The 144,179-nt window shown below is 42.4% G+C and overlaps 1 protein-coding gene across 9 annotated transcripts; it reads right to left on the bottom strand.

The window, feature by feature from the left end:
* Positions 1–34,601: 34,601 nt before the first annotated feature.
* Positions 34,602–115,529, bottom strand: LOC126346425 (uncharacterized). Of its 9 annotated transcripts, none has more exons than XM_050002191.1 (5): positions 115,431–115,526; positions 107,779–107,853; positions 102,034–102,279; positions 94,872–96,095; positions 34,602–35,427 (listed from the first exon to the last, which is right to left on the bottom strand). In XM_050002191.1, the coding sequence occupies exons 1-5, from the start codon at positions 115,510–115,512 to the stop codon at positions 34,943–34,945; spliced, it is 2,112 nt and encodes a 703-aa protein (XP_049858148.1). In that variant the 5' UTR covers positions 115,513–115,526; the 3' UTR covers positions 34,602–34,942. The 9 variants fall into 9 exon arrangements, with proteins under 9 accessions (XP_049858148.1, XP_049858146.1, XP_049858144.1 ...); XM_050002189.1 differs by having other exon boundaries at positions 34,602–36,243; positions 95,667–96,095; XM_050002187.1 differs by having other exon boundaries at positions 34,602–36,450; positions 95,865–96,095.
* Between the last annotated feature and the right edge of the window lie 28,650 nt (positions 115,530–144,179).

Here is a 144,179-nt window from a genome sequence, read left to right as displayed (position 1 = left end):
TCACCACACTCATAATCGCTGAGACAGATCGCCCAGAAAAATTAGAGTAATTGATACAGAGCTTCCACAGTGCTAAGATATTTTCGTCAATTGATTTACAGAGTAGTTTCTGGCAAATAGAATTGGCCCCAGAATGTAGAAAATTTATAGCATTTATCGTATTCGGTAGATGTTACCAATTTAAATTATCGCCATTTGGTTTAAATATATCATCATCAGCGTTTATTAGGGGATTTAATACTATTCTCAGTCCTGAAATTTTACAAAAAATTACATGTTATGTTGGTTATGTGATTATAGCAGAACCCTCCTGGGAACATCACAACAACACATTAAATCAGTTTTTACAGGTCATGAAAGAACATGGGGTTACAGTAAATATAACAAAATCAAAATCTGGAAGGCGAGAGGTCAAATTTCGACACCTAATTTCAGAGAAAGGGGTAATTCCCAACCCGGAAAAACTAATGGCAATCAAAGAATTCTGTACTCCATATAATAAGATAACTCTCAGAGGATTTCTAGGTCTCACCGGATTTTATAAAAAAATTATTTGGATTGACTCTCTCGCAACACCACACCTATATGCATTGACTGGAAGAAACACACCATGGGTATGGGATCAGCAAGCCGATAAAGAATTTTTGAAAGTGAACAACGCACTGACAACATCACCGATTTTGGCACATCCTGATCTAACCCAAATTTTTTGTATGGCCACTGATAGCGCGAAAACAGGTTTAGGAGTTGTTTTATTTCAATAATACGAACAGGCAGGGCTAAGATCAAACAGAAGAACTGCATTTGCTAGTTGCGTACTCACAAACAGCAAGAAAAACTATTCAGCCACGGAGCTGGAAGCATTGGCCATTGCATGGGGCTTCCAAAGTTTTTGGTACTTCCTATTTGGAAGAAAAACAAATGTATACACTGACCACAAAGCATTAGAATTTCTGTTATCCGACAAACTATCTCATGAGAGGTTAGCCAGATGGATGTTAATACTAAAAGACATTGACTTCACTATTACGCACATACCAGGACCAGCAAATGTATTGGCAGATGCTTTATCTCGATGTCCACATGGTGCATCCAAGAACATACGTTTGGAAGCAGCAGAAGACCAGTTTAGAATGTACTATATGAAACAAGTACCTTCCGAAAACTACATTACGACAGCATTGAAAAACATAGGCAAAGAACTGGTTAAGGACCCCGAAATAGTAGGAATCAAACACAAGTGGAGAAGTAAGGATTTTCCTGACATTCGACAGAACTACTTCCTAAAAAATAATGTTTAATTTTTTTGGCAAAATGTTACAACGAATGAATGGTTAATTTATATCCCAGATGAACTAATTAATAAGTACATATGGTACACACATTTAAGTAATGCCCACTTCGGACCAAAGAAATGCTTTATAAAAATTAAACAAACAAGCCATTTTCCTAATATGGGAAGACGAATTAGAACAGTATTAGTCAAATACAAAAAATGTATGAGGGCTAAACACATCACTTTCAAAACCCAAACCACCTATGTTTCCAATAATTCCTAAAAAATTAAAACACATAGCTGCAACATATTTGATGGGGTCCCTCCCACACACGAAAAATGGATAGATTTTCACATTTGTCATTTTGGAACTTACTTCTAAATATGTTACCTTGACACCATTAAAATGGGTAACAGGTCTTACTATAAGTAAAGCATTTAGACAAGATTTTCTCAGACAAGTAGGTCAAGTGGAACGAATAATTTCGGATAATGGCCCACAATACAAATCAATGAAATGGCAGAACACCTTAAAACAACACAAAATTAAACCCATCTACATATCTAAATACAAACCTAGTGCAAATCCAGAAAAACGATCTATGAAGGACATAGGCACTTTATGCCGATTATATGCAGGTAAAAGACACAACACTTGGGATATATACCTTAAAGATTTTCAAGAGCTAATAAATGAAATGCCACATAGCAATACACTACTACCTCCAGTTTTTGTACTTAAAAATGTTGAACTCCCAAACATAACCAGAGAAAAAGTAAGATTTCCTATTTACCACGTAGACAGCACAAACAAGTCATAGCAACAGCACAGTCCAACATCAGAAAGGCAGCCATTAAAAGAAAAGAAAGAGGAGATAGAACAGCAATTAAAAGAACATTCTCAGTAGGCCGGAAAGCATTTGTAAAAACACACCATCTCTCCAGCAAACAGAAACACAAAATACATGTTTTACGCTGCATCCCCCCATGAACCATGGACCTTGCCGTTGGTGGGGAGGCTTGAGTGCCTCAGCGATACAGATAGCCGTACCATAGGTGCAACCACAACGGAGGGGTATCTGTTCAGAGGCCAGACTAAGGTGTGGTTCCTGAAGAGGGGCAGCAGCCTTTTCAGTAGTTGCAGGGGCAACAGTCTGGATGATTGACTGATCTGGCCTTGTAACAATAACCAAAACGGCCTTGCTGTGCTGGTACTGTGAACGGCTGAAAACAAGGGGAAACTACAGCCGTAATTTTTCCCGAGGGCATGCAGCTTTACTGTATGATTAAATGATGATGGCATCCTCTTGGGTAAAATACTCCGGAGGTAAGATAGTCCCGCATTCATATCTCTGGGCGGGGACTACTCAAGAGGATGTCGTTATCAGGAAAAAGAAAACTGGCGTTCTACGGATCGGAGCATGGAATGTCAGATCACTTAATCGGGCAGGTATGTTAGAAAATTTAAAAACGGAAATGGACAGGTTAAAGTTAGATATCGTGGGAATCAGTGAAGTTCGGTGGCAGGAGGAACAAGACTTCTGGTCAGGTGACTACAGGGTAATAAACACATAATCAAATAGGGGTAATGCAGGAGTAGGTTTAATAATGAATAGAAAAATAGGAATGCGAGTAAGCTACTACAAAGAGCATACTGAACGCATTATTGTGGCCAAGATAGATACGAAGCCCACACCTACTACAGTAGTACAACTTTATATGCCAACTACCTCTGCAGATGACGAAGAAATTGAAGAAATGTATGATGAAATAAAATAAATTATTGAGATAGTGAAGGGTGATGATAATTTAATAGTCATGGGTGACTGGAATTCGGTAGTAGGAAAAGGCAGAGAAGGAAACGTAGTAGGTAAATATGGATTGGGGAAAAGAAATGAAAGAGGAAGCCGCCAGGTAGAATTTTGCGCAGAGCACAACTTAATCATAGCTAACACTTGGTTCAAGAATCATAAAAAAAGGCTATATACATGGAAGAAGCCTGGAGATACTGACAGGTTTCAGATAGATTATATAATGGTAAGACAGAGATTTAGGAAACAGGTTTTAAATTGTAAGACATTTCCAGGGACAGATGTGGACTCTGACCACAATCTATTGGTTATGACCTGTAGATTAAAACTGAAGAAACTGCAAAAATGTGGGAATTTAAGGAGATGGGACCTGGATAAACTGAAAGAACCAGAGGTTATACAGAGTTTCAGGGAGAGCATAAGGGAATAATTGACAGGAATGGGGGATAGAAATACAGTAGAAGAAGAATGGGTAGCTTTGAGGGATGAAGTAGTGAAGGCAGCAGAGGATCAAGTAGGTAAAAAGACGAGGGCTAGTGTAAATCCATGGGTAGCAGAAGAAATATTGAATTTAATTGATGAAAGGAGAAAATATAAAAATGCAGTAAATGAAGCAGGCAAATAGGAATACAAACGTCTCAGAAATGAGATCGACAGGAAGTGCAAAATGGCTAAGCAGGGATTGCTAGAGACAAATGTAAGGATGTAGAGGCTTATCTCACTAGGGGTAAGATAGATACTGCCTACAGGAAAATTAAAGAGACCTTTGGAGATAAGAGAACCACTTGCCTGAACATCAAGAGCTCAGATGGAAACCCAGTTCTAAGCAAAGAAGGGAAAGCAGAAAGGTGGAAGGAGTATATAGAGGGTCTATACAAGGGCGATGTACTTGAGGACAATATTATGGAAATGGAAGAGGATGTAGGTGAAGATGAAATGGGAGATACGATACTGCGTGAAAAAATAATAACGCGAATTCTTTACAGACGATTGGAGAAGCCAGTAGAAGCCGACCTCGGGAAAGATCAGTTTGGATTCCGTAGAAATGTTGGAACATGTGAGGCAATACTGACCCTACGACTTATCTTAGAAGCTAGATTAAGACAGTGTGAGACAGAGTGAGACAGGGTTGCAGCCTCTCCCCGATGTTATTCAATCTGTACATTGAGCAAGCAGTGAAGGAAACAAAAGAAAAATCGGAGTATCTATTAAAATCCATGGAAAAGAAATAAAAAGTTTGAGGTTCGCCTATGACATCGTAATCCTGTCAGAGACAGCAAAGGACTTGGAAGAGCAGTTTAACGGAATGGACAGTGTCTTGAAAGGAGGATATAAGATGAACATCAACAAAAGCAAAACGAGGATAATGGAATGTAGTCGAATTAAGTCGAGTGATGCTGAGGGAATTAGATTAGAAAATGAGACACTTAAAGTAGTAAAGGAGTTTTCCTATTTGAGGAGCAAAATAACTGATGATGGTCGAAGTAGAGAGGATATAAAATGTAGACTGGCAATGGCAAGGAAAGCGTTTCTGAAGAAGAGAAATTTGTTAACATCGAGCACAGATTTAAGTGTCAGGAAGTAGTTTCTGAAAGTATTTGTATGGAGTGTAGCCATGTATGGAAGTGAAACATGGACGATAAATAGTTTGGACAAGATGAGAATAGAAGCCTTCGAAATGTGGTGCTACAGAAGAATGCTGAATATTAGATAGGTGGATCACATAACTAATGAGGAAGTATTGAATAGGATTGGGGAGAAGAAAAGTTTGTGGCACAACTTGACGAGAAGAAGGGATCAGTTGGTAGGACATGTTCTGAGGCATCAAGGGGTCACCAATTTTGCATTGGGGGCAGCGTGGAGGGTAAAAATCTTAGAGGGAGACCAAGAGATGTATACACTAAGCAGATTCAGAAGGATGTAGGTTGCAGTAGGTACTGGTAGATGAATAAGCTTGCACAGGATAGAGTAGCATGGAGAGCTGCATCAAACCAATCTCAGGACTGAAGACCACAACAACACAACAACAAAGGACTGTTCATAATTATCCGAATTGCTCATGATAATGCTGTAGAACTAATGAACCCAAAAACAGGCAAAAATTAGGATTTCACCATGTAAGCCACATCAAAAAGTTTGAAGATTAATTTTATTACTGGCAAATAATTAGCACAATATATCAAGTTTATGTTGCAGATAAGATCATCAGGAAAAAGAAGAATGAAATGAGAGGAAGGAGAAAAAAAGTAGCTTCAATAAAAAATAATCATAATAAGAACACCAATAGTAGGATAGATTAAGCTGAAGGGATGAAGTGTAGATAGTCCAACAGCATGAAATACTAAAATGCTATACACCATGACACTACACAAAAAAACAAAATTTGAGGGTTCTTGTAGAAGCATTAAGACTCACTATATCTTAGAATTTTAACATGGAAAGGGTGCTGAAATTTGTAAACCTTTTTAAGAAGGCGTAAAACAATGTATGTACTAGACGTATGTTAGGTGATTATAAGTAACACTTTTTGTATGAACCATTGCAAAAATCTCCAGCAAGAACCAGATGCAACGACCCACATGTTGCAACGAGAGAAGTATCAAGAAAGAAAAACATCTAATTAGCAAGACACAATTCCTACAAGGCAGAAGTGTCGAGGGAAGGGAAAGGACAGCGAGACCAACAAAGGGCATTTGTTTCCGAAGTCGGCAGAAAAACTACTGCTAAGGAGAACCCTGTGGGGACAGACAAGCAAACACCGGACTATCGCTGCTCATAAACACCAGAACGCGGAGCCAGTTCGATGCAGCAGAGCGAGCAAAAAACGGCCCGACGAGAAGATGGCTTGGGCAAGCCACCATTGCCAAAAAATACGTGTAAAAGTCACACTACTGCTATTAAACAGCAAAGCTGAAGCACGAAATTGAAGAAAACTTCTACAAAGTAGAAATGACATGTCCAAACAATTTACTGAACTTTTACTAAGAGGTCGAACTTCAAAGCGCCTAGTTATCAATAAATATTCCCATATACTGCCCAGAGAAGAACCAAGAATCAAGAAAGATGGGTGAAGAATAGACGACATACCATCCCAATTGGCTGAAAGAGTATTTGACTAATGAAACCCACTGCATTTTGCGGATTTGCACTAGGTTTGTATTTAGATATGTAGATGGGTTTTATTTTGTGTTGTTTTAAGGTGTTCTGGCATTGCATTGATTTATATTGTGGGCCATTATCCAAAATTATTCGTTACACTCGACCTACTTGTCTGAGAAAATGTTGTCTAAATGCTTTACTTATAGTAAGACCTGTTGCCCATTTTAATGGTGTCAAGGTAACATATTTAGAAGTAAGGCATCCTATTGTAAACTAGTCGTCTGCGAAGAATTACAATGAAAAAAACTGCTTTCAGCGACATATAACGATGACGTTTACGCATACAAAGCCAGTAAACCACAGATTCCGCACTCACAGCTCCATTCCATTATGGGACCTCCACAACAGCAATACACAGTTGCAAAACCAACAAGGAACGAAGAACAAGACTGTACATCAAATACTTGCCCACATCCATCTCACTCAAGTACATCAACTTCGTACAAAACCATTCATCAACTTCATGCATATACATTCATAGGATCGTGAAAATGTGTGAAATCATGTCATGTAGGAATTGTGGAAAAGACACGTGTGAAAAACTAAATAAGTAAAGCACACCAGACAGCTAATAAACTACAAAATAACAGTCATTGACTATGGACTTAAGTAAAAATAGACTATCGATAAAACGTGTGAAAAACTAAATAAGCAAAGCACACCAGACAGCTGATAAACTACAAAATAACAGTCATTGACTATGGACTTAAGTAAAAATAGACTATCGATAAAACTAAGTCATTACTTCTGAAATGGACAGTGTATAAAGAACGAAAGTAAGGCATAAACATTAAAACTATATGCTACTTATTTTCTCCTCATAAAAATGAAAGAATAACTATATTTTACTTACTTTCTCCTTATAAAAATAAATAAAAACTTATCTTGTTGGATGTTTTCTCTTTTTTAACATTTGTACCATTTGTTAGGATAATACCTCAATACTTACGTATGTATATTTCTTTGTCAAAGCAATTCTTGGAAATAATTCTTACTTGTTAGTGTAACAATGTTGAAATGAATGTCTAGAAACAAAAATATTTTTTGAATAATGATCAACAATATTCACTGTATTTATTGTACTTGATATTTAGAAAATGTGTTAGGAATAGGTTTTACTTAATTACTACATTTATAAAAAAATATTTCTAAGAAAATCGATGTGAAAGACTCCTCACTTTCGATAGCAAACTTCTTAAAAAAAACTTCACACTTAAATAAAAAAAGAAAATAATTAAAAATCAATAATAATAATAGCATAAAAATATTCTTCTCTTCTCAATATAAATACATTTTTAGGAATAATATGGAAGAATATAAGAATTTAAATTAGTAATACAAACTAGTATAAAACTAGAATAACGTGTCTGAACGGTAGACAAATTAACTTAGATAAAGGACTGCCTTAGACAATGATTCAAGCATTGCCTAAGTTCAGTGCAAAAATTAAGTTCAAAGGGTGGCGATATGTAAGGTGTCAGGCAAATCCAACACCTTCCATGGATACACTGGCAGGACAGCAAATTCGGCAATATTTCACATAGGTCCAAATAAATCCTGACATTAAATTAACCAAAGTAATACGATCAATGGGTGAGCAAATGGGATACCACAGACCAACACAAGAACGCCTAAATGCATGTCATACAATCCCACCGTGAAACAGACGCAGTTCCGAAGGGAGAAACGAGAACAGAAGCCGAGAGCAGAGCTGTTTAGGCTAGAAGGCCCTACAATTAGGGACACCCACATCACCAGCTGACTGCCAAGAGCATCCCCCATCCCATATTAAAAGATAGAGCCTTCCAGAAGAACAGTATAGATCTTACGATAACACTAAAAGGGCTACACCAGCTGCAAGTTTTAGCATTAGACTATACGTGTCTCTGTTACGTAGCAAACATTAAAAAACATTGCCCCACCACGAAAAGTATAACGTTTCTCATTGGATTGACAGAATATTTGTAGGCGGAGCTTAAGGTTAACATTGAAACCCTGATTGGTCAGTTGAAAACACAGCCAGATACCTTTTTCTTAAACCAACTTCAGGAAATTGTAGTAAGGAGAAGTTTGAGAGAGTTGCTACCGAGATGGTGAGGTGTGTGGAGCTGCACTACCCGCCGTCCCTGACGCTGCCTAACTACCGACAAGGTAATGAACGCACGCGATGCCGCATAAGAGCGCGTAAGGCTTCACTCAGAACTGCAGAAATCTCATCTGTTACATCCCGTTTTTATGTAACACTAGTGTCGATCATCAATTAAACTTCATGGTATTCACATTTGCTACTTGAAGTTATAATCTGAAACGCAATGATTTTTCTGTTATATAATTAGTGAGAAGCTACATCAGCTACTGTAATTTACGACAAGTTAAACAAGTAATAAACGATAATTGAGGGTCACTGTAGACCATTTTTGATAGTTTTCTCTTTTATCAAACTTAATTTAAACCTGGATTATAGATGTGATATGGCATAGATCATCCTTCGATCCATTATAGAACATGGAAACCCATTCAGGGAATATTCGTTCACATTTTTGTTGAACGCAGTTGGTTTTTATCATCCTGTATTAAAATATTTCCTTTTATCAATAGTTCAATTTAGAAACAATGTTTTGTGAGTAGAATAAAAATTCCAATGGTAAACGTAACTTCTTTTCCTACGTTATTTTACCAGCTAACTAAAAATAGGATAGCCTTGAACCCCTTCCACTAAATTTAGTTAGTATTAAGATTCTTTTACAGGGAGAGCAATGGAACTGATGCTGAAATCATTAAGTATTTGATTATATCATCGCTAGTCTCACTGAACTCTTCTGAATTCTACATGTCATGTGTGGTCTGGCGTCTCCTTACCAGCAACAGGTCCCAGGTTCAAACCAGCCAGTTCCCTAAAAAACACGCTCAGAGTGTCTTTGCGCGAAAGTGTTAGAGAGACACGACTTAGAACAAACAGACACCACGCAGAATGTTAGAGAATATTTAATAACAAGATTAAAAAATCCAATGACGAACTTCATGGAGAGATCAGAGAATCTAGTAACAAACAGGAAGAGAAATTCATATTGTTTTGGGGTGAGATAAATAACAATTTTAATAGTAAATTCGAAGAAATATCAGAACGGTTGAAAACTCAGGTACATGAGGAACTCATGTCTGATATTAATAATCTTGAGTGAAGACATGATCATGTAGAGTGTATTCAGTCTGTTGGTATTGTTGAGTTGAAACAACAAACTCAGTAACAAGAATTGAAAACAGAAGAATTAACACAAAAGTTCGAGTCTTTATAGCAACAGACTAACATTGAAGTTTCAAAAGAAAACTCAGCTATCGCAGTTGTAAAACAAGTGGAAGAATTCTCCGAGAGAGTGATGCAAACGAACAATGTTCCCTGATACAAGGCAGACGATACTCAACCGGTTCATTTCGCTGATACCGAATAATTTTAGTCTCGACAACGTTTCAAAGAAGGGCTAACAAAATAAACGTGACGTGAGAAAGATGCAGGAACAGCTTATCAATATCGAAAAAAAGATGGGTCGCGATGAAGCTACCAGTAGGTTCGATAATTATGATGTTGGAAATCACAATGATTGCACTAATTTTGGAAGTGCTGATCACTTCTCTCGTGAACGTAATATGTTTGCTGGACACAACGACTGGAATGTGAGTTACGATATGAGAGAAAACTCATACATTCAGAAAAGTGATGATTTTGATTATAAACATTTTCTCCCAGTTAGGAAATTTAAAATTTTTCGCAATGCCACCAATAAAATTCACCCAAGGGAGCTGTTACTCCAATTGGACTACTCTTTACCACCAATATGTCCAATTGACCACAAACCTGAATTCCTTTGCAGTTATCTCGAAGGAGACCCTTCTACAAGAATGAGATCGATAGTAAGTGATTGATTTTTATAATGTATTCTTGTCCGATTATTGGTCTGAAACAAGTCAAGATCACGTGAAACATACAGTATTATGATGCAGAATTATGAGTAATCGAATTTTTCAACTCCTGTGCAGTACTTTGAAAACATGACGTGCATGAACGGATATTTTACTAATCCGGGCATTCCGTTGGATTTAATCCGGATTTGTTTGACTAAATTACCTATCATATTACTTTACATAGTTGTAGTAGGACGTTGTAAGGATGACTTAGAAGCTTTTCGAAACTATTTTGCAAGAACTTGAATTTGACAATAATGATCACTTACACAGAAACAATCATAATTAGTATTGGGAAAATTACTGTCAGCGGCGTAGCTGAAAACGTAGATTGAGTTCACGAGAACCGTATGATGAGAAACACGAAGAAAACAGGCATGATACGAGACATCAGCCCTACAATACAGATCGCAGACACGCGAGAATTGATTCTCGTGACCATCGAAATTATCAATACATGAACAGAGGTCGCGGATCGCGCGAACATAGTCGTTATGACAATGAAGACAATTTTAGACACAACGATAATGACAAAGTAAATCGAAATTGGCGTGACCGCACGAATTTTGACTCTGAAGATAGTGCAAACGAACCGTTTGCAGGCACCGACGGTCTACATACGAACCATATTAACCTTGTAGGTTTTGGTGACATTAGAGACACATTGTTACAAGAAAATGACGGCTGTGAAAATAAACATGTACATCGAATTATAAAAATTTCCATAGGAAACGTTTCACTTTCTGCTGTACCTTTTTGTTTCGCCAACTTTGCCACTATTAAGAACCAAATTGAAAGGAGTGGCTCATGGAATGGGTACAGATGTACGTCATCATACTTCGTTATTTTTCATGTGTCAGGGACACACGTTTGCTGCGAATTTTCTGATAGTTCGGCTTTTGTCAACAGAAGCAATTTTGGTGTAGTTTCTGTGTGAATATAAAGTGATATTAAAATTTTGCTCTGATCAAGTAATGTCACAAGTAAATCACGTACCTCTAACGCTTGAATTTCAGGGTGGTTGACGAAGGAAGATGAATATGTAAAGTGTTAGCGTTTTCTCTTTTCGCTCGAGGCACAACTCTCACTGAATTTATGTGACGGTTGCCTGAACGACATAAAAACATTTCATTGCGAAGCCGAAAAATCTGGTAACACAGGGCACAAATTAAAAAGGAAGTACACAGAGATAAAATACATTCGAATGCAAGCACAGATGAATTATTCGAAATTTTAAGATCACGTTCTGAAGTTTTCTCTCACAACTCAAAGTTAATGAACATAATGAATTTCTTGTGCCACCTTATTTTATGCCACTGACAAGTAGAGAAAAAGTTAAACAGGAGATACAATCGATGCTAGATTAAGGAATAATCGAGCATGCTGTGAATTAATACAACAGCCCGTTGCACATTGTTAAAAAGAAGGATGATTCTATTAGACTTGTTCTCGATTCAAGACACATCAGCACTATAATTCAACCGGAAACAGATCGACCACAGCACTAGGCAAATTATTATAGAAATTTCATGGTTGCAAAGCTAATGCCGTCTCTAGATTTTGGCAAGTCGAATTACATTCTAAAAGTACAGTCTTTCTCTGTTATGGAAATTGCTACCAATTTATAAAATTACGGTTTGGTCTCAATGTTTCATCAGTTTCATTTATCTCAGGTCTGAATAATATCTTACCAAATTATTCGTAAGACAGGATCACCATGTACGTTGATGACATTTTAATCACTGAAAATTCGTGGACAGAACATAAATATGCACTGGGCGAACTATTCCAGACATCTCTTGAGCGTGGCCCTACAGTCAGTTTAGAAATATCAGAATGTGGTGAAACTGAAATTAATTTTCTTGGCGACGTTGTCTCTGTCAAAGGTATCACACACGATCCAGAAAAACTGAAAGTAATTGATGAAATTCTTGTACCTAGAAACAAATGAAAAGTTGGAGGATTCTTACCCCTTCTGAATTTTTATCGTCGTTTCATCAGGTTACAGAGGTCTTACAGAGGCTATGTCAACTCCAAGATAAGACTATAGTTGGGGAATAGGGTGATGTCGTCCAGACCGAAGATGATGATCTGAAAACTGCACTGCTTAATGCACCCATATTATCACATCCTGAGTTATATCTTGATTTTTCCCTTCCGATGGATGGCTCAAAATTTGGCCTTGGTGTACACTTGTTTCAGTAAGCTGTAGAAAACACAATTCTTACACACAAAAGCATGGCGTTTGCGAGGAGAGACTTCACCTAGCTCGAAGCATTAGCCATAATATGGGAATTTGATAAATTTCTTTAATTTATACAAGATAAAGCACTAAACTATTACCTATCATCGGGCGCTTCGGTTTCTTATGACCGCTAAATTAAATCATGGTCCTTTATGACTTTGGACTTTGTTCCTTCAGGAATTCGGTTTCACTGTGATTTACATTCTGGGCTAAGAAAACATTACTGCTGATGCACTTTCACGTGCACCTGTTGGCTTAGTTTAAGGTAATGAGGAAGACTGCACAAAAAATAATTTTAGTTTGTTATATATGCAAAAATTAGCCTTTGAATATTTTATTTCATATTCATTGTTTGATATTGCTCCTGAATAGGAGAAAGATCCAATCTAGAAAAGCATAAAATAGAAATGGGAAAATAAATAAAATACTGTGATAAGACAGTTTCATCTTGTACGTAACAACGTAGATGTTCTGACAGTCCTGTTTGGATTTGGTGCGTCCTAAGCGAACTCATCTGCAAACTCACTTGCTACACATATCTCAGTTACGCAAAATTTGGTGCTAAGAAATGTTTTCAGGAATTACGGGATACATGTATCTTCAGCAATATGGAAAAACGAATTCATATTGTCTCGGAAAGCTGTGTCAAAAGGCAAAGCTGCATACCGGTACGCATAGAACACCACTGTTTTTGATCATTCCAGTGAAAGTAAGAGAATTAGCTTCTGTTGACTTTTCTGTCCAGTTATGCGATGCAAACACGATCATTGATTGGATTTTATAGCTCTTGAGTTCACCTCAAAATTTGTATCATTCGCACGTTTACAGAAAACGACTGGAAAATCTGTTTCTATAGCATTCGTAAAGAATTTTCTGAAAGAAGCAGGGAAAGCTTGCAAACTAATTTCTGATAATGGCACGCAATTTCGGGCTAAACCTTGGCTAAAAACTTTGAGACGTGCAAAAATTAAAGCAATATCTATATTAAGATTTACGTCATCTTGTAACCCTTCGGAACGCATTTTGAAAGAATTAGGTAAACATTGCAGATTGTACTGCTACCGTCAACACTGAACCTGGGATTTACACTTGTCGGATTTTCAAAATATCGTTAATGAACTACCAAATGATTCTATGATTCTACAGCTTTGCCTCCACTCCTTGCATTGAGGAATCAATCACCATCAAATCGTATAAAACAATTAATAGCCTTCCCTACACAACGACGTTTAAGATACCGCGAAGTATTCCGTTTAGTATTGTTGTTGTTGTGGTCTTCAGTCCTGAGACTGGTTTGATGCAGCTCTCCATGCTACTCTATCTTGTGCAAGCTTCTTCATCTCCCAGTACCTACTGCAACCTACATCCTTCTGAATCTGCTTAGTGTATTCATCTCTTGGTCTCCCTCTACGATTTTTACCCTCCATGCTGCCCTCCAGTACTAAATTGGTGATCCCTTGATGCCTCAGAACATGTCCTACCAACCGATCCCTTCTTCAAGTTGTGCCACAAACGTCTCTTCTCCACAATCCTATTCAATACTTAAGTATTAGAAAAAATAATACTTTAGTATTAGAAAAAATAAAAAAAGCTGCAGAGAAGAGCAAGGAGCTACAGAATCCACGAGTAAACATCTGGAACTTATAGATGGGTCAGACAGTGTTGCTTAAATCGCGTCCTTTATCTCATAGTGGAAGGTCTTTAAGGAGCTTGTTTTCTTGGTGTATGATAGTCCTTTTTGCGTGGAACTTGAAAGCATATGTACACATAAATCACGAGGTCTTCATATTGTATCAAACATCAGAGTATACAAAGAATAGTACCCTACGGGGTTTACTGTTCTTTGGGAAACATATGGAGTGGCTAGCATAGGTGCCCCAGCTGTTGCAGCGCATTTTCTTACCTCAGTTTTCAACACTGTTTTATATTCTTCAACTAATCTGTATATCTAGTGATGTACCTTTTAGTGTCAAGCTACTTAATAAGGAATTTGAATGAATAGTGACGTTCTATGATTTGTGTTGTCTGAAGAAAAGTACTTTGAATTTGCTAAACATAGTCTGATAAGGTGATCGTACAGAAGAAGTAGACAATTATTTTTTGAATGTATATTTGCACTACGACATTATGGAATGGGACGCCATATGTGAACAATTTGATTCGTCTGATATTATTGTAAGTTTACTGGTGAAATATCTGATTGAAATGTAATACTGTTATCTTACTTCATGAGTCTGGAACTTTTTTTATCTCGATACAGGAGAGCAGACTTCGATTTGAGGTTCTAAGATAATCACCTGCTTTTTCAGTTAGTTAGTTTAAACACGTAATGAATTTTATTCTTACTTGTGGTAACATGTGTTTTTTTCCTTTACCTTTACCAGAGTTAATACTGCGTTCTTTTGAGAAAAGTACGTGAGATAACATTTTCTTTAGGTACATGTCTTGTGAAGTATGTCAGGAATTTAGGGGTATAAGTAACTGCTGACTTTGTTTTGGATAAGAGATTGTGTATAAGTCATTCTGAATTCAGAAAGGTATTTCTGATGGGTAACAGTTTAACTAGGAACATTTCTGACAGATTCTTGTTCTGCTATTTAGCAAGTAACTTGAAGAGTGATAATTTCAGAGTTGTATGCATACACATGATGAATCTAGGGAATACTATGCTATGTAGGTGTAGAATATGATGAGGAATTTTGCTTAAGGATTACCAAGTGAAACTTATGCTGTTATTATGGTTTATTAAGGTGCAACTATGGTATGCTGTAGTGCAGCTATGATACATAATGTGAAGTGGATTAAGATTCTTTGGACATCATGCTGCAGGTTAATGAAATATGTTGTTCTGAGGAAGACACACGAGGCATCGTGTACGATTATGTGAGGAAGCATGTACCTTCGCCTACCTGCGTTTGATCGAGTGAGATCACTTGGCGGAATGCTCTTCGGAGTCTGCTGCTAATAATCTGGAGAATATTTTAAAGTCGCAGTTAAGAAGCGTCAGTGGGCGGTAGTCCCGTATTCGTGCACCGCCCGAGGCTTCGTATATCGGGCTAAAGGGCACGGCAGGAGACATTAATTAGCGCCAGATAGCAACCCGTCGTGATGCTATCAAAATCCAAAGAGTGGCTATCTGGTCGTGGCTATTTATTCACTGCTCGCCTAACAACGACCTCCACCACTTCTTCCTCTGTACTCTCCTCCATCAGTTGAGCTTCAGCTTCTGGTTCAATGAAGCCCAAAAACGTATGTATAACTTCGGGATAGCACCCTTGGTCTAAATATATATGTATATATTAGTGAAGGGACCAACAACGAACTTCAACGGATGTAATGTGACGTCAGCTACGCCACAAAAAATGGAAAGTGGTTGATTAGTGATCCAAAAGTTCTCGGTCCCGTTCGTGGCTGAAGACTTCCGGCATAAGAAGTCACCCTCATTTTGCCAACAGGCCTTGTCAAAGAAGGTAGAGGAGCAGATAGAGGCTCAGGCAGTCTCGGTCCTTGAGGTGGGAGACTGCCCCTAAAGGCGGAAGAATCAGCGTTGATCAAAGGCATAACGATGCAGAAGGCTATGGAAACCACTACATGAAAGACATGTAACGTGTATCCACAGCACATGTGGCCTGTAATTGATCCTCTCTCCATTGGCTAAGGATTTCAGAATATCTCTCATTTGGATCTCTGCCAAGGGGGAGGTGACCATGAAAAATAGATTGAATAACCAACGAAAGGATAACGTTCGGAAAGTCGGGGCGTGGAATGTCAGAAGTTTGAACGTGGTAGGGAAGCTTTAAAACCTGAAAACATAAATGCAATGGCTGTATCTAGGTGTAGTAGGCATTAGTGAAGTGAAATGGAATGAAGACAAGGATTTCTGGTCGAATGAGTATAGGGTAATATCAACAGCAGCAGTAATCAGTAAAACGGGCGTAGGATTCGTTATGAATAGGACGGTAGAGCCGAAGGAATTCCACTGTGAACAGTTCAGTGATAATGTTGTTCTCATCAGAATCAATAGAAGACCTACACAGACAGCGATAATTCAGGTATACATGCCGACGTCGCAAGCTGAAGATGAAGAAATAGAAGAAGTATATGAGGATATTGAAAGACTAGTACAGCACGTAAAGGGAGATGAGAATCTAAAAGTCATGGGGGACTGGGATGCAACTGTAGGAAAAGAAGTAGAAAAAAAAGTTTACAAGAGAATATGGGCTTGGGAGAAGGAATGCGAGAGGAGAAAGACTATTTGAGTTCTATAATAAATTTCAGATAGTAATAGAGAATACTCTGTTGAAGAATCACAAGAGGAGAAGACGAACTTGGAAAAGTCCGAGTGATACAGGAAAATTTCAGTTAGATTACATTATGGTCAGACAGATATTTCCGGCCGCTGTGGCCGATCGGTTCTAGACGCTTCAGGCCGGAACCGCGCTTCTGCTACGGTCACAGGTTCGAATCCTGCCTCGGGCATGGATATGTGTGATGTCCTTAGGTTGGTTAGGTTGTAAGTCTAGGGAACTGATGACCTTAGATGTTAAGTCTCATAGTGCTTAGAGCCATTTGATCCAGACAGAGATTTCTAAATCAAACTGGATCCTAAGGTATACCCAGTAGCAGCTGTCGACACAGATCACAATGTGGTAGTGGTGAATAGTAGGCTGACGTTTAAGAGATTAGTTAGGAAGGGTCAGTCAGCAACAAAAGTGTGATACGGAAATACTAAGGAATAAAGAGATACGCTTGAAGTTCTCTAAGGCTGTAGATACAGTAATAAGGGGTAGCTCAGTAGACAGCACAGTTGAAGAGGAATTGACATCTGTGAAAAAGGGCAATCACAGAGTTACAAAGAAAGTAACTGCGAAGAAACCGTGGATGAGAGACGTAATACTTCAGATGATCGATGAAAGAAGGAGATACAAAAATGCTCATTGAAATTCAGGAATACAGAAACACAAGTCGCTAGGGAATGAAATAAACTGGAAGAGTGGGGAAGCTAAGACGAAATGGCTACATGAAAAACGCGAAGAAACCGAAAAAAAAAATTGTCGGGAGGATTGACTCAGAACATAGGAAAGTCAAAATAACTTTCGGTGAAATTAAAAGAAAGGGTAGCAACATTAAGAGTGCACCGGGAATGCCACTGTTAAATGTAGAGGAGATAGTAGATAGGTGGAAAGAGTACGCTGAAGTCCTCTACGTGGAAGAGGATTTGTCTGATGTGATAGAAGAAGAAACAGGAGTCGATTTAGAAGAGATGGGAATCCAGTATTAGAATCATAATTTAAGAGAGCTTTGGAGGTCTTAAGATCACAAAGTGCAGAAGGGATAGATAACATTAAAAACAGAATTTGTGAAACCTTTGGGGGAAGTGGCAACAGTAATACTATTCACGTTAGTGTGTAAAGTGTATGAGTCTGGCGACATACCTTATGACTTTCGGAAAAATATCATCCATACAATTCCGAAGACTGTATGAGCCGACAAGTGCGAGAAATATCGCAAAGTGAGCTTAACAGCTCATGTATCCAAGTTGCTTACAAGAATAATATAGAGAACGGAAAAGAAAATCGAGGATTTGTTAGACGACGACCAATTTCGCTTTAGGAAAGGTAAAGGCACCCGAGAGGCGATTCTGACGCTGCTGGAAGCCAGACTTAGTTGATAATAAGCCAGACTAAAGAAAAATCAAGAGACTTTCATAGGATTTGTCGACCTGGAAAAAGTGTTCGACAACGTAAAGAGGTGCAACGTGTTCGAAATTATGAGAAAAATAGGTGTATGGTGAAGGGAGAGACGGGTTATAGTTATACACAATATATACGAAGTGCTCGGATTAAAAAGGATGTAAGACAGCGATGTAGTCTTTCCACCCTACTGTTCATTCTGTACACCGAAGAAGCAGTGATGGAAATAAAATAAAGGTTCAGGAGTTAAATTAAAGTTCAAAGTAAAAGGATATGAATATACGATTCACTGATGACTTTGCTATCCTGAGTGAAAGCGAAGAATAATTACTTGATTTACTGAACGGAATCAACAGTCTAATGAGTAGAGAATATGGACTGAGGGCAGATCGAAAAACGAGGAAAGTAGTGAGAAGTAGCAGAAACGAGAACGTCGAGAAAGTTAACATCAGGATTGATGGTCATGAAGTAGATTAAGTTAAAGATTTCTGCAACCTAGGCAGCAAGATAACCAAAGACGAACGGAGGAAAGAGGTCATCAACATAAGACTAGCACTGGCAAAACGGGCATCCCTCGCCAAGAGAAGTCTACTAGTATCAAACAAAGGACCTAATTTGAGGAAGAAATTTAAAAGAACGTATCTTTGGAGTACAGCATTGTATGGTAGTGAACCATGGACTGTTGAAAAAGAGGAACCGAAGAGAATCGAAGTATTTGAGATGTGGTGCTATAGACGAATGTTGAAAATTGGATGGAGTGATAATGTAAGGAATGAGGAGGCCCTGTGCAGAATCGGAGAGGACAGTGAAACGTCCCTTAGAAAAATTATTGAATTACTGTGCTGATAAACCTCTTACATTATTTGATTTTCAAACAGCTGAGCAGAACTGAACGTACTCAGACATTTCGTTCATTACTTACTCTGATCAACACTAAACTGACACACAATATTTTTAGCGCAACGCAATCTGACCTTCAGTAATCCCTACAAAAGAATGGCCCTGACTAACATTAACCTATACCTTTCACAAATCACTTACCTCACAAAAATCTTCGTTACTCAAACTACTGCAATACTGCGAGCGCCACTACTGCCAGCTAAATAAAAGATTCAGACTGCTGAAGGCACTATCTACCGATAGGTATAGTTAGCAAATGATTGATTTTAATAGAGAACAAACAATGTATTTACCTTAATAGTGACCAAAAGTCATTATACACTCCTGGAAATTGAAATAAGAACACCGTAAATTCATTGTCCCAGGATGGGGAAACTTTATTGACACATTCCTGGGGTCAGATACATCACATGATCACACTGGCAGAACCACAGGCACATAGACACAGGCAACAGAGCATGCACAATGTCGGCACTAGTACAGTGTATATCCACCTTTCGCAGCAATGCAGGCTGCTATTCTCCCATGGAGACGATCGTAGAGAGGCTGGATGTAGTCCTGTGGAACGGCTTGCCATACCATTTCCACCTGGCGCCTCAGTTGGACCAGCGTTCGTGCTGGACGTGCAGATCGCGTGAGACGACGCTTCATCCAGTCCCAAACATGCTCAATGGGGGACAGATCCGGAGATCTTGCTGGCCAAGGTAGTTGACTTACACCTTCTAGAGCACGTTGGGTAGCACGGGATACATGCGGACGTGCATTGTCCTGTTGGAACAGCAAGTTCCCTTGCCGGTCTAGGAATGGTAGAACGATTGGTTCGATGACGGTTTGGATGTACCGTGCACTATTCAGTGTCCTCTCGACGATCACCAGAGGTGTACGGCCAGTGTAGGAGATCGCTCCCCACACCATGATGCCTGGTGTTGGCCCTGTGTGCCTCAGTCGTATGCAGTCCTGATTGTGGCGCTCACCTGCACGGCGCCAAACATGCATACGACCATCATTGGCACCAAGGCAGAAGCGACTCTCATCGCTGAAGACGACACGTCTCCATTCGTCCCTCCATTCACGACTGTCGCGACACCACTGGAGGCGGGCTGCACGATGTTGGGGCACGAGCGGAAGACGGCCTAATGGTGTACGGGACCATAGCCCAGCTACATGGAGACGGTTGCGAATGGTCCTCGCCGATACCCCAGGAGCAACAGTGTCCCTAATTTGCTGGCAAGTGGCGGTGCGGTCCCCTACGGCACTGTGTAGGATCCTACGGTCTAGGCGTGCATCCGTGCGTCGCTGCGGTCCGGTCCCAGGTCGACGGGCACGTGCACCTTCTGCCGACCACTGGCGACAACATCGATGTACTGTGGAGACCTCACGCCCCACGTGTTGAGCAATTTGGCGGTACGTCCACCCGGCCTCCCGCATGCCCACTATACGCCCTCGCTCAAAGTCCGTCAACTGCACATACGGTTCACGTCCACACTGTCGCGGCATGCTACCAGTGTTAAAGACTGCGATGGAGCTCCGTATGCCACGGCAAACTGGCTGACACTGACGGCGGCGGTGCACAAATGCTGTGCAGCTAGCGCCATTCGACGGCCAACACCGCGGTTCCTGGTGTGTCCGCTGTGCCGTGCGTGTGATCATTGCTTGTACAGCCCTCTCGCAGTGTCCGGAGCAAGTATGGTGCGTCTGACACACCGGTGTCAATGTGTTCTTTTTTCCATTTCCAGGAGTATATATATATATATATATATATATATATATATATATATATATATATATATATATATAGCAGTTCATGACATCCAGTCTTACAAATGTACCGTCTCTCGTGGACACACGTCCAGATCATCCACTCTCAAAACTCCGCCATTTCTCTCCCCACCTCCACCACTGCTGGCGGCTCACCTCCAACTGCGCAACGCTACATGCTCTTAACAGCCAACTGTCCAACACTACAATAGCAAATTCCAACAATGCCACCCAGCCACAGACTGCATACAGCACAGTCAGTGATTTTCATACAGAACGCTACGTGGCGGAGGCGTTACCAATATAAGAACCTAAACAGCCTACTTACATAGCCACAAAAAATTTTACAAATTGTTTTGGGCAGTGGCCAATACAGATTTGAAAAAATTTTTCATAACTACAATAACAAATATATCAAATGCACACACTTATTGATACAATGTTAGTCAAAAGCTCAAATTTTCTCACAGTCCATAAAGACAGTCCTGATCATTCATCACAGTAAATTTCTTTTTTTCTCATAGTCTGAACAGTAAAAGAAGATGCACACGGAAGTAGTGGATTTCCATGCAGCCTGGAAGAAGTAGTGTTGTCCTTGCAACGGAAAGAGAATGCTGACTCTTGACATGCAGATAGATAATGAGTCACAACAGAGCAAACCCAGAGCAGAGTCGGTCGAAGTTTTGAAGAATATTGGTAGGTAGGTCATCACAGAGTAGACCACTGTAGTCCTGTTAGAGATAACGGTGTTGGTGGGCCACCAGAGGTGCAGACCTACCGCAGTCTTTGTAGAAATAATGGTACTGGTGGGCCATCAAAGACGCAGACCCACTGTAGTCCTGGTAGAGAGTATGGTATTGGTGGGCCACCAGAGGTGTAGACCCATTGCAGTCCTTGTAGAGACGGTCAGCAGCCATCTGTTGCGACTTTGCAGGTGCACAATCACCATCGATGAGTCTTGCGGACAATATAGCAAGTCCATAAACCACCACTTGTGCACTCACATACTTTTTGGCATGTCCTTAGAACCGGCAATGCTGTTAACCAGTCCCTTGCTGAATTATCAACACACGTGCAAACACTAACAGTCCCAACTTCTCATCTATTGTGCATATACTATGACCAACAGAAACGTGTGCAGTGAAACGAAACTTGATTTGAAGAACTGGTGTCTACGCAATTATAACATAAACATCAGAGTTCCAGGAATTATAACGTTTGTAAATACATATAAGATCAGAATAACTTTCGAAACATCAGTTTCACACATGAGCATTAAAACAAAACAGAATAAATAATGTCTAAACATCTTTACAAAGTAAATAACATATTGTTGTTGTTGTGGTCTTCAGTCCTGAGACTGGTTTGATGCAGCGCTCAATGCTACTCTATTCTGTGCAAGCTTATTCATCTCCCAGTACCTACTGCAACCTACATCCTTCTGAATCTGCTTAGTGTATTCATCTCTTGGTCTCCCTATAAGATTTTTACCCTCCATGATGCTCTCCAATGCTAAATTTGTGATCCATTGATGTCTCAGAACATGTCCTACCAACCGATCCCTTCTTCTGGTCAACTTGTACAACAAACTTCTCTTCTCCCCAATCCTATTCAATACTTCCTCATTAGTTATGTGATCTACCCATCTAATCTTCAGCACTCTTCTGTAGCTTCTGTAGCTTCTATTCTCTTCTTGTCCAAACTATTTATCGTCTATGTTTCACTTCCATACATGGCTACACTCCATACAAATACTTACAGAAATGACTTCCTGACACTTAAATCTGTACTCGATGTTAACAATTTTCTCTTCTTCAGAAACGCTTCCCTTGCCATTGCCAGTCTACATTTTATATCCTCTCTCTACTTCGACCATTATCAGTTATTTTGCTCCCCAAATAGCAAAACTCCTTTACTACTTTAAGTGTCTCATTTCCTAATCTAATTCCCTCAGCATCAGCCAACTTAATTCGACTACATTCCATTATCCTCGTTTTGCTTTTATTGATGTTCATCTTATATCCTCCTTTCAAGACACTATCAATTCCATTCAACTGCTCTTCCCAGTCCTTTGCTGTCTCTGACAGAATTACAATGTCAACGGCGAACCTCAAAGTTTTTATTTCTTCTCCATGGATTTTAATACCTACTGCGAATTTTTCTTTTGTTTCCTTTACTGCTTTCTCAATATACAGATTGAATAACCCTGTCTTACTCCCTTCCCAACCACTGCTCCCCTTTCATGTCCCTCGACTCTCATTCTCCAAGTCTACAAGTGCTAGAAACGTAGGTTTGCCTTTCCTTAATCTTTCTTTTAATATAAGTCATAAGGTCAGTATTGCCTCACGTGTTCCAGTATTTCTACGGAATCCAAACTGATCTTCCCCGAGGTCGGCTTCTACTAGTTTTTCCATTCGTCTGTAAAGAATTCGTGTTAAAATTTGGAAGCTGTGGCTTATTAGACTGATTGTTCGGAAATTTTCATATTTGTCAACACCTGCTTTCTTTGGGATTGGAATTATTATGTTCTTCTTGAAGTCTGAGGATATTTCGCCTGTTTCATACATCTTGCTCACGAGATGGTAGAGTTTTGTCAGGACTGGCACTCCCAAGGCCGTCAGTAGTCCCAACGGAATGTTGTCTACTCCAGGGTCCTTGTTTCGACTCAGGTCTTTCAGTGCTCTGTCAAACTCTTCACGCAGTACCGTATCTCCCATTTCATCTTCATCTACATCCTCTTCCATTTCCGTAATATTGTCCTCAAGTACATCGCCCTTGTATAGACCCCTCTATATACTCTTTCCGCCCTTCTGCTTTCCTTTCTTTGCTTAGAACTGGGTTTCCATCTGAGCTCTTGATTTTCATACAAGTGGTTCCCTTATCTCCAAAGGTATCTGTAATTTTCCTGTCGACAGTATCTATCTTACCCCTAGTGAGATAAGCCTCTACATCCTTACATTTGTCCTCTAGCCATCCCTGCTTAGCCATTTTGCACTTCCTGTCAATCTCATTTCTGAGACGTTTGTATTCCTTTTTGCCTGCTTCATTTACTGCATTTTTGTATTTTCCCATTTCATCAATTAAATTCGATATTTCTTCTGTTACCCAAGGATTTCTACTAGCCCTCGTCTTTTATCTACTTGATCCTGTGTTGCCTTCATTCACTATTATGAGGAATACTGTTATCCTCAAATATAATTTGTGTTTATAATACAGTATGTTATTCACTGAAATAGTGAAATAACATATTTATAATACACTCCTGGAAATGGAAAAAAGAACACATTGACACCGGTGTGTCAGACCCACTATACTTGCTCCGGACACTGCGAGAGGGCTGTACAAGCAATGATCACACGCACGGCACAGCGGACACACCAGGAACCACGGTGTTGGCCGTCGAATGGCGCTAGCTGCGCAGCATTTGTGCACCGCCGCCGTCAGTGTCAGCCAGTTTGCCGTGGCATACGGAGCTCCATCGCAGTCTTTAACACTGTTAGCATGCCGCGACAGCGTGGACGTGAACCGTATGTGCAGTTGACGGACTTTGAGCGAGGGCGTATAGTGGGCATGCGGGAGGCCGGGTGGACGTACCGCCGAATTGCTCAACACGTGGGGCGTGAGGTCTCCACAGTACATCGATGTTGTCGCCAGTGGTCGGCGGAAGGTGCACGTGCCCGTTGACCTGGGACCGGACCGCAGCGACGCACGGATGCACGCCAAGACCGTAGGATCCTACACAGTGCCGTAGGGAACCGCACCGCCACTTCCCAGCAAATTAGGGACACTGTTGCTCCTGTGGTATCGGTGAGGACCATTCGCAACCGTCTCCATGAAGCTGGGCTACGGTCCCGCGCACCGTTAGGCCGTCTTCCGCTCACGCCCCAACACCGTGCAGCCCGCCTCCATTGGTGTCGCGACAGTCGTGAATGGAGGGACGAATGGAGACGTGTCGTCTTCAGCGATGAGAGTCGCTTCTGCCTTGGTGCCAATGATGGTCGTATGCGTGTTTGGCGCCGTGCAGGTGAGCGCCACAATCAGGACTGCATACGACCGAGGCACACAGGGCCAACACCCGGCATCATGGTGTGGGGAGCGATCTCCTACACTGGCCGTACACCTCTGGTGATCGTCGAGGGGACACTGAATAGTGCACGGTACATCCAAACCGTCATCGAACCCATCGTTCTACCATTCCTAGACCGGCAAGGGAACTTGCTGTTCCAACAGGACAATGCAGGTCCGCATGTATCCCGTACCACCCAACGTGCTCTAGAAGGTGTAAGTCAACTACCCTGGCCAGCAAGATCTCCGGATCTGTCCCCCATTGAGCATGTTTGGGACTGGATGAAGCGTCGTCTCACGCGGTCTGCACGTCCAGCACGAACGCTGGTCCAACTGAGGCGCCAGGTGGAAATGGCATGGCAAGCCGTTCCACAGGACTACATCCAGCATCTCTACGATCGTCTCCATGGGAGAATAGCAGCCTGCATTGCTGCGAAAGGTGGATATACACTGTACTAGTTCCGACATTGTGCATGCTCTGTTGCCTGTGTCTATGTGCCTGTGGTTTTGTCAGTGTGATCATGTGATGTATCTGACCGCAGGAATGTGTCAATAAAGTTTCCCCATCCTGGGACAATGAATTTACGGTGTTCTTATTTCATTTTCCAGGAGTGTGTGTTATTCACTGAAATAGTGAATAACATATTAGGTACACAAATTATATTTGAGGAAAACAGTAGTCCTCATAATAGTGAATGTAGCTGAGTATTAGAAAAATCTACAACATAAGTCTTATCAGATAAACACAGAAAGACAGGAAGAACACAAATACACAAGGGTACACACACACATAAGGGAATAACAGAAAAGGAAAGGACAGTTTGTTTTCACTGAGACGTCTGGTACTGCAGTTCAACCCAAAACTTCATTTCATAGATGTTTCCTCTTATTTCACGTTTTTTTTATACCTTGTCTATGCATTTCTTCCCATTCATCACAATTCATTCTCTTATATCGCCTACCCTCTCTTAAGCTAACTTAAATCTACTGAGCTCAGATGCTAAACTAAGGGACAAGGCAATGCAACAGCACAAAACAATTTTAAAAAATGCAAATTGGCAAAGCAAGCAGCAATAAATATGAATTAGCAGAGCAAATGCAACATTACAACTAACATGAGCCAATGTGAAGCAAAGAAGAAAAAAAATCAGTAGTGAATCTGGCTTAACAGAGTAATACAAAGAGAAATTCACTAGCACTATGCCTGGCATACAGTAGCAGTAAATGCAATAACTTATATCTAAACATGGCAAAGCTCAAGCAGAAAAAGTAGTACACTAAAGACAACAATGCAGATAAGGGAAATGTTTATTCTCCATCTTAAAGTTCATGTCATTAAAGTGGTGCACCACAAAAACTTATTCTACAAAAAATATTACCAAGTGCTTGAAAAGAAAATTATGTATGCAGTTACTGTTATTAGTCCCTTCTTATTGTTCTTTCCTTTCCAAGTGCTCCTTTTTCGAAGAATGTGGATCATAAAATTATTATTTACTAGATCTGTTGACAGAAAGTGTTCACATTAGCAAATGCATTTCATTTTATTTTATAAAACCAATCCTGCAACACAGCTGGAAACCAGAAATAAAATAAAATAAGCAACTATTTACAACGTGAATCATAAAAATATAATTCAATAGTCATGCGGTATTTCACAAGTTAATAGAAATTCTCTCAACTCTCGTAGAAAGACGCTTGTCATAATCAGGTGTGCAGATGTAAGTATCTTTTCAAGTAATGAGCGTGTGGTATTTTCGATGCTTTCTAGAAAGGAATGTCAATAGCGAGATTAATGGCCTCTCCTTTTTTTGTTGTGCCTCTGAAAGGCGCGGCTTTTTTTCCAGTTGGCTGTTGCATAGCTTGGCGCCTACAGTGCATTACTTCAAGTAAAACTGAAGTTTTGTGTTGACTGCAGCAGAGGACACATGGCAGCCTTTAGTGACTTGCACCTCTGTTGTATTTTAATTTAATTCTGGCTATCTCTCGCTCTCAGGTACGACCGCAGCTTTCGTATTTTTTGGTACCTTATGCTGTAACATTTAGTTTTAACTTTGTCTGAAGAAGGTGTCCCTTGTGACATCGAAACCTAGGTCACAAATTAATTGTGTTCCTGACTGAGGGCTGTATTTTTCAAAATTTTGTATTATACAGCAGTCGGTGATTGACAGCCACGTTAAAAACCTTAAAATTTCAAGTAAAATGTCTCGCCTGTAGGGGAACATACATAAAGGATGTACGAGTGCAGCTTGTAGACACATGGCTGTCGACATATGGAAGCCTGGGTCCCGCCATGAGTCATGCTCGGACAGCCTAATAGTAAGGTGACCGCTCGTGATAAGCGGGAAATCCGCGTTCGAGTCCCGATCCGGAACAAGTTTTCATTGTCATCGTTCCGTCATAAAGATGATGGTTGTCCACATCCGAAATTGCGAATACATTTCACGTATTTCGTAACGGCTGTAATTGCCGCACTCTCTGTTTCTAAGGACATGCATACATGCCCAAAGGAACGTTGCATAATAATTCGAAATAACACAGACGCTGGAATGTCGTGTATACTGCTACTATTGTTGCAACGACTGTATGTAGGTGACTCTCGGAGGTGGTAGTATGTACCGAAACAAGAAAAAATGTCCAGGAAATATGTCCTCTAAAATGCATACCTCAGGAGCTACGAGCACCTCTTCTATAGAAGAGACATGTTTCACTTTATCAAAAATGGCTCAAATGGCTCTGAACACTATGGGACTTAACTTCTGAGGTCATCAGTCCCCTAGAATTTGGAACTACTTAACCCTAACTAACCTAAGGACATCACACACATCCATGCCCGAAGCACGATTCGAACCTGCGACCGTGGCGGTCGCGCGGTTTCAGACTGTAGCGCCTAGAACCGGTCGGCCACACTTGATCGTAGATGAACAAGAGCTCATACCTCTTTAGGCTTGCGATTTAGAGCCCACGTTCACATAACAGTTTTCCTTATTTTGGTTCATACTACTATTTCTGAAAGTGGACTATCCTGTAGTCCTAGCAACAACAGTACCGGTACATGTATTCCACTGTTAGAGGTATCAGAACGATTTTCGCTTATAGGTTAACTAGCAACACGGTCGTTATTATTGTAATTATTAATGTAATATTAGTTATATTATTAAATACATATTATTCACATAGCCCCGACCGCTAACCAAATAGCACCACTCAAATGCACTTTCGTCCAATCGGGAGGTCAGTTCAAATAACAGCATAAGATAAACGTTTGACATTAGCTTACAACCATCTTCCACCAATAGGATAGCTATACCCACAGAAGTAATACTACGTTCCTAAAAAGGTAATTTAGTTACTAATTTTCCGGAAAAAATCGAAGTAAATGGAAATTATTCTTATAGCCCCGCTGTACCCTATTAAGCAACCGAGCGAGGTGGCGCAGTGGTTGGACACTGGACTCGCATTCGGGAGGACGACGGTTCAATCCCGCGTCCGGCCATCCTGATCTAGGTTTTCCGTGATTTCCCTAAATCACTCCAGGCAAATGCCGGGATGGTTCCTCTGAAAGGCCACGGCCGACTTCCTTCCCCATACTTCCCTAATCCGATGAGACCGATGACCACGCTGTCTGGTCTCCTTCCCCAAACAACCAACCAACCAACCTATTAAGCAAAACTGAGTTGATCATTGTATGTGGTAGGTTTTGCATTCTAGTGTGCGTTGCGTGAATATAAGCTGTTTCTCCCGAAAACGTCGTTTTAGCCACCATTTATAATAATAAAAGGACAGGGAACTACTTATTCGTAGTTTAAAGGTTTTTCGTATTCTTTATTTTCCGTGCTATAAGTACCGTCCTTTGAGAGTATACCGTACCAGTTCTATTACAATATGATGATTTAGCAAAAGCGCGTCGATCCTAGTACAATTTGTCATAGTTAAAGGTCAAATAATGGCGTTTGCAGTTCCAGTCTTTAGACATTGTATACCATATAACTTAGGCTCCTCTGTAGTGGTGAAACTGTTCGATCGTCGATAGTGGTGTAAACTACAATAACAAAAGTGTAGGTTCATATCTAGCTATTTACAATTTTTTTCACCATTTGTTTTCCAGCATTTTATTAATTTAAAAGAAGCATTTTCTGCAATAGTAGATGTTATTTATTATAAATAATATATTTCCTGCAATTATTTCTGCATAGGCCAATGACTGAAACGCTTCCCCAGCGGCTAGAAATATTAACGTAACTGCCAGTCTATGTCAGAGAGTAAACAGAAGTTACAACCTGGAAGCTATTACTATTTGAAACTTTATGTAAAAGATAGAAACCTGTTTTGTATTTATGGACAGCCACATATATGTTTCTTTCTGTTAAATATCTACCTCCCGGTACAATTTGTCATAGTTAAAGGTTAAATAATGGCGTTTGCAGTTTCAGTGTTTAGCTTTGAGAAAATCTCCTCTTTCATTTGAAAGAAACTGCGATACGATACTCGAGCTTGAAATCTATGTGACCAAGCACCTTACTTCAAAGTGATGTAGTCAATGCTAAATAGAGAAAGTGGATGTTAAGGATGAGCAAACTGACATTAGATACTGTATTTCAACTAAATTTAATTTAAAAAGAATATGTGATGGATATTCAACTGAGTTGCGAATAACTTCTATCAGCATGCATGTCAGATCATTGTACGGCATACGTAGTGTTTCTCTACTAGCAATTCACCGTTCAAGCCATCGATAAGACCAGAATCTTATTCGCAGTTCTCCCAAAGTAATTCGACGATAGCTAACAGAGTTAAGGGAACTATTTTATGAGCGTCTATTTTCGTAAACAAATTGTGTAATTAGTGTGCTAGAGGCAGCCGACAACTGCTATTTGACAGTGCTATGGTTGCAAATCGCTTTCTGTGAGGTTCAGCAAGTCATTTCAAAGCGTGTTTCAACCATGACGGAAAACTCGTCCGGCGTGCTTTGCAATGAGAAACACGTACAATGTGAGGACGGCTTTAGCGCACATGTGCAGTATCGCTCGACTTGAGGGTAACCCGTTTCGAATCCTGCTGGTGAAAAATTTTCACTTGCGGTACTCGGCCGGCAAGAGGAGAGGAGTTGGTGGCGTGAAGTTCTGATCACCAATCTTTGCACCAGTGTCCTCTATCACAGTCGGAAATTCCGTACCTCTCTGCAGTATGTCATTAAGTAACGGCGTGTGATATTATTGATGGCGATCCGGACGTTAAATTTGGCGCTTACCTCGGCGCTATTCGAGAGGATTTGGCTAAGTGCCCGCATCGGGTTGCATCCTCTCCCTTTTCTCCATCCACAACGACATTACACTGTACATACAGCATCACAGCCTTCCACACGAGAGGGATAAACAGTTAATAATTCATAACAGTTCGGAGAAAGGCAATGAACACCTACCTCCACCAGGACGGTGATGCAAAATTCCTGCATCTGCTTCATAAAGCTCATTCCCTGAGTAAATAAATTTGTCTTAAACCGTAGCCGGCCGGAGTGGCCGAGCGGTTATAGGTGCTACAGTCTGGAACCGGGCGACCGCTACGGTTGTTCAGCAGCCGTTTTCCACGATTGGCGTCAACGTCATGGACTGGCCGCCACGGGCGGCTGATGTGAACCCCATGGAAAACATGTGGGCTGAGGTCGCCAGAACATTAACAGAGAACTGGCCACGAAACCAACCAACTACTGCATACGCTCTTTGGGACTGCCTCCTGAAAGCCTGGGAGGAAGTTGCTTCTTCAGGCTGTTACGTGCGACGGCTTATGCTTTCTATGCCAAGACGCATGATAGAAGTACAAAATAATGAAGGATTCTGGATAAAATATTAGAGTCCTTAAAATGTTTTGTTATGTTTTCTTTTTCGTCATTTTTGCCGGGCGGAGTGGCCGAGAGGATCTAGGCTCTACAGTCTGGAACCGAGCGACCGCTATGGTCGCAGGTTCGAATCCTGCCTCGGGCATGGATGTGTGTGATGAACTTAGGTTAGTTAGGTTTAAGTAGTTCTAAGTTCTAGGAGACTGATGACCTTAGAAGTTAAGTCCCATAGTGCTCAGGGCCATTTTTTTCTTAAACCGTATATTTGCTAAGGCACTCCGTGTGGACGTATCCTGATTAGTAGTCAAGGACGTGGTCCCGCTCCCAACGCCTTTCTGAAATCCAGGAAGATGGACTCTCCCCATTCACCCTCATCAGTCGTTTCCGAGGTATCGTCTATGCTTGAAGCACGCTGTGTTTCACACAAACTATTTTTCCTGTATTAGGTATAACTATGTACGTATGTGCAGATAGTGCTTCCTGCTCCTACGCGATAGCAATTCCTTGACAGAATCGAAGACCAGAAGCTGTTTGCGCCTTGCCAGACATACATGGAGTATTATCGACGTCGTCCAACATCATTGTATCAACAATGACGTCAATCTGAAGGTGTGACATTTTATGATGTTTTAATGTTGCAAAAGGAGTATTCATTCTTTAATATTAATTTCGTCTATCAATTCCTTTATTTCGGTAGTCTTACGAGTGTGGATCAAAAAGTAATTCTTCGTCTGTCATATAAAATTTTAATACTAAAGATACAACAGCTTAACTGTTACAGAGAATAGCTCACATCCGTGCTGGGTAGCCACGTGGCCTTAGGCGCCTTGTCACGATCCGTGTGGCTCCCCCGTCGGAGGTTCGAATCTTCCCTCGGGCATGGGTGTGTGTGTTGTCCATAGATTCAGGAATGTGTAGGCTTAGGGACCAGTGACCTCAGCAGTTTGGTCCCTTACCACAAATTTCCTCCACACAACACAACCGTTCTACACAGTCCTCATTCGCATGCACACATTTGCATCATCGTTGAACCGAGGCATCAAAACCAATTTGCTAAAAGATATTTTCAGCTTCTAGACCCTAATTACAGAGCAGTACATATCGCCACAAGTTAACAGCAGTTAACTACATGCGTTTTTTGTTTCTTTTGTGGTGGGCATACAGTATCTCCGTCCCCCCTTGGTAGTGTACATTGTGTAAAAAGAGTTGGTATTGCTACCGCTAACAGCTAGATGCGAATGGCAAGCCATTCGTCAGCAAACGAAGAGTGGAAATGTCAAATTTTCTAAGTTGCATGTTTTCGCAAATGTCTTTTTCATTCCTGTTGTATTCTCAGTACTCTGTTGCATGTTACAGACTTGTTTAAAATGCCAAATCATGGGAAAATTTTCCAGATTTCTATTAGTTGGTGGTGCTTGGTCTGTGTGTGAAGCAGGTCTTCCGTCTGGAGCTCAAACTGCCTTGCGTGAAGACTCCTGCGTTTAACCTGGGGTGGTTTGAGGTGATAATATAAAGATTTCTGAACTTCTATTTGATTTGATTTGAAAGATGCTTTTGGAACATTGTCAATGCAGGAGTGTAAGAGCTCCATATGCAGTATGATCTAAGTGTGTTTCACACTCATTCGTCACAAAAAGCTATTAACTGTTCTTAATGGGAATAAAAGGAAAGACCATAGCTAACGTATGTCGTTCCGTACTTCTTATGGAAGACCAGCTACGTTCGTCACTTACAAAACCGGAAAACCTGATGGCGATGTTGCCATTTCTTAGTCAACAGCACAGGGAGTTGTGTGCAACATCTGAACAAAAGAATGTAGTTTGTGAAAGAAACAGAAGTCAATACTGAAAGATTTTTCTTGAATTTAATTTTTCTACTCTGTTATAAAAAAATTAAAAAGACATTAGAAATAATTTTTGTTGACTGTAGCTCTACTACTTACAACTGCTGTATTTATGTACCTCTATTCCCATATATAAAGGGCTGTCTCTAAGTATTAATGATGCTTGAAACATCAACTTTCTTATCGTCACCTGTAACCAACTAGTTCCCTAGTATACCACCTAGAGCTTTCTTAATAATTTGATCTATTTTCGAATATATGTCTTTATCTTTTTGCGTGGATGAAGTGAGGAGCAAACTCATTGGTATCAAAATATCTTGTCCATCTTTTGGAAACCAATAAGTTGTGTACAAAAAAAAAGATCTATTGCTTTTTGTAGCTTCTGACAAAGGTGAAATTTCGACATTTTCACTCCACTGAAGTCATAACACGCTGTATTCTCTAACCAAACTCATCTGGTCTACATGTCTGCTGCTCTTATAACAAAAAGTCGGTATATGGCAACATAATTAGTAAGATTCTAGTTATGATAACGGGTTTTATTGAAGACTAAAGGGAAATTCATAATCGATGGTAAACTCTCTACAACGCTGAAAACGGAAAGAATAGAAATTTTTTTTCAAATATATATTTGCTCGAGGATGTAAATGCATACAAATAGATCAAACATCATTTACAGGTCAGTGCTTTGCGGCTTCTTACTTTATCCTTTGTGTCGTTTTTTACGTTTAAGGTCCAAATAACATTCTAAACTATTTTCTACCTCAATATTTGACTTTCTCACTGCTCAAACAGTTTTCATTAAAAAACGTTTTTATCTTTTTACATTCTTATTTATGAAGACTGTAGCCTTTTTCTATTTCCAGGTATCGTGAAATCTAAATAGCTTATGATTTCAGGTATTTGATTTCTTTTGTCGGAGAACACTCGTAGGAAAAAGACCAAGTTCTCATGCGGCGTATGTTGCTTGTCACGAAAACGCACCAAACAGTAAAATAAATATTAGAAAGAGACAAAAGCACAACTTCTGCTTTAATAAGTGATCGAGGAGAGAATTCCGATGTTAGCAACGATGCTGTCGTCCGTTGTTTTTCTTCAGTTTTCAATATACGAAAGATTTTTGAAATTCTATACTCGGCACAATCAGTGAGTCACTGATCTCATCGCCTCACTTCTGACGTGGTCAGCGGCTAATTCACACGCTGGTGTGTGACGCGCACCCACCGTGATCAGTCGAGCGTGACCAGACAGTCGTTCAAGTAAAACGAGATCTAGTCACATCTTCATATTCGATTCTCTTTGAAATGTAGCTTTTTACACAGAGTATTAAAGCAGCTACTGCGACCGACAGCTCGACCCTTAAAACAAAACAAAATAAGATTTTCAACAAGGTATGAAACAGACGTAAGCTATTTAGATCGTATCAGGCACTCAAAGAAATGATCTTACATGCCACTGTCCATTAAGATCATTCGGTTCACTGGTGCTTTTTTTAGTACAGTTCTGCGCGAGTTAGTGGCTTATGTGCTTATCTTTAGTGATAGGTTGCGTTTATTACGAGTCATATGGTCTGAGTCATTAGCTTTGTGAGAACTGTTCATACAGACAGCAACATTGCAATTCTGAAGGTCGTTATGGCATTCACATGTTGTTGGAGGCTGTTTCTCCGGGAATAGCTTTCCCCATTCTTAGCGTTTTCTCCAAAACAGCATCTCAAAGGTCGTTCTCTTTTAATGTGTTTCCGGTACCACGTTGCTGCTGTCAGCCACATTTGCCATATACAGCGATTTTCCGAGAAACAGCGTGCGAAACACCTGACTGGGATCTACTGCAATGTGCACCAGTACGATACAATGAAAATTATGTATTACCGCCACTGTAGGAGAACGCCGTGAATCGTCCAAAATAGGACAAAATATGCCATATAGTGATTTTCATGACCAGGTTTCTGTCGGGCAAGTTCATTTTTAATTGGTTGATAACAAAATACTAACAGAATATATAAATTGAACGTAATTTAGGAAAATTATTTGGAAGGAAACTAATGAAACAAAAATCCATTTGTTAACAGTTATATATTTTCATACTCACTGAGAAAAAACATTCATACATGAGTATCACAAAATGACAATAGTTAATTAATTGGCAAATGAATTCACTGCGTAAAAATAAACGGTTTACTTGACTCTTACACCCAAATGACGCAATAAAAAATTCACACTTTCTGTTAACTTAGAGTCAGGTACACTGAACAGTTAGAAAATTGCGTTGAAATGTAATGTAGTATAATAGATCACAGATAGATGTCTGTACAATTTGGCAGAACACAACGTTCATACACTGCGACATGCTAGAAATCAGCATGATTATCTGTGTGCAGATGCGAACAGAGTTGCGTGTCAGTGGTGGCTCCCGTGGTATCCCTTGACGCCCTTGCGGCCATGGGCATCTCTGCCCGTACCACTTCCTGAGCTCGCGCTGGAGCTGGCCTTGCTGCCTGAAGACGCACCAGAGCCTGTTCCAGCGATGGCGTCGCTGCCTGCAGAGCTGCCGGAGCTCGCTTTGGAGCCTCCAGAACTGCCGCCAGAGCCACCAAGTGCGCCAGCAGAGATTCCAGAGGAGGATCCAGCCGAACTTCCCGCCGAAGAGCCAGTTCCCGACTCTCCTGCTCCACCACCGACTAAGGAACCAGAGTCTAAGCCAGCACTGCTACCGTGTCCAGAGGAGCCAGTGGAGAGACCTCCGTGCCCAGAGCCAACAGCAGCACCTCCAGCATGATTGCCTCCACCAACAGCACTACTTCCAACACCAGAACTTCCACCATAACCTCCAACACCTCCACTTGATATACCACCACTCACACCAGGCCCAGAAGCTCCAGAACCTCCTCCAATGGAACCAGTACCAAAGTTACCAGCACCAACACCAGAGCTTCCTACTCCACCATGGCTACCTGCTCCACTATGACCCAGAAAACCACCAGAACCACCAGTACCATGTCCTAAATTGCCAGCACCAGCACCAGATACTCCACCCAGGCCACTAGCTCCAGAGGAACCACCACTAGAGCTTCCAGAGTAACCTCCTTGGCTTCCACCAGCACTACCAGCTCCACCAGTTCCCACACCATGACCAGCCCCTCCAGGACCACCATGTCCCACAGCACTTCCTGTGCCACCATTACTGAAGGCACCACCAGTTCCAGTGGAACCTCCTTGAGATGTACCAAAAGCTCCTGAACCACCTGCACCAGCACTGCCAGCACCACTTTGACCAATGATGCCAGATCCTGATCCACCTGCAATACCACCAGTGCCTCCATAACCTCCTGTAGCACCACCAGATGAGCTACCTTCACCAAAGCCAGCAGACCCAGTTTGGGCTCCCTGGCCAGCTGCTCCACTTCCTTGTCCACTGGCAGTTGGCCCAGTTCCACTAACACCTCCAGCACCACCTACACCACCATACCCTCCAGATATACCTGATCCACCAGCACCTCCACCAGATGAACTACCTGAACCAAGGCTTGCAGACCCAGTTTGGGATCCATGACCAGCTGCTCCATTTCCATGTCCACTGGAAGTTGACCCACTTCCACCAATACCTCCAATGCCACCCACACCACCATGCCCTCCAGATATCCCTGAGCCACCAGCAACTCCACCTGTGCCAAAACCACCAGATGGTGCACCAACACTGCCTCCAATGCCTCCAGTTCCAGTTCCTCTTCCGACATTTCCGGATCCAGAAGAACCATAGCCTCCTGTAACTGATCCACTATTGCTAGAACCAATTCCTCCAGGTCCAAAACCTCCAGCGCCACTTCCACCTGGACCAGCAGCTACATTTCCATATCCACCAGCTCCTGTATGGGCACCAAACCCTATTCCTCCTGCTCCAGAGGCACCTCCTATACCACTTGCTCCAACACTACCATGACCAGACCCACCAGACTGGGATCCAGCACTGCCTCCAGTGGCTGCTGCACCACTTGTGGCACCTCCAAGGCCTCCTCTTCCTGATGATCCCACTCCAGTGATTCCACCATACCCTCCAGCTGCTCCACCTCCTGTTCCACTTGACCCACTGCCCACATTGCCAGATGTAGATCCAGAGGTAGACCCAGAGCTGCTGCCACCTGTAGGAACAGTGATACAGTTACATTGTAAATTGAAATGGAATAAAAACGTTTTAACTGAAAGTATTTAAATATTTATTGGTTATCTTTGAAATATAATCATTAAATTTTCTGTTATAGAATGTTTGCTACTTGAAATAAAATTCAGAAAGTAAACTGAAACACAAATAAAAAACTATCATACATCTACATCTACATGATTACTCCGTAATTCACAATTAAATGCTTAAGACAGAGTTTATCGAACCACCTTAAAGCTACTTCTCTACCGTTGCAGTCTGGAACAGTGTGTGGGAAGAACGAACACTTAAATCTTTCTGTGTGAGCTCTGATTATTCTTACCATATCTGAAACTGCTACCGTAGTTCAGGCAAGTATTCATAAATATTCAATACTTCTTAGGACTATACTTTAAAATATCGATATGTAACATATATTCATCGAGCAGTTAGCATTTGGGGAGAACAATATTTCCCACTAAGTGACAAAGAGAAGTATGCTCTCACTAAAAACCATTCGATCACGTGACATACAGGAACCGTGAACGAAATGTATTGTGCCAATGAAGGTGATTAGTTGCTAGTTTAATCATTAAAATTGCTATGAGACTGCACTTAAAATCTGCTTGCATTTCATCCGAATACTAAACTCATTTAAATATTAAAATTCTTTCTATCTACGAAATAAATACGACCACAACGATAGGTCACTGTAAATATTTTGAACTTGCGGCAGTAAAATATGCTTGAAATGTTACTGTTCACTATGTTCAGCCAATCCGCAATGTGCCCCCTAATGCTTAGCTAAGCCACATTATGCGAGCTTGTTGCCAAATTAAAAACTTTTTTGTGAAACTGTCCTAAATAGACTCGTAGTTGAGACTACGATATTTTCTGTAATACTGTGGCCAGTGAAAGAATGAAACTTACTTTGAGAGTGCCGGGAAACTATGATCAGAAACGTGGCAGTGAGTTATCTGTCTTCTGGAAAAGTACATATTATGGAACTAATTTTTTTAAAATTCTGTAGCTACTAACGTATAAACCGCCAGTAAGTATAAAACTGGGTTATGTTGATGCTACCCAGATGCACAATATTGAAGTTCTTTAATTGGATGTACAAGAAACATTAATTTTTACCGCATTGCTTTCTTCAGGCCTCTTGACTCCCACAGAGGGTGGATATAAGTGCGTACCACACTGCCATCAATATTCCCCGCCAACAGTTGCTAATCGATAAAAAGAAAAGAGGAAGAAAAAGAGGAAGAATACGATAGAAGAAATACAGTAAAGCACCAAAGATAGGCACGTGTATTCAAATATAGAAATATGTAAACAGAATACGGCGCTGCGGTCGGCAACGCCTATGTAAGACAATACATCATTGGTGCAGTTGTTAGATCAGTTACTGCTGCTACAATGGCAGGTTATCAAGATTTAAGTGAGTTTAAACGTGGTGTCACATCATCTCCGAGGTAGCGATGAAGTGGGGATTTTCCCCTACGACCATTTCATCAGTGTACCCTGAATATAGGAAATCCAGTAAAACATCAAATATCCGACATCTTTGCGGCCAGAAAAAGATTCTGTAAGAACGGGATCAACGACGACTGAAAAGAATCGTTCAACATGACAGAAGGGCAAGCCTTCAGCAAATTGCTGCAGGTTTCGTTGCTGGGGCATCAAGAAGTGTCAGCGTGTGAATCATTGAACGAAACATCATCGATATGGGTTTCCGGAGCCGAAGGCCCACTCGCGTACCCCCGACGACTGCACGACACAAAGCTTTACGCCTCGCTCGGGCCCGTAAACACCGACATTGGGCTATTTATGTCTGGAAACATGTTACCTGGTCGTATGAGTCTCCAGAATGAAATTTTCTCTCTACAGCGGAGTGTGCGCTGATATGAAACTTCCTGGCAGATTAAAACTGGTAGAGCACTTGCCCGCGAAAGGTAAAGGTCCCGACTTCGAGTCTCGGTCCGGCACGCAGTTTTAATCTGCCACGAAGTTTCGGTTGAGTCTCGTTTGAAACTGTTTCTAGCGGAAGGACGTGTACGGGTATGGAGACAACATCATGAATCCATGGAACCCTGTATGTTAGCAGGAGACTTTTCAAGCTGGTGGAGGCTCTGTATTCGTGTGGGGCGTGTGCAGTTTGAGGGATATGGGACCCCGTGACACGTCTAGATACGAGTCTGAAAGGTGACACGTACGCAAGAATCCTTTCTGATCAGCTGCATCCATTCATGTCTAGTGTGCATTCCGAACGACTTGGGCAATTCCAGCAGGACAATGCAACACACCATACGTCCAGAATTGCTAAAGAGTGGCTCCAAGAATTCTTCTGAGTTTAAAAACTCCACCTACATGAATATTATTGAGGATATCTAGCATACCTGGGATGCCTTGAGACGTGCTGTTCGGAAGAGATCTCCACCCCCTCGTACTCTTACGGATTTATGGAGAGTCGTGCGGGATTCATGGTGTCATTTCCCTCCAGCACTACTTAAGATATTAGTCGAATCTATGCCACGTCATGTTGCAGCACTTTAGTGTGCTCGCAGGAGACCTACACGATATAACGCAGGAGTTCTAGTTTCTTTGGCTCTTCAGTGTCTGTATAATGTCACTTCTAGATGATCAGCTCTCCACGATGTTTGTGAATGCACAAGACGTATGTAATGATACATTACCATCCTGTTAGGTGGCATTACATTTATAAAGAGTGCGTTTAGAGACACTTGAAGAACTGAGATTAGGTTTCCCTGACTAAAAAACCATGACACCTCAGTCACAAAAATAACAAAAATCTCTATATTTTAAATAATTTTTAATCTGTTACGGTGTGTCTTCACTGTTTTTTTTTTACTTTTTGTTTTGTTAAAGTTTCTTTTTCTGACGGTTCGCACTTGCTAACTGTATCTGCACGTAACATGTGTTTCATACCGTTTAGTCAGTGCACACTTGTGACCGACGGAGGTCTGTTTGCAGGCATCTAACCCAAGTGCGTGTCGAACTACCTACACTTGTAGTTACGTGATTTCGGTCAGTTATTTACTTTGAGGCGAAAATCTTCAAAAATCAATTTTGTATTTTGATTATGTAAATTGAAGGAGGACGGGGGACAAAGAGAAGGAAAGGGAAGAGATTACTGATATTAGTTGCATCAGGACTATGTGCGGCAACAGCAGTGGCAAGTGAAAATGGGTGCCGGGCTGGGATTCGGACCCGTGATCTCCCACTTAATAGGGTAGTTGCGTTAACCACTGCGTCACCGAGACACCGGTTTTATCGCAAATGCGCGGACTACTTCGGCATACCTCTCGGCTGACCCACATTCCCACGTAGCGCCACCTATCCGCTGTCCCTGTCCATAGTACTTCATGCTCGCTTCTCTGAGATTCCCACAGGAGATTGGACGTAGCTGTGTGTCCGCTCTGAATGTGGTGGATCCATCGCCCATCGAGACGAATTAGTTATATTGATATTTTCGATTTCATGTTTGCGTTTTGAAAGGTGTAAGATTTATGCTCTTATGCAATTAACTCTAGCCTTATGTTGCACCGATCAGAATACGTCCACATAGTGAACGTCTTTCTGTCTCGACATTTCTCAATTGTACGTGACAAACTACTACGTAACTTATTCAAATGCGTGTAGATGTAGGCAGAAGTTTGGTTCAGCTGTGTAGTTTCTTAGTATTGTTTCCTGTCTTTTTAAAAGGACCATGTGATCCTGACTTTTTAAGAAGTGAAAACCGGTCGTGGTACCATTTCTGTGACAAGAGGCTTCAAAAATACAATAAAAGAGTCTTGATTATGTACATAATGCTTCACATAAAAGGTTTCAATTCAGATGAGCAGGTAAGCATAAGTTTGTCCATTAACAGACAACATGTGCACTGTCAACGATATACTACCGTAGCTTACTACTGCCGACAGTTTCAACTTGGAGGAAACCGAGAGACGAAACTAGAAGCGCTGGCCGACAGTGATGGACAAACAGTAAAACCGCAGGCGCTCTCACTGTTGTTCCGCTTTTATCCGTAGACAAAACGGCCTGGATGCCGGACTTACTACGTCGAGGTTTCTGGCGCCACAGCTGTGTTAGATCTGACGCGACACCATGTTTGCTAGATTCCGCTTGTGCAAATTCATAGCACTGCAGTGCCCCGATAGCTGCTTGGTCAGTGTGACGGATTGCCGTCCTACGGGCTCGGGTTCGATTCCCGGATGGGTCGGAGATTTTCTCCGCTCAGGGACTGGGTGTTGTCTTCATCATCATTCCATCCCCCATCCGGCGTGCAGGTCGGCCAATGTGGCGTCGAATGTGATAAGACCTGCACCAAGGCGGCCGGACCTGCCTCGCAAGGGGCCTCACGGCCAATGACGCCAAAGGCTCATTTCCATAGCACTGCAGTCTTATAGGCTTAGGAATGCTGAGACCAGACAAGCGGGAGATGCTCAAGCCGTCGAAGGGAAAATAGCAACTGTCAACGTGTCCCCACCAAGCACCACACGGGTGCCAATTATTAATATCATTTTCACCATAAAACGGCAATGCCCTCAAGGAGACACTTGAAGGACACAAGCGCTCCGTGATTAGTTCGTGCTGCACTCGTAAATGCGTGGAACAAGTTTGGTCTCCACCTCGGAGGAAGGTAAACAAAAGAGATACTAATGCTTGAAACACCAAGTTTTCTGAACAGACAGTAGAATCTGCATCACGATAGTTGCGCCGAATCTGTGACGGTCGATTCCTGGTCAATGTCATGTTGAAGTTTACATGTCACGACTCTCCTAGCCTCAGCTAGCTCTGCTTATGTCAGTAATCACGTATAGTACACAGGTTAATTCTTTTTCCTTCCAAAATTTCATCGAGTAGCAGAGACCAATGGAGGTATCTCTACTATTATCACATTAACTTTTAGTGGTAACCACGAAAGACAGGGGTGACGGCTCGTAAGGTCTAGAAGTGAGACACAGAACTTCCGGTTATCTCAGAAAAGTGAAACGATCTTTTTCCTCTATTGTGCAATTCAAAGACGTCTACCTAGTATAAGAGGCAGTCAAATGAAAATGAGTCAGATGGAAAAAGTAAGGTAACTGTTTATTATTTCAAGAGTTGTCACCATAAATAATGATACATTTATCCTACTAACAGACAGGACGGTCAATGCTTCCATGGAGACATGTTTGGTGTTGCCTACGGAACGGTGATTGTATCCAATCGTGCACCTCTACGTCCCAGACAAATCGACAGCACGAATGTTTTCCTTCAGGGCTCCAAAAATATGGAAATCGCATGAAGTGATATCGGGACTTTGTGGTTGGTGTGTAAGTACTTCCCAGCGAAATTTCTGCAGTTTAATCGAAGCAACAAGAACGCCAGGGTTCGTGGACGCTTTGAAAAATGTTAACCACGCCATCAACTAAGAACGGCCGGTAATGTTGACGGACGGCATCAATTTGTTGCAGGATAATGCCTGCCCACATATTTCCAGGGTTTTTTCGACTACGCTGCTGAAGTTTCGATGGGCAGCCTTTACGCATTCTCCATAGAATCCTGATCTCCCTCATTAGCCTTCAATATTTCTGGAGTCCTGAAGTCAATTTGCTTCCGACGAAAAGGTGCACGCCTGTGCACAATCATGGTTCCGTAGGCAATCGCAAACATCTTTCCATCAAGTCATTGACCGTTTTTTTTTTTTTTTTGACAGTGGTATAAATGTATTAACAGATATGGTGATTACTTTCGAAATAATGAACAGTTTATTTGTTGTTTTTCAGTTGTCTCGTTTTCATTTGAGTGCCCCTTATAATTTAAAGATGACCGGAAAGCTACTGTCTGGTCTCTTAACCGGCGCATTGACGACAGCTCGTGTGTGGCTGCCTCCAGATGCACCGCCTCCGTTCCCTGCCACGAGCAGGTGAGGTGGACCTGTGGCCATTATCTACTGTTTCTGGTTTCATCTGATTGCAGCGCATTACACTTTCAGTTGTGAGATAAGGTCACATAGGAAGAATGCGACCATGTTGCATATCAGTAGGAGTACTGCACAATTCTTATATTGGTCGCTAAGTATGAAGCCACGAGCTAATAAACCAGTGACTTTATTTGACGCATTCCGGGTAGAGCCCGATCTAAGATAGCCTGCACACCAGAAATACATAGCAAATAACATAAAAAGTAACTATAAAAATATGCAAGAGTATGAAACTACAATACAGTCAAAAGTAAACAGCTGAAATACACATCGTGAACATCTTGGTAATAAGATATATGAAGACACTATGTAACTGACAAGCGGTCACGGCAGACTGACTGACTAGTTGGAACGCGATGACCAGGAACGTAGTTTAACAAAGCAGACGGGCAGCTTATGTTGCGATAGAGAGAGGACTGCAGATGCTCCATGTTCAGCCAAAAGGGCATAGGTTGGATGTATTAGAGGAATTAGAAACTTTATACACCAGTCGCGCAGCTCAAAATTAAATTCTGAGCGAACAGCTGTCGTCTAGACGCAAGTAGTTCTTTTAAATATTCAGTGAAATATTGGACGTGTAATTTCAAGCGTTTCCGCATGTATTATCCCTTTCTTTATACCTCTACATCTATGCAGCTTTTTCCAGTACTTATCACTTTTGTTGATTGTACTTCTTGAGGGTTCGAGTTCACAGCAACCTTGAATTCTATTGTTGTGGTTAATGCTCATGTACTGAAAAGGTTGTTACTGCTAAGTTTAATGATGTTGGAAATTATATTATGCCCTCTATTTTGCTTTGTGGTCGTATAGTCTTTTATTATTACGTTATTTATTTTGTCTTTTAACTAGTTTTACTTGCACGATCTCCCTCACCTAATCTATACCCTCTCTAACGGCTGCTTTCATTTGTTTTTGTACCTTATTAACTTGTCTTTATTCATTTGGTCTACTTATGTAATTTTGTATGAATGTTTGAATTTATGTAACTGTATTTATGTAATTTTATATGCTACATTTTTTTATCAAAAAGAAAAAAATGTGCTTTTTCCGCTACGCGGCACAACTTTTGCGTTCATCCTCTGGTGGCTTAAACTGTCTCCCCGGTTATCGGGCTGTAGCTGGTCAGTTTGTCGTAACGTCTTTGTTTGTTAGATGCTGCCTTTATATATCTCAAAATGGTTCAAATGGCTCTGAGCACTACGGGAATTAGAAATACTTAAACCTAACTAACCTAAGGATATCACACACATCCATGCCCGAGACAGGATTCGAACCTGCGACCATAGCGGTCGCGCGGCTCCAGACTGTAGCGCCTAGAACCGCTCGGCCACACCTGCCGGCTCCCTTATATATCTCATCAACAAGATGTTCATGTTGTGAATTTCAGCTCCTTAACTTTGAAAATACTTGTTTAATTTGATACTCTCGTATATTCTTTGTGTAGCTACATTTTCTGTTTTTTTTTTTTTCTATGTATATCTGGTTTACAGACAATCTGAGAACGGGTTCTAACCGAATCGCGTCAAATAAAGTCATTGGTTTATGAACTGATGGATTCTTATTTACTGACCAGTACAGGAATTGTGACGTTTTCCTTTTAATTGAATATTAAGAAATTTTCTAGCGAAAACGTCTTAGCATCAGCTGTACGTATGTAGACAAAGAGAAATAAAAGTAGGTAGGAAAAATTGACGATTAGAAGACTGCCAGCACCGTTGCTGTACAGAGGTCAGAACCTCAGAGTCAGAACCTCAGTGTCAGAACCTCAGCGTCAGAGCCTCAGCGTCAGAACCTCAGTACGGGCAGCCGCTACACAGCCTAGTTCTACTGTCCAACCGTGGACGAGGACGTCACCGAAGAGCTTTGGGCTGTTCGCTGAGATTTGGCACTCTAGAAGCCAGTGGAATCGTAAGACTGTGTACTGAAGTGTGCTCCCACCTGACCCGGACGCAGATCCGGCGTGGCTGGCGCTGTGGCTTCCAGAGGCTGAGCCGCCGGCTCCTGCCAGGGAGCCCGCGGAGGAGGAGGAGCCGGCGTTGCTGCTGGAGCCGGAGCCCGAGCCTCCAGTGCCGGAGGAGGAGGAGCTGCTGCCCGACTGGCTGCCGCTGGCGCTGCCGGAGCCGCCGCCCGACGTCCACGACGACGCCGACGCCGACGACTTGGAGGAGCTGCCAGAGCCCGCCCACGCGCCTGTGCCACACAGCGGAGAAAGGCAAACACCGTCAGTAGGTGTGGACCGGTGTCAGCATCTTGTTTCAAGCCATCAGGCTTGTGACTGATTTGAAGCGGCCTATTAGCAACTCCTCTCTTGTGCCAACCTTTTCGTCTCAAAATAGCGTTTGTACATTACAACAGTTTGAAAAGTTATTTTGTGTCTTCTGTGTGTTATTAACACAAAAGTATCTTCTCTTCCCAGAACCATATCTACGGACTACCAACGAAATATTTTATATTTGTAATATTTTTAGGTCCAATTCAAAGGTTAGGCGGTACATTACTATATAATTTATGTGGGACAAATAAAATAGATAATGTAGCAAATCAATCCAAAACCAATAAAACACAACAAAAATAAAATGAATAGTGCATGATTTAATATTATTATCAATTCGTGAGGTTGATGATGCTATGCTTCATCGTCAATAATTGCTAGCATTCAATCGCTTTAATATAAAAAAAAACATTTCGAGAGGCAATGTCATGATCAGCTTGTCGACACCCACACTAAAAACTTTAAAAATATTTGAAGTATGCAATTTACTGTATGTCATATAATATAATGGAGAACATTTTGCGCCTTATACGAATAGAAAGTAAAAAGGCAAAATTAATACAAAGTATAAAATTCAATAAGGTTGCATGATATTATCCATAAACAACTCTTGTTATGCAACAAACGTACCAAAATTTATAAAACTTTCTACTACAGATAATCTGATGACAGCTGTATAGCGGAAACAAGCCTAAAGTTCAAATAAAAAATACCCATACCAGCGTAACTGGTTTTACAAAATTTAGTTTGTCCTAACAGAAGCGGACGATTTTAACGTAAGGCGAGGATGCATTGTCCAACGTGTTTTTATTTTATGAGTGCTTGGAATGTTTTGTTAGAATTTTCAGGGCGTTAATCAAATGAGCTGAGTGTGTGACGGTGCGAACGTTGTCTTCCGAAATGCGTTATTCTGCAGCGCTACTATAAATGATTCAATCGTTTTCAAAGTGCTACACTTTTCAAAATATTGCATTTACAGATGTGAATGATGCGTGAATATGGCCGTAAACTCGCCGAGGTTGCTTTAGGCCCACAGTTGACAAAATAGCGACAAGCTTTTGTATGTCGGAATACGTTTTCGGATACATTTATGCCTGTGTCTTCCGTAACGGTTTTTACCTACTCCTTCTAGTACCATAAAAGTTAATATCTGTTGTGATTCTTGAGTTTCTCCCGGCGTATTTGATAATCAAAATATCCACGGGTGTACTGCCGGTCTAGAGTGTCCAACGGGCACAATATTTCGGCGATCAAACATGTCGCCATCATCAGGTGAACTGACGGACTGAGCTCCTGTGAACGTGCCGGCACGGAGATCCGTACGCTATGTTCCCCCTGAGCAGCCATAGCGTACGGATCTCCGTGCCGGCACGTTCACAGGAGCTCAGTCCGTCAGTTCACCTGATGATGGCGACATGTTTGATCGCCGAAATATTGTGCCCGTTGGACACTCTAGACCGGCAGTACACCCGTGGATATTTTGATTAATATCTGTTGTTTTATCATCCTCTCCCTTCTTCTTGTCAATGTTCTGTATATTTTCTTTTCTTCACCGACTCTGCGAAGAATTTCCTCTCTCGTCACCATATAAGTCCACCTAATTTTCAACATACTTCTATAGCACCAAATTTTAAACGCACCGCTTCTATTCTGATTTCCCTCAACCCATCATTCACGTTTATACGAGGCTGTGCTCCAAACGAACGGCCTCACAAATTTCGTTGTCAAATTAAGGACGATGTTTAATACTAGTGGACTTGTTCTGGCCAGGACAGTCTCCTTCGTTGCACTATTCTGCTTTTTGTGTCCTCCTTGCTTCGTCAGTCACGTGTTATTTTGCTTCCAAGGCAAAAAAATTCGTCTACTTACGTTTCACCAAATTCTAGTGTCAAGTTTGTGCTACTCCCATTTCTGATACTCCCCATTACTTTTGTCTTTCTTCGGAGGACTCTCAATATACATCGTCGTCGCATTAGTCTATTCATGCCATTCAGCACCACCTGTAATTCTTACCCACTTTTACACCATCAGCAAATCTTATCATTGCTATCTTTTCGCCCTGAATTTCAATCCTACTCATGAACCTTTCTTTTATTTGCGCCGTTTCTTCCTTAGCGTACATGCTAAACAGCACGGAAGAAAGGCTGCATCCATGTGCTACACCCTTTTCAATCCGAACACCATCTTTGGCCTTCCATTCTTATCATTAACCTCTTCGTTCTTGTACATATTGTACGTTACCCTCTTTCCTTGTAAGGTGCTAATATCTATTCAGTATTTCGAAATTGCAGGAATTTACATTGTCGAAAGCTTTCTCTGGGTTGAAGATCTTATCAACGAGTCTCATTTTGTTTTTCTTTTATCAACACTGCTTCTTTGGTGCTTTTACCTTTCTGAAAGCTAAACTGATCGGCATTTAACTGGTCTTCAATATTATTTTCCATTCTTCTGTGTATTATTGATGCCTGCAGTTTGGATGCACGAGCTGCTAAGTCAACTGTGCGATAGTTCTCCCGCTTACCGGTCCTTGCTGTCTTAGGAATTCTGTGTATATTTTTCTGGCAGTCTGATGGTATATCTACCGCCTCGTAGATTCTACAGACCAACTTGAAAATTCGCTAGTTGCCACCTCTTCCAATGTTTTTTAGAAATTCCGAACACCCGTTATCTATTCCTTCTGAGTTATGTAACCGCAAGTCTTCCAAAGTTATGTTATATTCTGGATCTAATATAGGATCCCAAGTCTTTGATACGGACGATCCTTGCATACTTAATTACACGTTCTTTGCCTCTTCATCTTCTGCTTGTGACGTCGGCAAGTACACTTGAGCTTCTTGGCAATGATTTGCTATGGATCATTGACTGTCGCTCCATGGAAAGTACAAGCCGACTGTTTCGAGTGGTTTGGAAAACTTCAATTTTAAAAATCTTATGACTCAGTACACAATTCTCGCTAATGAATTCCGACTTTGTTGGAGGGCAGAATACAGGCTGTTCGAGTAGAGAAACATCGAGAAAACGTAACAGCTCCTCTGCTCTTTTTGTTGCATGTTTTCAGCATGGCAACAAATAACATTTCTGGCCTCAGTGATTTTTTACTTTATGCGGTAACATATGGGCATGTGTCATGCGAGAGAGCTATACTATTAAGATCCAGTCAGATAGCCCGCGTCTCGTGGTCGTGCGGTAGCGTTCTCGCTTCCCACGCCCGGGTTCCCGGGTTCGATTCCCGGCGGGGTCAGGGATTTTCTCTGCCTCGTGATGGCTGGGTGTTGTGTAATGTCCTTAGGTTAGTTAGGTTTAAGTATTTCTAAGTTCTAGGGGACTGATGACCATAGATGTTAAGTCCCATAGTGCTCAGAGCCATTTGAACCATTAGCCATTCAGATACTGACATAATTTCAACCTGTTATGAAGACTGTAAAATCCTTTTAAATGTAGTTAATGAAAAGCCCTTTTATTAATAATACCTGCTATAGGTGGTTTCATGGAAATTCATTCTTAAGGATTAAGGTCGAATGGAAATGCGCTGGTGTCAGACTGGGCGTAACTCGCAAGCGTCTTCGTGTTTACGAGGCACATCCTGTAGCAAGCCTGAATAACAACATGGTGTTTCACGAAATTTCCTGGCAGATTAAAACTGTGTGCCGGACCGAGACTTGAACTCGAGACCTTTGCCTTTCGCGGGCAAGTGCTCTACCAACTGAGCAATCAAGCACGACTCACGCCCCATCCTCACAGCTTTACTTCTGCCAGTAACTCGTCACATACCTTCCAAACTTTACAGAAGCTCTTCTGCGAAACTTGCTGAACTAGCACTCCTGAAAGAAAGGATATTGCGGAGACATGGCTTAGCCACAGCCTGGGGGATGTTTCCAGAATGACATTTTCACTCTGCAGCGGAGTGTGCGCTAACATGAAACTTCCTGGCAGATTAAAACTGTTTGCCGGACCGGGACTCGAATTTGGCACCTTTGCCTTTCGCGGGCAAGTGCTCTACCATCTGAGCTACCCAAGGACGACTCACGCCCCGTCCTCACAGCTTCACTTCTGCCAGTACCTCGTTCACGTTCGACGCAACCGCTGCTTCCTGGGCTCAGCGGGAATAAATATCGCCGCAGGTACACTGTGACTGCGATCTCCGCCTGACAGGCCGGGCCGTTGTTCGGTTTGTGTGACAAGAATAAAGAAGACCAATTAGGAGTGGGCTTAGAAAACCTTTGCATATTTCAGCATTAACTGAAACTGAAACTTCCAGATTACCTGTAGTGTATCGACTGACCAGCTGTCACACATTGTTGTTGAACACAAGTATCAGCTGAATATTGAAGTCTGTGCATGATTTAGAAGCTGATCGTGAAATAGGATACTTCCTATGATCAAAAACACATCGGAAAACTGTCATAGTCGTTTTGGAAATGTGTTCAATTCGATGGTGGTGCAAGAAATAATCATAGGGTTATTCGTCACTTGTTAGATCTCTGAAGAAAAGTAAAGATCCCATTATACATGAATTATTTTCGCGGCGATACAAATTGATAAAATTCTGTCACGGTTCTCTCCTTTTGTGACGTCACTTGCTGCTCATTTCAGACCGTAGTACAGTTCGCTGCGCACCCCCCCCCCCCCCCCCTTCCCCCATCGCTTCAACGTTTCTCTCACTTGCTCCAAACCTGTGCCTAACAGCAGGTTTCCGGCTTTATTAATGTAATGTCACAAAGCAGGAATCGGTATAAAATTTGTCGCAAGACCTTCAATAATGACCACGGCCTGCAGGAAACTGGAAATTTGTGGTAACGTTCTATGGGACCAAATTGCTGAAGTCATCGGTCCCTAGGCGTACACATTACTTAACCTAATTAAATTAAATTACGTTAAGGACAACACACACATCCGTGTTCGAGGGAAGATTCGAAACTCCGACGGGTAGACCCCCCGCGAACCGTGGCTACGCGCCCCAGACAACTCGGCTACCCTACGCCGCGGGCCTGCAGGTAAGCAGAGCTTGAGACCTGGGCATGGGATGTCTGAAGACTGCGCAACGAAAACATTACCGCAAATGACTCTGGAGTGAGCACCAGTGACGTCAAAGAAGTCAGCAAATCTGTGTAAGGACGTCAGCAGCAGTCACACAACAATCGGCACTTGACAATGGCCGAGGAGCAATTGGCCGAAAGTTCCTGGATTTTAAATCACTTGACGCGGCTGAAGAAATTTAGAAGATTTAATATGTTGGTCACAAAGCCACTATAAATTAGCATTTTGTGGTCAAAGATCGGCCCGAAAGTATGTGTCGAACTAATTGCACTTCGGACTCGGATCTTCACATCACGCACAGGTTCTCGATGTTAGTGCAGAAAATTTTCAGAACACCAAAATGTTCTGCGAGATCAGATTCCGATACAAATGTAACTCCGTTTCATCAGGAGAAAGAGTATTGAGGGTCTGTCTATAAGACAGTCACTGAAATAACAGGCTAGAATACCGACGTCGTGCAACACTACGTGTAATATTATTTAGCCCAACATTTCTGCTAACACACAGTGCACCCACGACTGCCAGTGCTAGCTTTATTGAATGGCAGCTCCAGGAGCTCCAACATAAAATTATTACGCCACCGGTTTCGGACGTTAGAGAGATAGGTAGGTACATAGATAGACAGAGAAAGAGAACGAGATCTCGATTTCATACATTCTGTTACAGATGGCAACAAGAAAATACAAACGGTACAACGATGTAGATACGAAGGATTAAATTCGTTTTTTTTTCTGTTCTTTGCCGTTCCATGCAGGCGTCACGTATTGCCGTTGCCTATAAGCAGACACTTACCGTCACCAGATAGGGACCCGCTGCCTGAGGGACGTCCGACGCCAGCCGCGATGCCTTTCACGCCCTTGACGCCGCCTGCAACAACACAACACCACAACAACATCAAAGCCTGGCCTTTGCGTAACCGCGACTGCACGCTCCAGCACTCTTTCTGTCGTAGTTCCCGCTGCCTCGCCGTACGCCGCTGTATGACGTCCGAGACCAGCGTTGCACTCCACAGAAATATTCAGTTGCATCAGGCACTATTAATATGTTTAGTGCACGTTTAATGAAACAACAGCAACCACGCAGGTATTGCATTATTTAACCACAGTGGGAAACACAATAAAACACTTACAAGAACACTAGCATATTTTGAAGTCAACTGATTTCCACAAGAAACGTGTCTCACTAGCTTTGTTTACTTGATCGAAAAAAATCTTTTCTGCAATGAAATTAGTTACTGTATTTTCAATAAAATCTTTCTGAGCGTAGTGCTGCCTCACGTTCTAAAACAGTTAAAAACTAAGGTCCGTTCGAACAGGCCTCGGAAGGCCCAAAACTGTCGACCGGCCGCCGGGTCATCCTCAGCGTTAGGCGTCACTGGATGCGGATATGGAGGGGCACGTGGTAAGCATACCGCTCTCCCGGACGTTGTCAGCTTTCCTGACCAGAGCCGCTACTTCTCAGTCAAGTAGCTCTTCAGTTGGCCACTAAAGGGCTGAGTGCACCCTGCTTGCCAACAGCGTTCGGCGGACCCGTACGGTCACTCACCCATGTGCAACCCAAGCCCGACAGCGCTTAACTTCGGCGATCTGACAGGAGCCGGTGTCACCACTGCATCAAGGCGGTTGAATAAAATACTTAAAATGATAAAATAACTGACGTTTCGGTCGTGTTACAGCGACCTGCATCAGGGTGTAGGCAGATTTAGCCGGATTTTTCATTGTTGTTTATGTTTCATTCTGTCATCCATCAAGGCGAGGATGGGGTGGCAGAGCAAGATTGCCCCTCTTCGACCGAGTGCATTTATAAAACGCACGTACTTTATAGCAACATTAAAAACATTAAATATTTTTGTTTTTTAAGTTATTAAAACAGACGTTTGTCACTGAAGATTTACGTAAATTATGATTCTCTTTTAAAACAATGCCAATCAAATATAAAAGCGAAGCACTTAACTTTAGTGAAATTACAGTAAATTACCATTAGGTGAAGAGGGTTGTTGGAGAGAGCGTGTTTTGGAAAGGATGTGGGATGGAACAGTGAGAGGAGGATCGTTGGCCAAGTGTTTGGAAAGGGAGAGATGGAAGCTGTGTGGGGGAGGAAGGGGGGCATTCGGGGGGGGGGGGGAGGGGGCGTCGGGAAGGGGTTGTGACCTTGACCTGGTGAAGTGGAATCCCGATATTGAGAGCAGTATTTTGTTAGAGCTGAAAGGACTGGAGGATCTCTGGGTGGATTTCGTAGTCATTAAGGAAAAAGGCAGTTGGAGTTTCATTGGGATAGGATGTGGAAATAGTACCAATGTAAGGCTAGGGGAATGAGTTGGTGCAAGCTAAGTGCGAGAGTGAATGCAACGAAGTGACAAAAGTCACAGGATAGCGATATACATATACCCAGATGGCGCTAGTATCATACACAAGGCGTAACACTGCCGAGAATTGGCGGAGCCGTCGTTTATACTCAGTTAATTCACGTGAAAATGTTTCCGACGCGATTATGGCCGCACGGCGGAAATTAACAGTCTTTGAACAGACTTTGGTAGGTGGAGCTAGACGCATAGGGCATTGAGGAAACCGTTTGGAAATTCGATATTACGACATCCACAGTGTCAAGAGTGTGTTGAGAATACCAAATTTCAGGCGTTTCTTCTCAACACGGACAATGCAGTGGCCGGCGGCCTTCCCTCTACGACTGAGAGCAGCGGCATTTCCGTAGAGATTTCAGTGCTAACCGACAACAACACTGCGTAAAATAACAGCAGAAATCAATGTGGGACGTATCCGTTAGGACAGTTTGGCGAAATTTGACGTTAACGGGCTATGGCAATTGACGACTGGCGCGAGTGCCTTTGGTAACAACTTGACATCGCCTGTAGCGCCCCTCCTGGCCTCGTGACCATATCGATTGGACCATGGACAACTGAAAAACCCTGGTTTGGTCAGATGAGTCCCGATTTCAGTTGGTAACAGTATATGGTAGGTATGGCGCAGACGCCACGAATCCAGGGACCCAAGCTGTCAACAACATACTGCGCAAGCTGGTGGCGGCTCCTTAATAGTGTTGACTGTGATTATATGCGAGGACAGGGCCCCCTGATCCGACTGAAATGATCATTGACTGGAAATGGCTATATTCGACTACTTGGAAGCCATCGGCAGCCATTCATAGACTTCGTGTTGCCAAACAACGATGTCATGTCACCGGGCCACAACTGTTCACGACTGGTTTTAAGTACATTCAGGGTAACTCTAGCGAATGCTTTTTTCATCCACATCGCCCTACGTGAATCCCGTCGAATATTTATGGGACATAATCGACAGGTCATTTCCTGCACAAAACCCTCCACCGGCAACGACACGGCACGGCTAAAGGTGCAGCATGGCTCAATATTTCTGTAGGGGACTTCCAACAATTTGTTGAGTCCATGCCACGTCGAGCTGCTGCACTAAGCCTGGCAAAAAATTTTTCGGCACAATGTTAGGATGTTTCCCATGACTTTTGTCACATCAATGTATTGTAGTTAGTTGTATAATTGGTGCTTCCGTACATTACCTTTTTAACGGATCCATAACACCATCGATGTCAAATTTCTTGGATTTTATTGGTCGTAAAATATCGCTGGGTGGTGTAAGGAAAGAGAGAGAGAGAGAAAGATAGAGGGAGAGAGAGCGCTGAGATGGGGGGGGGGGGGGGTTGGAGGGGACGTGGCAGGCTATATGGAACTGAGTTTTCCTTCTGTTACTCGTAGAGCAACCACGACAGCTTTTCAAGCGCTGTTTGTTAATCTGCTCTCCGCACAGTCCTATGATGCTGGTGGCCTGCAATCTCACTGTGGGCTGCCAGAACGTCCTCTCTCTACCCATGTTGTCAGGCTGCTTCAGGATTTTAGTTGCTTCTCCTATTTGCATATGGCCCCATAGATGAGTGTCTCGAAAATACTCGGGCTTTCTGAAACTTAATAGCCTCCCCAGAATCGCATTTGCGTTCCACTAGTAGCTATTGATTTTGCAGCCCCAGTCGAACATAGCGCCCTGACTCTGCTATTCGTGTGGTAACAGGCCTTCCGGTTTCCCCATTCTATGCGGCACCGCACTTTCCGTGCATCTCGGGTACACATGCAGTACTGACAGCTTTTACAACGGCCTTGGTGGTTCTATCAAATTCAGGTTCATGGGATTTCATTCCTCCTTGGCGAGAAACGTTGTGTTTTCGATCGTTAACACCCTTTGACGTAAGGTAGAGGTTTCTTACTTGATACTTGCATCGCGAAGGTGGTGGAGTCGGGTGGTCAGAGTGTGTATAGCACGAAACACATCCTTCTGACGACGTTATTGTAAATCTGAAATTTCCACGTCGCCCTAGGAATAGAAAGATATCACTCTCCTCAATGTTCTTGACTTCTCTAAAAGAGAGCCTGCAGAAAGCTGCATGGATCGATTTGTCACAACGTTGCTCCTGGTAAGCCTTTCAGGATTTGAGGCCGTGATCCAAGAAACACTTCCGTTCCTGACGTTTCGTACAGGACTGCGCTGGATATCTTCAGAGGCGCTCTTCCGCTGAAGATGTCCAGCGCAGTCCTGGACGAAACTTCAGGAACGGAAGAGTTTCTTGGATCAAAACCTCACATCCCAAAACGTTTACCAGCAGCTATGTCATCCGGACGTGAAAGCTTTCATTCTATGTCACAACGCTGTTTTAATGGTTACGTTGGCATTTGTTTTGATGTGCAGATACTGCCTAAGAATGAATTGTATATGTTTCCAGTATTCTGAATATGATATTTATGGAATATTACGTCAGTACCTGGACTGGAGGGACATAACCATACTATAGCCTGACATACACAGTGATATTTATTTTACATTTAAAAGTGAACCAGCTTTGTGCTGACTGATAATGGCCTAGAAATTCAAAAGCTGGTTTACAACGGAATGTGGAATATTAGTATTCTGGATTTGAGTTTTTAATATTTTCAAAACAACTTTGGGCGTTTTCCTTCAGTATGTATCTCTGTGAATTCTTGCCGTAAATAAACACAGTGAAACAGTTGTTAGGAACAGAAGCCCTTTACTGACTTTCAAAATAATCACCGCTAGCTACAGTAAACTTCTGACAGCGGTTGTAAGGCTGCTGGAAACTGTCAGCATACGCTTCTTATGGAATCGATCGAAGTACCGTGGTCACTCGTTACTGGAGCTCGGCATCGTTACAGCAAATGAGATCTGGTGCTACCAGTACGATCAGGAGACCGAGCGACAGTCACTGGTGTTCATCGACTTCCTCGATTTTGCTGTCGAAAAAGGCGATCAACATCATCTTAATTTTGAATTTTACAAGTCGATGTTGTTCAGGTATACATGCCGACGTCGCAAGCTGAAGATGAACAGATAGAGAAAGTGTATGAGGATATTGAAAGAGTAATGCAGTATGTGAAGGGGAACGAAAATCTAATAGTCATGGGCGACTGGAATGCAGTTATAGGGGAAGGAGGAGACGAAAAGGTTACAGGAGAATATGGGCTTAGGACGAGGATTGAAAGAGGAGAAAGACTAATTGAGTTCTGTAACAAGTTTCAGCTAGTAATAGCGAATACCCTGTTCAAGAATCACAAGAGGAGGAGGTATACTTGGAAAAGGCCGGGAGATACGGGAAGATTTCAATTAGATTACATCATGGTCAGACAGAGGTTCCGAAATCAGATACTGGATTGTAAGGCGCAACCAGGAGCAGATATAGACTCAGATCACAATATAGTAGTGATGAAGAGTAGGCTGAAGTTCAAGACATTAGTCAGGAAGAATCAATACGCAAAGAAGTGGGATACGGAAGTTATAAGGAATGACGAGATACGTTTGAAGTTCTCTAACGCTATAGATACAGCAATAAGGAATAGCGCAGTAGGCAGCACAGTTGAAGAGGAATGGACATCTCTAAGAAGGGCCATCACAGGAGTTGGGAAGGAAAACATAGGTACAAAGAAGGTAGCTGCGAAGAAAGCATGTTCTAGGCGTGCAGTCCGGAACCGTACGACTGCTACGGTCGCAGGTTCGAATCCTGCCTCGGGCATGGATGTGTGTGATGTCCTTAGGTTAGTTAGGTTTAAGTAGTTCTAAGTTCTAGGGGACTAATGACCACAGCAGTTGAGTCCCATAGTGCTCAGAGCCATTTGAACCATTTTTTTGAAGAAACCGTGGGTAACAGAAGAAATACTTCAGTTGATTGATGAAAGGAGGAAGTACAAACACTGTTCCGGGAAAATCAAGAATACAGAAATACAAGTCGCTGAGGAATGAAATAAATAGGAAGTGCAGGGAAACTAAGACGAAATGGCTGGAGGAAAAATGTGAAGACATCGAAAAAGATATGATTGTCGGAAGGACAGACTCAGCATACAGGAAAGTCAAAACAACCTTTGGTGGCATTAAAAGCAACGGTCGTAACATTAAGAGTGCAACGGGAATTCCACTGTTAAATGCAGAGGAGAGAGCAGATAGGTGGAAGGAATACACTGTAAGCCTTTATGAGGGTGAAGATTTGTCTGATGTGATAGAGGAAGAAACAGTAGTCGATTTAGAAGAGATAGGGGATCCAGTATTAGAATCGGAATTTAAAAGAGCTTTGGAGGACTTACGGTCAAGTAAGGCAGAAGGGATAGATAACATTCCATCAGAATTTCTAAAATCATTAGGGGAAGTGGCAACAAAACGACTATTCACGTTGGTGTGTAGAATATATGAGTCTGGCGGCATACCATCTGACTTTCGGAAAAGCATCATCCACACAATTCCGAAGACGGCAAGAGCTGACAAGTGCGAGAATTATCGCACAGTCAGCTTAACAGCTCATGCATCGAAGCTGCTTACAAGAATAATATACAGAAGAATGGAAAATAAAATTGAGGATGCGCTAGGTGACGATCAGTTTGGCTTTACTAAAAGTAAAGGCACGAGAGAGGCCATTCTGACGTTACGGCTAATAATGGAAGCAAGGCTAAAGAAAAATCAAGACACGTTCATAGGATTTGTCTACCTGGAAAAAGCGTTCGACAATATAAAATGGTGCATGCTGTTCGAGATTCTGAAAAAAGTAGAGGTAAGCCATAGGGAGAGACGGGTCATATACAATATGTACAACAACCAAGAGGGAATAATAAGAGTGAACGATCAAGAACGAAGTGCTCGTATTAAGAAGGGTGTAAGACAAGGCTGTAGCCTATCGCCCCTACTCTTCAATCTGTACATCGAGGAAACAATGATGAAAATAAAAGAAAGGTTCAGGAGTGGAATTAAAATACAAGGTGAAAGGATATCAATGATACGATTCGCTTATGACATTGCTATCCTGAGTGAAAGTGAAGAAGAATTAAATGACCTGCTGAACGGAATGAACAGTCTAATGAGTACACAGTATGGTTTGAGAGTAAATCGGAGAAAGACGAAGGTAATGAGAAGTAGTAGAAATGAGAACAGCGAGAAACGTAACATCAGGATTGGTGGTCACGAAGTCAATGAAGTTAAGGAATTCTGCTACCTAGGCAGTAAAATAACCAATGACGGACATCAAAAGCAGACTCGCTATGGCAAAAAAGGCATTTCTGGCCAAGAGAAGTCTACTAATATCAAATACCGGCCTTAATTTGAGGAGGAAATTTCTGAGGATGTACGTCTGGAGTACAGCATTGTATGGTAGCGAAACATGGACTGTGGGAAAACTGGAACAGAAGAGAATCGAAGCATTTGAGATGTGGTGCTATAGATGAATGTTGAAAATTAGGTGGACTGATAAGGTAAGGAATGAGGAGATTCTACACAGAATCGGAGAGGAAAGGAATATGTGGAAAACACTGATAAGGAGAAGGGACAGGATGATAGGACATCTGCTAAGACATGAGGGAATGACTTCCATGGTACTAAAGGTAGTTGTAGAGGGCAATAACTGTAGAGGAAAACAGAGATTGGAATACGTCAAGCAAATAATTGAGGACGTACGTTGCAAGTGCTACTCTGAGATGAAGAGGTTAGCACAGGAAAGGAATTCGTGGCGGGCCGCATCAAACCAGTCAGTAGACTGATGACAAAAAAAAAAAAAAAAAAAAAAAAAAAAAAAAAAATCTAACTTAAACTAACTTACGCTAAGGACAACACACATCCATTCCCGAGGGAGAACGCGAACCTCCGACGGGGCAGCTGCACAAACCGTGGCAAGGCGCCCTATACCGAGTGGCTACGCCGCGCTACGATCTGCAGAGAACTGACGATGGGTGGAGGAACTGGCAGTTGAACCGAAACCTGAGTAAATGTAACACACTGTGTACAAACAAGCGAAGAAATTTGATACTGTTTATTACACTATTTGCAATAATCGCAGGAAACTGTAACAACCGCACAACACCTGGGAATAACGGCCCGCTTCGACCTAAAGGGAAATGAAAAGCAGAGCCTTACAAAATACAAGTTCTACCGATTCTTAAGTAACACTCATCAGTCTGAGACCTTTATCATGGGCTAATAGAAGTACAAGAACGATCCAAAGAGGAGCGGAGCCTTTCGTCATAAGGTCATTTAGTAAACGGGAGAGTGTAACGGAGTTGCCCAAAAAACTGCAGGTGTAGGCGCTACAAGACAGCCGTTGTGTATCAAGTTGAAATTGCGAGAGGGTGTATTTCAGGAAGAGTCTGGAATCATATTATTTCCAGAAATTAAAGGTTGTGCGACAGGTGAAGCGGGAAGGTCGTGTTGGTGGTGGGGATTATGATAGTAGCACCCGAAGTATCCCACACTCCACCACACGTCGTAAGATGGCTTGAGGAGAACAGATGTAGACAGAAAAGTTTCGAATTCTGTTCAGTGAACTAGATGAGTAATGAGAAATCGAACGTACTTCATGTGCTATGTAGATCTGCGAATTGCGACACTCGTTGGTAGCGTAGTACAAATTTATCTCTGGCTACTATTTTATAATATTAAATGAGTCCTGAATATAAAGTACTATGGAAGTTTTATTAAATCGTCAGCTTAAAATACTTTGGTGTTACACTGTGTAATCTCTTGGTATGACTTAACTTACCTCATTTCACATTACATACTTTACAAAGTTGGAATATCATCAAACAGTGATAGTTTTTGGACTGTATAATACCTGTGTGGTAATGAAACATATCAATGTATAAATATTAAATATATTGCACCACTACCGTTAAAGTATAGTAACGATTTATATTACTCTCTACGAATTCTTTTTGTCTCCTTCTCTTCGGTGAAGGAGACGACACCGGGAAGTGAATGAAAGCAACGGAAGACTGTTCCATAATTGGTACTCCATTATTAAATATCCACCATGTCGCCACTACGATGCGACGTGGTTAACATTACCACAATGCGCCGTATTCAACATTACCGTAAGACAAGCAATATATTTAAATGCAACTACTTACTCGGAGTAAAGTTATGGACCGAGAAAAATAAAAACAGTTTGAAAAGTTATTTTGTGTCTTCTGTGTGATATTAACACAAAAGTATCCTCTGTTCCCAGAACCATATCTACGGACAACCAACGAAATATTTTATTTTTGTAGTATTCTTAGTTCGAATTCAAAGGTTACGCGGTACATTACTATATAATTTATGTGGGACAACTAAAATAGATAAAGTAGCAAATGAATCCAAAAACAATAAAACACAACAAAAATATAATGAATAATGGATGATTTAATATTATTATCCATTCGTCGAATGTGAGGTTGATGATGCTATGCTTCATCGTCAATAATTGCTAGCATTCAATCGCTTTAATATAAAAAACACATTTCGAGAGGCAATGTCATGATCAGCTTGTCGACACCCACACTAAAAACTTTAAAAATATTTGAAGTATGCAATTTGCTGTATGTCATATAATATAATGGAGAACGTTTTGCACCTTATACGCATAGGAAGTAAAATGGCAAAATCAAACAAAGTACAAAATTCAACAAGGTTTCATGATATTATCCATAAACAAGTCTTGTTATGCAACAAACGTACCAAAATTTATCAAACGTCTATTACAGATAACCTGATGACGGCTGTATAGCGGAAACAAGCCTAAAGGTCAAATAAAAAATACCCATAGCAGCGTAACTGGTTTTACAAAATTTAGTTTGTTTTGACAGAAGCGGACGATTTTAACGTATGGCGAGGATGCATTGTCCAACGTGTTTTTGTTTTATGAGTCCTTGGAATGTGTTGTTAGAGTTTTTAGGGCGTTAATCAAAGGAGCTGAGTGTGTGACGGTGCGAACGTTGTCTTCTGGAATGTGTTATTCGGCAGCGCTACTTTAATGATTCAATCGTTTTCAAAGTGCTACATTTTTCGAAATATTACATGTACAGATGTGAATGATGCGTGAATAGGGCCGTTAACTCACCGAGTTTGCTTTGGGCCGACTGTTGACAAAATAGCGACAAGCTTTTGTATGTTGGAACAAGCGGGTGCTTATCTTTTATGGCAGTGTAGTATGCATTCAGAAGAAGTTATGGAGAAGAATAGCCATGTAAGAGGAGGATTGGTCTTTGATATCGACAATTTAGGGACACTGGTTGTGTCCATAAACAGAGAAGTTCCGGTATAGAATGTGTCATGTGCATCCGTGGAGAGGGCGAGGAAAAAGTTTTGTAGGCAGTGCAAAAAGTCTCGAATTTGGAAGACCGCATTCAACAAATTGTAACGTTTTGCGGCGGCGGTTGCATTTCAAACTGTGCGGCCTGCAGCTCTTACAACAATTAAAATCGGAAGACATAGTTGGTTCCTTCAATTTTTCCACCACAACGTAGGTAGTACTTGACGATTAACATTTCGCCTCGATGGTGATATTCAGTGAAGAGGTTACCTTCCTTTTACCTGTAAAGTTTAATTGCCACAATGTAAGAGCATGGGGAAAGAAAAATCATCTTGAAATTTCGGCGCCGGAACAAAATTCGCCGAAGGCTAATGTTTACTGCGCAATGTGACAGACGAACTTGTACGGGCCATTTTTCTTCTGTGAGAAGACTTGGAAGGGTACCTCTTACCATGATATGTTGCAGTTGTGCTTGTTTCCAAAACTGACGCTGATTCCCAGATTTCCATCCTCCAACTGGTCGGGGCACCCCCTCACTGGAGCACCGATGTTCGTTGCGTCCTAAACGATGTACTTCCACATTGCTCTATTGAGCATACTAAAGAAGACGATGTGCCTCTGTTGCCTTGTCCTCCTAGGGTCGCCTAACCTAGCGCCTTGCGACTTTTTCGTTCAGGGTTACATTAAGGATTCTGTTTACGTACCCTCACAGCCAAGTACACAGGAAAAGATCAGATGTCCCAGCGCGTTAATAGAATGTTGCTACACGAAGTACGAAACGAACCTCAATACCGCAAGGAAATATGTCTTGTGTCCAGAGGGTGTAATGTTATGCGTGTCTCACTACTTTTTTTAAACTAATTTGTGCCTGATTTTATTCTGAGAAGCTCAGTAATGTATGTTAATGCCGTAAATGTAAATGTGATTCAAAAAGTACTTGAAGTAAAGTGAAGCGCAGCTGGACAGCAAGAAACTCTTTAGCGCAGAATCCCCGCAACAAAACTAGTTGTGAATCGTTGAGTATGGACTCTAAAAAAATGACTTATTAAAAAGAAAGAGGACTGTTGATCTGTATCTTGTGGAAAGTGGGCGTGTTGCTAGGCACCGGCTCAGAAAATGAAAATTGATATTTTAGTGATAAAACCGAGTGAAGTATTTGTAAGAGTTGCCAAATAATTATGTATACAAATTTTCTGGAAGTGAAGAATAGAAATATCTCGTTTTTGGAAAAGGAGGTGAACTTCATTGTCGTCACCGTCTATAAATCGACAGAATTGTAAGTGTACAAAGTTCACTAAAATACAGGAAAAGAAATGAATTCTCTGTAGTTTTCATTCAATAAGTAACAACCTCTCATAATTTCTTAGTTACAGTAATTGGATTATGTTCTTGTACAACAATATGGTGCTGACCTCCACTGACCAATTTTGATGTAGCAGGGCGTGTAGTATGAAAGAAGTTCGTGTGCCAAGCAATCTCCTTTTCCCAGGAAAAGCAGATTTCTGTTCGATCTTATTTACTTACAACATTGGTCTGAAATGGTATGAAAAGCTACGAAAACTTTGGCTCAAAGCTATCCGCAATACGGCCAAGTAACTAACAGAGTCGTATTTTAAAATTTAAAGGACAATAACTTCCTCCAAATTATAATACGTCACCAACTGGTACAGAAGCTGATCATTCAAGGAGACAGCAACCAAAATTCAGGTACCAGTTACGAATTATAGTAAAAATCTCAATCAAAAATCAGTCGCTGGCCGCGGTGGCCGAGCGGTTCTAGGCCCTACAATCTGGAACCGCGCGACCGCAGGTTCGAATCCTGCCTCGGGCATGGATGTGTGTGATGTCCTTAGGTTAGTTAGGTTTAAGTAGTTCTAAGTTCTAGGAGACTGATGACCACAGCAGTTGAGTCCCATAGTGCTCAGAGCCATTTCAACCAAAAATCAATCTCTTGCTCCAAAAACATATACAGGGTGTTACAAAAAGGTACGGCCAAACTTTCAGCAAACATTCCTCACACACAAAGAAAGAAAATATGTTATGTGGACATGTGTCCGGAAACGCTTACTTTCCATGTTAGAGCTCATTTTATTACTGCTCTTCAAATCACATTAATCATGGAATGGAAACACACAGCAACAGAACGTACCAGCGTGACTTCAAACACTTTGTTACAGGAAATGTTCAAAATGTCCTCCGTTGGCGAGGATACATGCATCCACCCTCCGTCGCATGGAATCCATGGTGCCCTGATGCAGCCCTGGAGAATGGCGTATTGTATCACAGCCGTCCACAATACGAGCACGAAGAGTCTCTAAATTTGGTACCGGGGTTGTGTAGAAAAGAGCTTTCAAATGCCCCCATAAATGAAATTCAAGAGGGTTGAGGTCAGGAGAGCGTGGAGGCCATGGAATTGGTCCGCCTCTACCAATCCATCGGTCACCGAATCTGTTATTGAGAAGCGTACGAACACTTCGACTGAAATGTGCAGGAGCTCCATCGCGCATGAACCACATGTTGTGTCGTTCTTGTAAAGGCACATGTTCTAGCAGTACAGGTAGAGTATCCCGTATGAAATCATGAGAACGTGCTCCATTGAGCGTAGGTGGACGAAACTAAAATGAGCTCTAACATGGAAATTAAGCGTTTCCGGACACATTTGCACAGAACATCTTTTCTTTATTTGTGTGTGAGGAATGTTTGCTGAAAGTTTGGCCGTACCTTTTTCTAACACCCTGTATAAATATTCATATTATTAAGATAAAAGTCATTTTATACTGCATGACAGTTTCTTTTATGAACTGTGAGGTTTCCAAGGGTCACTCACAGAACATTTGTAGAGTGCAAAAGGCGATCTCGGTGATTATACGGTTCTATTCATGCATCAGTCATATTTTTATGTGTAGTACTAAAGCTAAAATCAAGCTCTGAAAGCGAATGATTCATTTAAAGAAGCCTTGTGTCATGTGAAATAGAGTTAAAGTTAAAAAATACTGCTGAACGTGAATGGTCTTAGTCGCGAAAGGGTACGCCCATTAAGCGGAATGTATGAAGCTGAGGTGCGTCTCGGCGAGACACGGCGGGAGACTCACCCTTGTGCTCTGGGCGCGCCGTGGCGGCAGCCAGCAGCAGCAGCAGCAGCAGGACGGCGGTCCTCGGAGTGCAGGAGGTGGCCATGGCGCGGTCAGCCGTGGACTGGCGATGGCCGGCACCGCCCCGCGCTTTATACCCGCAGCCGCGGCTGCTACCTGGAACGCGCTCTGACGCCCAGGCCGCCTCCACTCACTGGAAGGGCTCTACGTGGCCACAGGTCAAGAAAACCATCCCACAGCGAGCGCCTACCGTATACTGATTTCCCTTGCACTCTACTCTGTTCGAGAAATTTCTGTCAGCGATTTTCTCCTCCGAGATTGGAAAACTGCGCAGGTCACACCAGTGTTTAAGAAGGGTAGTAGGAGTAATCCATCGAACTACAGACCTATATCATTAACGTCGGTTTGCAGTAGGGTTTTGGAGCATATACTGTATTCAAACATTATGCATCACCTCGAAGGGAAAGATCTATTGAAAACAAGAGAAACAATATAAATATTACAATTTAAGGTTTTTAAGTATTAATATAGTGAAAGTGAAGAAGAATCGGAAGATACGTTGAATGAAATAATCTAAGGATTAGTATCATATATGGTATACGCAGTAAACTTAACACCAAAATGATAACCTCGAAGCAGAGTAAGTAAAGGACTTTCGTTAACTCGGAAGCAAACACGTCACAGGCGAAGTACGGGTAACATAAAAATGCAAACAGGGAATTCCTGGCCAACATCGACCTTCAACATCTGCATGACTACTCTGCAACTCACATTTAAGTGCTTCGCAGAGGGTTCATCGAACCACAATCATACTATCTCTCTACTATTCCACTCCCGAACAGCGAGCGGGAAAAACGAACACCTAACCCTTTCTCTTCGAGCTCTGATTTCTCTTATTTTATTTTGATGATCATTCCTACCTATGTAGGTTGGGCTCAACAAAATATTTTCGCATTCGGAAGAGAAAGTTGGTGACTGAAATTTCGTAAAAAGGTCTCGCCGCGACGAAAAACGTCTATGCTGTAATGACTTCCATCCCAACTCGTGTATCATATCTGCCACACTATCTCCCTTATAACGTGATAATACAAAACGAGCTGCCCTTTTTTGCACCCTTTCGATGTCCTCCGTCAATCCCACCTGGTAAGGATCCCACACCGCGCAGCAATATTCTAACAGAGGACGAACGACTGTAGTGTAAGCTGTCTCTTTAGTGGACTTGTTGCATCTTCTAAGTGTCCTGCCAATGAAACGCAACCTTTGGCTCGCCTTCCCCACAATATTATCTATGTGGTCTTTCCAACTGAAGTTATTCGTAATTTTAACACCCAAGTACTTAGTTGAATTGACAGCCTTGAGAATTGTACTATTTATCGAGTAATCGAATTCCAACGGATTTCTTTTGGAACTCATGTGGATCATCTCACACTTTTCGTTATTTAGCGTCAACTGTCACCCGACACACCATACAGCAATCTTTTCTAAATCGCTTTGCAACTGATACTGGTCTTCGGATGACCTTACTAGACGGTAAATTACAGCATCATCTGCGAACAATCTAAGAGAACTGCTCAGATTGTCACACAGGTCATTTATATAGATCAGGAACAGCAGAGGTCCCAGGACGCTTCCCTGGGGAACACCTGATATCACTTCAGTTTTACTCGATGATTTGCCGTCTATTACTACGAAGTGCGACCTTCCTGACAGGAAATCACGAATCCAGTCGCACAACTGAGACGATACCCCATAGCTCCGCAGCTTGATTAGAAGTCGCTTATGAGGAAATCTAGAAATGCGGAATCAACTTGAGATCCCCTGTCGATAGCAGCCATTACTTCGTGCGAATAAAGAGCTAGCTGCGTTGGACAAGAGCGATGTTTTCTGAAGCCATGCTGATTACGTGTCAATAGATCGTTCCCTTCGAGGTGATTCATAATGTTTGAATACAGTATATGCTCCAAAACCCTACTGAAAACCGACGTCAATGACATAGGTCTGTAGTTAAATGGATTACTCCTACTACCCTTCTTGAACACTGGTGCGACCTGCGCAATTTTCCAATCTGTAGGCACAGATCTACCGGTGAGCGTGCGGTTGTATATGAGTGCTAAGTAGGGAGCTATAGTATCAGCGTAATCTGAAAGGAACCTAATCGGTATACAATCTGGACCTGAAGACTTGCCCGTATCAAGCGATTTGAGTTGCTTCGCAACCCCTAAGGTATCTACTTCTAAGAAACTCATGCTAGCAGATGTTCGTGTTTCAAGTTCTGGAATATTCCATTCGTCTTCCCTGGTGAAGGAATTTCGGAAAACTGCGTTCAATAACTCCGCTTTAGCGGCACAGTCGTCGATAACAGTACCATCGGCACTGCGCAGCGAAGGTATTGACTGCGTCTTGCCGCTTGTGTACTTTACATACGACCAGAATTTCTTCGGATTTTCTACCAAATTTCGAGACAATGTTTCGTTGTGCAACCTATTAAAGGCATCTCGCATTGAAGTACGTGCCAAATTTCGCGCGTCTGTAAATTTTAGCCCATCTTCGGGATTTCGCGTTCTTCTGAACTTCGCATGCTTTTTCCGTTGCCTCTGCAACAGCGTTCGGACCTTTTTTGTGTACCACGGGGGATCCGTTCCATCTCTTACCAATTTATGAGGTATGAATATCTCAATTGCTGTTGCTACTATATCTTTGAATTTGAGCCACATCTCGTCTACATTCGCATAGTCAGTTCGGAAGGAATGGAAATTGTCTTTTAGGAAGGCTTCTAGTGACACTTTATCCGCTTTTTTAAATAAAATTATTTTGCGTTGGTTTCTGATGGATTTGGAAGAAATGGTACTGAGCCTAGCTACAACAACCTTGTGATCACTAATCCCTGTATCAGTCATGATGCTCTCTATCAGCTCTGGATTGTTTGTGGCTAAGAGGTCAAGTGTGTTTTCGCAACCATTTACAATTCGCGTGGGTTCGCGGACTAACCTTATTGTGAGGAAGAAATTTCTGAGGTGTATGTTTGGAGCACAGCGCTATATAGTAGAGAATCATGGACTGTGGGAAAACTGGAAAAGAGGAGAAAAATCAAATGACTCTGAGCACTATGTGACTTAACATCTGAGGTCATCAGTCCCATAGAGCTTTAAATCTAACTACACTAAGGACATAACACACAACCATGCCCGAGGCAGGATTCGAACCTGCGACCGTAGCGGTCGCGCGGCTCCAGACTGTAGTGCCTAGAACCGCTCGTCCACTCCGGCCGGCAATAGAGGAGACTTGATGCGTTTGAGATGAGATGTGGTAGAAGTACGTTGAAATGTAGAGGGACTGATAAGATAGGAGATGAGAGGGTTTTCTCCAGAATCGGCGAAGAAATGAATGTACAGTATGTAATCACTGATAAGAAGAAATTACAGGATAATATTACGTTTGTTGAAAAGTGAAGGAATTACTTTCACGGAAGTGGATGCCTATGTAAGGGGACAAACTGAAGGGGAAGACAGAGATCAGAATACATCCAACAAGTAACTGAGGTTGTAGGGTGTTAAGTTTCGCATTCTGAGACGAAGAGGTTGGCAAATGAATGGAATTATTGGTGGGCCGCATCAAATCTGTCCGAAGACTGATGACTCGCAAAAGAAAAAATGTAGTACCCCAGTAATTTCCTATGTTTCTTTTTCCAAAATCATCCTTTCCAATGTTATCTTTGTTACGTAAAAGATTCTAACCATAAACTGAGAGAATAGCAACGTGATTATCACTTAGTCGTTTACAAAAGAAAGACCAAAGCGACAATAAACCGCAGAACGCGTTTGATCACAACTATTTACTTCGCCGCTGCCTCATCGCTTCACGAAAGACTAACGTAACTGCTGTTATACAATTTCATCACATACCTAGTTTCTTTGTGCTGATATTGTGTAACACGTAGAGAAATGTCCACAGTTAATATTGAAAGAAAGTAGAAAAGTGACAACGCTATTATGAACGTTGAAGGCCAGTTCAGTATTGCACGTTAACGAAAATGAATACGAAGGAATTCAGTGGTGAATTTAACACCTTTTGCTGCAAAGACCTTATTGGCACGCAGTTGAAGGCGAACCGACATCTTTGCTTTCCGTGTCTCTGTCAATCACTTTGTTGTTCTGATCCAAGTGTACTTGGAATATTACGAAAAAAACAATGACCACTCTATACTTAGTTCATACCAAGCGATCAAGATCGTTTTTTTTTATTACTTTTAGTGTAGAGGAAAGAAATGAAATGTTTAATGAGTGCTAAAAGGAACTCGTTAAATTTCGGTTACACGATAAATCAGTCTAATCTAAAACCCGAAAATTCAAGTAAATACCTAGGTATTACAATTACAAACAACTTAAATTGGAAGGACACACATAAAATGTTCTGGGGAAGGATAACCAAAGACTGCCTCTTATTGTCAGGGCACACTAGAAAATGTAACAGATCTACTAATGAGACTGCGTGCACTACCCTTGCCCGTCCTCTTTTAAAATACTGCTACGCGATGTGGGATCCTTACCAGGTAGGACTGACGGAGTACATCGAAAAAGTTCAAAGAAAGGCAGCACGTTTTGTATTATCACGAAATATGGGAGAGAGTGTCACAGAAATGATACAGGATTTGGGCTGGACATCATTAAAAGAAAGGCGTTTTTCGTTGCGACGAAATCTTCTCACGAAATTCCAATCACCACCTTTCTCCTCCGAATGTGAAAATATTTTGCTGGCACCTACCTATACAGGGAGATACGATCACTACAATAAAATAAGGAAAACCAGAGCTTGTACGGAAAGACATAGGTGTTCACTCTTTCCGCGCGCTATACGAGATTGGAATAATAGAGAATTGTGAAGGTGGTGCAAGAACCCTATGCCAGGCACTTGAATATGATTTGCAGAGTATCCATGTAGATGTAGATGTAGCTAGGACGGAAAGATTTAGGAATTCATTCTTGCCACGTGGAACGATCGAGTAGTTTTGTGAATGATACATTCAACTTTTGACCGTAAAATTATTTATTTGTGCAACCCATTAATACAATTTCGGCCGTGTGATCATAACCATATGAAAATAATTATGCTTCAGTACATGTCAAAATCTAAAAATCATGTAGCATATACGAGGCACGTCATCATCACATCCGTAAGTTGGGCCTTTAATTTTAGCTGCTGTTGTTAACATCTTTTGCATGAATCATATCAAATCATTATTCGTGTACACTATGCATCAAGTCATTTTTCAAAATTGCACCTGACTGTGACTCCCAGTTACAAGAATTTAATGGGTCGACAAATAGGCTGAAAGTGGCTGTACGAACCCTCTGCCTGGCACTTAAGGATACGGGGTTCTTACAAATGGTGGAAAAATCGAATTTTTTATGCTTTTATTAAATTCTATAGTATTTCCTGATTAGATTGATGTATACATTGTAGGGTTTCAAATCAAAAATGACCTATAGATACCAAATTTTAAAGTTACAGTCATGTACGCCGCCACGCCCCCTTTATTTCTGTTACAGAACCCACTATTATTTCGAAAAGAACTGTGAACTTTCTGTTTCCAGCGATTATACGTATCATACATTGTATACGTCGGTAACAGTGTAGGTTTCTAGTGTCTGTAAATGATTATCTTTGCTACTAATTACTTTTGTTTCGCTGAAGCAGTTTGTCCGCCTGTTACTGAATGTTTGTTGCTCAAGTACTACGAATATTTGTGGAAGTACATATCCTTTAGTGTGCAATAAATACGAACTATGCCACGAATCAAGAAATTCAATAAAAGGTAATTCCGTGGTAACCAGTTCACAAACAAACCAAGCCACACTGTTAAAAGTAACTGGAAATAACTTAACAACAATGTAGCAGGAAAGGTTTAGCGTCAAAATTAGTTGTTCTGCGTAGATCGTGCACTAGATCTACCTCGAAAATGACTTCGAACATTGTGCATAATTCATATGGAGTGAATTTGAAGATACTGTACGGTTCAAATGGCTCTGAGCACTATGGGGCTCAACTGCTGTGGTCATCATTCCCCTAGAACTTAGAACTACTTAAACCTAACTAACCTAAGGACATCACACACATCCATGCCCGAGGCAGGATTCGAACCTGCGACCGTAGCAGTCGCACGGTTCCGGACTGCGTGCCTAGAACCGCGAGACCACCGCGCCCGGCGATACTGTATGCAATGCGTGCAATAGGAAAAGGAGAAAAGGCTGCTCAAACGGTTTCTAGTTTGATGGACCGACCTTGTCCTCCCAGTAGATTCGGCAAGTAGATAAAAATACTTTTAGGTTCCTTGACGGCTGTGTCTAAAGCATTTATGAAACGCGCAGTAGAAGAAGCTGTAAATATTAGAGGAACCAGGGACATTGCTGTTGCACTTGATGGGACGGGGCAAAGTCGAGGACAATGGTGTTGTAAATGCTACTTCTCTGGAGAATGGAAAAATTGTTGATATTGAGTGCTTATCTAAGTACTGCCACACCGGCCGTGCTAACACCAAAGGACACATTGAACATCAATGTCCTAAGAATTATGATGGTTACAGTGGAGGTATGGAGTGTGATGTAGCTTTACAAATATTTCAGTGGTTGGTGCCCGTTTATAACGTTAGATATACGAAGTACCTAGGCCATGGCTTTCAATAAAATTAATGAGTTCAATGTTTATGGTGATACCTTGGTAACAAAACTTGAGTGTTGTGGACAGGTACAAAACAGTATGGGTGCTAGACTGAGGGAGCTCGAAGAGAATGAAAGGAAAGTTGCGATCTGATGGAAAATTTGTCTGCCCGAGGCAGATTGACAGAAACTGAAACAGACCTTCTTCAGGGTTGTTAGGGACTGGCCATTAGACGAACTGCACCTCCGAATGATGTTACAGCAATGCGATAAGCTGTATGTGCCATCTGCTTTCACAAATTGTCCACAGATGACCACCCTGTTCACGGACTTTGCCCTAAAGGATTAGATTCTTGGTGTGGTTACCAAAAAGCAAAAGAAAGTGGTCAAATATACCATCATAAGCATTCTCTTCCTGAGACTGTTACGAATAAAATAAAACCAAATTTTAGAGAGCTGAGTGACCCTGTTTTGCTTAGTAAATGGCTTCATGGGGGCACTCAGAATACAAATGAAAGGTTGCACGTCCCGAGAAATTTAGGCATAAAATGTGGCTCCAATATGGAAGTTCAATTGCTTCTGTGTAACAGACAACAGCTGCATGAAGCTGAAAGATTCCCCCTTCAAGTTAGCAAAGAAGCGAGAAGTGCTAAAAGGAATGCCAAGAGGAAGCTTGAAGAAATGCTGCAGGATGAAGGCTACGTTTCAGGAAAGTTCTGAGGCACAGTTTAATTGGACTCGTATCTTCATTCGCAATTTCCCACAAGTTGTAGTTTTCAGGATACAGATACAAATATTTCCTAAAATTTATAAAGCATTGCTCTAATTTTTCTGTACCTTTTAATAGTCCATACTTATGTAGTAGACATAAGCTTTATTGCAGAATCAACTAAATTATAGAAAAAATAACATTTTATGAGGAAAAAAATTATAAAAAGTAAAATGTAAGAGCTGGGAAACACTGAGGGGATTTGCATTTCGCGGAATATCTGCGCAGATACTGAGGAGCAAAAGAGCATCAAATGGCGGAATGGGCGTCGAGACTAGAACTTACAATCACCTATAAATATCAGCGCGAGACCAACAGTATTTCAGTCTGGTTGGAGTGTAGGCAGCGAGTACACAAAACAGCACAAATCGGAGCACCTGTAGAAGATCGAGTGGGTCAGTCGTCAAAATATTTTGCAAAAATGGAGACAACTCGGCTGTTCACCCGAGTTCACTCCGGGAAAACCTGAGAAATTTCTTTTAATATGTCCAGCTTGCCTACACATAACTTTTTGAAGAAAGCATTGAGTACTTTTTTATACGCAAGAGACATTAAAGAGAAGACTTATGTATGCCAATAATTACCTAATTATTTTCGTGTTTGTGTTTTTGATGTCAGTGGGAGGAATTTTGAATCTCGGTGGCGGCACACGGCATACTTTGTGACAGACACTGTCACTAGCAGACGAGAGATTGCGACAAAGTTTGAAAATAAGGTCACCCGTTGTGAGGATGGGCACATTACGAATTTCCCTTCCGTTGTAGGGCAAACCCTAGCAGTTACATCTACATCTCATCTACGTGATTACTCTGCCATTCGCAATAAAGTGCGTGGCAGAGGGTTAAATGAACCACCTTCAAGCTGTCTCTCTACCGTTCCACTCTCGAACGGCACGCGGGAAAAACGAGCACTTAAATTTTTCTGTGTGAGTCCTGATTTCTCTTATTTTATCGTGATGATAATTTCCCCCTATGTAGGTGGGTAGCAAAAGAATGTTTTCGGAATCAGAAGAGAAAACTGGTGATTGAAATTTCATGAGAAGATCCCGTCACAACGAAAATCGCCTTTATTTTAATGATTGCCACTCCAATTCATGTATCACGTCTGTAACACTATCTCCCCTATTTCGTGATAATACAAAACGGATAGAGAGTCCCACGATATTATGTCTGTCCCGGCGCTATTCGTCTTAACCCTGCTTCTTCTTCTTCTTCTCTCTCTCTCTTTCTCTCTCTATCTCTCTATCCCCTACTCTCTCTCCGCTTTTACAGCCCTTCTCTCCAAATCGCACTTCAATGCTTGGCAGTGTATTGAAGCAGCATTTTCAGACAATTTCTCGATTTTCCAGTCGAGAAGAGTAGCTCTAAGCACTATGGGACATAACATCTGAGGTCATTAGTCCCCTAAAACTTAGAACTACTTAAACCTAACTAACCTAAGGACATCACACATATCCACGCCCGAGGCAGGATTGGAACCTGCGACCCTAGCAGCAGCGCGTTTTCGGACTGAAGCGCCTAGAACCTCTCGGCGCAGCGGCCGTCTCTAGAAGAGTGGGTGGGAATAATTTACACATAAGCCTCCCCTTGACAGGTCTGATTTCTCTGATTTTATTACGCTGTTCATTTATGTCTCTGTAGGTGGAACTCGACAAAATATTTTCGCATTCGGAGGAGAAAGTTGGCCAGTATACAGCGCCCCAATAAGCGCCTTTTTTTCTTTTTGTTTTAAATAAAAGATTGCCGTTCCTACTAGATTATCACAGCTGTAACACACTTATCTTCTATTTTCTGATAATGCAAAACGAGCTGCCCGTCTAAGAAATCCGTCAATGCTATTCGGTAAAGATCGAATACCGCGTAGCAGTTCTCTCAAAGACTATGGAAAAGCGCAGTATATATGTTGCATCTTCTAAATCTTCCGGCAATAAACCGCAGTGTTTGACTCGCTGTCTCCACATTACTTTCTACATGATGAATCTAATGTAAGATGATCATCTACCTTTGACGTTTTGCCGAAAATGCATGTTCAAAGCCGATGGTAGGTACAACATATCGTCTGAAATTAGTACTGAATGCTTTGCTCGAAAATTATTTTGAGGAATTATTTCACGAGCACACTCGAAATGTAAATGGTTATGGAAATATAATTGGCATCTTTGTAACAAATAAGGCTGAGCAAATAGGGAGCATCATGACGGATGCTGAGATTAGTGACTGTAAGGTTGTTGCAGTATGACTGAATAACGTAACATCCAAATCCACCAAAATTAAACGCAAAATACACCTGTTTAAGAAATCGGATAAAAATTCGCTTGACGCCTTCCTAAAAGAAAGTCTCCACTCCTTCCAAACAGACTATATAAGCGTAAGCCAGCCGTGGCTTCCATTCAGAGAAAAAGCATCGACAGCAGTTAACAAACATAAACCAAATAATTTAATAGGAGATGTTACTAATCCTAAAGGGTACATTAAACAGGTGAGAGCCATGTTGTGGAAGCCACGTAAAAAGCATGCCAAATTTTAAAGCTTTGGCGAAGTTTCACTGAAGCTCGAAATTTATCGTCGTCTTCCATGCGAGATGCTTCTGGTAGTTTCCACAGTGAAAGTGTGTCTCGAAATCTGTTAAACCATCCAAGAAATTCTGCTCGCATGTGAAAATATACCAGTGGAAAGGCACAGTCAAAACCTTCGGTGCGCTTTAGCAACCGTAATATTACCGTTTACAGAGCCACTAAAGCAAGAGTTACTAAACACGGTTTTCCGAAATTCCTTCAACAGAAAAGAAGAAATAAACGTTCAAGAATTATATGTTCCAAACCCCTACCACAAACGGATGTCATTCACACCCACATATAATTCAACGGATTATTACTATTGCCTTTCTTGCGTATTGGTGTTAGCTGTGATGCTTTTTATATCATAGGTACGGATATATCGTAAGACAAACGGCCCTTAAGTTGTTTAGTCATGCCTTTTATGTGCCTGTCGACATATAGTGTTTTGAATGCTAGCGTCCATTTACCAAGGAAAGTACTGAAGACGTAAGGGCCCTCATGCGGAAATCCCACGACTTCGATGATCGCACGAAGATGAATGAGAAAACGATCGCTTCACCTTTCCGCGAAGGCAAACCGCAGACGCTGAGAGTGAATGCCAACAAATCGTGCGGGATCACTACGTTAAGATATGATGTGAATAAGAACAAAGAAATTTAAATTGCTACGACGTAGGAAAGTAGTTGCCTTTAATGCCGTTCGCTACATTGCGGAAATACACCAAAATTAGGTCAGAAATAGTACACTATCTGGTCAAAAGTATCTGGACACAAATGTTTAATGCAGAACTGATCACTAGATGCCACGAGAGGCCGGTCCGCCAGTATGAAAGGAAGCTGGGAGTACAGTGTTGTCAGCAGAGAGGCAGTGACAAGAGAATGGGTCGGTCTGAAGATGGTGATGATGTCTGGTTTGTGGGCTGCGTGGTTATCATCGCCGTACAAATACCCAACCTTTGCTCCGTCCAATATCACCACTTTCATGAATGATGATGAAATGATGAGGACAACACAAACACCCAGTCATCTCGAGGCAGGTGAAAATACCTGACCCCGCCGGGAATCGAACCCGGGCCCCGTGCACGGGAAGCGAGATCAGTGACTTCGAACGTGAAGTAGCCACTGGATGTGACCTGAATAACAGATCCATCAGGGACATTTCAACTCTTCTAAAGCTTCCCAAATCGACTCTTAGTAATGTGGTTGTGAAGCGGAAACTCGAAGGAACAACCACAGCCAAACCAAGACCAGGTAGACTTCTTGCAGTGATGGATAAGTACTTTCGAGCGTTACTACAGATGACTGTAAAACAGTCGCATGGAAACAGAGGAAGGAGTCACTCGTGAGTTCCAAAGTGCTACCAGCAATGCTGCTAACCAAGTAGCTTTACTTAGCAATTTTAAAAGAATGACTACATATCTGTAGTTAACGATAAGCGGCGTTTCAAGGGGTGCGAACAGCAAGGGCACTGGACAGTGGATGACTGGAAACGAGTCACTGGGTGTGATGAATTACACTGTATGCTTTGGGAATGCGAAGGAAGAGTTTCGACTTAGCGAATGCCTGGAAAGTGTTACCAGCCATACTGTGTACTGCCAGCACAGAGGAGTACAGAGGAAGTGCTGTTACAGTACGGGGATATTTTGCGTGGTTGGTGTACGGCCCCCTTATTCCACTTAAGCGTTGTGTACTGCATACAGCAGAGACACAAGAAAGGAATATTAATGTTTAACATCCTGATAATAGCTACATCATTTGAGACGGAATACAAGTTCTGAATAAGAAAAGACGGAGAAGGAAATAGGTGGAGTCCTTTCAAAACAGCTATTCCGGCATTTCCCGTAAGCGATTTAGAAAAATCACGGGAAAGATAAACCAGGATGCCTGGACACGGTTTTTAACAGTCGGCTTTCCGAATGTTAGTTCAGTCTGCTAACCACTGCCCTGTCTTGCTCACTGGTAGAGAATTAGTTCGGAGATGATGATTGTTTCAAGTGACAATGCAACCTGTCACAAAGCAGCTTCTGTATGCTAATGATTTGTGGAGAACCATATTTCTGAAACAGACTGCCTTACCCAGAGTCCCGACCTGAATTCAGTGGCGGATCTTTGAGACAATTTTGAACGTCTTCTCTTTGGAGTCCAGCGTCGAATATCACTTGCTTCTGTGATCTCGGCTCCTGTGGAAGAATGGGCTGCCATTCCTCCACAGACATTCAGACATCTAATTTAACGTGCCCACATAGAGTTTCAATCGTCATAAAGGTGACAGGTGGATACATCCCAAATTAGTGACCATTAATGAGTCTTCACAAATTTTCTATCAGGTAGTATGTGCATGGAGCGCACATTGTTTCTGAAATCCGGGTGCAAAGGCTACAAGTCCAGATTTTTCTGTTGGTGACTGAGGACAGTGTACTGAAGAACACTGCATTAGTACATACATCATTTGCAGACTAATAATTACAGCTATTACAAGACTTATGTTTTTAGGTTGGTTGGTACCTCCAAGCATGTGTGGCAAGGGCAACTCGTTAGTGCTTATTTGAAGTGTGGGCACAAGTACACAAAATGGTTACGCTTCACTGCAGAAGTAGTCCACCAATAGCTGTAGCTAAGAACATGCAGGAAACATAAGTAGTGGGATGATGGCTTTACTGGTGCAGTTTTGATGTCAAATTGATATCAAATTAATTATACAAATTAATTAAATTTATCAATTAATATTACCCCCACCCCTACCACCATATGACGTAATGAGTTTTCTCCAGGTGGCACGTGCGTAGAGACCCTCCCCCCTCCTCTACCCTATCCTCCCACCCATACGTGTCCTATTGGGGAAGTTACGAAGTTTTGGCATGAATAAAAAAAAGATGGAAGTTTCATGAATAACGGAAATTTCTATGTCTCAGTGCTTTTATGACGTTCCACAGCTTCCTCAACCCGGGAATTGACTGGAAATTCAAAATGACGGTGCCCTTTCTGGACTCGAACCTCACTTCTACTGGGCCGAAAGCCCAAGTTCACCCCCCCCCCCCCCCCACACTGGGAAACTGTCCAGATGCATTAGCGGAAGGTTAGGTTCGTACACTTTATTTATTTTGGATGGGAAACTGAAGTAAATATTGGTCCTAATTACATAGTAACCATAAAGATCAGACCTAATTACACATGTACATGCGTAACGCTACACAAGGAGCCCCCAAAATCACATTATATCTCAAAAACTGACGATGTCATACAACTGCTTTTATCCTGCTCGGAAAAAAACTCACAATACTAGTGCAAACGTACTCAAACCCCTACACAGGATGATCCCTGCAACTACAAAAAATGGTTCAAATGGCTCTGAGCACTATGGGACTTAACTTCTAAGGTCATCAGTCTCCTACAACTCAGAACTACTTAAACCGAACTAACCTAAGGACAGAACACACATCCACACCCGAGGCAGGATTAGAACCTGTTACCGTAGCAGTCGCGCGGTTTCAGACTGTAGCGCCTAGAACCGCTCGGCCACTGTGGCCGGCCCTTCAACTACAAGGTAAGCGGGAAGGAGGATGGAGGGGAAGGTACTATCACTGTTTGTGGCAGGAAATCTGTACAACTGACAATGTGTTGGTCTTGCACAGGTAGGAATATAATACGGCTGTGTCTACCTCTGTTTGACGTCAGAGTTCGTTAGAGACACCTCCGGCTGTACTGCTCCACAATCACCCTGCAGCCCCACAGCTCGAAATTCGGCAGGGCCGATACATGCTATTACAACTGATGGAAAATACTTCACTGTTCTAACTACAGATCGAAACTGTCGTGAAAAAAAAACAGCAGTCATAAACAAAGTGTCATAATGCAACACATGTACTGAGCATTGAGAAAATCATCGTAATAGTACAACTACCATAAAAACCGGCTCCAAAAGACCACGACACTGGAGAGGGGGGCAGTTACACATGTTCTATCCTGTACAGATAGGAAATAAAACCAGCTTAGAATCAGTCTTACCCAACCCCCCCCCCCCCCCCCCCCTGCCACGCATCGCCCCTCATCTCTCCATCTCCTCACTATAAGTATAGATGCACGCCTGTTTATCCTGCCAGTAATGGTCCACAAAGACATCCGTCTGGTGGCAGTGACATACAGTCTCTGGTCTGTGGAAGTCAGTCACAGATGGACAAAAAGAGCAGGATGCTTCCTGAAATCTGTTAAACGTACTTCTCGGAGAGACTCCCCCAACCCCCCTCCCCATGTAACAACAATGAAAGTCCATAAAACATTCAACACTGTTTCAAACGTCCGCTTCTTGGCAAACAGGTAGCTGCTACGACCTATGCATGCAGCTGTACAATCCACCCCAGCAGCCAGTGCCTTCGAGCACCCTCTCCAGCAGAGCACGAGGCAGTCCAGGTGGTTAGTGCCACCAGTGTCTACGAAAGCTACACCTATACAACAGGCCACGACGCCAGCGGGCCACAGAACAAACTCACAGAAATGACAGCTACCCCGAACAATGGCAGCTCTGGGAGCCTATGAGACATGCCCCCACGCAGTCTGCATCCTACTCCACAAGCGCTCACCATTTTTCAGGGGAAGACATTTCATGCATTGTCTGCATTTAAGGTGAATGCATATCTTACATGCGTGTATCTATTAAAAAATCTCAGCTGTGACAATAACAAATATCCTGTTTCCACAATAACAGGCGCAGTCCATTTTCTTTTAGTTTTATGAGAAAAATCAGTAGAGCTTGAGAGCACTCATCATATTCAAGTTATAAACTACCGTGCAAGAGGATAATACCTTCTGCTCATCTGATTGAATTATCAATATAAGACGACATCTATATAGTCATTCCTTCATGTTCGACTGCAGGGCACAATTCACATCTCTCTCTCTCTGTATCCCATTACTTTTTGACATCCAACGACGTGGAAAAGAAAGCTTCAGCATTGCCACCGACTACAGGTAACCAAACTGCAGAGGTTGGAGCTCTATAGCGATACTTCTGTGAAGAAGCGGGAACGCTCTCGTCCCCTGTCTGTACCGGAAAATGGGTAGATGTTGATGAGTCGTATATCAAGAATTGTCACTGCTTTCCCCGCGCCGACGGTAGGTACAATACAACCTTTGCTGCGATGCTGCTACCAGCTTCGGAGGCCGATATGCTTGTCTTCGTTCCGTCATATGCGTATCGGCCATGGGCACTTGCGACATCTGTTGTTGTACTGATCCGCCGTGTGGTTCCGACCTGTCCGCCTTCGTCGGTTATACACTCTTGGAAATTGAAATAAGAACACCGTGAATTCATTGTACCAGGAAGGGGAAACTTTATTGACACATTCCTGGGGTCAGATACATCACATGATCACAATGAACGAGCCACAGGCACATAGACACAGGCAACAGAGCATGCACAATGTCGGCACTAGTACAGTGTATATCCACCTTTCATAGCAATGCAGGCTGCTATTCTCCCATGGAGACTATTGTTGAGATGCTGGATGTAGTCCTGTGGAACGGCTTGCCATGCCATTTCCACCTGGCGCCTCAGTTGGACCAGCGTTCGTGCTGGACGTGCAGACCGCGTGAGACGACGCTTCATCCAGTCCCAAACATGCTCAATGGGGGACAGATCCGGAGATCTTGCTGGCCAGGGTAGTTGACTTACACCTTCTAGAGCACGTTGGGTGGCACGGGATACATGCGGACGTGCATTGTCCTGTTGGAACAGCAAGTTCCCTTGCCGGTCTAGGAATGGTAGAACGATGGGTTCGATGACGGTTTGGATGTACCGTGCACTATTCAGTGTCCCCTCGACATTCACCAGAGGTGTACGGCCAGTGTAGGAGATAGCTCCCCACACTATGATGCCGGGTGTTGGCCTTGTGTGCCTTGGTCGTATGCAGTCCTGATTGTGGCGCTCACCTGCACGGCGCCAAACACGCATACGACCATCATTGGCACCAAGGCAGAAGCGACTCTCATCGCTGAAGACGACACGTCTCCATTCGTCCCTCCATTCACGCCTGTCGCGACACCACTGGAGGCGGGCTGCACGATGTTGGGGCGTGAGAGGAAGACGGCCTAACGGTGTGCGGGACCGTAGCCCAGCTTCATGGAGACGGTTGCGAATGCTCCTCGCCGATACCCCAGGAGCCACAGTGTCCCTAATTTGCTGGGAAGTGGCGGTGCGGTCCCGTACGGCACTGCGTAGGATCCTACGGTCTTGGCGTGCATCCGTGCGTCGCTGCGGACCGGTCCCAGGTCGACGGGCACGTGCACCTTCCGACGACCACTGGCGACAACATCGATGTACTCCGGAGACCTCACGCCCCACGTGTTGAGCAATTCGGCGGTACGTCCACCCGGCCTCCCGCATGCCCACTATACGCCCTCGCTCAAAGTCCGTCAACTGCACATACGGTTCACGTCCACGCTGTCGCGGCATGCTACCAGTGTTAAAGACTGCGATGGGGCTCCGTACGCCACGGCAAACTGGCTGACACTGACGGCGGCGGTGCACAAATGCTGCGCAGCTAGCGCCATCCGACGGCCAACACCGCGGTTCCTGGTGTGTCCGCTGTGCCATGCGTGTGATCATTGCTTGTACAGCCCTCTCGCAGTGTCCGGAGCAAGTATGGTGGGTCTGACACACCGGTGTCAATGTGTTCTTTTTTCCATTTCCAGGAGTGTATTTCTAACATTAGAGGGGCGTCGCCCCCGCCGTGTCGCCTGTTGCGACCTCGTGGGTCCTCTTCACAATCATCAGCCCAGCCTCCCTGGAATACGTTTGCCGTAAACCGAGGCTTTCCAACCCCGTTCCTCCGCGTCGCGTCTTCCGCTACCTTGGATTGACAGCGGACAGCTGATAGCTGTGCGCTGTCGAACTTTCCAGGTCGCTCTTGACGAATACTGCTGTTGAGACTGTGGTGTTCCGTGTGTGAAGCCTCGGTACTGTCTGTAAGATGACCTCTTCCAAGGTCAGTTCTTGATCCTCGCCCTGCGCATGAATTACGCAGTCATTCGACGGGGTGAGACCGTTTATTGTGCCGTTTCGGGATCGTTGCTTATGTGTGAGTGTTTCTCTATCCGACTGTGGGCGAATGTGTCTGTCGCCACTGCAGTCTGAGGCGAAAACAGGCGTTGGCACTATTCGACTGTCGATGACCACTTTCCTTCCCGGTCCCTGTAATGTAGGTATCGGTCGGTGCTACTCGGCTGGGGGCGTTGCCGCCAGCACCATGCTCATGTCGTCATCTGCCGTCGGCTTTTCTACGAGACTCTGCACCTGCTGCGTGAACCCACTGTTCAGTGAGGCGTCTCTCCAGAACACGTTTCCTTATGTGAGAGGGAGGGATGTCTTCGTAGGTGTTACTACAGCCTCACCTGTTGGTACTTATACAGTTCTCCGTTGGACACACGCCGAGCGGGCGCAGCCTTCCTGACCACAACTGGAGCAAGTTTCCGGCTAACCATTGCAAGTGACTCGCTCTGCAGCTTCCAATTGTGAGATAAGACGGCACATGTTTTGCTAACTCGATCGCTATTTGTCGCACACAATTAAGTACCGGGTAAGTGGTAAAGGTTGTCCGTTTTTCTGCTATGTGGGTGATTGCCCTACCATAGGATTGTAACGCGGAAATCACGATGTCAGCCGGAACCTCAAATGCTAGCTCAGATACTCTGACATTTCTTAATCCAAGCTTCGCGTGATCAATACGACGTGGCGTCAGAATATTTAAATTTAAGTCCATCTTTGCGGTCGCGTACGATCTTGTCAGAAAGTGTGCCACTGATCAGTTAGACGCATATCACGCTCCTGGATTCCAATTGTACCTTATGGCTCAATTTTAATTTCTTCGCGTATAAATCGTTCCTCTTTATATGCCTTCGAACGCACAAATTCATTATTGAAGCTGATCTTGATGATAGGCTGTCGTTACGAATGAGCCATTCTAGATGGAAAGTGCAAGCACTAGCAAAGGCTATAATGAAGTAAGCAACCGCGTGCGCGCGAAGCTCCGCCGCAGGGACGGAAGTAGATATCCGAGTCGCACGATAGCGGAAGGCAGACTGTTGTACGCATGTCCAAAGGAACACTGCGTAGTAATACGGAATAACACAGGCCTTGCAATATCGTATTTACCCACCGACACCCGGCAAGCGACTTTCAAGTAAAATGTCTCACCTGTACGGGAACATACATATTGGATGTACGAGTACGGGTTGTAGACGTACGGCTGACGACATATTGAAGCCTGAGTCTCACCGTGAGTCGTGCTCGGACAGCCTAATGATAAGGCAATTCCTCGTGATAAGCGGGAAATCCGAGTTAGATTCCCGGTCCGGCACAAATTTTCACTGTCATCATTCCATTATAAAGTTTATGGTTGTCCGTAGCCGCAATTCCGAATACATTTCACGTATTTCGTAATCGCCACACTGCCTGTTCCTATGTACATGCATGCATGCATGCATGCCCGAAGGAACATTGCATCGTAATTCGAAATAATACAGATGCTGTCATTGCCTGTATAGTGCTTCTATTGTTGCACCGATTGTAGGTAAATGACTCTCAGAGGTTTTAGTATGTATCAAAACTAGAAAAAATGTCCAGGAAATATGTCCTCTAAATTGCATACTTTAAGAGCTACGAGCATCTCTTCAATAGAAGACGCGTGTTTCACATAATGGTACATGAAAGAGTGCTCATACCTCTTTAGGAATGTGATTCAGAGCCCACGTTCACAAAGCATTTTTTTTCTTATTTTGCCCCATACAACGATTTCTGAAAGTGGTCTATCAAAAATGTGCAAATGTGTGTGAAATATTATGGGATTTAACTGCTAAGGTCATCAGCCCCGAAGCTTACACACTACTTAACATGAAGTTTCCTAAGGACAAACACACACAGCCATGCCAGAGGGAGGACTCGAACCTCCTGCTGGATCAGCCGCACAGTCCATGACCGCAGCGCCCTAGACCGCTCGCCTAATCCCGCGCGGTAGTGGTCTATCCTGTAGTCCTGGCAACAACAATACCGGTACATGTATCCCACTGTTAGAGGCATCAATTATTTTCGCTTATAACTAGCGACTCGGTCGTTATTATTGTACTTATTATTGTATTATTAGATGTACTGAGTATTAAATAGAAATTAGCGTATTATCAGTTAACCTTCCACGTAATTTAATTGTGTATTCGCCCACAGTTTACATTATTCATATATTCCCGACCACTAAGCGAATAGCCTCACTGAAATGTGCTTTCGTCCAATAGGGAGATCAATTCGAATAACAGCATAACGTAAACGTCTGACAATAGTTTACAAATACATTTCACCAAGAGGATAGGTATACCCACAGAAGTAATACTACATTCCTAAAACGCAAATTTAGTTAATAATTTTCCGGGGAAAATTCGATGTAAATGGAAATTATTCTTATAGCCCCGCTGTACCCTATTAAGCGAAACTGAGTTGAGCAGTGTATGTGGTAGGTTTTGTATTCCAGTGTGCATGGCGTGAATATAAGCTGTTTCTTCTGAAAACGTCGTTTTATGCACCGTTTATAATAATAAAATGGCAGGGAACTACTTATTGGTAGTTAAAAGGCTTTTCGTAGTCGATGTTTTCCGTTCTATAATTACCATCCTATGAGAATATACCGTTTCAGTTATATTACAGTATGATGATTTAGCAGAAGCGCGTCGTTCCTGGTACAGTTTGTCATAGTTAAATGTCAAATAATGGCGTTTGCAGCTCCCGCCTTTATACATTGGATACCGTATAATTTAGTTCCCCCTGTAGTGGTGAAACTGTTCAATCGTTGACAGTGGTGTAAACTATAATAACAAAAATGGCAGGTTCATATTTAGCTATTTACAATTTTTTTCACCTTTTGTTTTCTAGCATTTTTATTAATTTAATAGAAGTATTATCTGCAACAGTCGATGTTATTTATTATAAGTAATATATTTGCTGCAATTCTTTCTGCGTAGACCAATGACTGAAACGCTTCCCCAGCGGCTAGAAATATTAAAGTAACTGCCAGTCTATGTCAGAGTTACATCCTGGAAGGTAATGCTATTTGGAACTTTGTGAAAAGATAAATACCTACTTAGTATTTATAAATTGCCTCATGTTTTTTATCTTTCTGTTAAATATCTTTCTCAGTGATGGTGAGTAGTTTAGAGAAAATCTCCTCTTTCATTTGAAAGAAACTACGAAACGAATCTCGAGCTTGAAAGCTGTGTGACAAAGTACCTTACTTCAAAGCGATGTAGTCAATACAAAATAGAGAACATGGATGTTACAGATGCGCAAACTGACATTAGACGCTGCACTTTAACTATATTTAATTTCAAACGATGGAGATTCTACTGAGTTACGAATAACTTCTAACAGTATGAATCTCAGATCATTGCTAAGGACGCGTAGTGTTTCTCTACTAGCAATCCATTCACAAGACCAGAATCTTGTTCGTACTCGCAGTTCTTCCAACGTACCTCGACGATCGCTAACAGAGTTAAGGGAACCTGTAACCTCCCCCTCACTTATCGACCTTAATGGCAGTGAAAAATAAAACATCGAGCACCTAATGCAAATTTGGGAAAAGCAATCGTCACCGATGTTAATTTGTCGATAAAGAGGGAGGAAAGGGTTACATCTAAATGAAAGGCAAAATGCAAATGAAATTGGTGGAATTAGTTTTGAGAAAAGGGTAAAATTAATAAAGAAAGTAAATGTGCGGTCGTTACGTTAACAATTAATTGGCGTTAATTGGATATTTGAGATTTGGGGAAAATTATGGTCGTCAGTCCTATGGACAACTACCATAATAACTGAAAATGAAAGATTAATGCACATATAATTAGCACTAAAAGCGTGGAAACTGAAGATTGACACGTGTTGTGTGAAAACTGAATGTTTGTCAGAAGTAATAAATTTCGCTACACTCTGACTTAATTTAGCAAAAGAATTAATAAAACCGGAAAATTGAAAGTTAATTTAGTGACTGAAATTAATAGTGAACTTTGTTTCTGAAGCACTAAGAAATTAAATAAAAAAAGGTTAGTCTTCAATCATTTAAAAAGCTACTTGAATCTACGCAATTTAGAAATAAGAGATTCAACTTTGAACCTGAATTAATTGTTTCTGAACAATTAACAATAGTAAAATTTAGTACGTACCAAGCCGAGCTGCGGTCACATGTAAGCTAAAATATGGTAACAAAACTCGCGCTCTTAATATGTGCTTGTGTAATCTAAATATTGTAGCCAGTTATGAATACTTTAATTGAACCTTGAAATTAAGACAGTGAAATGGAATTATATTTCTTTAATGCTGGCGTTTGAATTCCCACGACACTCCGGTTCATTCCGGAAAAGGAAGGGACCCTGCTTGGTAATGCAATTGGGACAATGAGCAACAAAGGTTCGTGCTATGTTGCTGTACTTTAGTGAGAAAAATTTAACAGTTTGATAAACTGAGGTCTGCCGTAGAGTTCTAAAACTTTACGTGCTTCCAGTCTTCCTTGTTGGCTGATTGAAGGTTTGAAGTCGTCGATCGAGGAGGTGGCGACAGTCACTCACGGTCGGCCGGCGCTGTTGCAGAAGCTGGATTTTGGTGCGCCTTCTTCTCGATACGGTCACCAGGCGAAACGGGCTCTTGATGAGCGCCAGCTAACGCTTCCCGTCCGCGACACCGTGTCAGAGCACAATTACATGCTGCCAAACCCCGAAAGCGCGGCAGCTCGCGGGAGCGTCACACAACACACCTGCTCCACCGCCCTATTCCAACCGAGGCCCGCGCTCCATGCGGCAGAGTTAACACTACCAAAGATCCTAAACACTTTAGTTCTCCTCACGTCCTATCGATGTAATCGTGCGATAGCATAGTTTTCCCTAGGCCAGACCCAGCGTAAAATACAAATAATACTGTATTTACAAAATAAGCCAATTATACATATATATATATATATATATATATATATATATATATATATATATATATATATATACAAACAGTAAAACAATTACAATATATAAAGACACAGAAATGTCATATCTTCAGGTAACAAAATAAGGAAAAAATTTATAGTACAATAGATGGAAATAGGAGGATATGCATTTCCGGCTTTACAAACCATTTTATGTGAGTCCATTTTCGTAAAGAAATTGTGTGGTTAGTGTGCTAGAGGCAGCCGACAACTGCTATTTGAGAGTGCTATGGTCGCAAATCGCGTTTTGTGAGATGTAGCAAGTCGTTTCAGAGCGTGTTTCAACCGCGACGGACAAGACGTCTGGCGTGCGTACAACGTGGGGACGGCTTTAGCAAACATGTGCAGTATCGCTCGACGCGGGGATAAGCTGTTTCGAATCCTGCTGGTGCCAAATTTTCACTTGCACTTCGGCCGGCAAGAGGAGGAAAGGTGGCTCCTGATCACCTGTCATTGACCCAATGTCCTCTATCACATTCCGAAATTCCAAACCTCTCTGCAGTATGTCATGAAGTGACGCCATGTGATATTGTTGATGGTGATTCGTCCACCGGATGGGGACGTTAAATTTGCCACTCCCCTCGGCGCTAGTCGAGAGGAGTAGGCTAAATGCCTGCACCGAGTTTCGTCCTCTCCCATTTGCCAATCCATAACTACATTACACAATACATGCACTCGCCGCAGCCTTCCACACGAGACAGATACACAACTGACACTTCATAACAGGTCGGAAGAAAGCAATGAATAACCATCTCCACTAGACCCATTCCCAGGACGGTGATGCAGGATTCCTGTGTCTGCTCCATTAAGCTCATTCACCGAGTAAGTAAATTTGTGTTAAATCGTGTATTTGCCAAGGCATTCAGTATGGTTGTGCCTTGGTTAATAGTTAACGATGCGGTACCGCGCCCAACGCCTTTCTGAAATCCAGGAAGACGGACTCTACGCGTCGTCTGCAATATGTCGTGTATGCATGAAGGACGCCGCGTTTCACAGGAACTGTGTACATATTTTGAATAATTTGTCTTTCGAAGACTTCCAGACTACGTGTTAAACGCGTAGGGCGACCTACTCCCGACCTCTACGTTGCTAGTTCCGTGAGAGAAACAGGAAGCTACGGACCGATCGCGTTAACTAGCGGCGAGTCGAGCTTCCACTTAAGTGAATGCAGCATCATTTGCATACAGAGAGATTCTGTGCGGCAGATAGTGCTACTCGCTCCTACACGATAGCAATTCCTTGACAGAATCAAGGACCAGAAGCTGTTTGCGCCGTGCCAGACATACGTGGAGTATTATGGACGTCGTCCAACACCATTGTATCAACAATGACGTAAATCGGAAGATGTAACATTTTAGGCAGTTTCAATGTTGCAAAAGGAGTATTCGTTCTTTAATTTTAATTTCGTGTATCAATCCCCTTATTTCGGTAGTCTTACGAGTGTGGATCAAAAAGTAATTCTCTGTCTGTCATATAAAATTTTAATACTGAAGATATAACAGCTGAACTGTTACAGATAGTAGTTCAACTGTCCTCTGCACATCCGTGTGGGGTAGCTGCGTGGTCTGAGGCGTCTTGTCACGTTCCGTGCGGCTCTCCCCGTCGATGGTTTGAATCCTCCCTCGGACACGGGTGTGTGTGTTGTCCATAGTTTAAGTCAGATTAAGTAGTTTGTAGGCTTAGCGACCGATGACCTCAGCAGTTTGGTCCCAAAAGACCTTACCAGAAATTTCCACCACAAAACACAATCGTTCAACATAGACCTCATTCATTTGTATACATTTGCATCATCGTTCAACCGAGGCATCAAATCCAATTTACTAGAAGATATTTTCAGCTTCTAGACCTTAATTACACAGCAGTACCTATCGCTATAAGTTAACAGCAGTTAACTAAATGATTTTTTTGTTTCTTTTCTGGTGGGTATAAAGTATCCCCCTCCCCCCTTGGTAGTGCACATTGTGTAAAAAGCGTTGGCATTGCTACTGCAAACAGCTAGAAGCGAATAGCAAGCCATTCGTCAGCAAACGAAGAGTGTAATGCCAAATTTTGTAAGTTGCATGTTTTCGCAAAAAGCTTTTTCATTGCTGTTGTATTCTCAGTACTCTGTTGCATGTTACCAAACTTGTTTAAAATGCAAAATCATAGGAAAATGTTCCAAAAATCTATTAGTTGGTGGTGCTTGGTCTGTGTGCGAAGCACCTCTTCCTTCTGGAGCTCGAAGTGCCTTGCGTGAAAGACTCCTGCATTTAACCTTGGATGGTTTGAGTTTCTGGGCTTCGATTTCATTTGATTTGAAAGATGCTGTTGGAACATTGTCAATGCAGGGGTGTAAGAGCTCCAAATGCAGTATGATCTAAGTGTCTCATACTCATTCGTCACAAAAAGCTATTAACTGTTCTTAATGTGAATAAGAGGAAAGACCATGGCTGACGTATGTCGTTCTCATGGAACACCAGCTATGTCCGTCACTTACAAAACCGGAAAACTTGATGGAGATGTTGCCATTTCTTAGTTAGCAGCACAGGAAGTTCTGTGCAACATCTGAACCATAAATGTAGTTCGTGAAAGAAACAGAAGTCAATTCTGAAAGATTTTTTCTTGAATTTAATTTTTCTATTCTCTTGTAGAAAATATAAAAAAATGTTACCACAAATAAAGAGCGGTGTCTAAGTATTAATGATGCTTGAAACATAAACTTTTTTATCGCCACTTGGAACCAATCAGTTCCCTAGTTACCGCCTAGAGCGTTCTTAATAAATTGATTTATTTTCTAATATGTGTCTTTATCTTTGTGCGTGAATGAAGTGAGCAGCAAATTCTGTGATATCAAAATTGGTCCAGTGAAAGTGTCAGAAAAAAAGCCTGTACCTTGCAAAAGGTGGGGTAGAAGATTTTATTTTTTAACTCGTTCATAGTGTTGGAAAAGTTAGGAAACCAAGTTTTGCCAACAAAATTTCTCTCGGGAAAACTTTCTGCAGTCAAAAAACTTCGAAAATTTCGGACTTTTTTCAGTTTTTTCAAAATATCTCAGTTTCATTTGCTCCTATCGCTTTAACGTCTATTTTCGTTTTTAAAGAGCACAAAATTCTCTACTAATTTGCTTTTTACCATTTTTTTCTACTGCCAGTATCTAAGGCGCTACAGGGAGTCAAAAAATACCAATTTTTCAAATTTCGATTGTAGTGGCAAGATACCTTATTTTTGGACACTGTTATTTCAGTTTATATTTGCGTAGTACAAACATATTACTCATCATGTTATTCATTGGAATTTACCGTCTCACTCTGCCGCACGGCCAGGACAAACAGCATCATATTCAGTAACTACGAACACATTCACGTCGGATTGCGTGAAGTTTATTTATGTTACAATATGTAATACGATTGCATGCAGGTGCCGTACATTTTCTACAGTTGATTGACGTAAATGATCAGTTATAAGAAAAAGTATGTAGGAATTGTTCTTTAGCGGACGAAAGCGTATTTATTCTTTGGCGGGTGGAAGGCGATTATCTCTGGTGATTGTTCACAGCGCGCTGACAGCTATTAGCACAGAACAATAAGGGTCCTAAGTTTGGAGTCGCTTCCATTCAGTGTATAGTGTGATGCTGAAAATGAGTATGTCTGAAATGAATTTGTGTTTCATTTGTGAAAAAAATGTGGTGAGTGGTGGACACAAAGTGAAAAAGAAGCCGGCCGGTGTGGCCGTGCGGTTCTAGGCGCTTCAGTCCGGTAACGCGTGACCGCTACGGTAGCAGGTTCGAATCCTGCCTCCGGCATGGATGTGTGTGATGTCCTTAGGTTAGTGATGTTTAAGTAGTTCTAAGTTCTAGGGGACTGATGACCATAGATGTTAAGTTCCATAGTGCTCAGAGCCATTTGAACCATTTGTGAAAAAGAAAGGACTGATTGTAGTGCTAAACGCAGGGAGTCTGCCCACACCCGTTTTTTGAAAACGCTCAGCGAAGTGATGTTGCATGAAGCATGCTACAAGAAGTACATTAATGAGAGAATGATAGCATCTAGCCTTCGACATCCTCAGGAACCAACAGGCGTGCTACGTCGGCCGCAGGAAAAAGGTCAGTTCAATTTTAAAGAGAAATGCTTCTGATTTGCAAAAGGGAATTCAGATGACTTTTTAACCAAGCAGTTAAGATTGCCATATGCCAAACGAAATTTTGTTTACAAAGTAATGAAATTGGAATTGCAACCGACAGCATTAGAACAGGCTAAACGACATGGTGATGAATTTGGACAACAAGTGATAGAGCGGATTCAAAATGTAAATGATTTGGTTGCTGCAGATGGGTGATACCACAGATTTTGTTAAAGAAAATTCTTTCACCGTGTTTCAGCTAATGGACAGAATCGAGGTTACCGACCTGTAACACAAGTAGATGGAGGCATGGAGGCTATATTTGCCTACCTTGAAACCAATACGGAAGAACGTCAGTTTTCTATGGACGATAAACAGCTTCAAAGCCAGGTACAAGAAGATGCTGACGTTATGATTGTAACATCTGCCATTTCAAGAATCAAAGATTTTGGAAGTGTTGTCACTGTAGGAGAAGATGTTGACCTGCTTTTGCTCATGACTGGTTTGGGACAAGGCACTGAAAACTTTCTTTTCTTAAAGCCAGGAAGAGGAAATGCAGAAGACAAGTGGTTTTCCACTGTATCTTACAAGTCTGACAGTGAATATATTATGTTGACTCACGCCTTTAGCGGATGTCATGCAACATCCGCTTTTTTTGGTGAAGGAAAAATTAAGTGCTGCAATATTGTTGCGAAAAATGAACACCTAACCTCAGCGCTTTACACGTTCAATAAACCACATGTTACCCGTGAAGAAACAATAGCAGCAGGAGAACACGTTACTGTTGTTGCCTTCAGTCCTGAGACTGGTTTGATGCAGCTCTCCATGCTACTCTATCGTGTGCAAGCTTCTTCATCTCCCAGTACCTACTGCAACCTACATCCTTCTGAATCTGCTTAGTGTATTCATCTCTTGGTCTCCCTCTACGATTTTTACCCTCCACGGTACCCTCCAATACTAAATTGGTGATCCCTTGATGCCTCAGAACATGTCCTACCAGCCGATCCCTTCTTCTGGTCTAGTTGTGCCACAAACTTCTCTTCTCCCCTATCCTATTCAATACTTCTATCGCATTGTATAGTGGAGGTGTCAGCAGTTCCCACACACTAGACCATTTGCGGTACCAGCTATTCGCCAAGTCTGCCACAAAAAGCAAACTGAATCTTGCAAGGTTGCCACCTACACAAGATGCTGGACAACATCATTCGTTGCGGACTTACCAACAAGTCCAAAGTGGGATGGGAAACTGGAAACCTCCTGCGAAATGGGGCTGGAATCACAGTGTCCACGGTCCAATATTCGTTGTAATGAGCCAAGATCCAGCACCTGAAGTACTTCTTCACGTTGTTTCACGCTCATGCAAGCTAAACTGTGGCGGAGCGTGCTCCTGCAGAAAAGCTGGTTTGGAACGTTCTTCAATTTGCATGAAATGTATTGGGGTCAACTGTGAAAACGGGCCAAAATTTTTATATGAAGACAGTGAAGAAGATGTTATGGAGGATGTTGAGAAAAACCGTTGACGAAATCAACGAACTTGCTGAGGCTGACTCGCTGTTTAAAGAAGAGGTCAATCTGGGATCAACTCTATGTACAGACCCTGAATCCGTAACTCCAGGTATTTCTGGTGACACTGAGGAAACTGGCCCATCAAAACGTTGGAAGCGATGCTCATACCTGTCTCAAGTGCGCTAAAGTGCGATATTACAAGTATTACACGCCCAGAACTGCAACATTTTTAGTAACTGACAATGCAATTTAATTGTAATAAAGCTACTTATTTTTAATGCCGACTGCGTGGCCTTTATACACAAGAATAATTACATACCTAATTAGGTTGCCTATTGCACTAATAATAGTTCGGTTTCCTGAGACAATTTATTTTGTGTGTGTGTATGTCTCTTAAGGATGTATTTTTATATTTATAGTTTTACAAATACCAGGGGTGAGGTGGCCCATAGTGAACTTCAGGTAATGACGTAAGAATCACAATAGTTGGGTGCCCAGTAATCCTCATGTTGCATACAGAGAAACTGAATACCTGAAAGTGAGGTGGTAAATTCCAACATATAGCATGATGTATAATGTATTTATATTACACAAACAGAAACTGAAAAAATAGTGTTCAGAAATAAGGTATCTTGCCACTATACACGAAATTTGAAAAATTGGTATTTTTTTGACCCGCTGTAGCGCCTTAGAAACTGGGAGTACAAAAAAAAGGTAAGAATCAAATTTGTAGAGAATTTTGTGCTCTTTAAAAAAGAAAATAGACGTTAAAGCGATAGGTGCAAATGAAACTGAGATATTTTGAAAAACTGAAAAAGTCCGAAATTTTTTGACTGCAGAAAGTTTTCCCAAGAGAATTTTTGTTGACAAAACTTAGTTTTGTAATCTTTCCAACAATATGAACGAGTTAAAAAAATAAAATCTTCTACCCCTCCTTTTGCAAGGTATATCTGCAAATTTGACTGGACTAAATATCTTGCCCATCTTTTGGAAACCAGTAAGTTGCGTACAAAAAAAGATCCTCTGTTTTTTGATGCTTCTGACAAAGGTGAGATTTAGCAATTAAAAACTTCTTCATTTTCACTCCACTAAAGTAATAACATGCTGAATTCTCTAATCAAACTCACCTGGCCTATATATCTGCTGCTCTTATAACAAAAAGTCGGTATGTGGTAACATAATTATTAAGATACTAGTTATGATAACAGGTTTTATTGAAGACTAAAGCGAAATTCATAATCGATGGTAAACTCTCTACCACGCTGAAAACAGAAAGAATAGAAAAATTTTGTTTAAATATATATTTGCTCGAGGATGTAAATGCACACAAATACATCAAACATTATTTAAAGGGCAGTGCATTGCGGCTTTTTACTATGTCCTTTGTTTTATTTTTTTATTTTAAGGTCCAAATAACATTCTAAATTATTTTCTTCCTGAACATTTGACTTTTTCACTGCTCAAACAATTTTCACTAAAAAACGTTTTTATCTTTTTACATTCTTATTTATGGAGACTGTAGCCTTTTTCTTTTTCCAGGTATCGTGAAATCTAAATAGCTTATGCTTTCTTTTGTCGGAGAACACTCGTAGGAAAAAGACCTAGTCCCCATGCGGGGTATGTTGCTTGTCACGGAAACGCACCAAACATTAAAATAAAGATTAAAAAGATTAAAAAGAGACAAAAGCACAACTTCTGTTTTAATAAGTGATCGAGGCGACAATTGCTTAACTTCCAATGTCAGCAACAATGCTGTCGTCCGTTGTTTTTCCTCAGTTTTCGACATACGAAAGATTATTTAAATTCTTTACTCGGCACAATCAGTGAGTCACTGATCTCATCGCCTCACTTCTGACGTGGTCAGCGGCTAATTCACACGCTGGTGTGTGACGCGCACCCACCGTGAACAGTCGAGCGTGACCAGACAGTTGCTCAAGTAAAACGAGATGTAGTCAGATCTTCACTTTCAAGTTTAGCTTTTTACACACAGTTTTAAAGCAGTTACTGCGACCGACAGCTCGATCCTTAAAACAAAATAAAATGAGATTTTCAACAAGGTATGGAACAGACGTAAGTTCTTTAGTTCGTATCAGGCACACGACGAAATGATCTTACACATAACTGTCCATCAAGTTCATTGGGGTCACAGTTCAGTTCGAGTTAGTGGCTATCTACTTATCTTTAGTGATAGGTTGCGTTTATTATGAGTCATATGTTCTGAGTCATTAGCTTTGTGAGAACTGCTCATACAGACAGCAACACTGTAATACTGTACGTCGTTATGGCATTCACATTTTGTTGGAAGGTGTTTCTCATGGAACAGCTTTCCCTTTCTTAGCGTTTGCTCCAAAGCAGCATCTCAAAGGGCTTTCTATTTTAATGTCTTTGAGGTACCACGTTGCTGCTGTCAGCCACGTTTGCCATATACAGCGATTTTCCGAGAAACAGCGTGCGAAACACCTGACTGGGATCTACTGCAATGTGCACCAGTACGATACAATGAAAATTATGTATTACCGCCACTGTAGGACAACGTGAATCGTCCAAAATAGGACAAAATATGCCATATAGTGATTTTCATGGCCAGGTTTCTGTAGGGCAAGTTCTTTTTAAATTGAAGCGTTTCGTTTTCGGTAGAGCAACTTCTGCGTAGTTTCAAAATGCTAGATAGAATTCTGCAATGTGCCAGAAAACTGTTGTTCATCAATTAGCAGTAATTTGTTGATAACAAAATACTAACTGAATATAAAAATTGGACATAATTTAGGAAAATTATTTGGAAGGAAACTAATGAAACAAAAATCCATTTGTTAACAGTTATATATTTTCAAACTCACTGAGAGACAAAATTCATACATGAGTATCACAAAATGACAATAGTTAATTAATCATCAAATGGAATCACTGCGTAAGAATAAACGATTTACTTGACTCTTACACCCAACTGACGCAATAAAAAATTCACATTTTCTGTCAACTTAGAGTCAGGTACACTGAACAGTTAGAAAATTGCGTGGAAATGTAATGTAGTATAATAGATCACAGATGGATGTCTGTACAATTTGGCAGAACACTATGTTCATACACTGCGACATGCTAGAATTCTGCATGATTATCTGTGTGCAGATGCGAACAGAGTTGCGTGTCAGGGGTGGCTCCCGTGGTATCCCTTGACGCCCTTGCGGCCATGGGCATCTCTGCCCGTACCACTTCCTGAGCTCGCGCTGGAGCTGGCCTTGCTGCCTGAAGACGCACCAGAGCCTGTTCCAGCGCTGGCGTCGCTGCCTGCAGAGCTGCCGGAGCTGGCTTTGGAGCCTCCAGAACTGCCGCCAGAGCCACCAAGTGCATCAGCAGAGCTTCCAGAAGAGGATCCAGCCGAACTTCCCGCTGAAGAGCCGGTTCCCGACTGTCCTGCTCCACCACCGACTAAGGAACCAGAGTCTAAGCCAGCACTGCCACCTTGTCCAGAGGAGCCAGAGGCGTGACCTCCGTGCCCAGAGCCAACAGCAGCACCTCCAGCATGATTGCCTCCACCAACAGCACTACTTCCAACACCAGAACTTCCACCATAACCTCCAGCACCTCCACTTGATATACCACCACTCACATCAGGCCCAGAAGCTCCAGAACCTCCTCCAATGGAACCTGTATCAAAGTTACCAGCACCACCACCAGAGCTTCCTACTCCACCATGGCTACCTGCTCCATTATGACCCAGAAAACCACCAGCCCCACCAGCACCATGTCCTAAATTGCCAGAACCAGCACCAGATACTCCACCCAGGCCACTAGCTCCAGAGGAACCTCCACTAGAGCTTCCAGAGTAACCTCCTTGGCTTCCAACAGCACTACCAGCTCCACCAGTTCCCACACCATGACCAGCCCCCCCAGGACCACCATGTCCCACAGCACCTCCTGTGCCACCATTACCGAAGGCGCCGCCAGTTCCAGTGGAACCTCCTTGAGATGCACCAAAACCTCCTGAACCACCTGCACCAGCACTGCCAGCACCACTTTGTCCAATGCTGCCAGATCCTGGTCCACCTGCAATACCACCAATGCCTCCATAACCTCCTGTAGCACCACCAGATGAGCTACCTGCACCAAAGCCAGCAGACCCAGTTTGGGCTCCCTGGCCAGCTGCTCCACTTCCATGTCCACTGGAAGTTGACCCAGTTCCACTAACACCTCCAGCACCACCTACACCACCATACCCTCCAGATATACCTGAACCACCAGCAGCTCCACCAGATGAACTACCTGCACCAAAGCCTGCAGACCCAGTTTGGGCTCCATGACCAGCTGCTCCATTTCCATGTCCACTGGAAGTTGACCCAGTTCCACCAATACCTCCAATGCCACCTGCACCACCATGCCCTCCAGATATCCCTGAGCCAAACCCACCAGATGGTGCACCAACACTACCTCCAATGCCTCCAGTTCCAGTTCCTCTTCCAACATTTCCGGATCCAGAAGAACCATAGCCTCCTGTACCTGATCCACCACTGCCAAAAGTACCAGAAACAGTTCCTCCAGGTCCAAAACCTCCAGCGCCACTTCCACCTGAACCACTAGCTACATTTCCATGTCCACCAAACCCAATTCCTCCTGTTCCAGAGCCACCTCCTATACCACTTGCTCCAGCACTACCATGACCAGTCCCACCAGGCTGGGATCCAGCACTGCCTCCAGTGGCTGCTGCACCACCTGTGGCACCTCCAAGGCCTCCTGTTCCTGATGATCCCACTCCAGTGATTCCACCATACCCACCAGCTGCTCCACCTCCTGTACCACTTGACCCACTGCCCACATTGCCAGATGTAGATCCAGAGGTAGACCCAGAGCTGCTGCCACCTGTAGGAACAGTGGTACAGTTACATTGTAAATTGAAATGGAATAAAAACGTTCTAACTTAAATTATTTAAATGTTTATTGGTTTTTTTGAAATATAATCATTAAATTTTCTGTTATAGAATGTTTGCTACTTGAAATAAAATTCAGAAAGTAAACTGAAACATAAATAAAAAGATGGCTCTGAGCACTATGAGACTTAACGTCTGAGGTCATCAGTCGCCTAGAACTTAGAACTAATTAAACCCAACTAACCTAACATCCATGCATGAGGCAGAATTCGAGCCTAGCGACTGTGATTACTCCTTAATTCACAATTAAATGTCTAGGAGAGAGTTCATAGACCCACCTTAAAACTACTTCTCTACCTTTCCACTCTCTAACAGTGAGTGGGAAAAACGAACACTTAAATCTTTCTGTGTGAGCTCTGATTATTCTTGTTGTAGTTGTTATTGTTGTGGTTTTCAGTGCTGAGGCTGGTTAGATGCAGCTCTCCATGCTACTCTATCCTGTGCAAGCTTCTTCATCTCCCAGTATTTACTGCAACCTACATCCTTCTGAATCTGCTTGTGTATTAATCTCTTGGTCTCCCTCTACGATTTTTACCCTCCACGCTGCCGTCCAGTGCTAAATGTGTGATCCCCTGATGCCTCAGAACATGTCCTACCAACCGGTTCCTTCTTCTTGTCACGTTGTGCCACAAACTCCTCTTCTCCCCAATTCTATTCAATACCTCCTCATTAGGTACGTGATCTACCCATCTAATCTTCAGCATTCTTCTGTAGCACCACATTTCCAAAGCTTCTATGCTCTTCTTGTCCAAACTATTTATCGTCCATGTTTCACTTCCATACATAGCTACACTTCATATAAATACTTTCAGAAACGACTTCCTCACAATTAAATCTATACTCGATTTTAACAAATTTCCCTTATTCAGAAACGCTTTTCTTGCCATTGCCAGTCTACATTTTATATCCTCTCTACTTCGACCATCATCAGTTATTTTGCTCCCCAAATAGCAAAACTCCTTTACCATTTTAAGTGTCTCATTTCCTAATCTAATTCCCTCAGCATCACCCGACTTAATTCGACTACATTCCATTATCCTCGTTTTTTCTTACCATATCTGAAACTGCTACCATAGGTCAGGTAAGTATTCATAAATATTCAATGGTTCTTAGGACTATACTTTAAAATATCGATATGTAACATACATTCATCGAGAAATTAGCATTTGGGGAAAAGTATATTTCCCACTGAGTGACAAAGAGAAGTATGCTCTCACTAAAACACATTCGATCACACGACGTACAAGAAGCATGCACAAAATGTTTTGTGCCAATGGAGGTGATGAGTCGCTAGTTTAATTATTAAAATCGCTATCAGACTGCACTTAAAACCTGCTTGCATTTCATCCGAATACTAAATTCATTTAAATACTAAAATTCTTTCTATCTACGAAATAAATACGACCGCAACGATAGGTAAATGTAAATATTTTGAACTTGCGACAATAAAATATGCTCGAAATATTGCTGTTCACTACGTTTATTCCACATTATACGACCTTGTTGCCAAATTAAAAAGTTTTGTGTGAAACTGTCCTAAATAAACTCGTATTTTGGACTAAATTTCTCGATTTCTTCTGTAACACTGTGACCGATGAAAGAATCAAACTTACATTGAGCGTGTCGTCAAACTAGGATCAGAAACGTGGTAGTGAGTAGTCTGTCTTCTGGAAAAGTACATATTATGGAATTTATCTTTTTTAATTCTGTAGCTACTAACGTATAAACCGCCAGTACGTATAAAACTGGGCTATGTTGATGCTGCTCAGATGTACCATACTGAAGTTGTTTAATTGGATGTACAAGAAACATTATTTTTACCGCATTGCTTTACTCCCACAGAGAGCGGATTTCAGTACTTACTACACTGCCATCAATATTCCCCGCCAACTTTTGCTAATAAATAAAAACAAAAGAGGAAGAATGCGATAGAAGAAATACACTGAAGTCCCAAAGATACCCACGCGTATTCAAATACAGAAATATGTACACAGAATACTGCGCTGGGGTCGGCAACACCAATATAAGACAAGAGTCTGGCGCAGTTGTTAGGTCGACTACTGCTGCTACAATGACAGGTTATCAAGGTTTAAGTGAGTTTGAACCTGGTGTTATATTCGGCGCACGAACGATGTAGCGATGAATTGGAGATTTTCCCGTACGGCCATTTCACCAGTGTACCGTGAATATCACAAATCCAATGAAACATCAAATATCCGACATCGTTGCGCCCAGAAAAAGATCCTGTGTGAACGGGAAAAATGACGATTGAAGAGAATCGTTCAACATGACAGAAGTGCAAGCTTCCAGCAACCTGCAGCAGATTTCAGTGCTGGGGCATCAACAAGTATCAGCTTGCGAACAATTCAACGAAACATCATCGATATGGGCTTTCGGAGCCGAAGGCCCACTCGCGTACCCTCGTCGACTGCACGACACAAAGCTTTACGCCTCGCCTGGGCCCGTCAACACCGACACTGGACTGTTGATGACTGGAAACATTTTTCGTGGTCGGGCGAGTCTCGTTTCTAATTGTATCGGGAGGATCGACGAGAACGGGTATGGAGACAACCTCATGAATCCATGGACTCTGCATGTCAGCAGGGGACTGTTCAAGCTGGTGGAGGGTCTGTAATGGTGTCGGGCGTGTGCAGTTGGAGTGATATGAGACCCCGCGACACGTCTAGATACGAGTCTGAAACGTGACATGTACGCAAGAATCCTTTCTGATCAGCTGTATCCATTCATGTCTATCTTCGTTGATCCATTATGGATCGTGGGAAGACGGCTGGCATGAACTTCTTGATGCAATAATTTACCAACAGCCGTATGTATTGTAGAAATTTATTTTATTTTGTGTACTTCTATGTGCTAACAGTTTCGGCATTACATTGATGCCATCTTCAGGCCCCATTCGTCACAGTCGTAAAATTGCTATACACGGAAGGAGCCATGTAACTGGATCCGTGAATCAACTCGTCCTGCAACAGCTCTTGGTGGCCAGGCGACACAAAACCCATTGTCAGCTGGTGTGAAAACCAGAAATAGATGACATATAGCAGAGAATGTAACTATACAAAAAATATGCATGGGTGTGAAACTACAGGTATCGTCAAAATTAAACAGCTGAAATACACATCGTGAGCATCTAGTGATATATAAAGACACTATGTGACAAACGAGCTGTCACGACAGAGTGAATGATTAGGTATAATTCGATAACGACGACGACAGTTTAAGCCGTGAGAGGGGCAGCCTATGTTACTCGTAGAGAAAGGACTGGAGTTGGATATATTAGAGGAATTAGAAACTTTATGCACGAGGCGCGGTGCTCATCTTTAATTTTGAACGAACAGCTGTCGTCTAGACGTAAGTGGTTCTTTTAAATATTCAGTGAAATATTGGACCAATAATTTAATACTTTTCTGCATGTATTACCCCATTCTTTATACCTCTGCCTCCACGCAGCTGTTTTCCATACTTATTGCTTTCGTCATATGTACTTCTTGAGGGTTCGATTCCCCAGCATCCTTGATGTCAAATGTTATAATTAATGTTCATATACTAAATAGGTTGTCACCGCTCAGCTTAATAATTTTGTAAATTATATTACACCCTCTGTGTTCCTTTGTGTTGCTATGGTCTTTAGTTATTACATTATATTATCTTTTAACCCGCCAGGGTAGCCTAGCGCGCTAACGCGCTGCGTCCTGGACTCGGGTAGTCGCTGCGGCCACAGATCGAATCAGCCCGGCCTATTAACGACGAGGGCCAGTGTGCCGGCCAGCCTGGATGTGGTTTTTAGGCGGTTTTCCACATCCCGCTAGGTGAATACCGGGCTGGTCCCCACGTTTCGCCTCAGTTACAAGCGTCGCAGACACTTGAAACACGTCCAGACTATTTCACGATTTACTCGTATACTAGACGCAGACAGTTGGGGTACACTGATTCCATCCTTCCATCCTGGGGGGGGGGGGGGGGGGGGAGGGGGGCAGGAAGGGAATCCGGCCATCCCTAACACTAACATTGCCAAATACGTTGTAACCACGCCGACCCTGCGATCGTTGCGGGACTGTGGCGTAAGCGAAAGAAAGAATTATTTATTTCATCTTTTTGCGGGTTTTACTTGCACGATCTTCCTCATCTAACCCTGCGAGGGTTTGAGTTCTTGCCCTATCTTGCGACAGATTTTATTATTTACATTTTTTGTATCTTATTAAGCTGCCTCCATGCCTTGAATTTATGTAACTGTTCTTGAATTTTTATTGCGTTTATTGATAATTTTACATGTGAGCCTTTTTTGTCAAAGGCAATTTATATGTAACTGTAAATTCCTGTTCTTCTCTCATTTTATTATTCGCACTTTACAAAAGTTTAATTTTATATACTACATTTCATTGTGAAATTTTTAAAAAATTCTGCCTTTGTCGCTACGTGGCACTACTTTTGCATTCATCACGGTCCTATGGTGGCTTAAATTATGTTCACGGTTATCGTGTTGTAACTGGTCAGCTAGTCTGTTATGACCACGCAGTTTGTTACATACTGTCTTTATATATTTCACCACGATGTTCATGATAAGTATTCCAGCTGTTTAATTTTGACGGTACTAGTAATTTCGTACTCTTGTATAATTTTTCTGTAGTTACATTTTCTGTCATTTGCTATGCACATCTGTTTTTCGGGAGATCTGAGAATGGATTCTGCCCGAAACGCATCCAACAAAGTCATTGGTTTATCAACAGGTGGCTTCTTACTTAGTGACCAATACAGAAATTGTGCAGTACTCCTATTAATTGAAAATTAAGAAATTTTCAAGTGAAATGGTCTTAGAATTACCAGTGTCTATATGGAGGGAGCGAGAAATAAAAGTGTGGTGTGCGTACTGTAAGACCTTCAGTACATACACCATCAGATTATTTGACTTGTCGCTCTAACGAAGTAGGCGAGTGTCAGCAATATGTCTCGTTGTCTTATCGTGGAGTGATTATCTTCTGCCGTTACGTCAGACGATAGAAATGCCAGTTGCACGCTTAGAGTAGCAGATTGACAGTGACCAACTTTAAACAGAACTTGATTAATTTTCACACACATTTATTAAAATAATAACAAGCATAAAAACTACTTAACTTGGTTCTGGATGCTATTTACAATTGGCAATCTGAAGTTCATTTGGTATAGGTACGTTAATCTTATTCTCACATATATCTCTGATACTTGACAAAAGTGTCTATACATTTATCTTTTGGCTATGAACAGGAATATGGTAATCGTATTAGGCGCAGACTGAAACTTGACTATAGACTGCTAAAAACAAAGGTAGAACTCGTACAGACTGTTACCGACTAATGCAGACTGGTACAGACTGGTGCAGACAAATGAAGATTGGAGGTCTGTACACTCATTATAATACCTCGCGCGTTCATGTATCACTGCGCAAGTGCGATGTGCGAGGAGAAAAGGTTCTACATTAGTAACAATCTCATTGGCTGCGTTACATATTAATATGCGGATCGGCGGGAGCAGAATTTGGTCCGTCTCTATGGCAGCGCAATCTCGTAGTGCGGAGACGGACGAGCGCTGCGCCTGCGCTGTTGTGCTTAGCGGGGAGCGCTCTAGTGGGACAGTTGTGTACGCGCTGACTATGCGGAACTATGTACACAACAAAAAGTAACTAGGAAAAATTGACTATCAGATGCCTGCTATCATCGTGGCCTTGCAGAGGCCAGAACCTCTGTATGGACAGCCGCTGGTCAGTCTAATTCTATTGTCCACCAGGACGTCAGCAAAGAGCTTTGGGCTGTTCGCTGAGATTTGGCACTCTAGAAGCCAGTGGAATCGTAAGACTGTGTACTGGAGTGTGCTCTCACCTGACCCGGACGCAGATCCGGCGTGGCTGCCGCTGTGGCTTCCAGAGGCTGAGCCGCCGGCGCCTCCCAGGGAGCCCGCGGAGGAGGAGGAGCCGGCGTTGCTGCTGGAGCCGGAGCCCGAGCCTCCAGTGCCGGAGGAGGAGGAGCTGCTGCCCGACTGGCTGCCGCTGGCGCTGCCGGAGCCGCCGCCCGACGACCACGACGACGCCGAAGACTTGGAGGAGCTGCCAGAGCCCGCCCACGCGCCTGTGCCACACAGCGGAGAAAGGCAAACACCGTCAGTAGGTGTGGACCGGTGTCAGCACCTTGTTTCAAGCCATCAGGCTTGTGACTGATTTGAAGCGGCGCACCACCTCTTGTGGCAATCTTTAGATCTCAGTACAGCATTTTTACCTTCTCCATTAGCTATTAAATAAATTTAAGCCTCTGTCTTCCCCGACACTTTTTACCAGCACCTTCTAGTACCATAGAAGTTAATATCTTTTACCATCCTGTACCTTCTTCTTGTCAGTGCTCTGTGCATGTTCTTTTCTTCACCGATTCTGTGAAGAAGTTCATCACTCCTCACCTTCCCAGTCCCCCTAATTTTCAACATCCTACTATAGTATCAAATTTCAAATCCGTCGCTTGACTTCTATTCCGATTTCTCACAACCCATTACTCACTAATATACAACGCTGTGCTACAAACGAACGGCCTCACAAATTTCTTTGTCAGGTTAAGGGCGATGTTCGATACTTGTGTTGATCAGGAACGGTCCCCTTGCACTATTCTGCTTTTTGTATCATCCTTGCTTCGTCCGTCACGTGATACTTTGTTTCCAGGCTAACAAAATTCGTCTACTTACGGATCATCAAATTCTGGTGTCAAGTTAGAGCCAATTCCATTTCTGATACTCCTCATTACTTTCGTCTCTCTTCGGTTTACTCTCAGTACACATTATGCACGCATTAATCTGTTCATACCATTCAACACGTCCTGTAATTCTTCTTCACATTTACTGTATCATCATATCTCATCATCGATATCCTTACACCCTGAATTTCAACCTACCCATGAACCTTTTTTTATTTTCGCCATTGCTTCCTCAGCGTAGATACTGAATAGCACGGGAGAAAGGCTTCAGTCGTGAACTATACTCTTTACAATCCGAACACTCCACTTTTGGTCTTCTGTTCTTATCGCTACCTCTTGGATCTTGTATGTATTGCACGTTACCATCTTTCCTTATTAGTTGACAATGTTTTCTCACTATTTCGGAACTGCACGAGTTTACATTGTCGTAAGCTGTTAAGTCGACTGTGCGATAGTTCTCGTACCTATCTCGCCTTGCTATCTTCGGACTTGTATGTATGATATTTTTCTGGAAGTCTGATGGTTCATCTACCACCTCATAGATTCTGCATACCAGCTTGAATATTGACTGGTTGCTACTTCTACCAATGTTTTTAGAAATTCCGAACACCCGTTATCTATTCCTTTTGTGATATTTTACAGCAAGTCTTCCTAAGCTATGTTAAACTCTGGTTCTAATATTGGACTACCCAGGTCTTTCATATGGACGACACTTGTTTACTAAATCACCCGTTCTCTAACTCTTCATTTTGAGCTTGTGACGTCGGCAGGTATACTTGAAGTAATGTTCTCGGCGCTGATTTGCTATCGGTCATTGACTGTGGTTCCCTCGAAAACACATATGGAATTCTGGAGGGGTGCGGAAAACTTCAACTTCAAAAATCTTAAGACTGAGTACACAATCCTCGCTAATGAACTGCGACTTTGTTGGAAGTCAGAATGCAGGCTGTTCGAGCAGAGAATTATCGAGAAAGTAAACAGTTCCTCTGCTGTTTTGTTTAGTTGTTAACAACGTGGTAGAAAATAATTCTACCCTTGGCGATTTGATACTTTATGCGGTGCAATACTGTGACGTGTTATGCGAGAGAGAGAGATACGGTTAAGATACAGTCAGATACTGACATACACTCCTGGAAATTGAAATAAGAACGCCGTGAATTAATTGTCCCAGGAAGGGGAAACTTCGTTGACACATTCCTGGAGTCAGATACATCACATGATCACACTGACAGAACCACATGCACATAGACACAGGCAACAGAGCATGCACAATGTCGGCACTAGTACAGTGTATATCCACCTTTCGCAGCAATGCAGGCTGCTATTCTCCCATGGAGACGATCGTAGAGATGCTGGATGTAGTCCTGTGGAACGGCTTGCCATGCCATTTCCACCTGGCGCCTCAGTTGGACCAGCGTTCGTGCTGGACGTGTAGACCGCGTGAGACGACGCTTCATCCAGTCCCAAACATGCTCAATGGGGGACAGATCCGGAAATCTTGCTGGCCAGGGTAGTTGACTTACACCTTCTAGAGCACTTTGGGTGGCACGGGATACATGCGGACGTGCATTGTCCTGTTGGAACAGCAAGTTCCCTTGCCGGTCTAGGAATGGTAGAACGATGGGTTCGATGACGGTTTGGATGTACCGTGCACTATTCAGTGTCCCCTCGACGATCACCAGAGGTGTACGGCCAGTGTAGGAGACCGCTCCCCACACCATGATGCCGGGTGTTGGCCCTGTGTGCCTCGGTCGTATGCAGTCCTGATTGTGGCGCTCACCTGCACGGCGCCAAACACGCATACGACCATCATTGGCACCAAGGCAGAAGCGACTCTCATCGCTGAAGACGACACGTCTCCATTCGTCCCTCCATTCACGCCTGTCGCGACACCACTGGAGGCGGGCTGCACGATGTTGGGGCGTGAGCGGAAGACGGCCTATCGGTGTGCGGGACCGTAGCCCAGCTTCATGGAGAAGGTTGCGAATGGTCCTCGCCGATACCCCAGGAGCAACAGTGTCCCTAATTTGCTGGGAAGTGGCGGTGCGGTCCCCTACGGAACTGCGTAGGATCCTACGATCTTGGCGTGCATCCGTGCGTCGCTGCGGTCCGGTCCCAGGTCGACGAGCAGGTGCACCTTCCGCCGACCACTGGCGACAACATCGATGTACTGTGGAGACCTCACGCCCCACGTGTTGCTCAATTCGGCGGTACGTCCACCCGGCCTCCCGCATGTCTACTATACGCCCTCGCTCAAAGTCCGTCAACTGCACATACGGTTCACGTCCACGCTGTCGCGGCATGCTACCACTGTTAAAGACTGCGATGGAGCTCCGTATGCCACGGCAAACTGGCTGACACTGACGGCGGCGGTGCACAAATGCTGCGCAGCTAGCGCCATTCAACGGCCAACACCGCGGTTCCTGGTGTGTCCGCTGTGCCGTGCGTGTGATCATTGCTTGTACAGCCCTCTCGCAGTGTCCGGAGCAAGTATGGTGGGTCTGACACACCGGTGTCAATGTGTTCTTTTTTCCATTTCCAGGAGTGTATAATTTCAACCTGTTATGAAGACTGTAAAATTCTTTTCAATGTATAATAAAAGAAAAGTATCAGTTTGCTTTTGCTCAACAGTATAACGTTTATTGCGTTAACCGGTTTTCGGCTTACAAGGCCATCTTCAGACATTTACTGAGTAATTTTAAATACAGTTAATGAAAAGTCCTTCCATTAATAATACCTTCTTCACGTGGCTTCATGGAAATTCATTCGTAAGTATTAAGGTTAGGGGTGGATGCGTAGGTTATATCTGAAATGTGCTAGTGTCAGATTATGGATAACCCACAAGCGTCTTCTTGTTTACGCCCTGTAATTCTTCACTTTTACAATATCATCAAATCTTATCATTGATATCCTTTCACCCTGAATTTCAACCTCCTCATGAACCTTTCTTTTATTTCCTCCACTGCTTCCTTAGCATAGCAATTCTGAATAATTATAGGGTGTCTCACGCTCATTGCAAGCGCAGGTGCCTGGGTTTGGCGGTTATTAGATACTGTCGTAGGCAGGCAGTGACTGCGATCACCACCTGACGCTCCGGGTCGTTGTTCGGGCAGTTTGAGAACAACAAGGCAGACCAATTAGGAGCGGTCTTGAAAAACCTTTCCATATTTTAGCACCTCTGTAGCATTTGCTTGCAGAAATGAGCACTAACTGAAACTGAAACTTGCAGATTGGCGGTAGTGTATCGACTGACCAGCTGTCATATTGTTGTTGAGCACGAGTATTGCAACTGTTCAAATGTGTGTGAAATCTTATGGGACTTAACTGCTAAGGTCATCAATCCCTAAGCTGACACACTACTGAACGTAAATGATGCTAAGGACAAACACACACACACATGTCCGAGGGAGGACTCGAACCTCTGCCGGGACCAGCCGCGCAGTCCATGACTGCAGCGATCTAGACCGCTCGGCTAATCCCGCGCGGCTATTGCAACTGAATACTGCAGTCTGCACACAATGGAGAGGCTGATCGTGAAATGGGATTGTTCATATCATCAAAAACACATGTGAAAACAGCCATAGTTGTATTGACTATGTGTTCAGTGCCATCCTCATGCATTAAATAGTCAATTCTGTTCGTTAGTTCTCTGAAGAAAAGAAAAGGTTGCAGTATACATGAATTCATGGATTCGCGGCTATGCGAATTGATAACATTTTCTCACGGTTCCGGGTGCGTCAAGGGTTTAAAATGCGCGAGATTTCGGTGAGTTCTCATTGGTTATTGTCAGCGGCGACTATTGTGTCTTCTTCTGCCGTCCTTATACACCCGCTCTCCTTTTATGACGTCACTTGGTGCTCATTTCAGCCAGACATGCAGTATTGTTTTCACTGCGTCCCGTCGCGCCCACTTCAACCATTCGATGCCGGGGTACAAAGTTGTGCTTAGCTTCAGGCTGCCGGCTTTATTAAGGTGTTATCACAAAGAAGGAGAGCTTGAGACCTAGCCATGGGAAGTTTGAAGAGGGCGCGGTGGGCGCGCAACGAAAACATTACCGTAAATGATGCTTTAGTGAGCACCAGTGACGTCACACGAGTCGGCGCGGCTGTTTAAGGACGTCAGCAGCAGTCCCATAACAATTGGCTGGGAGCTCCTGGATTTTAAATCCCTTGACGCGGCTGGAGGATTTTAGAAGGTTTAATATATTGGTTGACATAGCCACTATAAATTAGTGTTTGGTGGAAAAAGATCGATCCGAAAATTTGTGTTGGACTAACGGCCCTTGGCACTTGAGTCTTCACATCATGCACAGGGTCTCGATGTTAGCTTAGAAATTTTTTACAACACCAATGTGCTCTGGCAGATCACGTTCCCCGACAAATGTAACTAGGTTTCATTAGAAAAAAGAGCATTGCAGGGCTCACCTCTCTATCACGCACTCACTGAAATAACAGGCTGCAATACTGACATCGTGCAACACTATCTGTGTTATTATTTCCTCCAACGTTTCTCCTAACACACAGTGCATCCATGACTGTCAGTATTACTTTCATTGAACGTGAATGGCAACTCCAGGTGCTCCAACAAAAAATTTTTTCACGACCGATTTCGGCCGTTAGAGAGATAGGTAAATAGATACATAGATACAAAGAGAAAGAGAGGGAGAGAGAGAGAGAGAGAGAGAGAGAGAGAGAGAGAGAGAGAGAGAGAGAGAGAGAGAGAGAGAGAAAGAGAGAGATGTCCATTTTATACATTCCGTTACACCTGGCGACAAGAGTATACGAACACTTCAATGATGTGGAAACGAGGGATAAAATTCGTTTCTTTTTCTGTTCTTTGCGGGTCCGTTCAGGCGTCACGAATTGCCGGTGCCTATGAGCAGGCACTTACCGTCACCAGATAGGGACCCGCTGCCTGAGGGACGTCCGACGCCAGCCGCGATGCCTTTCACGCCCTTGACGCCGCCTGCAACAACACAACACCACAACAACATCAAAGCCTGGCCTTTGCGTAACCGCGACTGCACGCGCTGGCACTCCTTCTGTAGTAGTTCCCGCTGCCTCGCTGTACGCCGCTGTATGATGTTAGAGACCAGTGTTGCACTCCACAGAAGTATTCAGTAGAATCAGGCACAATTAATATGTTCAGTGGTTGTGTAACGAAACAACAGCAACCACAAATAGCTCAGACATAGCCTGTACTGCATTATGTAACCATGGTGGGAAACACAATAAAGTACTTTCGAGAAAATTAGCAATTTTGCATTCAACTGATTTCCATAAGAAATATGTCTCACTAGTTTTATTTATATGATCGACAAAAATATCTTTTGTGCAATGAACTTACTTACTCTATTTTCAATAAAATCTTTCTGAATGTAGTGCCGCGTCATGTACGAAAATACTTAGAAACTAAGCTGCATTCGAACAGTCCTCGGAAATTCTAAAGCTACCGACCGGCCGCCGAGTCATCCTCAGCCATTAGGCGTCACTGGATGTGGATAAAAAGGGGCCGTGTGGTCAGCACACCACTCTCCCGACCGTTGTCATCTTTGTTGCCAAGAGCCGCTACTTCTCAATCAAGTAGCTCTTCAGTTGGCCACAAAGTGAAGCCCGATAGCGCTAAACGTCAGCGATCTGACAGGCACCTGTGTCACCACTGCAGGTAGGCCGTTGAATAAAATACTTAAAATGCTAAAATAAACGACCGGCTTTAGGGTGTAGGCTGATTTAGCCGATGTTTCTGTTGTTGTTTCTGTATCATTCTGTCATCCATCAAGGCAACATTGCAGCTCTTCGCCGGAGAGCATTTATAAAATACACGTACTTTGGAAAAACATTAAAAATATTAAATATTTTTGTTTCTATAGTTTTAAAACATACCTTTGTCACAGTACATTTTTGTAAATTACGATCTTTTTTAAAATATTTTCTACGAAAGATAGAAACGAAGTACTTAACTTTACTAAAATTAGAATAGATGACCGTTATATGAGGGGGGTTGGTGGAGTGAGAGTGTTTTGGAAAGGATGCACGATGGAACAGGGAGGGAACCGTTGTACAAGCGTTTGGAAAGTGAGAGAGGAAGTGGAAAGCTGCTGGCGAGGGGGTGGGGGTGGGGAGGGTTATGACGTGGTGAAGTGCAGTCCCGATATGGAGAGGCGTGTTTCGTTAGAGCTGAGAGGACTGGAGGATCTTTGGACGGGTTTCCTGGCCAGAAAGAGGAAATGCATCTACAGTTTCATTGGTATGGGATGTGGAAATAGTGCCGATGTAAGGTTACGCTGATGTGTTGGTGCAAGCGAAGTGTGCGGATTAATACAATAAGGTGACAAAAGTTGTAGGATAGCGATATGCACATATCCAGATGGCGGTACTATCGAGTACGCAAGGATTAAAACTGCTGAGCATTGGCGGGGCTGTCAATTGTACTCATGTGATTCATGTGTAAGTTTTTCCAACGTGATTATGGCCAAACGATATGAATTAACAGACTCTCAACAGACTTTGGTAGGTGGAGCTGGATGCATGGGGCATTGCGGAGTTTGTTAGAAAATTCAGTATTCCGAGATCCACAGTGTCAAGAGTGTGTTACTAAATATCATGCGTTTCCTCTCACTACGGATAATGCGGTGCCCGACGGCCTTCACTTGACGACCGAGAGCAGCGGCATTTGCATAGAGTTGTCAGTGCTAACAGACAAGCAACACTGTGCAAAGTAACCACAGACATCTTTGTGGGACATAATGCGAAAGTATCCGTTAGGGCAGTGGGCGAAATCTGGCGTTAGTGGTCTGTGACAGCAGACGACTGACGTGAGTGTCTTTGCTAACAACGTGACATCGCCTGCAGCGCCTCGTCACCATATCGATTGGACCATAGAATACTGGAACACCGTGGCTTGGTCAGATGAGTTCCGATTTCACTTGATAAGAGCTGATGATAGAGTTCGAGTATGGCGCAGACGCCGCAAAGCCAGGGACCCAAGTTGTCAACAACGCACTGTGCAAGCTGCTGGTGGCTGCTGGTGTTGACCGTGATTACATGGAAGACCTGGGTCTTCTGGTCCGACTGAACTGATCATTAACTGGAATTGATTATGTTCGACTACTTGGAGACCATCTGCAGCCATTCATTGACTTCATGTTGACAAACAACGATGTCATATCACCGGGCCACAGTTGTTCACGACTGGTTTGAAGTACATTCTGGATAACTCTAGCGAATGCTTTAGTCATTCACATCGCCCGACGTGAATCCCGTCGAACATTTATGCGACATAATCGACAGATCAGTTCGTGCACAAAATCCTGCACCGACAATACTTTCACAATCATGGACGGCTAAAAGTGCAGCATTGCTCAATAATTCTGCAGGGGACTTCCAACAATTTGTTGAGTTCATGCCACGCCGAGCTGCTGCACTACGCCTAGGAAAAGAAGGTTCGACACAGTGTTAGGATGTTTCCCATGACTTTTGTCACTTCATTGTATTAGAGTTAGTTGTATAATTGGTGTTTCCGTACATTACTTTTTTAACGGTGCCATAAGACCAACGATTTCAAATTTCTTGGATTTTATTGGTCCTAAAACATCACTGGGTGGTGTAAGGAAGGAAAGAGAGAGAGAGAGAAAAAGAAAGAAATAGAGGGAGAAACACACACACAGAGAGAGAGAGAGAGAGAGAGGAAGGGTGAGAGAGCGCTGAGGGGGGGGGGATGAAGGGGGCGTGACAGGCTATATGGAACTGAGTTCTTCTTCTGTTAATTGTACAGCTTTTCAAGCGCTGTTTGTTAATATGCTCTCGACACTGTCCAATGATGCTGGTGCCCTACAATCTCGCAATATCACTGAGGGCTGGCAGAACGTCCTCTTTGTCTATGTTGTTAGTCTGCTTCTAAATTTCAGTAGCGTCTCGCAAGCTCTCGGGCTTTCTGAAACTTAATAGCCTGCTCAGAATCACATTTGGGATTCCACTCGTACCGATTGGTTTTGCTGCTCCAGTCAAATAAAGCTCTGCTATCCGGGTGGTAACACGCCTTCCGGTTGTCCCATTGTATGCGTCACCGCATTCGCAGTGCATCTCGTCTACACGTGCGCTATTGAGAGCTTTTACAGGAGCCTTGGTGGTTTCTGTCAAATTCTGGTTTAGGCGTTCCATGCCTCCTCGGCGAGAAACATTGCATGTTGGATCATTGACACCTTTGACGTAAGGTAGATGGTTTTTATTTTATATTGTTTGCATCGCTAAGGGTGATGGAGATGGGTGGTCACAGTGTGTAGCCCGGAACACTTCTTGCAGTGTCGGTGGCTTGCTTCTGACGACGGTACTGTGAATTTGAAATTTCTACTTTGCTCTAGGAATAGGAAGATATCCCCCACCTCAACGTTCTTCACTTGTAAAACTGAGCCTACAGAAAGTGGCATGGATCGATTTGTCAAAACATTGTTTTAAAGGTTTCGTTGGCATGTGCGCTACAAGACAGCCATTGTGCATCATGCAAAGGTTTACCTTTGAAATTCCGAGTGGGTGTATTCCAACAAGAGTCGGGAATCATTATTTCCATTTCGTGATGAAATGACAACGGCAAAAAAAAAAAAAAAAAATCTGTAAGATTGAGGAGAACAGATGTAGATAGAAATTTTTCGAATTCTCCTCAGCGGACTAGATGTGTAATGAGAAATCGATCGTACTTCATCTGCTATGTAGATCTGCGAATTACTACACTCATTGGTAGTGGCGTTCAAATTCGTCTCTAGCTATTATTTTGTAACATTAATGAGTCCTGAATACAAAGTACTATGGCAGTTTTACTAAATAGTCAGCTTACAATACTTTCATGTTGCAGTGTATAATTTCTCGGTATGACTTAACCTACTTCATTTCACATTACATACTTTACAAAGTTGGAACATCATCAAGACACTGATAAATGCTGGACTATGTAATATCTAACAGTTTGAAAAGTTATGTTGTGTCTTCTGTGTATTATTAACACACAATAATTTTATGTTCCTAGAACCATACCTATGGAAGACCAACGAAATACTTTATTTTTATATTATTCTTAGTTACAAGTCAGAGGCTAGGCGGTACGTAATTATATAATTCATATGGGACAAATAAGGTAGATATAGTGGCAAATTAATCCAAAATAATAAAACACAATATAGAAATATAAAGAACAGTGGATGATTTAATGGATGATTTAACGTTTTTATTCATTTTTCGAATGTGAGGTACATGTTATTATACTTCAGAGTAGATAATTGCTAGCATTCAACCATTTTAACAGCACTTCACATAAAAAAAACACTTTTTGAGAGGCAATATCATCATCAGTTTGTCGACACTCAGATCTCACGATTAAAACACTAAAAGGTCTAACAACATTTGCATTATGCAGTTTTCAGCATGTCATGCAATTTAACGGGGAATATTTTGCGTCCTATATTCATAAAAAGTAAAATGGTAAAATTAATAGAAAGTGTAAAATTTAATAACGCTTACATAATATTATCGTTAAGTAACTCACATGTCATACAACAAACGTACCAAAATTTATAAAACGTGCTATTACAGGTAAACTGATAGGCCTATATTTGAAATAAAAGAATACACATTGCAGCATAATTGGTTACATGAAATTTATTTTGTCTTAGAAAAATACTTGCAGTGTTCACAAAACAAACAGAAAAGTACAGTAGACTATGGGTCCTCCCCTTACATTAAAATCACACCACAGACCGTAACCGCGTACCAGGCCATCGTGTTTTCATCATCTGTGGGGATCGAGAGTGTCCAGTTGACGCTTCTCGCGTGCTGGCAGTAGAGGACGATTTCAACGGAAGGCTAGGATCCGCTGTCCAATGTGTTTTCATTTTATGAGCACTTGAAATGTGTTGTCTGAGCTTTCAGTGCATTAATCAAATTAGCTGAGTGTCAACAATCTGATGGTGTGAACATCGTGTTCCGAACTGCGTTATTGTGCAGCGGTACAATAAACGGTTCACTCGTTTTTAAAATGTTACATTTTCCAACCTATTACAGACACAGATGTGACTGATGCATGGCTATAACCTTAAACACAGAGTTTGCTTTGTGACAGTGTAGTTCCTTGACAAAATAGCCACAAGTTTTTGCATGTTAGAATATACGGATGTTTGTCTTTTATAACAGTGTAGTACGCATTCAGAAGGAAATATGGAAAAGGATCACCATGTAAACAGTGGATTGTACTCGAATATCGACAATATAGAGATACAAGTTGTGTCCTTAAACACAAAAGTTCGAGTCAATAGTGTGTGTCAGCTGTGAGTAGGGTGAGGAAAATTCGTACCCAATGCAAAAATATCAACGGTCCACGGAAGTCTAGAATTTGGAAGACCGCATGAAACAAGTTGGAAAGTTTTACCGCTGCGGTTGCACTTCAAAGTGTGTGGCATGCAACGGAAAGATAATATCGGGCTCCTTCAGTTTTTCCCCTACAATGGAGGAAGGACTTGAGGATTAACATTTCACGTCGAAGCTGAAATTCAGAGAAGAAGCTACCTTCCTTTTATCTGCAAAGATTAATCGACACTTTGTAAGAGCATGAGGTACTGAAAATCATCCTAAAATTGTGGCGCGCTGACAAAATCCGCCGAAGGCTAATGTTTCCTGCGAAATGTGACAGACGAAGCTGTATGGGCCGCTTTTTTCCTGTGGGAAGGATACCTCTTACTCTGATACGTTGCAGTTGCGCTTGTTTCCACAACTGACTATTGATTCCGAGATTTACAGAGTGGCGAAGATGATGTGTCTCTGTTCCCTCGTGCTCCCAGGGTCGCCTAAACTAAAGCCTTTGCACTTTTTCGTTCAGGGTTACATTAAGGACCCTGTTTACGTACCTCCACTCCCAAGAACACGGGAAAAGATCAGAGAACGCCCCAACGCGTTGATAGCATGTTGCTACCCAAGGTATGAAACGAACCTCACTACCGCATGGAAATATGTCCTGTGACCAGAGCGTGTAATGTTATGTGTGCCTCACAACTTTTTTTTAAAACTAAAGTGTGCCTGATTTTATTCTGAGAAGCTCAGTAGTGTATGTAAATACCGTAAATGCAAATGTGATTCAAAAAGTAGTTGAAGTGAAGCGCAGCTCGACAGGAAGAAACTCTTTAGCGCAGAATCCCCGCAACGATACTAGTTGTGAATCTTTGAGTATGGACTACAAAAAAAATTATTTATTAAAAAAAGAGGACTGTTAATCTGTATCATGTTATCTCGTGGAAAGAGGCCGTGTTGCTAGAGGCCGTCGCTCAGAACGTATAGTTACATTTAATGAAAATTGATATTTTACATTTATGTATACACATTTTCTGGAAGTAAAGAATAGAAATGTCTCGTTTTTTGAAAAGGAGGTGAACTTCATTGTCGTCGCCGTCTATCAATCGACAGAATTGTAAGTGTACAAAGTTCACTAAAATACAGGAAACGAAATGCATTCTCTGTAGTTTTCATTCAATAAGTAACAACCTCTCATAATTTCTTAATTACAGTAATTGGATTATGTTCTAGTACAATAGTATGGTGCTGAACTCCACTGACCAATTTTGATGTAGCAGGACGTGTAGCATGAAGGAAGTTTGTGTGCCAAGCAATCTCCTTTTCTCACGAAAAGCAGATTTCTGTTTGGTCTTATTTACTTACGACAGTGGTCCCTTAGGTATGAAAAGCTACGAAAACTTGGGCTCAAAGCAATCCGCAATACGGCCAAGTAACTAACAGATTCGTATTTTAAGCCTTAAAGAACAATAACTTCACCGAGCGAGGTGGCGTAGTGTTTAGACACTGGACTCGCATTCGGGAGGACGCCGGTTCAATCCCACGTCCGCCCATCCTGATTTAGATTTCCCCTGATTTCCCTAAATCGCTCCAGGCAAATGCCGGAATGGTTTCTTTCAACGGGCATGGCCGACTTCCTTCCCCTTTCTTCCCTAATCCGATGAGAACGATGATCTCGCTGTCTGGTCTCCTTCCCCAAAACAACCCAACCCAACCCAATAACTTCCTCCAAATTATAATATCTCACCAACTGGTGCAGAAGCTGATCATTCCAGGAGACAGCAACCAAAATTCAGGTACCAGTTACGACTTGAAGTAAAAATCTCAATCAAAAATCAATATCTCTCTCTCTCCAAACACATACATAAATATTCATATTATTAAGATAAAAGTCATTTTATACTGCATGACAGTTTCTTTTATGAACTGTCAGGTTTCAAGGGTCACTCACAGAACATTTGTAGAGTGCAAAAGGCGATCTCGGTGATTATACTGTTCTAATCATGCATTAGTCATATTTGTATGTGAAGCACCTCGGTTAACATCAAGCTCTGAAAGCGAATGATTCATTTAAAAAAGCCTTGTGTTATGTGAAATAGAGTTAAAGTTACAAAATACTACTGGACGTGAATGGTCTTAGCCGCGAAAGGGTACGTCCATTAAGCGGAATGTATGGAGCTGTGGCGCGTCTCGGCGAGACGGTGGGAGACTCACCCTTGTGCTCTGGGCGCGCCGTGGCGGCAGCCAGCAGCAGCAGCAGCAGGACGGCGGTCCTCGGAGTGCAGGAGGTGGCCATGGCGCGGTCAGCCGTGGACTGGCGATGGCCGGCACCGCCCAGCGCTTTATACCCGCAGCCGCGGCCGCTACCTGGAACGCGCTCTGACGCCCAGGCCGCCTCCACTCACTGGAAGGGCTCTACGTGGCCACAGGTCAAGAAAACCATCCCACAGCGAGCGCCTACCGTATACTGATTTCCCTTGCACTCTACCGTGTTCGGGAAATTTCTGTCAGCGATTTTCACCTCCTAGATTGGAAAACTGCGCAGGTCACACCAGTGTTTAAGAAGGTTAGTAGGAGTAATCCATCGAGCTACAGACCTATATCATTAACGTCGGTTTGCAGTAGGGTTTTGGAGCATATAATGTATTCAAACATTATGAATCACCTCGAAGGGAACGATCTATTGATACGTAATCAACACGGTTTCAGAAAACTTCGTTCTTGTGCAACGCAGCTAGCTCTTTATTCGCACGAAGTAATGGCCGCTATCGACAGGGGATCTCAAGTTGATTCCGTATTTCTGGATTTCTGGAAAGCTTTTGTCACCGTTCCTCACAAGCGACTTCTAATCAAGCTGCGGGCCTATGGGTTATCGTCTCAGTTGTGCGACTGGATTCGTGATTTTTTGTCAGGGAGGTCGCAGTTCGTAGTAATAGACGGCAAAACATCGAGTAAAACTGAAGTGATATCAGGTGTTCCCCAGGGAAGCGTCCTGGGGCCTCTGCTGCTCCTGATTTATATAAATGACCTCGGTGACAATCTGAGCAGTTCTCTTAGTTTGTTCGCAGATGATGGTGTAATTTACCGTCTAGTAAGGTCATCCGAAGACCAGTATCAGTTGCAAAGCGATTTAGAAAAGATTGCTGTATGGTGTGGCAGGTGGCAGTTGACGCTAAATAACGAAAAGTGTGAGGTGATCTACATGAGTTCCAAAAGAAATCCGTTAGAATTCGATTGCTCGATACATAGTACAATTCTCAAGGCTGTCAATTCAACTAAGTACCTGGGTGTTAAAATTACGAACAACTTCAGTTGGAAAGACCACATAGATAATATTGTGGGGAAGGCGAGACAAAGGTTGCGTTTCATTGGCAGGGCACTTAGAAGATGCTACAAGTCCACTAAAGAGACAGCTTACACTACACTCGTTCGTCCTCGGTTAGAATATAGCTGCGCGGTGTGGGATCCTTACGAGGTGGCATTGACGGAGGACATCGAAAGGATGCAAAAAACGGTAGCTCGTTTTGTATTATCACGTAATAGGGAAGAGAGTGTGGCAGATATGACACGCGAGTTGGGATGGCAGTCATTAAAGCAAAGTCGTTTTTCGTCGCGGCGAGATCTATTTACGAAATTTCAGTCACCAACTTCCTCTTCCGATTGCGTAGGTAGGAATGATCATCAAAGTAAAATAAATCAGAGCTCGAACAGAAAGGTTCAGGTGTTCGTTTTTTCACGCGCGCTGTTCGGGAGTGGAATGGTAGAGAGATAGTATGATTGTGGTTCAATGAACCATCTGCCAAGCGCTTAGATGTGAATTCCAGAGTAATGATGTAGATGTAGATGTAGATGCGAAAATATTTTGTTGACACCCGCCTAATAGATGCATTGACCGTCGTAATAACATAAGAGAAATCAGAGCTCGCACGGAAAAATTAGCAGTTCATTCTTAACACGTGGAACGATCGACTAATTTTGTGCATGATATGATTGACTTCAGCTGTAAAAACATTTATTTGTGCAACCTATTATTACAATTTTGGCAGTGTCGCCATAACCACGTAAAAATAATTGTGCTTCAGCACATGTCAAAATCCAAAAATCATGTGGCATATGCGAGGCACGTCATAAGTTGGGTCTATGATTTTAGTTGCTGTTGTTATCAAATATGGTTCAAATGGCTCTGAGCACTATCGGACCTAACATCTGAGGTCATCAGTCCCCTAGAACATAGAACTTCTTAAACCTAACTAACCTAAGGACATCACAGATATCCATGCCAGAGGCAGGTTTCGAACCTCCGACCGTAGCAGTCACGCGGTTCCGGACTGAAGCGCCTAGAACCGCTCGGCCACCGTCGCCGGCTGTTGTTATCATCTTTTGTATGAATCATATCAAATCATTATTCATGTACACTGTATATATGATGTCATTTTTCAAAATTGCACATGACTTGAACAGCAGTTAGGAGAATTTAATCTGTCGAGATACAGGCTGAAAGTTGCTGTACGAACCCTCTGTCAGGCACTTAAGTATAAATTGGAGACCATTCGTATAGATGTGCATGTAGGTGAAATAAATCAGGGAAAAATCACAGCAGTATTCTTCATATGAAAAATCTCACGGGGAATGTGACAATATAACGAAACTTAGTCATGGCCGGAGAAATCACAAAAATCCAGTTCCAAACGTATATATATTGAACAAACCAGTGCGAAGTACATAGTAGAAGATGCTTAGCGTTGCACAACATGTTAGAATTTCATCTCGATTCAATAGCGTTTGGAGAAAGGGAAAAAGTGATCCTTAAACACCTCATAGCGTCCTGTCTAATCTTGTCTTTACGGTCCCTACGGGAACGATATGTAGGGGCCTGAACAGTATTTCTGGATCCTTTCCATTATACTGCTTCTTGAAATCTCGTAAGTAGGATTTCGAGGAATAAATGGCGCCTACCTCTTAATTCAGGTTTCTCAACATTGGCGTGGCGCTCTCCTGTGTCTCGAACGGATCTGTAGCCATTCCTGCAGTCCTTAGCAGTGTACTACGGTGTCACTCGCAGGTGATTTGTAAGCAGTCAGCCCTGTACGCTGCTTGCATTGTCCCAGAACCCTGCTAATGAACCGAAGTCTGCCCTGCATTACCTACGAGTTGAGCCTATGTGCTCGTTCCAACAGTGACTCACTGATCATGTAACCGTAGGTTATTACGTTTCTGTGTTTTATGAAGCGCAGAATCTTAAATTTCTGTAAATTTAAAGCTAATTGATGTTCATTCAAAAATTTATAAAGCTGTATCTGAATATTCGTCCAGCATTTGTAAGCTCCCTACTATATGTTTTTGTATTAAATTTAGCCCAGCTTTACCTCCCACTCTATAAAAACAATGCATTACCAGAATAATGTACTCACAAACTTTTAACTTAAACTCATATGCTAACCTTTGATTCAAGAGAACTTAATTTGAAATGAACTGTAACTGGTCTCAGTACAAGTTGTCTTTATATTAAATGCGCAACTGAAGTAAAGAATTATTTGGCTCTAATCATAATTTCCATGTATTTCGCGTCTTGACAGTATTGTTGCACATTTCTCGAAAATACAGAATCAAACAGGAAGCAGGCAGCAGCTAAGCTAGGTTTCCATTTTTTAAATACACTGAAGCGCCAAAGAAATTGGTATAGGCATAAGTATTCAAATACAGAGATATGTAAACAGGCAGACTACAGCTCTGAAGTCGGCAACGCCTGTAGCAGGAAACAAGTGTGTGGCGAAGTTGTTTGATTACTGCTGATACAGTCGCAGGTTATCAAGATTTAAGTGGTGTTATAGCAGGCGCACGACTGATGGGGCACGACATCTCCGAGGTAGAGATGAACTGGGGATTTTAACGCACGACCATTTCACGACCTTACCGTGAGTATCAGGAATCTTGAAAAACAACAAATATCCGTCATCGCTGCGGCCCGAAAAAGATCCTCTAATAACGGGACCAACTGTGACTGAAGAGAATCCGCAGATTGCTGCAGATTTCAATGCTGGTACACCACCATGCAGCAGCTTGGGAACTATGAACGAATCATCGTCGATATGGACTTACGAAGAAGGCCCACTCGTGTGCCCTTGATAACTGCACGACAGAAAGCTTGACGCCTAACCTGGGTTCGTCAGTACCGACATTGGATTGCTGATAACTGGAAACATGTTGCCTGGTCGGACGAGTCTCGTTTCAAATTGCATCGAGCGGATGGACGTGTACGAGTACGAGACAACCTCATGAATCCATGGAACCTGCATGTCAGCAGGGGACTGTTCAAGCTGGTGGAGGCTCTGTGATGGAGTCGGGAGTGTGCATTTGGAATGGTATGGGAACCCTGATACGTTTACATACAACTCTGAAAGGTGACACGTACGAAAGCGTCCTGTCTGATCATCTGCAGCCATTCATGTTCATCGTGCACTCCCGACGGACTTGGGCAATTCCATCAGGACATTGCGACACTCCACATGTCCATAATTGCTACAGAGCGGCTCGAGGAACACATTTATGAGTTTAAACACTTCCGCTGGCCACCAACACCACCATACATGAATATTATTGAGCAATTTGGGATGCTTTGCAACTTGGTGTTCAGAAGAGATCTGCACCCCTAGTGCTGTTAAGAATTTATTTACAGCCCTGCAGGATTCATGGAGTCCATTCCACGTCATGCTGCGGCACTTCTGTGTACTTGCGAGGGCCATACACGGTACTGGGTAGTTGTACCAGTTTCTTTTGCTCTTAGGTGTAAAATTTCCAAACAATATTCAAACTGTTGCATATCATATGGATAATGTGTAATCATCAAACTTCTTTACATTGTGGGATGGGAGAGTAACTATTCCTATGAAACGATATTACCAGACAACGATTTTAGAATGAAGTATGTATTCAATAAGACAGAGCAAAGCTTCACATGATCTTTACACATAGTATTGGTTTGAACGTAAGTATGCTTAAGAAATTTAACAATGTTTTTTAGAACGGTAGAATGTTAACACGTAATTTCTGTTAAAAGCAAACAGCACACTACTGCAGTCTTACCTCAAACTTCTTCTCTTCAAAAATAGCAACATTATTGAAAATTTATATTCTTTCCGCCTTCCATTACATACCTCATATTCATCCTTGCTGTCCTTTACAATAGATCTTTCTTCGCCTAACAGATACAATCACAAGCCAACACTACTGAATGCGTCCATTACCTACCACACTTCAACTAAGAATGTATCAGAATGCGCAGAGGCAAAGACTGTGCCATAACAAGACCAAAGATTGTTAAGATTGTTGTACAGTAACATAACTTTCTCTCTCTGTCTGACGTGCACATAGATAATATACAAAAATGGAAGTGACTTGTTCGCCTTATACGCTATAGATACCAAGGTCGTTTCAAAGATTTTGCAAACTGTAAGACAGAACTGAAGAAAATAATTTGTTTTACAAAATATCCTTGCAGTTCTTCAATATACTGTAATACTCGATTCTTGCTTCTGTCAGCTTCCCAATGTTTTGGCAACTTCCGTATACTCGATAGGGCACCTTCATAGTTGAGCTGCCTGACTACTCAGATTATCTCACTGGAAGCTACACCAATTGTATCAAAACGTTTCCCACACAGCATGGGGAAGTGCGAACACCATATTTGCAGATTAGCTGACTTTGTTCACCACCTGAGCGAACTGCTCGGGTTATTATGTCAGTTTCCATGAAGTCTCCCTCCATGGAATCGGAAATTCTTTTACAGAAAGTTTTAAACACGTTGTGACGTCAGCTTACTTCCTCTTCAGCTCAAAAAGTACGAAAAAAAACCGATGTCTTGGCGGTGGGTAGTCCATTATCGCCTTTCGTGGAGGAACCTATACAGGGAAAGCTTTCAGGAAAAGGCACTATGATATGCCGACTTGAAACGAACTTGTTTATTTCAATAAGTGAACGTCACATTATGGAGTGATTAGGTGGAATATGCGGAACGGAAAAACTGGAACATTTAGATTCTGCACATCGTAACATGAAATTCACGATGGAAGTTGCAAATGTATCCTCGACATATTAGTTCAGTGTTTATAGAAAACCTACTCGCACTGATCTCAATGGGTACGCGGATCTTCAAATCGAGTAGGTATTACAGCCAAAATTAAAAACTCTGGCGACAGAGGTTGAGACTCAGAAGAGGAAGAGAAGCCAAAAAGTGCTTACCTACCTTTTCCTGGCCTGGTACCCAGAAAATCGATTGACTCCGGAGGAAACATGTCGTCCAGCACTTCCCGCTCCTGTCAACAAAGATGAAAAGTCTTGTAACGTTAAAGACGATCTAGTTCTCCTACGAATTCCATGCAAATGTGACATGTCTTACGTAGAGTAGACTATTAGAACAGTCGAGGAGTGATGCAAGGAACAGTACCGACACACCCTACTGAAACCATCAAGCAAATCGGCTGTCACCCAGCACTGCCTCGAATATAATTATGAAATGAGCCTCGAACATAACCATGAAATAAAGTATGAAGAGCCTAGTATCGTTGTGCGATCGCCGAGTTTCTGGGACAGCATGATTAAGGAACTTATGGTAATAAAATTGTCGAAAAAGCTGACAAACACAGGCAGAGCTCTCAATTTAAACGAAGATTGAGGAATGGTACGAATTCAGTAAGACCTCGCCGGCCAACCTGAGCTGGGTAACACGGAGAGGATGTGCATTTCGCGGAATATCAGCGCAGACACTGAGAAACAAAATAGCATCAAATGGCGCAGTGGGCGTCAAGAGTTGAACTTACAATCAGCTATAAATAGCGGCGCCAGACCAACAGTACTTCAGTCTGGTTGAAGTGTAGGCAGCGAGTACACAGAACAGCACAAATCGGAGCACCTGTAGAAGATCGAGTGGGTCAGTCGTCGAAATATTTTGCAAAAATGGAGACAACTCGGCTGTTCACCTGAGTACTCCATTTATCAATCACACCGAGAAAACCTGAGAAATTTCTTTTAATATGACCAGTTTGGCTAGACATACCTGTTTGAAGAAAGTACTTAGTAGTTTTATACGAAAGAAACATTAAAGAGAAGACTTATATACCCCAATAGTTACTTAATTTTCTTCTACTTTTGCTTTCGTCGGGGCCTTCAACTGGAAAAGCCAAGGGCTTAGTTCTCTATGTCTTTGCGTACAGTATATCGTTATTTCCTATCTGCCTAGCGCTTAAAAGCCCAGCTTTCCACCTTGGTCTTTGGATATCTCTCTTTACATTTCTAAAGAGAGTGATCTATAGTTGAACTGATTAAGGATATTGAAAACAATCTACCGTAGCTTTGTTGAATAGCTTATCCTTTTACTTGCTTTTAAGACGTTGAGTAAAATGACGGAAAACGAGGTTCAGACTACGCTACATCTCTCCGCTGTGATGACGTGACATCATCTGTCCAGAGTAGACAACAGAGACAAATGAGTATAGAAATTATTTTCGTGTTTGTGCTTTTGATGTCAGTGGGGGAGAATTTTCAATTCCGGTGGCGGCACACGGCATACTCTGTGACGGATACTGTCACTAGTCTGCGAGAGATTGCGGTAAAATTTTGAAAATAAGCTCACCCGTTGAGAGGATTGGCACATTACCAATTCCCCTTCCGTTGTAGGGCAAACCCTAGCAGTTACATCTACATCTGATCTATGTGATTACTCTGCTATTCACAATGAAATGCCTGTCACAGGGTTCAATGAACCACTTTCAAGCTGTCTCTCTACCGACCCACTCTCGAATGGCACGCAAGAAAAACGACCACTTAAATTTTTCTGTGTGAGCCCTGATTTCTCTTATTTAATCGTGATGATAATTTCTCCCTGTGTAGGTGGGTGGCAACAGAATGTTTTCGGAATCGGGAGAGAAAACTGGTGATTGAAATTTCATGAGAAGATCCCGTCGCAACAAAAATCACCTTTGTTTTAGTGATTGCCACTCCAATTCATGTATCATGTCTGTGAAACTATCTCCCCTTTTTCGCGATAGTATAAAACGGATAGAGAGTCCCACGACATTATGTGTCCCGACGCCAATCGTCTTAACCCTGCTTCTTCTATATCGTTCTCTCTCTCTCTCTCTCTCTCTCTCTCTCTCTATTCCCTACTCTCTCTCCACTTTTAGAGACCTTCTCTCGAAATCACACTTCAAGCTTGGCAGTTTGTTAGAGCAGCATTTTTAGACAATTTCTAGATCTTCCGGTCTATAAGAGTGGCTCTTAGGCACTATGGGACTTAACATCTGAGGTCATCAGTCCCCTAGAAATTAGAACTACTTAAACCTAACTAACCTAAGGACATCACACACATCCATGCCCAAGGCAGGATTCGAACCTGCGACCGTAGCAGCAGCGCGGTTCCGGACTGAAGTGCCTAGAACCTCTCGGCCGCAACGGCCGGCTCTAGAAGAGTGGGTGGGAAGAATTTACACATCATCCTCCCCTTTCCAGCTCTGATTTCTCTTATTTAATTACGGTGTTCATTTATGTCTCTGTAGATGGAACACGACAAAATATTTTCGCATTCGGTGGAGAAAGTTGGCGATAATATAGCGCCCCAAGAAGCGCATTTTTTTATTAAAAAAAAAGAAGATTGCCGTCCCTCTTAGATTATCATAGCTGGAAGACACTTATCTCCTATTTCCTGATAATGCAAAACGAACTGGCCGTCTAAGAAATCCGTCAATGCCATCGATAAAGATAGCATACCGCGTAGCAGTATCTCAGAGTATGGACAAGTGTAGTATATGTGTTGCATCTTCTAAATCTTCGGCCAATGAAACGCAGTGTTTGACTCGCTTTCTCTACATTATTGTTGTATGACGGTTCTAATTTAAGATGATCATCTACCTTCGACATTTTTCCGAAAATGCATGTTCAAAGCCGGTGGTAGGTTCAAAATATGGTTCGAAATTAGTACTGAATGCTTTGCTCGAAAATTATATTGAGCAATTAGTTCATGAGCACAATCGAAATGTAAATGGTTATGGAAATATAATTGGCATCTTTGAAACAAATAAGCCTGAGTAAATAGGAAGCATCATGACGAATGCAGAGATTAGTGGCTGTAAGGTCATTGCAGCATGACTGAATAAGGTAACATCCAAATCCACCAAAATTTAAAGCAAAGTACACCTGTTTAAGAAATCGGATAAAAATTCGCTTGACGCCTTCCTAAAAGAAGATCGCGACTCCTTACAAACTGACTATATAAGTATCGACAGCAGTTGAGAGACATATACCAAATAAATTAATAGAAGATGTTACTGATCCCCAAGGGTACATTAAACAGGTGAGAACCATGTTGTGGAAGCCACGAAAAAAGCATGCCAAATTTTAAAGTTTGGCGAAGTTTCACTGAAGCTCGAAATTTATCTTCATCTTCGATGCGAGATGCTTCTGGTAGTTTCCACAGTGAAAGTGTGTCTCGAAATCTGGTAGACAATCCAAAGAGATTCTGGTCGTATGTAAAAATATACCAGTGGCAAGGCACAGCCAATACCTTCGCTGCGCTTTGGCAATGGTAATACTACCGTTGACAGAGGCACTAAAGCAAGAGTTACTAAACGCGGTTTTCCGAAATTCCTTCAACAGAAAAGATGAAGTAAATGTTCAAGAATGACTGTTCCAAAACCCTACTACAAGCGAATGTCATTCATACCGACATATAATTCAAGGGATTATTACTATTGCCTTTCTTGCGTATTGGTGTTATCTGTGATGCTTTCCATATCATAGGCACAGATATTTCGTAAGACAAACGGCCCTTCAGTTGTTTAGTCGTGTCTTTTATGTTCCTGTCGACATATAGTGTTTTGAATGCTAGCGTCCAATTACCAAGGAAAGTACTGAAGACGCAAGCGCCCTCATGCGGAAATCCCACGACTTCGATGATCGCACGAAGATGAATGAGAAAACGATCGCTTCACCTTTCCGCGAAGGCAGAAACCGCAGACGCTGAGAGTGGATGCCAACAAGTCGTGCGGGATCAGTACGTCAAGATGTGATGTGAATAAGAACAAAGAAATTTAAATTACTACGACGTAGGAAAGTAGTTGCTTTTAATGCCGTTCGCTACATTGCGGAAATACACCAAAATTAGGTCAGAAATAGTACACTATCTGGTCAAAAGTATCTGGACACAAATGTTTAATGCAGAACTGATCACTAGATGCCACGAGAGGCCGGTCCGCCAGTATGAAAGGAAGCTGGGAGTACAGTGTTGTCAGCAGAGAGGCAGTGACAAGAGAATGGGTCGGTCTGAAGATGGTGATGATGTCTGGTTTGTGGGCTGCGTGGTTATCATCGCCCGTACAAATTCCCTACCTTTGCTCTGTCCAGTATCACCACTTTCATGAATGATGATGAAATGATGAGGACAACACAAACACCCAGTCATCTCGAGGCAGGTGAAAATACCTGGCCCCGCCGGGAATCGAACCCGGGCCCCGTGCACGGGAAGCGAGATCAGTGACTTCGAACTTGAAGTAGCCACTGGATGTGACCTGAATAACAGATCCATCAGGGACATTTCAACTCTTCTACAGCTACCCAAATCGACTCTTAGTGATGTGTTTGTGAAGCGGAAACTCGAAGGAACAACCACAGCCAAACCAAAACCAGGTAGACTTCTTGCAGTGATGGATAAGTACTTTCGAGCGTTACTAAAGATGACTGTAAAACAGTCGCATGGAAACAGAGGAAGGAGTCACTCGTGAGTTCTAAAGTGCTACCAGCAATGCTGCTAACCCAGTAGCTTTACTTAGCAATTTTAAAAGAATGACTACATATCTGTAGTTAACGATAAGCGGCGTTTCAAGGGGTGCGAACAGCAACTGCAGTGGACTGTGGATGTCTGGAAACGAGCAACTGGGTGTGATAAATTACACGGGATAATTTGGGAATCCGAATTAAAGGTTTCGGCTTTGCGAATGTATGGAGAATGTTACCAGCCACACCGTGTACTGCCAGCACCGGAGTACAGAGGAACTGCTGTTACTGTAGGGGGGTATTTTGCGTAGTTAGTCAGTGGCCCCCTTATTCCACTTAAGCGCTGTGTGTAGACACACAAGAAAGGAATATTAATGTTTAACATCCCATTGATAACTACATCATTTGCGACGGAGTAACAGTTCGTATTAAGAAAAGACGGGGAAGGAAATAGGTCGAATCCTTTCAAAAGACCCATTCCGGCATTTCCCGTAAGCGATTTATGGAAATCACGGAAAACGTAAACCAGGATGCCTGGACACGGTTTTGAACCGTAGACTTTTCGAATGCTAGGTCAGTCTGCTAACCACTGTGCTATCTCGCTCAGTGGTAGAGAATTAGTTCGGGGGCGATGATTGTTTCAAGTGACAATGCAACCTGTCACAAATCAGCTTCTGTATGGTAATGTTGTGTGGAGAATCATATTTCTGAAACAGACTGTCTTCCCCAGAGTCCCGACCTGAACTCAGTGGCGGATCTTTGGGACAAGGTGAACGTCTACTCTTTGGACTCCAGCGTCGAATATCAGTTGCTTGTGTGGTCTCGGGTCCTGTGGAAGAATGGGCTGCCATTCCTCCACAGACATTCAGACATCTCATTTAAAGTGTCCACATAGAGTTTCAATAGCCATAAAGGTAACAGGTGGATGCATCCCATATTAATGACCACTAATGAGTGTCCACACACTTTCGATCAGATAGTGTGTGCATGGATCTCACATGTTTCTGAAATACAGGGTGCAACAGCTATAAGTACAGATTTTTCTATTGGACAGTGTACTGAATAAGACTGCATTAGTATTTTCATCATTAGCCGACAAATAAATATTGCTATAACAAGTCTTATGTTTTTAGGTTGGTTGGTACCTCCAAGTATGTGTGGCAAGAGTAACTCATTAATGCTTATTTGAAGTGTGGACACGAGTACACAAAACAGTTACGCTACACTGCGGAAGTAGTCCACCAGTAGCTGTAGCTACGACCACTCAGAAAACATCGGTAGTGGGATGGTGGCTTTACTGGTGCACTTTTGATGTCAAATTGATATCACATTAATTATGTAAATTAATTAAATTGATCAATTAATTCCAGCCCCACCCCTAACACTATATGACATCATGAGTTTTCCCCAGGTTGCACGTGCGTAGTGGTCCTCTCCACCTCCCCTACCTTACATCTCCACCCACACTTCTCCTACTGGCGGGAATACAAATTTTTGGCGGGAATAAAGAAAGATGGAAGTGTCATAAATATCGCGAATTTCTATGTCTGAGTGCTTTGCTGGCGTTCCACACAACTCTCAACACGGGAGTTGACTGGAAATTCAAAATGACGGTTCCCTTTCTGGACTCGAACCTCACTTCTCCTGGGCCAAAAGCCCAAGTGCACTCCCAACACAGGGAAACTGTCCAGATGCAGGAGCGGAAGGTTAGGTTCGTACACTTTATTTATTTTGGATGGGAAACTGAAGTAAATATTGGTCCTAATTACATAGTAACCATAAATATCAGACCTAATTACACTTGTACATGCGTAACGCTACACATCATCATCAGTTATCTGCTATATTAGCAGGTCCTTTGCCTCTCCATTTTCTGCGATCCATTGCTTCCTTCTTAAGGCTGCCGTATGTTGTACCGTCCATCATGTCATCCAGTATCTGCAATATCTTCCTTCCTCGCTTCCTTTTCCCTTCTATATAACCTTCTAAAACTGTTTTTATCAGTCCGTCATTCTTTCTTAATATATGCCCAATCCAATTTCTTTTTCTTCTCTTTATTACATCTAGTAATTGTCTTTTCTCTCCCACTCTTCTCAGTACCTCTTAATTTTTTTTCTCTGTCCATCCAACTTATTCTTCCCATCTCTCGCCATGTCCAGATCTCAAAAGCCTCCGACCTTTCTCTGTCTTTTTTCCTCATAGTCCATGTTTCAGATCCATATAGAAGAACACTCCATACAAGACATTTTATAAGTGTCTTTCTGTCCAGACTGCTGCAGAAGATTCTCCTTTTCTTGTAAAACGCCTCTTTTGCCATTGCTATACTTGTTTTAATTTCTTTGGTGCACTTCCAGTCGGTGTCTATGCTCCTTCCAAGATACTTAAAATTTTGCACCCCTTCTAGTGTTTCTCCATTCAGCATAATTTTTATTTCCTTATTTCCTCCTAGTGCCAATGCTTTTGTTTATTTGTGTTAATTTTCATTCCATTTTTTCCGTTAGTTGCAATGGTGTCCACCAAATCATGCAATTATTTTTCCCCTGTGGTTAGAAGGGCCATGTCATCAGCATATCTCAAACACCCTACTCTTCTTCCTTCAATTTCTACTCCTTTGTCATCTTATGAGCATTGGTCAATCATATTTTCCAAGTAGAGGTTGAAAAGAGTAGGTGACAAACAGCATCCTTCTCTTACCACTTTTCCTAGTCTGATCCAGTTTGTACTTTCTCCTCTCACTTTAACTGAAACTTTTTAATTAAGATATAATGAGTTTATAAGTCTTCTGGTTTTCCAGTCTACTGTCTTTTCTCTCATTATAGTCGCCAGCTTGTTCCAAACCACATTGTCAAATGCCTTTTCTAGATCGATGAAGTACATATATATATCTCTTCCTTTTTGAATAAACTTTTCTCCCAAGATTCTTAGGAGCCCTATTGCATCTCTGGTGCCCGTATTCCGTCTAAAGCCAAACTGCTTCTCGCCAAGATTCTCCTCCATTACTTTTTCAAGTCTTTTATTAATTATTCTTAACATCATTTTGTCGCATGTGAAATGAAGCTGATTGTCCTGTGCTCACTGCATTTCTTGGTTCCTTGTTTTTTCGGTAAGAGGATCATTACTGTTGTCAGAAAGTCCTCATGCCATTCGTCACTGTCATATATTTTATTACATAACCTCAATATTTCTCTTATTCCATCGGGGTTCAAGCATTTTAGTATTTCTCCCGGTACTGTATCTGTAGCTACCGCTTTGCCCTTTTTCATTGCAGCTATGATGGTTGGTCCTTTCTCGTCATCACTGACACTGTTGTGTGATTCAGGTTCCAGAGTTTCTGGTTTGCTATTTGTGTCATATAGCTCTTTTATATATTCTTCCCATCTCTGGAGGACATCATCACGATCTTTGTACACTACCTCTTCGTCTTTACTCAAAATTTCCATGTTAGCACTTTCTGCTCTGTTTTGTTCCCATGTCATAGTCTTTACTCTGTTGTATAGTAAGTCGTATCATCCCTTCCTGTCCAGTTCTTCAATTTTATCACATTCCCCTTTTACCCATTTTTTCCTAGCCTGCTCTGTTTCTCTTCGCAGTTTATTATTTAGCCTTCCGTATATCTTTCTTGCATCTTCAGTGTTCTTGTTTTTCAATTTTCTTCTCTCCTCCATCTTGGAAATCATTTCTTCTGTGACCCATGGTTTTTTTTTACCTTTTCCCTTTTACATATCCTATATTTTGCTGTCCTGCTTTAATGATTCCTTCTTTCAGCATATTCCAGTACTCGTTGGCATTATCAGGTGCTTCTTTGACTCGTAATGTATTTAGAAAGTCCCGAGACAACATTTCTGTAGTTTGTTCTTTGTTGGATCTTATCTTCTCTAAATCCCACTTCTTCACCATGGTCGCCTTCTTCAGTTTTTTCATTCTTATTTCTATTTCTGCCATAAGTAAGTTGTGGTCACTATTAATATCTGGACCTGGTAATGTGTGCACCTTCTTGATTCCATTCCTGTATCTTTCTTCTACCAGTACAAAATCGATTTGGGTTCTGTATTTATCCCCTGGTGATTTCCAAGTGTTGAGCCTCCTCTTGTGGTTCTTGAACCACGTGTTTGCCGCTATCAGCTGCCTTTCCCTGCAGAAGTCAATTAACCATTCACCTCTGTCATTTCTCTTTCCTAGACCATGACTGGCTACTATGTTTCCCTCCTCCCACAATGGCGTTCCAGTCTCTCATTACTGTTTTGCAGCATTTTTTTTATTTTCGTCCATTATTCTCTCTATTACATTGTACGTTTCCTCTACAATTTGGTCCTCATGTTCTGAAGTTGGCATATACACCTGGACAATCAGTAAATCTCTTTGTGCGCCTTTCAGCCTTACACCAATAACCCGATCATTTGCATACTGTACATATTCCACACATCTAGTCAAATCCTTTGTCATAACCAGTCCTACTCCATTAATTCATTTTACTTCTCCTCCTCAGTAGCAGAATACATATTCATCTGACTGCAACTCTCCATGTCCATTCCATCTTACCTCAGCAACTTCTACAAGGTCCATATGATTCTTTTTCCATCTCTCTTTTAAGGTTTTCTAGTTTTCCTGCTTGTAGCAGAGTTCTGATATTCCAGGTACCAATTCTCGTTTTGATTTTTTGTCTCCTTCCAAGTTGTCCCCCCCTCCCTCCCCCCTCTTTCGAAGATCCGAATGGGGGACTATTTTACCTCCGGACACTGATTTAACATGAGAGGAAGCCATTTTTTGTGCATAAAATGGAGACTGCATTATGCAGGGAAGATAATCTGCGGTGGTATTCCGTTGCCTTCTGCAGTTCTGGAGGCCTTCCCTAACATGGGATACAGACGCCTTTAGCAGCCGCCCGCTCCGCCAGCCATGCTGCATGAGAAGTATAGGTTGGAAAATGAAAGACCCCCTAGCCCTCGAAACCTAATAGCGTCAGGGTCGGAAAAGAACAAGAGCTGGCCGAGGGTGGCCAGACAGGAAAGATAAAAGTGAGGAGCCTGGGATAAGTAAGTGGAAGCAATGCCAGGACTCAGATCGGGGGCCCGTGGTCGCCAGCCGCGTACTCACTAGGTGTGACTCCCTGAGGGAAACGCTACACAAGGAGCCCCCAAAATCGCATTATATCTCAAAAACTGACGATGTCCTACAACTGCTGTTATCGTGCTGGGAAAAAATTCACTATACTGGTGGCAAACGTACTCAAACCCTACACAGGATGATGCCTTCAACTACAAGCTGGCGGGAAGAAGGATGGAGAAGAAGGTACTACCATTGTTTGTCGCAGGAAATCTCTTATACTGACAAGGTGTTGGTCTTTCCCAGATAGGAATTTAATAAGCATACAGCTGGCGACCGTGTCTATAGCTGTTTGACGTCAGAGTTCGTTACAGACGCCTCCCACTGCATTGCTCGACATTCACCCTGCAGCCCTACTGCTCGAAATTCGGCAGGGCCAGTACACGCTATCACAACTGATGCAAAATACTTTGTTGTTGTTGTTGTGGTCTTTAGTCCTGAGACTGGTATGATGCAGCTCTCCACGCTACTCTATCCTCTGCAAGCCTCTTCATCTCCCAGTACCTACTACAACCTATATCCTTCTGAATCTGCTTAGTGTATTCGTCTCTTGGTCGCCCTCTATGATTTCTACCCTCCACACTGCTCTCCAATACTTAACTGGTGACCGAGCGAGGTGGCGCAGTGGTTAGCACACTGGACTCGCATTCGGGAGGACGCCGGTTCAATCCCGTCTCCGGCCATCCTGATTTAGGTTTTCCGTGATTTCCCTAAATCACTTCAGGCAAATGCCGGGATGGTTCCTTTGAAAGGGCACGGCCGATTTCCTTCTCCATCCTTCCCTCACCCGAGCTTGCGCTCCGTCTCTAATGACCTCGTTGTCGACGGGACGTTAAACACTAATCTCCTCCTCTTCCCTTAACTGGTGATCCCTTGATGCCTCAGAACATGTACCACCAACCGATCTCTTCTTCTAGTCAGGTTGTGGCACAAATTTCTCTTCTCCCCAATCCTATTCAACACTTCCTCATTAGTTATGTGATCTACCCATCTAATCTTCAGCATTCTTCTGTAGCACCACATTTCGAAAAATTCTATTCTCTTCTTGTCCAAAATATTTATCGTCCATGTTTCACTTCCATACATGGCTACACTCCAAACAAATACTTTCAGAAACGACTTCCTGATACATAAATCTATATTCGATGTTAACAAATTTCTCTTCTTCAGAATCGCTTTCCTTGCCATTGCCAGACTACATTTTATATCCTCTCAACTTCGACCATCATCAGTTATTTTGCTCCCCAAACAGAAAAACTCCTTTACTACTTTAAGTGTCTCATTTCCTAATCTAATTCCCTCAGCATCACCCGACTTAATTAGACTAAATTCCATTATCCTCGTTTTGCTTTTGTTGACGTTCATCTTATATACTCCTTTCAAGACACTATCCATTCCGTTCAACTGCTCTTCCAAGTCCTTTGCTGTCTCTGACAGAATTACAATGTCGTCGGTGGACCTCATAGTTTTTATTTCTTCTCCATAGATTTTAATACCTACTCCGAATTTTTCTTTTGTTTCCTTCACTGCTTGCTCAATATACAGATTGAATAACATCGGGGAGAGGCTACAACCCTGTCTCACTCCTTTCCCAACCACTGCTTCCCTTTGATGTCCCTCGACTTTTATAACTGCAATCTGGTTTCTGTACAAACTGTAAATAGAGTTTCGCTCCCTGTATTTTACCCCTGCCACCGTCAGAATTTGAAAGGGAGTATTCCAGTCAACATTGTCAAAAGCTTTCTCTAAGTCTACAAATGCTAGAAACGTAGGTTTGGCTTTCCTTAATCTAGCTTCTAAGATAAGTCGTAAGGTCAGTATTGCCTCACGTGTTCCGATATTTCTACGGAATCCAAACTGATCTTCCCCGAGGTCGGCTTCTACTAGTTTTTCCATTCGTCTGTAAAGAATTCGCGTTTGTATTTTGCAGCCGTGACTTATTAAACTGATAGTTCGGTAATTTTCACATCTGTCAACACCTGCTTTCTTTGGGATTGGAATCATTACATTCATCTTGAAGTTTGAGGGTATTTCGCCTGCCAGTAATGGTCCACAAAGAGATCCGTCTGGTGGCAGTGATATACAGTCTCTGGTCTGTGGAAGCCAAGTCACAGATGGACAAAAAGAGCAGGATGCTTCCTGTAATCTGTTAAACGTACTTCTCGGAAAGACTCCCCTAACCCCCTTCCCCCTGTAACAACAATGAAAATCCATAAAACAATCAACACTGTTTCAAACGTCCGCTTCTTGGTAAACAGGTAGCTGCTACGACCTCTGCATGCAGCTGTACAACACACCCGAGCAGCCAGTGCCTTCGAGCACCCTCCCCAGCAGAGCACGAGGCAGTGCAGGTGGTCAATGCCATCAATGTCTAAGAAAGCTACACCTACACAACAGACCACGAGGCCAGCGGGCCACAGAACAAACTCACATAAATGACAGATACCCCGAACAATGGCAGCTCTGGGAGCCTATGAGACACGCCCACGCAGTCTGCATCCTACTCCACAAGCGCTCACCATTTTTCGGGGGAAGACATTTCATGGAATATCTGCATTTAATGTCAATGCATATCTTACAGGCGTCTATCTATTAAAGAAACTCAGCTGTGACAATAACAAATATACTGTTTCCACAATAACAGGCACAGTCTAGTTTCTTTTAGTTTTATGAGAAATATCGGCATAGTTTGAAAGCACGCATCATATTCAAATGATAAATTGTCGTGCAAGAGAGCGTTACCTACTTTTCAGACGATTGAATCATCAATATAGAACAACATCTATATAGTCATTCTTTCATGTTGGACTGCAGGATACAATTCACATCTCTCTCTCCGTCTCCCACTATTTTTTTTTTTTTTACCCAAAGATATGGAAAAGAAAACCGCAGCACTGCCACCGATTACAGTTAACCAAACTGCAGAGTTGGAGCTCTATAGCGATACTTCTGACGGATGTATTAACTTATTTCACTTAACCTATACATGTCCAGCCTGCGTATAATCAAAAATACTTCCGATATTTTGCTGCAAAGACTATCAATCACTGCAGAAAGTCCTCATTACTTCTAAGCTTTATTTGGAGTAAAGGAAAAGGGAGAATTTAGACTCCAAAGAAAGAAACCATATATGTTTAGGGATATTTTCAGTTTGATGGATAAAATTACATGGTTTGAGAGTGTCCCTGACGTTCAAATCAGTGTGTGTAAATAAACGGTCATGTCCATGTGAATTACAAACATTTCAGATATGTGAAATAACATTACAGAATACAGCATTTCACGCCGTTTGTTTGAATGTCGGAAGAAACCCCATCACATGTTACGTACAGCAACAACAAGCTGTTATTCAAATGGTTCAAATGGCTCTGAGCACAATGGGACTTAACTTCTGAGGTCATCTGTCCCCTCGAACGTAGAACTACTTAAACCTAACTAACCTAAGGACATCACACACGCCCATGCCCGAGGCAGGATTCGAACCTGCGACCGTAGCGGTCGTGAGCTATTATTCAAGAGGCTGTTGTTTTGTACACTTTGGCAGGCCTCGTTTTACCACAGCAAAGTTATATTGTGCTATTAACCTTTTGTGAGTCACCTAATAGAGACCCCTATAAGATTTCTCTGATATATCAGAAACAAATACCACCTGCGTGCTGATAGCTGTCATTTTTGCTTCATAACTTGCATCTACCGAACTGTGTGTAAAGTTGCTATCAGCCAGCAGACCACCGTTACCATTAGAAATAGATTTTTTTGTTGTAAATTTGTAAGCAATTTCGCCATCACAGAACAGCCTGTTTCAAGCAATCTAATCACATGCCGGGAAAAACACTATCATTTTTAGCTTCCACAATGAGTTATAATTCAAGTGGTGTCCTCTTTATAATTAGATGTTATGAAGTATGAAATAGCACAGGACTTGTGGTAATACATATTTTTAAACACTAAATCGTGGTGATAGTAATAAAAACAGTCATAATTCCTCGAAAATAGATACAGTCGGTTTCTATTATTTTTCGAGCAAGATCTCTGTAGTTTGAGACTATTCTGAATGTTCAACTTACAAACTGTCATGCACAAGTGCATTACATTCATATCAGATGTACGAAATGCAGATACAGATCAGCACCTGTACAGTAATTTATTGTGCTCGAGGGCGCTTCTCATAGTTATTTTGTAGAATTATCTAGGTTCTCCAGTAATAACAACAAACTGAGGCATCCTGCTGTGCCTATCACAACCCCTTCTATACTATTAAAGTTTCACTATGACAGCGCATGATCAACGCAGTTCTACTATTTTGTATACTAGATGCCCATTGGATGAAGGGAGACAGCCCTTCGTGAGTATTATTCTTATGCAACAGATAGAACAGCACAGTAGTTGGACAGTACTCGAATGCACACAATCACTCACAAACATATATTTTACAGATGAAGTGCTTTTGTTCTACTTTCGGTATTTCTTTGTTTGTGCTTGTGTCATGGCTGGCTTCCATAAACCTGACCCAGTCCTCTCACTGCTGGATCCTCCTTCCAAACCTATACCTGATGTAATGCATTGCGGATCACCCTCTAGACACCGTCCTGGATATAATTCATGGTGGATCCACTTTTTAACTGTGTCCCAGACGTGACGCATTGTAGGCCCATCTCTAGATATCGTTCCAGATATGATGCAGGGTGGATGACATTCGAACTCTAACTCAGTCGTACCCAGGGCCATGGGTGCTTGAGTAAGACTGGTATGGAACAGTCTTCGTTAAACAGCAGTTACAGACTCATCTTCTTCTGTTCCTTCAGGAGACATGAAATGTAGCAGGTACAGTACCCTCCTACTTCTGATCAGCTGCAAATTAAACTGGCAACCATGTTGCAGGGAGGGTTGCTCAAGGACAATATGGGGAGATCTTTCAATCTCTGACTTTATTCTATGAATGCGAGAATACTTTATGACTCCCATCAACATAGGGAAAGATGGTCAGTTGTAACCGTAGATTCCCCACAATGACCGATCTACAAATTTAATGATATAGGACGCTGTCTGGTATACTTCGGTGTCTGTGACCAAATGGGCATACTACAGTCATCTATCTGCATTCACAGTCTAGTATATGGTACTCGCAAAAGTGGTTCAGTGATGATGCAGAAATTTGGAATCTTTCTGCTGTGTCATGGGCTGGCATTGAAATGAAGGAACAAATTGTAACTATACTAAAATATATCATGCTATCAATTTTAGTGTTTATTGCAGTACATCATCCCCTGTTAATGGTGCCTTTTCAGTCCCATCCATCCATTTGCATTCTGTTGATTACCACATTATGACTGACTGACATCACTTGTTTCAGATGGAGAGAGCCGTGGCGGAATACTGGACATCAGCTACTTGCAATTTGTGGAACAAGGGATTAAATGTTGAGGTCATATCCATCAGACAGTTGTTTGGAGATGTTTCTCAATGCTTCAGACTCATCCTATTTCCATTGCTGCGTTGCCCTCCACATTTTATTTTTCACCAATAATACAGCAGTACCTCTTTTTATTTCCACTACCCTGCTCTTGTTGTGAACAGGACATATGGGGATGGTCAACACCGGAACAGTGATAATGTACATGGCTGCAAAAAGGAGGAAACAATGATCTTGTTCTCTTCAGAACAGAATGTCGAGACATCTGATACCCCATCATTGTGGAAGATGATATTAAATATAAATGTCATCACCTTGAGACAGCTGTTTGAAAACGCTCTGCATTGCTGCAAATGTTTCCAGTTTCATATACTTTGCGATGTCTTCCATGTTTCTGTCATTATGAAACACCACCTCTGTATTTTATCTTGATCATCCTGTGTGTTGTGGGAGCATCATAGTTTACACCAAGAAATGTCCAGCTGTCTGTGAGAGATAATGGATCAGAACATGTTAATGCTGGTTCAGCACCTGACACATACTCGAAGTCATCATAGTGAAACAAAATGTATAGCTGTGCACAAAGTTGTAGTCATACACTGCTTGTGTTACAGCAGAAAAATAATGTATCAAACTGCTTATGAAAGAACTACATAGGAACGCTCTCTTGTGACTGGTAGTCTGTGGGATATGATCTTCCTCCAGGACAGATGCAAAACGTTATACAGATCTGTGCAAGCGACTTTGAACCCTTGCCACCTGCACCAATGGAGTAATGTCTGTATATGCAGTAAGCTCGATTTCAACACGCAGGTGATATTTGTTTTTTGATGTATCAGAAGAGAGAAATGCGGGAAAATGTTATAGGAGGTTCTACTACAGGGAGTGGTATGTCTGGTTAAAGTTTACTTGCATACAGTTCATAGATATTTTCTGCCTACTCTGGATGTTATTAAATAATGGTGAGGAGTGCTCCCGAACATAATAAATGACTGTATAAATGCTGATTTGTATTGGTATTCCATACATCTGGAATGAATGTAATGCCCTCGTGTAAGACAATTTATAATTTGAACATGCAGAGTGCACTCCAACTATAGTGAGTTTGTCCCATAAAATTTCGAGCATGCATCCACATAAATTTCACTTCTTCTCCTTATATTTCGGGTGTGACTGGCACTCCAGCACTTGCTCCGTCCTTTTAAACCTACGAACCGCACCACCACTGCACATGCAGCCACCGACACTCAAGGCACCAGAGACGTTGATCTGCGGCAAAGAGGTACAACATGTGCGTGAAATTGGGTCTAGGGCTGCGCCGTAGATCCACACAGTGATATCGATGTGTCAGTGCAAGCTGCACCATCGCGACATCTTTGTGAATTTATTACAGAAAATGCCGGATTGCATGATTAGTCCAAGTTGAAGCCGCTATCTCTACTAAGTAAGTCCGTCGCCAACCGAATTTCAATTCCTACTTTCACTACTGAGTCCCAGAAAGATGAAGTTGAGGATAAAATTTCGACATTATCGTACACCATAGAGTACCCAGTATAAATATAGTGCTCTGCCACCACAGATATTAGTTTGTAAGAGCCATGTATACCTGTGGTACTTAGTGCATCTCTCATGGACTGTATGTGTCGTCTGTTCCATGAATGAAAGGAAACACTCACAGGAGACCTTATAAACTGCAGGCTTCCGAAGAACTAAGTCATCTTTAACAGAATGAAGTAGTGCTGCTGGCATTGGTGTAGAGTGAAAAATCACTTCCACTTTGTGTTTAATGAGGATCCGTCGTATTTTTTATGCTGAGCTTCCCACGTATGGCAGAAAAGAGATGGATTTGGAACGTTCCATGTCAACGTTTACATTCCTTATACACGCTGTTGGTTTCATTTGTAGTGCCTTACGTATCAGCTGTGGATATGTTTAATTCATCTGAATTCCGTCCACAGACAAATTCAGTTCACAATGGAAATCGAGAAAGATGGGTTCCTTCATTTTTCGATGTTTTGGTACGATACAAAGATGATGGCACTTTCGGACATACTGTATATCGAAAACCGAACCATACTGGTTTATATTTACGCACAAATTGCTGCCACCATCTTTCGCAGAAGATGAGTGTACTCACAACTCTGGTACACAGACCATTCGTCATTGCTCACGAGAGCAGTGTGGAGGAGAATCTTATACATTTGATAAGAGTTTCTGAAGCCAACGGGTACTCTCCACAGCAGATACGTAGGCACTACAAATGAAACCAACACTGTGTATAAGGAATGCAGAAGAGGACATGGAACGTTCTAAATCCAAGGCTTTTCTGCCATACGTGGGAAGCCTATCGCCAAAAATAGGAAGGATCCTCAGTAAACAAAAAGTGAAAGTAATTTTTCACCCTCCACAGAAAACAGCAGTGCTTCGGAAGATTGGTATTTACAAGATCCCCTGCAAGTGTGGCCATTCATACATCGGACAGACGACATCTACAGTCGATGAGAGATTCCCAAAGCACTGGAGGTACACCCGGCTCTTACAAACTAATAAATCTGTGGTGGCAGAGCACTGTATTTACACTGGGCGTTCTATGGTGTACGATAATGTCGAAATTTTATCCTCAACTTCATCTTTCTGCCACTCAGTAGTGAAAGTAGGAATTGAAATTCGGTTGGCGACGAATCTAATTAACAGAGATAGCGGCTTCAACTTGGACAAAATATGGAATCCGGCACTTTCTGTAATAAACTCACAAAGACGTCGCGATGGTGCAGGCTGCACTGATACATCGATATCACTGTGTGGATCGACGGCGCAGCCATAGATCCAATTTCACGCACATGTTGTACCTCTTTGCCACCGATCAACATCTCTGGTGCCTTGTGTATCGGTGGCTGCGTGTGCAGTGGTGGTGCGGTTCGTGGGTTTAAAGAACGGAGCAAGTGCCAGTCATCTCGGATCACTCTGAATATGGCTGGACGGTATACAGCCGAAATATTTGAAGAAGTGCAATTTATGCCGCTGTACGTCATTAATTTTATGTAACAATCATTGCGCCGCGAAAATATGAAGATGTAGATATAGCAATTTTGCTATTATCGTCACAATTATCTGTTTAAAAATATGTATTACTGCAAGTCCTGTTCTACTTAACACTTCATAATCTCTAATTATAAAGCAGCTACCATGTGAATTATAGCTCATTGTGGAAGCTAGAAATGATAGTGTTTTTCTCGACAAATGATTAGATTGCGTGAAACTGGCTATTCTGTGGTGAAGAAATTCCTTCCGGAATTATAACAGAAGAATATGCTGGTACTAGCGATTAAGGTCTGCTGATTGATAGCAACTTCACACACAGGTCGGCAGAGGCGGGTTATGGAGCAAAAATATGTCAGATGTCAGCACGCAGATGATATCTGTTTTTGATGTATCTGTGGAATATTGTCCTGGGAGCTGCTACTAGAATTCATGATCTCACGATTTTTTTTTTTTTATGTTTCGTGAACGCCAGCATGATATACCTCTACACTGGTAAAACAGGACCTGCGATAGTGTCCTCTCGAACTATAGCTTGTTGTTGCCGGACATGTGAATAGATAGCGTGAAAAGTTTATTTACAAACACTGCTTTGAACGCCAGGGATGCTCTCAAACGATCTAATTTTGTCCATCAACCTGAAAGAAATCGGTTAACATGGACATTTCGTTACTCTGTACGTTGATTTTCCTTCGGATTTTAATTTTTGGTTTTTCTTTACTTTGATGTAAGTTCCGAAATAACGAGGGTATTCTGCAGTGATTGGTAGTTTTTGCAGAAAAATAGAGGAAGCATTTTTGTTTATACGCAGTCTGGACATGTATAAGATAAGTGAAATAAGTTAGTACATCCGTCAGAAGTATCGCTATAGAGCTCCAACCTCTGCAGTTTGGTCATCTGTAATTGGTGGTAGTGCTGCAGTTTTCTTCTTCACATCGTTGGATATCACAAAATTATGGGAGACACTGAGAGAGATGTAAATTGTATACTACAGTCGAATATAAAAGAATGACTATATAGATGTCGTTATATATTGATGATTCAACCGTCTGAAAGGAACGTACTGCCCTCACATATGAGAATTTATAATTAGAACACTATGAATACTCTCAAAATATACTGATTTTTCTCATAAAACTAAAAGAAAATGGACTGCGCCAATATCCATGGAAACAAAACCTTTTTATTGTTGTGGCGATTGTGTTATTTTCAATAGATGCTTTGTTATATGAGGTGTGTCGAAGTTAAATACAACTATTACAGTGTAATGTCTCCCTCACAGTATGGTGGGCGGCAGCAAAAGCAGTCGATGGCGGCAGGGGGAATGCTTCTGCAGCTGAACCTTTAAACAAACAACAAGCAGTTGGGGTAGCTGTCATTTATCTCGCTTTGTTCTGTGACCCACTGGCTCTTGGCCTGTTGTGTATGTGTGGCTTTTCGGCGTCGGTAACACTGACGCCTGGATTGCCTGCTCGGCCGGTGAGGCAGAGCCTCCAGCTACGGCTGACTGCAGGCCCTTCCACGTCTGGGAGCAAAGTCTTCAGCGAGCAGAGGTAGCGAGAAATATGTTTAACAGATTGCAGGGAGCGTCCTGCTCATTTTGTCCATTTGTGACTGATTTCCGCATACGAGAGACAGTATATCAGTGCCACCCGATTGATCTCTTTGTGGACCATTAGCGACAGGATAGAACAGACCTGTAGCCCTCCCTACGGTGAGAAGAGGAAGATATGAGGAGTGGTAAGAGTGGGGTGGGTAACACTGGCTGTAAACTGGTTAGTTCCTGACCGCATACTGAGGAGAGCACATGTATTGCTGCCTAGCTCTTTCCTGATGTGATCTTTTGGAGTCGGTTTTTGCAGTAGTTGTGGCATTATGATGATTTTCTCAATGTCTAGTTCATGTGTTGCATTATAACCTGTTGTTTATGAGTGCTGATTTTTCATTATAAATTCAATGTGTAATTAGAACAGCGAAGTATTTCCATCAGTTGTGCTAGCATGTATTGGCCTTCTTGAATATCGAGCAGCAGGTTTGCAGGGTGATTGTCGATCATTTCAGCGGGAGACGTCTGCAGTGAGCTCCAACGTCAAACAGCGGTACACGCATTCGATCGCCTAAACGGGTTGGTGGTGGATGCGCCGTCTCCTGCACTGTGGACTAACTGGTCATTTCAGAAACACAAACCGCTCCAGCACAGGTAATAGTCTCTATGAGTTGTGAAATGCAACTTCAGTCCATCGAGCTGCATGATCAATATCTGCTGCAAAGTATTCCTCCTACACTCATCCATTATCACCTCCTTGCATTCCTTGTGTATGATACTACATACACAGTCCTTAGCTGTATGCTTACAGGTAATGCTCTTATTAAACTCCTCTCTGTACAATACCAATATCTCATCAGTTGGACGTATTTCCCGCCAAAAATATAGTACCGTACACCGCATCCTTTTTTCCGCCGGCTTTTAGGTGAAGGGATCATCACATGTAGAGTTTTAATACGTCTGTAACTTCTTTTTAGTGGTATTGTGAACTGTTTTCTTTAATTTTTTAGCTGCATTGCTTCTTGCATAGCGCTGTGCGTATTGTTGTAAAATTGGGGTCAATCTTTATGACTAATTACGTAATCAGGAACGATCTTTACTTTAGTTTCCCACCCAGAATAAATAAAGTACGCTAACATAGCCTTCCTTGCCTGCATCTGGAGAGTTTCCTTTGAGCGGAGGGTGGGGTGTGGGGGTGGGAAGAGGGTACACTTGGGCTTTCTGCCCAGAAGGACCACGTTTCGAGTCCCCGAAAAAGCACCGCTGTTTTGAATTTTGCGCCAATTCTTGGGGGAGGGGGAGGGGGAGGGAAATTTTGTCCATTTTGGGAAATCCAAAATTTTATTGGATTTCCCGCCAATATTCGAAAATGGCGCTAATAGGACAGATGGTGGAAGGGAGGGGGAGGGTATTAGCAAAGGTAGCTGGGGGAAACTCATAAAATCATCCCAGGTGCGTGGGTGGGTTACTTAATTCAACAATTTAATTAAATTGCCTATTAATTTGATATCAATCTGAATCCAAGATTAAGGTTGAAGCCCCATTACCCCCACTACTGACATGAGGTCGTTGAACTGTGATTTATTTTCAAAGAATATTCTTAAGAAATTATTTTATTTACTAGCGATTCATCAAGAACATTAACACATTTAAACACACTACGTAAGCATGGAAGTAGTTGCCAGGGAGTAAATGATGAAATCATAACCAAATTCCTTTTAACAAATGGGAATTTTATTCACTTTAATAGTGACTAAAAGCATTTTTAAAAGATTTAAAATTATAATCAGAAAGGACCATCTAAATACCAAAGTTACAATTTATTCAGAAGCATAAAGAAACAAGTTTTGACTATATGAGCTTTCGGACAGAGAACCTTGCCGCTCCCTTTTGACATGGCCGTAGTTACGACAGCTCACAACAGCCTCTGAAAGACTACACTGGAGCAAATCAGCAACACACCAGATAATTTTAAACTAAGAGTTTTAACAATTTACACAGGCACACAAACTAATCACCCCCGTAGGAGGGATGGAAATGGTACAAAACACTAACAATTAAATTATTAACCTTCCCACCGAAGGTGCAACTTTATTTTAACTTCTAAGAAAAGTGTTACGGTGAAAGGGTGGCAACTTTATATACTAAAATGATCATTTAAGTAAAAGCCCATGAAATGCAATCTTATATAATATTCTACAAGGTTGGCCAAACAATAGTTAAAATGCTCTACAGCACACAGATACCGCCTCTCAAGATCATAGGCAATAATATCAAAGTTTCCAAAGATCAAAACATATTTCAGGTATAAGACCGTTACACTCCAAGCAATAAATTCGTTAACACGCCAAATCCGACAAACATGACAAGGCAGCTACTAACGTACGGTAGATTCATAGGGAGATTACCGAACAACACGAACCGCAGGTTGCGGTAACCCGCTCTACTCCACAAGGGAAAAACGGATCACCAAATTTATAAACAACCTCCTTCCCGCGGGTGGGCAAACGGGGAAGAATGGTGGGACGACCCCAAAGCAAAACGGCTGGTGACCTCACCAAGAAAACAAGTAGAATTTAACGAGAGTAAATCAAACAACAAATCACCAATCACTTAACTTCTAATAAACTTCGATTTCTCGAGAAGACCTGGCGCAGAACCCCCAAATTGCTCTCCCGAACCGTCCGCTGCCAGGCGCTTTAACGTACCCAGGAAGGCGCGCCGATCTCCCGTCTCACGGCGTCGCAGCTCGCACCGGCCAGACTGATGTCGTGGGTTGACTCCTGTTGCTCTCGTGTCGACCGCAGAGTCACTACCCCTTGCTATACGCCGCGGCCCACTGGACTCATCTGGCGACCTCAAATGCGCCGACTCTCAAGACGGACAAGTCATCTTGTGCCTCAGTGCGCGACCGACCAACCGATCGATCCACCCACCAATGGCCATTCCCTGAGCAAACTCGAGCGGACTGGCGGCCTAACGAGCAGACTCAGATGCATGAACTAAGCCCCGACCGGGCGACCACTCGCTGAGTTCTCTTACTGGCGGAGTGGAAAGACTCTCACTTTGCCAGCTTTAAAGGTCGATCCGAAAGACAGTA

This window comes from Schistocerca gregaria, chromosome 1 (assembly GCF_023897955.1).
Source record: "Schistocerca gregaria isolate iqSchGreg1 chromosome 1, iqSchGreg1.2, whole genome shotgun sequence".
Taxonomy (NCBI): domain Eukaryota; kingdom Metazoa; phylum Arthropoda; class Insecta; order Orthoptera; family Acrididae; genus Schistocerca; species Schistocerca gregaria.
The sequence above is the reverse complement of the archived record's forward strand: the minus strand, read 5'-3'. Positions and strand labels throughout refer to the sequence as shown.

Coding starts and splice junctions, on each gene's coding strand:
- LOC126346425 (XM_050002185.1), bottom strand. CDS start 63,745: ATGGCCACCTCCTGCACTCCGAGGACCGCCGTCCTGCTGCTGCTGCTG. Junction 50,846..63,660: donor GGCGCGCCCAGAGCACAAGG/GTGAGTCTCCCG, acceptor GTGTTGTTGCAG/GCGGCGTCAAGGGCGTGAAA. Junction 36,682..44,607: donor CGGATCTGCGTCCGGGTCAG/GTGGGAGCACAC, acceptor CTGTTCCTACAG/GTGGCAGCAGCTCTGGGTCT.